At 36.0% G+C, this 104,690-nt stretch overlaps 3 protein-coding genes across 4 annotated transcripts; all 3 read left to right on the top strand.

The window, feature by feature from the left end:
• The first annotated feature begins 17,521 nt into the window (after window positions 1–17,521).
• On the top strand, window positions 17,522–34,548 carry dsg2.1 (desmoglein 2, tandem duplicate 1). Its single transcript, XM_056445658.1, has 14 exons — window positions 17,522–17,806; window positions 21,648–21,776; window positions 23,376–23,537; window positions 23,637–23,778; window positions 25,205–25,368; window positions 25,620–25,751; window positions 25,843–26,028; window positions 27,064–27,464; window positions 27,539–27,681; window positions 29,965–30,186; window positions 30,571–30,810; window positions 30,894–31,021; window positions 31,997–32,296; window positions 32,385–34,548. Exons 1-14 carry the CDS (start codon window positions 17,753–17,755, stop codon window positions 33,420–33,422), a joined length of 3,441 nt encoding a protein of 1,146 aa, XP_056301633.1. The 5' UTR covers window positions 17,522–17,752; the 3' UTR covers window positions 33,423–34,548.
• Window positions 34,549–38,972: 4,424 nt separating this feature from the next.
• zmp:0000001074 (desmoglein-2.1) lies at window positions 38,973–64,004 on the top strand. Of its 2 annotated transcripts, XM_056445511.1 has the most exons (15): window positions 38,973–39,035; window positions 43,520–43,642; window positions 47,381–47,536; window positions 51,858–52,002; window positions 52,090–52,259; window positions 52,374–52,508; window positions 54,815–55,000; window positions 55,122–55,654; window positions 55,847–55,989; window positions 56,213–56,434; window positions 56,628–56,870; window positions 56,997–57,118; window positions 57,209–57,499; window positions 57,781–58,005; window positions 63,215–64,004. In XM_056445511.1, the coding sequence occupies exons 1-15, from the start codon at window positions 38,988–38,990 to the stop codon at window positions 63,389–63,391; spliced, it is 2,919 nt and encodes a 972-aa protein (XP_056301486.1). In that variant the 5' UTR covers window positions 38,973–38,987; the 3' UTR covers window positions 63,392–64,004. The 2 variants fall into 2 exon arrangements, with proteins under 2 accessions (XP_056301486.1, XP_056301485.1); XM_056445510.1 differs by lacking the exon at window positions 63,215–64,004 and having other exon boundaries at window positions 57,781–59,503.
• Window positions 64,005–69,461: 5,457 nt separating this feature from the next.
• Window positions 69,462–104,265, top strand: si:ch73-74h11.1 (desmoglein-2.1). The gene is made up of 14 exons (XM_056481039.1): window positions 69,462–69,626; window positions 73,641–73,748; window positions 75,656–75,814; window positions 75,907–76,045; window positions 76,688–76,857; window positions 76,965–77,099; window positions 77,174–77,359; window positions 84,177–84,859; window positions 85,081–85,223; window positions 87,463–87,684; window positions 87,771–88,010; window positions 88,101–88,219; window positions 96,470–96,781; window positions 98,981–104,265. The coding sequence occupies exons 1-14, from the start codon at window positions 69,570–69,572 to the stop codon at window positions 99,794–99,796; spliced, it is 3,489 nt and encodes a 1,162-aa protein (XP_056337014.1). The 5' UTR covers window positions 69,462–69,569; the 3' UTR covers window positions 99,797–104,265.
• Window positions 104,266–104,690: the final 425 nt, after the last annotated feature.

Here is a 104,690-nt window from a genome sequence, read left to right on the forward strand (position 1 = left end):
TATGTTCTCCTTCTATTATTGTAAAAATGTCCTTGAGTACTGGAAAGCCACTATAAAATAATAATAATAATAATATTAATAATAATAATAATAATTATTATTATTATTATTATTATTATTATTATTATTATTATTATTATTATTATTATTCATTCCATTTATTTCTACGTCCTTAAATCAGTCCAGAGTTGTTATGCACCCAATCTGTAGCCCCAATTCAAATACAGACACCCCTATTAAAAATATGAATGCAACCCTAAATGGTAAAAGAGAGAGTCAGGAAAGAGAGCAAGTGACAGAAAGAGATACCAGTCACTCAGCCAAGTGTGAGATGGCATGTGATAACCATTGACAGTGACTATACAGCTGACAGCAAAATATCCCATATGCCTCCAAACTCCAAGCATGAACCACAAACCACAAGTCATCCCAAAAAAACTGATATATTTTCTTTTACTCACAAATGCTGCTTTATAAAGCCGTCAGTATAATTTAACAGTCTTTTGTGAGGTGTAATGCACTCAGTCTGGATGAGCACTGATGCATGCTTGTAATTCAATACTGGAGATCACTGTGTGTGCAGTTTGTGTTCAGCTTGAAAACTCTTCTTTCTTTCCCAACAAATTGTGGATATCTGATGGAGGGGCTTCATAGAACAAGGATGTTGGCAGAACATTTTAATGAGAACGAAAACAGTGGTGAATATGCTAGTAACATGTTAAAACATGCTATTAAGTTATCAAATAAAATAATATTCTGAATAAAACTTATTCAGAATAAGACTCACAGGCCTTATTCTGTGAAAATAACAGTCCCGGATGTACTTTATCTCATTTATGACATGACTACTTGCCAAAAAACTAAAATTATACACATAAGATAATGCCTTAATAGTTTATTAATTCTTCAATTAAGTGCATGAAACAGCCTGAGTGAAGCTTATGGAGCATATACAATAACTTGCATATGATACAGTCAATTCAGTTGGCACCAAACAGTCAAAAATGCAAAGCTGACATAAGAGAAACAGTTGAATGAAACATATACTAACCTACGTATTATTCATTCACAAGACAGGGCCAAACAGTCAAAAACAGCAGTATGACAGAAAAGAAGATACTTATGAATGTGGATGTAAGTATATGGATATGAATGGATTCATCAAGGGACGTGGTGATTTAAAGTTCCCAGATGAGCCTGTGGTATTCAGTGGTTGTTATCTGGGAATAACATGGCCAATCCAACATTTCTTTTACAATCCAACCTATTCTGAAAATGTAGCCCTATCTACATTTCTGAAGATTGTGAATTATGTAGCCAGAAGTATGGCTACATTTCATCTTTAAAATAAACGCTATGAGGCAGTATGATGCCATTACTGCTTACCTCTGTATGGATGTCGAGCATGATGATGGGGTTCGAGTCTGGCGAAGAACGATTCCAGAAAGCAGGTGAGAGAAAAACAGAAGCCTAAAATTAAATAAACAAGTAAATAACTGGGTAAGAATGTGGTAAAACCTGAAAAAAAATATTTTTCTGGATTGCTTTTTAAAACTGTTGGTGGGTTTAGGGAAGTGGGTGGCACAGGTCAATTGGTGCTTTTGAAAACACTATTGGTTGGGTTTAGTAAAGGAGGCGGGTGGACCGGTCAGTCAGTCAGTCGACAGCGGCCTCTGGTGGGTTTACGTGAGCAAATGGCACTGACAAGAGAAATTTGAGATCTGAAAAGGTGTACACAGTGGCCTCGGGTGGATTCACAAAAATTACAAGTGCTAAAAAATCATAGCTCCTCGGATATATTTGGCGCTCTCCAGAATTGTATATATAGTGGTACATTTTCAGAATAAGCCTGTGTTGTACCAATCAGAATTGAGTATTCCAGACAGTTGTGTAATAACATTTGATAATGAGTACAATCAAAACATTCTTAATTATGCTAACATTATCAAATAATACATTTTTGAATGTCACGACTGACCAATCATAATCAACTATTCCATAGAACCATGCAATAAAGCATGCAAACCCTTTGATAAATTGTAAAAAAAACTTAGTAAGTATATTAACTTACCAAATCCGAGCAGTGTGTTAGTGAACACGTTAGTGACTTGTTAAAACATACTAGCAACTTAGAATACTTACTAGTGATGGTTAAAACATGCTATTGATATGGAAGAACAGGATTACAGTGTATTGAAACATTTTATCAAAACAATAATTGCTTGCTAGCAATATACAAGTTAAAACATGCTAGCAAACAGGAGCAGGAAGACTGAAACAACTGTGTTTAATAAACATAATATATGTAAACAGTAATGGGATTTTTTTTTTATAAAGCATGAAAAGGTTACAAAACTGTAGTCTTGAAAGTTGGTAACAACCAAAGAAATCCATATATGAAAAAAATAAAACTAATTAGTTTGCAAATGAAGTTATGTGTAATAAAATGAAATGACACATGGAAAAAGTATTGAACACATGAAGAAAGGGAGCTGTAGAAAGGCAGTAAAAGCCCAGACAGCAGCAGAAATCTCTCAGTATTTATTTAGCAACTCTCTGCCCTTCATCATTAGAAATGAATATTAGTTGCTTCAGTACAACACCTATTTTATCAAGACGACGAAGATGAAACCAGGGTGGACATTTCATCAAGACAATGATCCAAAACACAGCCAAACTCTTAAACACAGAGAAAGAAAATCAAGCTGTAGAATGGCCTAGCCAATCACCTGACTTAAATCCAATAGAAAATACAAAATAAAGATCAGATTTGATAGACGAGACCCACAGAACCATCAAGCAAGAATTTGTGAAACAACATGTATAAAAATGTATTGTCTGACCTGGATATGACGTTTTGGGAGGGTGTTGTGATATGGTTTGAGGCACTGGAAGTCATCTACAAACGTCACTTGTATTTTGGGTGTGTGACATATTTGAGTTGACAGGCGAGTACAGTGTGTTTGATAGCAGTCAGACAGTAAATCGGTACTTTCACCCTCATTGGCCTCTCATACCAATAAATCAGTGTCAGTCTCACTTCTCAGAATTTCATTTCCTTTACTCTTCACACTTACATTTTAGCAGGCCTGATTGATGCTCAGTCAAGTGTGTTTATTATATTTTGGTTTATTTTATTTTTCATTTATGTGGAATACTATTGAATACTATACTATTGAAATGCATTTACCATAAAGTGCTGTTTACTTTTAACTAATTAACCAATAATAATAATAATAAAAATAAATAAATAAATAAATAAAATTTTGACCACTTTTTACGTTTTAAGAAAGCAAATTTGTTCCTTTCCATATTTGGTTTCAACTGTAGTTAATTTAAATCTATTTTAATGTAATTCAATAATGTTCTAATATATTATCTTTATTCATTTATTCATGTAAGTAGGCTTATTCCAATGTTTTTATTATAAAGTGTGGCTTAAAACAATTAACTAGTAAAAATAATAGATAGATAGATAGATAGATAGATAGATAGATAGATAGATAGATAGATAGATAGATAGATAGATAGATAGATAGATAGATAGATAGATAGATAGATAGATAGATAGATAGATAGATAGATAGATAGATAATTAGTATTTAAAACTATTTTATTTAGAAATGTGTTGAAGAAATTTTCTCTCCGTTACACATAAATTGAGGAAAAAATAAACAGTGGGGGCTAATACTTCACGAGGCTAATAATTCTGACTTCAACTGTAGATAAATAAATAAATAAATAAAAATCGTGACAGCTTTTCAGCTGTTATAGAAAAGCCAACTGGTTCATTTATACTTTGTTTTAACAGTAATTTAAATATATATAAATGTAACTTAATGATCTATTATCTTAGATTATGTTAATTTTTTTTTAAAGATTTATGAACTCTGCTATGATTTAAGTTAACAGATTTAAGTTTGTCATGTTTCCAAAAAACACTTAAGTGAAGATAGGGCGGGGTTGTTCTATAAAAAAGTTATAGTTTTTATAAGTTTATTGTCATGTAAGAAAATAATCACTATATATAATTTTTCAAATTTTAGATTAAAAGAATATTACATATTTGATATCTAAATAAATAAAAATATTTAATTTTCAAATAATTTCACATGGCAAGTGCCAAAGTCACTACTGCGTTGTGTACTGTTCTGATGAAGCAAAGAATAAAAAACTAAACAAATAAACAATAATAAAAAGGAATAATTTCACTTGAAAACGACTGAAACGACCATCAGATGAGGTTTAAACTGATTAAACACAACTGAAAGGACTTTTCAGTAGTAAAAAATTAATTAATTAATTAATAAACGAATACACACCATTCTTTTGAAATTTCAGTTAATCAAAGAAGTATACGTTCTAATTTTATATAAGAAAGAACTGTATATTTTTTATTTTCTTGATTTGTATTATATAGATAAATTGTAAATAAACTGTTAAGAAATTCTTAATAAATTGATAACTCGTTTTTACTTATAAAGCATTCATTATAATAAATCAATGTTGTAATAATGAATATTTATATATTCAAGTATTTAAATGGCAATAATAAAAGTCGGCATACTGAGTACATAGCACACACATACAAAGCACTTAAAAATTAATATGCTACATCAGAGGTCACAAAAAGAGATGTTTTCTTTAAGGAATATTTAAATAAAAGTTTATAAAGTCTCACAGTATAAAAACGATCGATTTGTGTTAAAACAACATGAAATAAAATTAACTTACAGTATTATTTTATATCATTTATGTGGATTGAACATAAAACAATCAAGTTCTCCCACCCCAAAAACTCAACAATTGTGTTGTTTCAGATCACTCTAAATAAGTAGTTTGAACAAGCAGCAAAACATCCTTTTTTGAGTGTATTTTATGGTAAAAATACATCTAAAGTGACATCAAAGTGATATCAAAAGTCATATTGTGCTGTGACATTCAGGCACATGTTAATAAAAAACACCACATTGTCTTAAAAGTGTGCATAACAGAACCTATGAGCATAAAATATGAATGAAGGTGAGTATAAGGTTTGACTACACATGCAGTGCTAGGAAACAGCGCACTGTTTATGTGAGAGTAAACCCTCCCACCACCGCTCTCTCTTATCACTGAGCTCAGGTTTCAGTCTGCTGTTGCCATAGAGCTGTTTTCTTTTGACAGCACTCTTAAAGCCACAGAGAGAGAAAAGAGAAAAAAGCGAAAAGAAAGAGTACATTCACACACAAAGAGAGGAAAGAGGGAGGAAGAGAAAGGAGAAATGGAGACACTTCGGGAGAAACCTTTGGGGGGAACATGATTTAATGAAGGGTTTATGAGGAAAACTGTGGGACGGAAGTGATAGAGCAAGACGGAGAGAAACAAAATAATTATGGGGTGAAGAGAGAAAGGGAGAAAAAAGTCATAGGAATGCAAGTGAAACACAAGGGTGTGTCAAAGGCCAAATCATCGTCCAAAACACAGACATGCATACATAACGTGTGGAAAACTCAATAATTTTACCGATTGTAAACTTGTGTTTGTTTTATTTATTTTTTCTTATTACTGATAAAAAGTCAGATGTAAAAACATTCACTTTTGATTACAGAATCACTATATATGTTCAGAGTTAACCGATAAATCATCATTTCATTACCAGGAAAATGATGTGAATTGTCTTTGTAATGCATTGAGTATCATTAGAAAGTGATTAATAAAACCAACAGGTGGCACTAATCTGTCTGTGAAGCAGAATTATGCAGTGAATGATAAAGGATTTAAATGTCTTGATCCTGAATTTCCATTGAATTTGAGGTAGAAAAATTCTTATGAATACAATTTAGGATGAATTTTGAAAAAACAACATTGATGACTAATTCATATTCATTTACATAGTATAATTAACTTTCCCTTTAAATTTGGTTACACCCATTTGACACTAGTTGTGACTGTGAATATTATTTTTTTATGTATTATTTTTAAACATATATTTAAAAAAGTAATTAAAAGAAGAAGAAGATGATGCTGATGATGATCTGGCAGAAATCCGATTAAATTTACATTTTTTAAAATTTACATTATAAAAAACTTGGTTTGTTTTAACCTAACTTTGGGTTAAATATTGACAACCTTAAAGTTGTGTTGAAAATAAATTGAACTGTGCTGCATTATTTACATGTTCATATGTATACATTTTTGTATTTTACATTACCAAAAAACAAAACAAGCAATCAAATTAACAAAGAAAAAATATAAATAAATAACTAAATAAATAAAAATGAATGAATGAATTAAAGATTTAATTAATTACTGTTTATTAATCAAGACCATTCGTTTATCAACATATGTTTTTTAAAGAAAATAATTATTTTAAGTAATTAAAATTTGGTAATAAGTAATTTCCTACCAGAACATTTCTGTTTTCTACAGGTTTTGCAGCGTACTTATTCCAAACGTGATTTGGTTTCTATGAAGCACATTGCAAAAAATGCCACCTAATAAAATACTTTTGTAATCACTCATCAGGTTGGACAACCCTAACCCCAACCTAACAGTCTACTTATAATCTAATGAGAATTAGTTGCAATGTAACTTAAATTTAACAAACGGACCATCAAAATAAAGTGTGACCAAAAATTGTTGCAAACAATTATATGTGTCGAGTTTAAACAAACAAATTAAATTTAGTAATGTTCAACTTAATTTTTTTTTTTAAATTTAACCCAAATAAATTGTTTACAACCACATAAATTTAAAATATTAGTAAATCCAAGGAATGACTTTAAATATTTTTTTACACATCAGTGACAGCTTTTGAACCTGTATTTCTGAGAACAGCAAATACTAGTAAGCTTTGATTAGTATAGAAAAACCATTAATTTGTGATTAACTTATAGTTTAAATACCATTTTTTTTGTTTGTTTGTTTCTATTGACGGAATTATTTAAAGCAAAACCCTCTTTAATTTCCTTAAGGGTACAAATGTAATTCAAATATTGTGTAATTGAGTGCAGAAATGCTGGTGAATACCTGACGCAGTAGCAAACAGTAGCAGTTTCTGGCTATCGATTAAAAAAATCTTTGCAGTAAGGCAAATACACCTCTAATAAATGGTACGCTTCAAGCAGAAAATGGGACATTACTATTAGATTGAACTGAATCTGTTTTTTTCTTTTACTACTTTTTTGATACCAGCATTTTACCACAACCCATGCTGTTTGCCTAATGTTTTGGAACATTTCCACAGTTTCAACCATTTTTTAATATTTCAATTCTCTGAACACTAGATGATTCAGGCAGACTGCAGGACTGCAGATCTATTATTTAATTATTACATTGGCCATCCAACAGATGCAAGCTCTCACAAAAACATATGTGGCCAATGTGACTTCAGAAGAAAAACAAATATGAAAGCTGATCAAATTTCCAAAATAAAATTATTACAAGCCCCGCACCGTACCCGACTGAGTTCCACGGACCTCAAGTCCGCTGCGTGTGCCCTGGGAAGGACGATGGCCACATTAGTGGTCCAGGAGCGCCACCTCGGGTTAACCTGGCAAAAGATATGTGCGGAGTCGACAAAGTTCACTTTCTTGCTTCCCCTAATATCCCAGGCTGGCCTGTTCAGCCACACTGCCGGTGGATTCACCCAGGAATTCACGCGATGCAGTCGGATCCGATGGGCTGAGTCATCCATCAGCGGGAATGCAAGACCGCTACCCCCCGACGAACCATCCAAATCCACTGCTTGTCGCAGAGATTGCTCGTGTACGAGAGTTGCCCCACCTGCACCTCCGGCCAAGCAGCAGCGTCGAGCACCCCGCAGTCAACCAGCGCTCATGCCCCAGGGTGCCGCTAAGTCCAGTAAAAGACGGGCCATCTGGAGAAGAGGGAACTTGCTCTCTGAGGTGAGGGGCTGGGCTCTTCATCCAACGGGGCTTAAAAAAAAAAAAAAAAAACGCCTCCAAATCTCAGAGAGAGCACTTTTCCACTTCTCCGGATGTGACAGCCCGAACTCTGCCAGTCTGGGACTCTATGCCTTCTGGCTCGCAGGTTCCATGCATTTCGCCAGTGGCTCACAGGTTCTGGGAGGACAGTCTCCTTTCTCCCACTCCTCAAGTCCCTCCTCTTGAGTTTGGTTGCGAGGGGAGAGTAAATCTCTCGCCTCCAGCTCTTTCACGGGACCCCAGCGCTTCCTGGATCAGCACTCCCACTCCGCACTGGTACGTCAGTGATTGTAGTGATGATCTATCCAATTCCTCCAGCCAAGATGGAGAGCGGGTTTTACTGCCTGTACTTCATCGTACCCAAAAAAGCGGTGGGCCACGGCCAATCCTAGATTTGCGCGTTTTGAACCGCTGTCTTCACAAGCTGCCGTTCAAAATGCTTACGCAGAAGCGCATTCTCCGGTGCGTTTGTCCTCGGGATTGGTCTGCAGCAAGAGACCTGAAGGACACGCCAAGTCACACACCAAGTCACTGTTACTGTGCTGTGTCTCCGCGCCCTCAGCCCTTGGAACGACCCCTCGTTCCTACAGGTCGGAGTGCCTCTAGGACAGGCATCCAGACATGTTGTCGTTTCGACAGATGCTTCCAACATGGGCTGGGCGGCCTTGTGTTGTGGGCATGCAGCTGCGGGCCTGTGGAAGGGAACCCAGTTGCATTGGCATATCAATCGCCTAGAGCTGTTGGCAGTGTTCCTCGCTCTCCACCATTTTTTACTGGTGCTGGAGCGACAACACGTTCTGGTCAGGACGGACAGCACGGCAACGGTGGTGTATATCAACCACATGGGGGGTATACGTTCTCGCCGCATGTCTCAGCTCGCCCGCCGTCTGCTCCTCTGGAGTCATACGTGGCTGAAATCGCTGCACGCCATTCACATTCCAGGCGAGCTCAACCATGCAGCCGACGCGCTCTCATGGCAGCCTTTACATCCAGGAGAATGGAGACTCCACCCCGAGTCTGTTCAGCTGATATGGGCGCATTTCGGGGAAGGCCAGATCAATCTGTTTGCTTCCCCCGAGAACTCTCAATGCCAGTTGTTTTTTCCTGACCGAGGGCTCTCTCGGCACAGATGCACTGGCCCACAGCTGGCCTCGGGGCATGCGCAAATATGCGTTTCCCCCAGTGAGCATGCTCGCGCAGGTACTGTGCAAGGTCAGGGAGGACGAGGAGCAGGTTCTGCTAGTTGCGCCCCTCTGGCCCAACCTGACCTGGATGTCAGAACTCTCCCTCCTTGCAACGGCCCTCCCCTGGCAGATCACTTTAAGAGAGGACCTACTCTCTCAGGGACAGGGCACCATCTGGCACCCTCACTCAGATCTTTGGAACCTCCACATGTGGTTCTTAGATGCAAGGAAGACTTAGGTAACCTACGGACTGCGGTGGTTAATATCATCACTCATGCGACAAGGCGCGCATACGCCCTGAAGTGGAACCTATTTGCTGATTGGTGCGTCTCTCGCAGACAAGACCCCCGAACTTGCAACGAGGCGATGTTCATTCACAGAACGCAAGTTTTTGGAGGGCACATAAATCTGCAGAAGTGAGAGCAGATACGAAGGAGCAAAGCCAGAGGTTGCTTTGTAAGCAAACATCAGAGCTTTGAATTTGATGCGAGCAGCAACTGGCAGCCAGTGCAAATGGGTGAGTAGCGGAGTGACATGTGCTCTTTTGGGTTCATCAAAGACCACTCGTGCTGCTGTGTTCTAAAGCAGCTGAAGAGGTTTGATAAAATTAGCTGGAAGCCCGGCTTCACTTTTCATAATTAAGTCACAAAATGAGTTTTTTTCTCTCTTGCAGCCATAAATCTCAACTTCAACAGCACTTACGCACCTCAAATGTCAAATATGTTTGGACAGGGATGTGTAAAATTTTTAGTTATTTATTTTAATTTTAAATTGTTATTGAGTAACAAAATGAAATTTCTGACAAAAGCCTCTGTAAAAACCTTTGACCCCAATAAGTTCAAAAAACAAACTAATTTTGAACTTATTGGGGTTCAAATCTTCATTTCATTTTAGTTCAAATCAAAGTTCAAATCTTCATTTGCTGTTCAGATTTTTATACTCAGTTAGTCTATAATAACAGCAAATTAATACTTTTATACAAATTACGGCATCATTTAATTAAATAATCCCTCATTTGCACATCTAAACATAACTCACACACACACACACACACACACTTTGATTTTTTTTTTGCAGTTAATAATCTATCATCTGATGAAGTTTGGGGATAACCATCAGTTAATCATTCTTAACAAGTCTAAGTCAACCATTGAAAAGCTCTTTTCTAGAGTTTATATTATTACTGCAAGCACTCAAAGACTTGATCCTGATGTGTAACTGGGGTGTGAACAACATTTACAACTCCAAATTATAAACAGGTCGGATATAGCAGACATATACCGCCATTGAGTGTTTGAGCATCCTATAGGTTACTGTAGGTGTTTTGCCGTGTGAGCGTTGGAAATTAGGGTGTTGTCTACTGAGTGATCTCAACCCTGCCCTCCCACACACACACCCAGCCTAAGCCACGCTGACACTCCCTGCGTCTCATTTCAGCATGACTCATAGCCCATCACTGTACAGGTGACATGCATGTGCTTGCAGAGGCTGCGGATACAGACCTGGGACTGTTTACCATACAAACTCCAAGGGAGTTTCCTGCAGGACTGGTTTTCTGTACTCTTGTACTTTTCTTATTCTTCATCCAAGAACACCATCAGACAAAATTATAACATACAGTACAAAAAAGACTTAACCCAAACAGGGTTATTATAGGTTATTGTAAATCCATATGTGAAATAATTGAAATGAAATAAACTGTAAAACTGAGTAAGTGAAGGTAAATGAATGTGAACTTACTCCAGGTTGTTGTTAATACAAAGGTTTTATAAGTGGAATGGTAAAATAACTCAAAGTAATATAAAATCTGATCAAAACTAAATAGATATATCTGTTTAAGACAACAAAAATTATAAAACTTTAAAAGTTTATTCCAAAATATCAATAGAAAATACAATATGATACCAGTGAAATAACACTAGTTAGAATGCAGACATTCTCAGAACATACACAATTTAATTTAATTTAATTTAATTTAATTTAATTTAATTTAATTTAATTTAATTTAATTTAATTTAATTTAATTTAATTTAATTTAATTTAATTTAGGTAACACTTTAGCATAATGGTCCATTAGTTAATGTATTTCCTAACTTTAACTAAGTTTGAATAATCTTGTAAAGCATTTATTAATCATAGTTTAACATTAAATAATGCATTACTACATCCAAAGTTGTGCTTGTTAACATTAGTTAATGGACCATGAGTTAACATGAACTAACACTATTTAACTTAAATAACATTAACTAACGTAACAAAGAGGAATAAATACAGTAATGAATGTATTACTAATAATTTGTTCATATTAGTAAATACATTAACTAATGTTAACTAATGAACCATTCATTTAAAGTGTTACCAGCTGTTTTAAAAATGTTGGGCCTTCCATAAATTATTTAAGTCACAAAATTGTTTTTGTTTTCTCTCAGTTATAAATCTCCACTTCAACATCACTTATACACACCAGACTTCACAATTTTTTAGACAGGGATTTGTTATACGCTTAAAATGAAGTTTAGTTTAGTCTCTAAACTAACCTGGTAGTTAATCTAATTTTATTTTAATTAATTATTTTTAATTAAATAATTTCATCCTTCTATCCAGCTATCGATCAATCAATCGATTCATTCATTTATTCATTTTTAATCTCCAAACTGCTCCGAACAGAATTAATGGATGATCGTGTTTTATTTTAATTTAATTTCCACTGCTGACTGCTCAAAAACATAACCAACAAATCAATTGAAACTTAAGCCTAATTAAGCCTAATTCTTTTCTGTTTTCCCCTGAATTTTTCTGATATATATATTCCTCTGCCCTGCAGTGAACGCCTTGGAATTTCTCTTTTTGTTTTCTCCCTTTCTCTTTCAGTCTCTTTGTTTAGAAGTGCTTTCTGAATAGCAGATTTATGACGATTCAGACATTGCAGGCTTCATCTAAATGGAGGTCACATTCGGGATCTATTCTAAATGTGGGCACATTTTTAGAGCCTTTATAAAAGGCCTCTGTAACACCCTCAAAAAACATTAACCAGTATGTTTTAATTGTAATCTGAGGGTTTTAAACATCTCCAAAAAAAAAACCAAGATGTTTAATGTGTATAAGGTGATTATTTAAAGCAAGATGATGCTGGTGAATAGAATCAATAAACTACTTCTTTACTACTTATAAGTTTCTTGTGAACTAGTTATTGCCATATTTCTCTAGTTGATTGATTACTTTAGGAATAGTAAAAAGTAAAGTTTAATTTATGTTTAATCATAAAAAAATGCTGTAATATTTAATAAAATTTGCATACATTTCTAGCACAAAAAACACTGGATGAAGTCAGGTCCAAAATACTTTACATTTTTTAATATTGGAGTCAAAGGGTTTAAAAGAAGGGATTTTGGGAAAACTTTTGTTTTTATCACTCCATAATTCGACGCAAACAGACAAAAATTAAAGTCATTTTCACAAATTGTTGTTCTTTCCTCAGGCTATCTACCTTATGAACAGTTAATTATTCCCCTACTGTGCAATAAATGTGCGCAATACTTTCTCATACGCACTTGTACACAGCACCTTATATCAATATACAATGCAATACCTCCTCCATTCATATTTGTACACAGCACCTTATAACCTGTATATTTATAACAAATCTGTACACACAATTCAACATACAGATTTTTTGACTAACTGCATCTCTGTTTAATGTTTTTTTTTATATTTATTTATCTTGTGTTGGTCACTTTATGTACACTTGAAGCTTCTGCAGCCAAAACAAATTCCTTGTGTGTGTGAAGCACATTTGGCAATAAAACTGATTCTGATTCAGAATAAAATTGTATATATAGTCACACAGGCAAATTATATTTGCACAAATTGCTGTGTAAAAACATTTAGAACATATGCAGATACAAATAAAAATGTGATTTTTTTTATGTCTCAGTGCTGGAAAAAAATCTAATTGTGAGACAACAACCTTTATATACTTACGCACGACTTAATGCAATTGAAATCTAAAGAAACAAACTGTGACAAAAGAAACACTTAAAAGTGTTCTTTAAATGTTTTTTTTTTATTAGACTGACTATATAGAAAGACAAACAGGCCAAAATCTCGAAATCTCTGAAATTGTTTTTTTTGTTCTCAATGTCTCACCAACACAACATTCACACACATACTTTATTTCAAACATGTAGAAAAATACAATGATAATAAATACACTAAATAATAATAATGCACAATACTAAACAATTTTAGCTTATAGATGTTAAAAAAAAGAAATAGTAGGAAGCAACTTATTTGCTCATTAAATCGTATCCCTTCCATGTTCTACATTATTAATAACTAACAATCCATAATAACAAGTTATAATCCATAACAATAATAATCATATTAACTCTATGATTCTGTCATATCTAGACTTTGTTCCGCAGTTTCACTCCACACAAATTCATTCATTAATTTTCCTTCGGCTTAGTCCCTTATTTATCAGGGGTAGCCACAGTGGAATGAACCGCTAACTACTCAAGCAAATATTTTACGCAGCTGATGCCTTTCCAGCCAGAACCCAGTACTGGGAAAGACCCATACACACTCTCATTCACACATATACACTACAGCCAATTTAGTTTATCCAATTCACCTATACCGCATGTCTTTCGGCTGTGGGGAAAACCGGAGCTCCTGGAGGAAACCCACACAAACACAGGAAGAACATGCAAACTTTACACAGAAATGCCAACTGGCCCACCTGGGACTATATCCAGCGATCTCCTTGCTGTGAGGTGACTGTGCTACCCACTGAGCCACTGTGTGAAAAGAAAAGAAATACAAAGAAATACAAAATCTTCTTAATGTTTTACAGGCATACGAATATTTAAGTTACATCATTCTCCATTGATAAAATAATTTTATTTTATTTTTATACATTTATTTTTATTTAGCTTATGTCCATAGCATAATTTTTTTCAGAACTTTTTATAAAATGAATTTAGTTCTATTTGCATTTAATGATAATACATTTCTATTAATCTACCATTTCAATTTGATAGTTTCTAAAGTAATAGTCTTTAATTACTTTTCTAATTCCCCCCCCCCCCCCCCGCCCTTTTTTTATTTGTAGATTAAAAAAGTTTAAATCTATAAATAAAATGAACTTTACTTTTGTCCCTCTATATTAAGAAAAAGTAAAAAGTGAACAGCTTATTAAAAGTGGGTGGCAGTGATTAAGTGAAAGAGACATCGATTTCCCTCCAAGTCGTCTTGCCCAATATTTGTTTTGTTTCCCCAACCTTTTCCTACACCTCCTTTACTTCACCATCTCCAAAAAAAACCTCTCCTTTCCACCGAAGTGCCTGTTGCGTCAAAGAGCACATCAGGACATGTTTGCAAGCATTAATGAAGCCAAAATATATGTACCGTAAATTGGGATGCAAAAAAATTTTTTTTCAAAAATAATTTGATGTAACATCACACGTCTATTCCTAGTAACACACAACAGATGACTATTTGCTGATTGCTTGTTTCATCGGGCAAACCCTGAGGCACGTTTCGGTTAAGCCAATTTAAGTATGAGCAACTTTTATTGCACATGTTAAGGTGTGAACTACTGAGGAATCATTAGTATAGGTGTGATTGAAGAACAGCCCAAAGAGTTCAGATCTTTAATGAAAGAAATCCAAAAACAGCTTAATATCACACACTGTAAAAAAAAAAAAAGCTAATAGTTGACTTTACTTTTAACAAGTGCGTAAAGCCATTGATTTAAAAGTGATAAGTTGACTTTCTTAGTGAGTAAACTTGTTGTCTTGTTTAATTAGTTGGCTATTAGTTGGCTTTTTTGGAAATAAACCCATTACTTTTAAAGCAATTAGTTGACTTTTGAAGTGACTTGCCTTTCGCAAGCCTGTAGCTTTTAAAGTGATTAGTTGACTTTTTTGTAAGCTCATAGCTTTTAAATTGATTAGCTGACTTTTTTGAAAGCCTATAACTTTTACAGCAATTAGCTGACTTTTTTGGTAAGCCTGTAGCTTTTACAGCGATTAGTTGATTTTAATGAGTATGCCAACTGCTTTTAAAATGATTTGTTGACTTTTAAAGTGATTAGTTATCTTTTAAAAATGTGGGTTAACCCATTGCTTTTAAAATAATTAGTAGACTATTAAAGTGACTTGTTGTCTTTTTCGTAAGCCTGTAGGTTTTAAAGTGACAAGTTGACTTTTTTTGTAAGCCTGTAGCTTTTAAAACAATTAGTTGGATTTTTTGCGGGTACACCCATTGCTTTTTAATTTTATCTGTTCACTTTTAAAGTGACTAGTTGACTTTTTAAAAGCCTGCAGCTTTTACAGCAGTTAGCTAACTTTTTTGTGAGTCTGTAGCTTTTAAAGCGATTAGTTGACTTTTAGTGAGTACGCCAAATGCTTTTAAAACAATTTGTTGACTTTTAAAGTGATTAGTTACCTGTTAAAAATGTGAGTGCATCCATTGCTTTTAAAATGATTAGTTGACTTTTAAAGTGACTAGTTGACTTTTTTTAAAAACCTGTAGCTTTTACAGCAATTAGCTGACTTTTTTGAGAGCCTGTAGCTTTTAAAAGGATTGGTTGACTTTTAGTGAGTACGCCAAATGCTTTTAAAACAATTTGTTGACTTTTAAAGTGATTAGTTACCTTTTAAAAATGTGGGTTAACCCACTACTTGTAAAATGATTAGTTGACATTTAAAGTGACTTGTTGCCTTTTTCATAAGGCTGTAGCTTTTAAACCAACTAGTTGACATTTTTGAAAGCCTGTAGCTTTTACAGCAATTAGCTGACTTTTTTTAAGCCCATAGCATTTAAAGCGATTAGTTAACTTTTAGTGAGTACGCCAACTGCTTTTAAAACAATTTGTTGACTTTTAAAGTGATTAATTACCTTTTAAAAATATGAGTAAACCTATTGTTTTTAAAATGATTAGTAGACTTTTAAAGTGACTTGTTGCCTTTTGTAAGCCTGTAGCTTTTGAAGCGATTAGCTGACTTTTTTGCGAGTACACCCATTGCTTTTAAAATTATTTGTTGACTTTTAAAGCGACTAGCTGACTTTTAGCTTTTAGCTTGTAGCTTTTAGTGAGTATGCCAATTGCTTTTAAAATGATTAGACTTTTAAAGCGACTTCTTGTCTTTTTTGAAAGCCTGTAGCTTTTAAAATTAGTTGACTTGTTTTTGTAAGTACACCCATTGCTTTTACATTTTTAGTTGACTTTTAAAGCGACTTGTTGACTTTTTTTTTGTTTTTTGACTTGTTTTACAGCAATTAGCTGAGTTTTTTTGTGAGTACACCCATTGCTTTTAAAATTATTAGCTGCCTTTTAAACATGTGAGTAAACCCATTGCTTTTAAATTGATTAGTTAACTTTTAAAATGATTAGTTGCCTTTTAAAAATGTGAGTAAACATACCACTTTTAAAGCAATTAGTTGGCTTTAAAAAAATCCAATGCCTTAAAAATTAAGTAAATTAACTAACTGCATGATTATAAGAATAACAGTTAAAAGTTTTAAATAGGTTCAAACACTTTTTTAAAGTAATTAATCACTTTTTATAGAGCATACTTGTATGCAAAATGAGCGCTCAAAGACTTTTTGTTTGATTTAAAATTTTTATAATGCAGTGTTAAGTACTTTTATATAAGAAAAATGTTGGTGTTAAAAAGTTTGTGTGTGATAATACAATGTCACTGTTATTGAATAAGCTTATTTACAATGTGACATTAGTTATACTATATGTTTTTAAATTAACGTTGTACTATTAACAAAAATACAGTAAACAAAACATTTTGATTGATGTTTTATTTTCCCCCAAAATATTGTAAAATCACCGTTACAATAACAAATATAATAACAATTATTTAATGGCTTTAATGTAATAACTAATTTGAGAAATTGTTTTAACTCCTCCTTAACTGGTACATTTCTTTCTCTATTATTGCCTTATTCTACATTAAGTTTTTTTTTTTTTTTATCAGTATATCAGTGTATCTACATCCATATTTTATTATTATTCTGCATTCTAAAAAAAATAGCCTTTTGAAAATTATTTGTAGAAAAATAATAGAGTAAATAACTTTCTATTTGCTATTCTAAATGGTATTTATTAAACCTTGGAGACATAATTTGTCTAATAATTTGTTACAAATTATTCGGGTTCAGGTTGGGTCTTCTGGATATATGCTATTATATATAGCACCACCCGGTCATGATACATAAAATGTAATTGTCGAAATTATACTTTCCCAACCCCTTTCCCTTTTCTGTACTCTCTCTCTCTCTCTCTCTCTCTCTCTCTCTCTCTCTCTCTCTCTCTCTCTCTCTCTCTCTCTCTCTCTCTCTTATACACACAAAACACACAGACACTTTTTAGACACACTCTCACACACACCCATTTGTGACGCTCGGTCCTCCTTTTTAACCCGCAAGGTGAGGGTGTGGGAGAAACAATGAATAAGGAGTTTGTCTAAAGCACTCGGGATCGATCTCATCCGCATTATCGCTAGTCACTCAGCTTTGGGACGCACGGCTGTTTCAGCGGATTTATTTACCGAGAGTTATCCACCGGCGGCCGGTGACAGAAGCACAGCTCAGGTGTTCAGGAAATACAGTGTTCATCCGGCCATGGCCCGGCGAATTTCGCCTGCTGTCGCGTTCCTGCTTTGTTTTGGATTGTCGGTAAGTTTGTCGTGTTTTAACATCTCTCCATAGTCGACATACCTAGGTTACTCCATGTTAGTCGTTCTGCACTTCGAAAGTGTCTGTTTTTAAATAAACGAAATCGTCGGAATGGCTCTCATAAAACTGAAACTGTATTGTTTGTTTGTTTTAGCAGTCTAGTACTTTAAATGTGTTAACCTTACTTTTATATAGCCTCTGCTGACTAACGTTAAATTATATTTATGTGGGGAAAAGTCAGTTGAGTTTGTGACTGTCCTTAACCCATGAAATGCCGAGCAGGAATAACTCCAGTTGTCCAATTGCTATGGCAACTATATGTAAAAAAAAATGGGATAGTAAAATGTTTTATTATGTCGTAATCACAACCTTTTGTTCATCTACTTAACCGGTCAATTTTTTGTCAGTTCATTTAGATGTTCGCTTCAGCTTCAACAATGGATAGGCCTATTACTGAAATTAATTTAGCAGTCGGTTTGTTTTCAGTTTTGTAAAGCTGCATTATTTATGTTCATAAAGTCAATGTGGAAAAGTGTTGAACAGCTTGAGAGGAATTTTCTTCATTGCTAAACCATAATAATAAATGTCCATTGCAACTAAATAAAATGACATTGATAAATTATATTGTAACTATGTGTTAACTGCTTTCTGTTTATGTTAACGTTAATTTGCATTAATATTAATTCACTTTTGAAAGATTGTTTGTTTCTTGTTTGTTTATATAGTAGTGTTCTTGACACAGTATATGAATCAACGTGTATGTTCATAAAGTCAGTATGGAAAAAAAATGATTGGGCTTGTATCTGAAATGCCTGAGGGGGAATCTCTTCAATTGTCCGCCCTTAAATGGAAAAGTCCCATAGCACTTAAATGTAAAAAAGGGTATTGCAAAGGGTTGGAATATGTCGTAATAACAACTTTTTGTTGTTTAGAACATTTACATTTCTGTCAAAGTAAATTTTAAGTTCAGCTTCAGTTAGATTATTATTTTTTTAATCCGTAATGTTTTGTTTATTTAACAGCATGTTTTTGTTTATACAGTATTTTTTTCAATATGTAAATCAACGACATTTATGTTAATAAAGTCACAGAGGACTTTGGCATAAAGAGAAGTCTCATTGACTTTATAATAAAGTTTATTCTAGTTTTCATCGAACATAATATTTTTAGAATATGTACTTAATCAGTGGTCAAATTCAATGCGTTTATTAAAGTGCAGCGAAGGTTGTCACTTTTTAATCTGAAAACTAAGGCAACAATTGATGTTTTTTGGTGGGCTGGCCTTTTTAATTCTAATTCTAAAATTGTAAATAAGTTTTCTAAAAATTGTGCATTGGTAATCATTGTTAATGGTCAGTAAATTAAATAAGAAAGCACCTGAAATGTCTGTAATTGAGATATTTAGATTCCAAAGCCACTTACAGTATTATTATTAGTGCTAAGCTTTTTAGAAACCTTTTTAACCTTTTTGTAAAGGCCATTTCTGAACAAGCGGTGTCTGTCACACAAACACTCACAGACAGACGGAAGTCGAGCTAGATCTGCGAGACTCTATAGCCTGTTCTATTCATTTTCAGGCGTGTTGAAATCCCCACCCTCTGGCACTGTAATGTCAACTATTTTATAAAAAATACTTTCTCGCATTCAAATGAAAACGAGTTTATCTCATCTGAACAACAGAATGTATTTAACAAGTTCTTATTCTGAGAATTATTTTACCTGAAGTAATGTAGACTGCCGAATCTCAGTCAAGAAATAGATCACTGCTTTTATCACCATATGCTATGTAGATATGAAAGAGCTCAACTGAATGCTTTGTTTTTTTATACTCTGCATATTATATTTCCCATAGCAATATAAGATTGTGTAAAATATCTTTTTTAGGTTAGAAATGTAATAATAATAATAAATATAATGATAATAATAATGATAATAATAATTAAAAAATAAATATTTAATATAAAATATTTCTATATCATAAAAATAAAAATTCATGAATAAATGATGATTAAGGCTGTTAGTATAAGTATTAAAACTTAACCTCTGTGTAATTACACAAAATATAATGCCTATAGCACGTAATATTAGTTAACACTTGTTATTAGACTGCTGTCTGGAATACTTGTTTCTGATTGGTCAATCGTGACCTTCCAAGGTATATTATTCCCAGATAACAACCACTGAAACTAACAACACGGGCTCATTTCTGAAATTATCTTGACCATTAGTGAATACATTCATATATATATTTATATGCTTATCTGTATTTGTTTGTTTCCCGCCATCTTGTGACTCAATAATATACAGGTTAGTGTAGACTGTATTCAGCTTTTATGTTTTTGTATAAGCTTTACGCTAACTTGAAGGAGTTAATAATCCTTACAGCTCAGATCAATGTTTTGTGTGGAATTGTGTTGTTTTGTGGCAAGATGCCGTGTAAAAAGTGCAATAATGAACATCTAGGCAGTTGTTTTTGCAGAATAAAACCCTTCAGTCTAATAGACCAACACTCCATTTCATGTTGGGCTGCTGTTAAACCTGTTGGACTTTATTCTGTGAGAACAACTGGCTAGATGTACATTATTCCTTACTTTTTTGTAACTATAATAAGATTTCACAGGAAAGCATCATAGAAATTACATCATAGGTTTGTGAAATTGTTTACTTTGTGTGTGTGTGTGTGTGTGTGTGTGTGTGTGTGTGTGTGTGTGTGTGTGTGTGTGTGTGTGTGTGCGTTTGTGTGCGCGTTTGTGTGCGTGTGTCTGCTTTATCTTGAATGTGTGTGGTCTAATTACAGTTATTGTGGTTTAAACGGAATGCATTTTCCTTTTGCCAAATATTTCATCATCTTATCTTTTTTAATTAGAAGTGATGTTATCACTTCTGCCCTGTTGCTGTGGTTCCAAATGTTTTCAGGTTTATTACCGTCAACTCATTTTACACATATACTTGGATTAATTCAGTCTGAATACAGAGAAGACACTACTATTAGATGTTACTATAGTATATCTCAATATTTCTCAGATAACATTTAGTAAATTATAAGTAAACTATATTGGTTTTGCTGAGTGTGTTTTTAGGCTGGTACCTTGGCTGCTTTAGGCCTGTCGTGAATAAATATAACATTAAAACCACCCAGTTTGATTCATAGAGTAATTCATTCAAATGATTATGACTCATTCAGCATGGCTGATTCTTTAAGAAATTTGGCATTCAAATGAGTTGAAAAGGATTTAATTGGCAAAGAAACAGTTCAGTGTTGCTCTGAGATAAGAAATTGTTCTGCTCTGGTTTGGTTTGGAAACATTTTTATTGGTGAAATGGGAAAAAAATGTTATTTATTACTTAGTTTGTGTTGTGTAAAGTCACTTAATTATTCATATCTTCTAAATACAAAAAACAAGGACTTTTATTTACATTTTTTGCATTTCTTACTTTAATTATAGGGTCATTCCAAGTGTATTTTAAGCCTTCCTCACACAGTTAAAGTTTTTAGATTCTCAACACCTCAAGATTTTTCTCCAGATTATCGACCTACATATTACAAAAAAAAAAAAAAACAGTCTCCATATCATCATAGACAATAAATACTGCACATTTCGACAGAATGATCTTGGTCTCAAACAATGCATTCATGCAAAAGTGCAACCACAGAGTTTCGATCATTTATAAATGACTCACTCATCATGAATCATTCACAGATCATACTTATCCGAATGATTATACCAGTCAGGGCATTGAATGCAAAAAAAAAATCTGTCTCTCTTGTTCTGCTCTATGTCAGAAAACAAACTAAGTTGCCTGAACAAGTGTGTCTTGACATGCATTTCTGTCATTTCAGCATGTCTTTGAGGCTGAAGCCAGATCGCAGCACTCTGTGGCCCTCCGCAGGCAGAAGAGAGAATGGATCGTCCCTCCACAAATCCTAGAGGAGAATGTAGATTACACCAAGAAAGAGTTCATTGCAAAAGTGAGTCGAGCCTCTGTATCAAACACACTAACATCAGCATTAAATGTATAATCAATGTACAAGTAACTTTTAATTAGTTTATATTAGACAATATTAACTAATAATATAAATGCTTATTATTATTATTATTATTATTATTATTATTATTAAAATACATTGGTCATAGATAAACATCAAAATAATAAATATGTAATATAGTTTTATTTTATTTCCACTTGTTTCTGATAAAAAAGTCTATGCTAGAATGATTTATCATGATTTACAGAGGACATGAACTAAAATGTCATTCATTTTACAAATGTACAGAAACATAAAATTAAATAGTTTCGTATGAGCACACTAAATATTTTTAATGAGTTATTGTACATATTTCAATAAGTACAGGTTAGAATAATATTTTTATTTAATTACTTTATAATAATAATTTGTATATTACGCGTTGCTAAATGATAATGGAACACTATTCAACCCATATTTGACCTTTTATTGAAAGAAGTTAAATGAGACTACTTCATGCTTTCAGCGTGTATAAACATATTTTCAAAATGTATGAAAAATATCTGACTTTTTACTGATAGTGTTTACTTGACCACATTATATTTAAAAATGTAAAAAAAAGAAAAAAGAACATTAATTATATAGATCAGTGATGCCTAAACTAGGGCCCACGGGCCAAAGTTGGTTCTTTGTATCCTTTGATTTGGCCTGCCAGAGGATAAATGATTGGGAAAGGTTGGGGAATGCCTTTACAGGGATTCTCATTTCTATTTTAATGTAACTTTTTGTTTGTTTGTTTTATCATTGAGCTACAAAAAAGCAATAAGTAATAAGTTTGTTAAATTAATATACATTTAAAAAATTTTTTTAATGCATTAGTGAATACGGTTAAAGTTATTATTATTTTTTTTTAACTTATGAAATAAAAGAGGAAATTACCCATGGCCACTTTAAAGTAATGCAGTTTGCTATATTTACTTTCAATCCACAGCTCTCAATTGAGCTTGAATTTTGGTCCTTCATAAGAAAAAGTTTTGGCACCCCTGATTTAGATTATTTAATATTAATAATGAAAAAATAATTATAAATCATTCATCAATCTTAGTTCAGGTTCATTTAACATTAACGAACACATTTTTGTTAATAAAATTTGAGCTAATGTGAACTAACAACAAATACTGTAGTTGTATTTCCATTAATCAATGTTATTTGAGATTAATAAAGACTTTAGCATATTTTTGCTCATTGTTAATCCTTTAACAATATTAATTAACGGAGGCTTACAAAGAATAGATTTTTCACCAGAGAGTAAAATAAATAAATAAAAAATAATTCAAGTATTTTTTACCAGAGATTTACAATTTTAGCAGCTGATATAAAGTGATGTCTTCATTGTCATGTGATGGAATATGCAAACGATAATGAAGTACATCCCAGAAATTAGAAATGACATATAAAACAACATATGTGAGAAATAAATTCAGTATTACAACAACATTCACAAATTAATGCAGCAAAATCTCAAGAATTGATATTCGTAGTGCTTTTTTCCATGTGTCAAGTGTGTATTATGCTCATTTTATGCGTTTCGAATTGATGTAGATTCGCTCAGATAAGGAAGACACTCAAATGAAAAATCTGAAGTACTCACTGAGAGGCGTCGGTGCAGATCAGGAGCCGTTCAATTTGTTTGTGGTGAATCCTGAAACTGGATATGTAAGAATAACTGGGATCCTTGACAGAGAGTCCATATCACAGTACAATGTAAGTAATTGATGATGATGATGATGATGAATGTGGTTTTAACACCTATGCTTATTGACAAGGGTTATTAAATTTTAATTCATTTCTTTACCTCCACAGCTTTCAGGCATCGCTTTGTTCAAAGATAACTCAATTGCAGAGAATGACATTGGGCTGAGAATTAAAGTGAAAGACCAGAATGACAATGCACCTGTTTTTGGTCTGATGAATCCCGGGGCTGTGGATGAGCTCAGTGCTGTCGGTATGTGATCTGCAGGTGTTACAACTCCTAAAACAAGAAAAGAATCTGAAACTTCTGTAATAAACACAACATGCTAAATTATGCTAGAAAACTGCTAGCAGCATCCTAATACAATTTTGCAGCAGAAAGTAGTAAATCATCATTTTAATAGTAGTAAAACATCTTAACAAAAGGCTAAATCATGTTTGCAATCAATGCTACAACAAGTAAAATGCAATAATATGCAAAACATGCAATAATATGTTAGCAAACATGCTAATTTATGCCAGCAACGTGTTTTGTCAATTTGTTAAATCATGTTAATAACATGTTATCTGATAACATGCTAAATGATGCTAGCAACCAATGCAGAATATTAGCAGTGTGTTAAATCATGTCAATCATAGTGCTAAATAATGCTAGAGACAGGATAACGACATGCAAAAATACAATAAAACATGTTAGCAATGAGTCAAACCATGTTAGCAACATTCTAAATCAACTTTAATCCTCCACTTGATCATTCGAATACAAAGATAAAGGGATTATTATGATTGTGACAATAATAAACAAAAAATATGTAAGCAAACATGCTAGTTCAAGCTAGCAGTCTTTGTTAACAGTTTGTTAAATCAGGTTAATAATTGATAACATGCTAAATGATGCTTGCAACCAATGCAAATGTTAGCAGTGTGTTAAATCATGTCAATCATAGTGCTAAATCATGCTAAATGTTAGCAACAGTATAAATCAAGTTAGCCACCAACTTTAATCCTCCACTTGATCATTCAAATATGAAGATAAAAGGATTATTATAATGGTGACGATAATAAACAAACATGCTAATTCATGCTAACAATCTTTTTTTACAGTTTGTTAAATCTGGTTAATTATTGATAACATGCTAAATGATGCTAGCAGCCAATTCAAAATGTTAGCAGTGTGTTAAATCATGTCAATAATAGTGCTAAATAATGTTAGAAACATGCTAACGACATGTGAAATCATGCAAAAAAAAAAAAAAACGCAATCAAACACGCTAACAATGAGTTAAACCATGCTTGCAAAATGCTAAATCATCCTCTACTTCAGTGTTTTTCAACCACATTCCTGGAGGACCATCAGCTCTGCACATTTTCCATGTCTCTTTAAGCAAACACACCTGATTCAGATCATCAGATCATTAGCAGAGACTGAAAGACCTGTAATGGTTGTGACAGGCAAAGGAGACATCCAAAACATGCAGTGTTGGTGGTCCTCCAGGAACGTGGTTGAGAAACCCTGCTCTACTTGATCATTCGAATATGAAGTTAATATGAGTATTATGATGGTGACGATAGTAAACAAACGATTAAGTTAATACATTTTTAAAACGTATTAATTAATACCAATTCAAGCTCTTTTAAATTAAAGTAATTTTATCTTTGTTTACTGTTTGTTTACGCAGGCACAGAAGTGATGATGTTGAATTGCTTTGATGCTGATGAGCCAGGAAACCCAAACTCTCAGATCAAGTATGAGATTGTTGACCAGCAGCCAGCAGGGCAGTCAATGTTCAGGGTGGAAAACGACGGGAGAGTGGTTGTTGCTAATCCTAATCTGGATAGAGAGGTGAGACAGTTACTGTATGTATGTCTGAAATCCAACACAACAGACTCCATGTTTGCGCTGATGATTCTTTAACAACAGCAATTACGAGTTTCTTTTGTGTCAGTACCAGATGTTCTAGCCGACGTAGGCTGTTATTGTTTCAGTTTTAAGTGGGTGATGCTGGAACATATAAAGGCACGATGCCTTTGTTGAACACAATAAGCAGTATTTACCACTTTCCACTCGTGTATTTACACTCCATTTATTTTCAGTCTATTGATCAATACGTCCTGCTGGTCAAAGCATCTGACCTGAATGGAGCCCCAGGTGGCAATGCCGCCACAGGGACGGTCACCATCAAGATCAATGATGTCAATGATAACGTGCCTACATTGGGAGGGCCAGTAAGAAAATATCTATACTAGGTTTACATGCACAGTACTTCATGTTGCTTCAGTGGATATGTGGTAACAGTAATGTTTTTTTTCTCCTCAGTATGAGGCCAGTATTGAGGAGAATACAGAGAAAGTGGAGGTGATGAGGCTCAAAGTTAGTGACCTGGACCTTAAGGGTACGGACAACTGGGAAGGTGATTGTTATATTGCGTCAGGCAATGAGGCTGGATACTTCAGCATTCACATGGACCCAAAGACTAATGAGGCGGTCCTGATGTTGGACAAGGTGTGTGATGGTTTTTTGTGCTTTTTTCTTTCTTGATATTTCCTAGCATGGTTGTAAGTTGGATTGGCATGACACAAAAATGTCAGTAGTTTTACCAGTGTTGGTTGGATTTCAAAAATATTGATGCATTTTTTGACATCTCATGAATTAAACGTGTCCTTAATAAATACGTACACAAATTTCAGAACACAATTAGTTCTTCACAGCAAATTAGGCCTTAATCATAAAAATACCGACTTTAACCTGTTTTCTGGTTGTATGGTGATAAAGCTTAACATTTAAACAAGGCAAGTGTTAGGACAACAGTAGTTTATTCTGTAGCCAATCAAAAAATAATTATATATTATATAAAAATATTATAATGATTAAAAATATAAATGTAACCCACCGGTCCTACTGCACCCAACCCAGTCTGAGCTGGGATCAAACTGGTGATTCATTGTATGGGAGTCAGTTGCTCTGACAAGGAGTTTAAAGACCATGGCCTTTAGCGTCTGTCGCTAGAGCACCTTTAGAGGTCAGAGGAGTGAGGTTTACCTGCATAGCACTTTGCTAGCTGGCCTCTGTTACACTCTTACACACAGGGCCTAAGTGTGTATTTTTCGCGAACGGGTTGCCGCTGCAACCGGGGCTGGGCCGAGGATTGCAATGCCAGCTCACCATCGTGATGTCTATCGGCCATCGGCGATAGACGATGACATCGTCTATCGATCTAACCCTAGGATGGACAGCATATAAACATAGACGTATATAAACATTTGGTCCGAAAGTTTTTTTCTGAAGTATTTTATCAGCTGAACAATCAATATATTGTTAAATGGATTGTACTTCAGTTTCTCAAAACCTCATTCTTACTCACTATTCTTCGGCTTAGTCCCAAATTTATCAGGGGTTACCACAGTGGAATGAACCACCAATTACTCTGATCTACTCTCATTCTCATACTTGTCCAAAACAAGATAACACACGCAAAACAAAACAATCCTGACGCATAGTTCTATAGCATTTAAAGTCCTTAACCGTTTTTATCTGCAGGCGGTTGATTATGAAGATGTCAAAGACCTGAACCTTGGCATCGGTGTAGCCAACAAAGCCCCGTTTCACCCATCTGTGAGTGGAGGATCACAAGGAGCAACTATCAGCTTTGGGGGAAGTGGTGGTGCTGCAGGAAGCGGAGCTGGTGGTGGAGCTGGAGCCGGAGCCGGAGCTGGTGGCAGTGGCAGTGGAGGTGGTACAGGTGCCAGTTCATGGTCATCGTCAGGCGTCCCGCTCTATGATGTAAAAATAAAAGTGAAAAACCAGCCAGAAGGACCCAAGTTCTTTCCTGGAACAAAAGCCATCCCCATCTCAGAAGGCAAGGCTTTTGATAGCACTGAGGTCATTGCTCGATACCCTGCCATTGATACAGACACGGGAAAGGAAGCAACCAACGTCAAGTATGTTTTGCATAGAACCAGCACTGAGAGAATGAGAAATGAGCCTGAACTAACTATGTTCCCTTTTCCAATAGGTATATTAAATCATCTGACCCTGATAACTGGCTGACCATCGACGAAAAGACTGGGGCCATTAGAATGAACAAGGCTCCTGACCGAGAGTCCAAGTATCTTGTTAATGGCACTTATTATGCCAAGGTCCTCAGCATAACCCAAGGCAAGTTCCAGGGGAAAGGGAAAACATTTCAGTCTGTTATTATACAGGGATGCAGATTGTGTCATTTGTCTGCAGCAATAGTATTTATTTTCGATATGCAAGTTGTCGTTTACTGACAGAAGAATAGATAGAAATCAGAATTAAAATTTGACAAATCATATTTTTCAGTGCACTGCTTGTTTAATTTAATGATAATAGATAATGCAGATACATGACCTGTCCTGAAGATGGCACTATCTCATCATTAATCAACAAAGGTTACTGAAAACCAGGAACACATTTAGTAATCGGGAGCTATTGGTAATTTCAGCCGCAGGCTGAAAAAATGCAATCACAAATGCAATCTCAATAAAATATTTTCCACATTAAACAATGACGATATATATTTTGATATCAGTTGTTAATGCTTCCAGATTTAAAAGAGTACCCCAACAATGACTAAAGCCACAAATTAGAGGTTCCAATAAAAGGTGGCCGATAATTTTTGCGGCTGAAAATTCACAAACACACTACTAGATTTCCATTGTTGCACATTTCTGCTGTGTGATTGGCTCTTAGATCAATATAGAGTAAACAGGTCCAGAGCTTATTATTGTTATTAACATGAATTTTGCCACAGCCATATCACCCTGCAGCCCAAGACCGGCGACTCACTGAAGCTAAGCAGGGCTTAGCTTGGTCAGTACCTGGATGGGAGATCCTATTGGAAAACTAGGTTGCTGTTGGAAATGATGTTAGTAAGGCCAGCAGGGGGCGCTCAACCAGTGGTCTGTGTGAATCCTTATGCCCCAGTAAAAGTGAAGGGTACACTATACCGTCAGTGGGTTCCATCTTTCGGATGAGATGACAAACAGGTCCTGAGTCTTTGTGTTCATTTAAAATCCCATGGCACCTCTCGGCCCTTAACCATCATATCATCCCTATCCACTGAATTGGCTGTATCACTGTCTCTCCACTCCACCAATAGCTGGTGTGTGGTGAGCGCACTGGCGCCATTGTCTTGTGGCTGCCGTTGCATCAGCCAAGTGGATGCTGCACACTGGTGGTGGTGTGGAGAGACCTACCTCATGATTGTGAAGAGCTTTGGGTGTATGGCCATACACGATAAGTGGGCTAAATAATTACACATTACATTACATCAATTATCATGATTCTATATATCGTTTATCGGCCCAGCCCTACATAAAACCATGTTCCATGAGTCAAATGTATTGATATTTCTTTTATGCCAAAAACCATTAGAATATTAAGAAAAGATCATCTTCCATGAGTATATTTGGTAAATTGCCTACTGTAATTATATCATAACTTAATTTATTATTTAAGACACATTGCCCTTATGACTGGTTTTGTCTCTCTCAGGGTCACAATTCTGATAGGGTCACACTGCTAATAGAAGTCAAAAATATTAAATACATAAAGTACATGATAATACATGGTGTATGACGTAACTAGGCCATTATATCCTATTCCAATTTCTTAAATCATTTTAAAGTACAGGTAGTGAAAATCTGTAGGCTTTGTTATTCATATTGTAGTTGCCTGGTTGCAACCAGCAGATGTCCTCAGCGGGCCAAATTTCTAGCACATGTAAACAGTGAATCGAGCTGGAGTAGTTTATCTTTTTAAATGGCGAATTTAGGCTTTATAATGTAATAAAAACATCACAAAGTAATTTTACTCTGCAATTTGAGTTAAAATGGCTGGTTAAACGAGCAACAGTACTTTTTAGATTTATGCTGTATGACTACACTATGGATACAGAGTTTGTTACCTTTAGTAGTATTGCTTTCCTCCCATTTCCTCCTTTTATGGCAACTTTCAGAACTTGGTAGCTTCATTATAGCTCTGTTTATTTTCTACACAGTCTGTCAATCAATTCAGCAGTTCTACAGATGCGCAGTCAAGTAACATTTTGGAATAGTCCAATAGTGGTGTGTAGGAGGATGGCACTAATGATTTAAGCATTCTGATGCAATTTGAGATTTTTTTACATTTTCAATAATAAAGTTAAAAATATAAAAAATGATTTTTTGGGAGCCTTTAGGTAGCTTAGGGCCCAAAGAAATTGCACACTTTCCTAATGGTTAAGTCTACCCCTGCTGTGATGTTTTTGAACACATCCTACAAGTTATAATGTAACACTGCCAACTAATAATATTTCATTTGTGAATTCAGTTTAGGTTTTTGATTGTTTTTCGTTATATACACTTTTAAAACGCATTTATAATAATATACAAACATTATTTTAATTACATTTTTATATTCCTTTCTTGCTTATAGACTTGCCTTCAAAGACTGCAACAGGCACCATTGCCATTCAGGTGGAGGATTTTAATGACCACTGCCCCACTTTGATAAGCAACGTCCAGACACTTTGTACTGACAAGGACGCGGTCTTGGTTACTGCAAAAGATGAGGATGCACCACCCAATGGAGCTCCATTCGATTTCAATATTGTCTCAGAAGGAACTACAGGGAAATGGACAGTTGAGTATATGAATGGTATGTACAACTATTAAAGCTATGTGTGTGTGTGTGTGTGTGTGTATTTCTGTCACTTGGAGGCACTGACATGTTTAAAAACTTTGGCCCAATCCCTATTCTATTTTTTAACCCCTACCCCTTCCCATTGGCCCTTAAAAGTATAAAAGAACTAATAAAGAAATAAAGAACTAAAGAGTAGGCCAACCCTACCCCTTTAAGTGAATGCACAAAACCAGGGGTAGGGCCAAGGGGAAGGGCTAAGAGGTAGAATAGGGATTGGGCCTTTATGTACCTTGTCCAATTTATTGCAAGAAGTCCAAAATATGATGTACAACTGGGAGATCTGTCGATTAGGATGTCACTACTGCAGTGGTTGAAATCTTTTGTTCCTTTTCTTATTAGACACCACAGCCATCTTCAGGACCCATGAAAAGCTATGGCCGGGACCATATGAGCTGATGGTGGAAGTCAAGGATCAGCAGGGATTGAAATGTCCAGATCCTCAGAAACTGCAGGTGGATGTGTGCACATGTAAAAACCAGGGTGGATGTGACCGAACCGCAACAGGAGGTGCTAAGAAGGGGTCCAGGCTTGGACCTGCAGGAATTGGCCTGCTCTTCCTTGGACTTCTTGCACTGTTGCGTAAGTTACTATATTCACAAGTAGATCATGATTGATAGTTATTATGTTGCTAAAATAAATGACAACATTCTTCTCTGTTACAGTCATCCCTCTTCTGTTGCTGCTCTGTAAGTGTGGAGCTGCTGGGATGGCAGGAGCTTTCACAGACATGCCCTTTGACACTAAAGAGCATCTCATCTCTTACCATACTGAGGGCCAAGGAGAGGATAGGGTAAGAAATACAACATCCAGTTGACAAGTACAAAATATTGGTGATTTTCCACTGTTTACTTCCATTTGTACCCCACTTTTTACATGTACGTGTTTTTTGGCCTTGTACAAACCAAATATAAAGAAGTGAGGCTACCAGTTAAGTGAGACAAATCTTTTTTCTCATCTGAGCAGATTATAAAAACTCAAACAGACATTTCACAATAAGAGCAACGTCTACACCATGTCAGTTGATCAAAATACAGCTGCTTTTGCTGACTGTAGCAAAATCCAATCATGTAGCAAATCTATTGACGCAATCAGTATCTGATTTTGGTAAAGATTTGAATAAAAGTACCAGATACAGTATTGTAAAAAGTGGACACCCCTCAAAAGTGAGACAAACAAAGGCTGTATTCACACCAGCAAAGTCGGGACCAAACACAATGTTCATTATAAACCTGAAATTGTGTTTGGTCCAGACTTGTGAATACACCCTTTGTATGTCTCACTTTTGAGGGGTTCAGAAGACCTGCCACTGACAAACTCTTTGAGGGACAATTTGCATATCACATAAATAAAACTTGAATCCGAGGTAGCGCTGGGATTTGTTAGAGCACGGCTGACCTCAAGGCTGCACGACTCAAGGAACCTAAGAACTCCAAAAACATGTGTCAGATCGAAGTTGGATCATTTTAACAGCTTACCTTTACTGAACTTAACCGTACCGTAGTTTGTTTGTAAGCTATCTTAGACAACCTCTTCGACTGGGATTAGGTCTGTTTGTTGCCTACCAGATTATTATTACTGTATTCATATCTGCCCAAATTATCCACACCAATGGGGTAAACAAACTTGAGTTCAATTCAACTGAACCTAAAATGCCGTACCATGCAGTGGAAAATCGTCAAACATCTTCAAGTCCAAAATCTGATTCTGATGTTTTTTTTGTTTTTTTTTTCTAAATCTAAAAAGTAAATCCTTTTGTCTTTATCAGGATGTTCCAATAATGGGCCCAGCTGACAATGTTGATGGGATGATGGGTTTCATGTCAAAGGATTCTATGGCTGTGGGTGCCATGCGTTCTGCAGGACTAGGAGTAGGAGTAGGAGCAGGAGCAGGAGCTGCGGGCTTCCTGGAGTCCACTTCCACAATGGGTGGCCGGGGCTACAATGAAATGGAAATGGACTACATGAACTCCATCAGGAGAAGTGATGCCTATTTGAGTAGAGATATGGCTGGAGATTTTGACGGAATGGCCTTATCTGATGGATACCTGTGTGAATACTATTCACAGGTTAGTGTATAGCCACAGATAATGCAGGTTTATAGAAAGTCTTTCTATCTGGATTAGATATAAATTTTCTGCTCTACCTGTTTTACAGAAAAGTCGTGTACTGGACGGATTTGGCAAGGATGACCCTATGGTGTATGATTATGAAGGGAAGGGTTCTCCTGTTGGTTCAGTTGGCTGCTGCAGCATACTCGAAGATCAAAATGACCTAGAGTTTCTGAATGACCTTGGGCCAAAGTTCACTACTCTAGCTGAAATTTGTGGAGGTAAAAAGACTGAAATCCCAGCTCCTGCTCCTCTTCCTCCCCCTCCCAAACCTGTAGTGGACCGCACCGAGATGGTGTCCTCAACCGCCAACATCTTAAATACAGGAAATATTGCCACTAACAGAGTAAACACAGTAAACGTAGCTTCCAACATGGCCACAGCATCATCTACTCGTGTGGAGAACGTGCTTGTTACAGACAACCGCCCCACTATGATAACGAGTGTCCAGCCAGCTCCAACTCTTCTAATGCAACCACAGCCAATGTACTACATGGTCGAGCCGCAGCCCAGCACAGTACTGGTCGCCGAAAGACCTGCCATGACACAGGGCATGTATGTTTTGAACAGCACCCCAGTTGCTGAGGGCATGGTAGTCCAGGGCGGCAACATAGCAGCGAGTACCCTGACAAGAGGCGAGAGAATGGTGCTTGTGGACCATGGTGGACCTGCTCAGGCTCTCAACACTGGGATGCTGCACACTAGTAATCTGTCTGGATCACAATTGCTCCTGGTGGACGGAGGTGCCACGAGTGGTCAAGTCCTTCAGGGGACTCTTCAAAGAGGGGTTGCTGGATCTCAGGGCCTGATGTTTGTGGAAGGACAAGGGGGGCAGGTGATTCAGGGATCAATCAACAATGGTATTTCCACTCATGGCGGATCTCAAAATGTCTTTTATGTGGAGAATAAAGGGGGATCGAGTGTCGTCCAGGGGGGGCTTCAAATGGGCAAGGCATCCACCGCAGGATCCCTTATTGGTGATGTTGGCATTGGTGGGTCATCTGTCAAGATTACCCAAAATCCTTCATCGCATAAAGTCGTTGTCCAGGAGAGAAAGGTTGTGACAACACAAAGCGTCAAGTAACAATGCAACATGAGGTACATGAACAGCGGTACGTGGTACATGAACAGTTGTGAAAATGTCTGGGGTTTCGAAAGTTGCTAAATCAAGTCTTGAAACGCAGTTGAGCTCTTGTGTGCAAATTCGTAGAGTATCATGTTGTCAACATGTTGGGTCATGGAGAATATGCAAATGAATTCTTGAAAAACTGGTTTTAATGCCCTTGAGTTTACTTCTCTGTATGCGTAGTGCACTGTATGCATATTCTTCATTACTTTGTTTGGTTTTTTTTTTTGTTTTTTTTTTTGCATGTTTTGCTGGTTGTATGTTACTGTATGTATGCATTGAGTGTGTTTTATTCTGTAAAGGAGTGTTTTATGATAATATGCAGTTTAGGTAGCCCTGAGGCCATTCCAGTGTAGTATATGCAAATCTGTTTCAGTAGGAAACAGATACATGAGAATGTTTGTACACTGCCAGAAAAAAGTTGCCTTAAGTACAGTCACCTCAAAATAATGAAGAAAGGCAGACAGTTGTTGTCTCCAAAATACATACTATAAAAGACAACTCGTAAATCACTTTTCAGATTAAGCGAACTATAAAAGTATGTTTTGGGAAGTTGTGTTGTGCCTCATTGACTACCACAGGTATGCTTTGTATTTTTCAGTATTGCTTATTTCCTTTTAGACACCATTTGAAAACAAGAAATTATCAAATGTTTTTTTAGAACTCTGTTTGTTTGTGTAAATAAACCAAACCCACATTCTAAGCAATAATGCTTAAATGGATGAAATGAATGTTATCTATTTGTTTTTTTTGTTTGTTTTTTTTCGTGATTTAAAATAGAGTACTGGACTATTCGTTCAGCATTAGAGAAGAAAAAAAACTACAGTTGTGGTGCTGGGATTTTTCTATTAACAGCTCTGGTTTGGTACAACAAAAAAGCTTTTTGAAATTGTTATCTACATGGTGGGAAAGTATGGTACAGTGTACTGGTTTTCACAGTAACACTTTTTTCAGGGGTCAATAAAATATATTGTAAGGCAGCATAAGACTGTTTAGAACCTTTTTAAATGTTGATTTGATAAATGTTTCAGATGTTTGATGATGGAAACCACCTGCAAAAGACAATAAAAAGTAATTTAATGTCCTCTGTTGTAAAATGATCTGTCTGCAAATGTCAGGGACTTGTGGCTAAAACTGGAATCTGTGAAATGATTCAACTTAAGGATGCCAGTCATTCCTGTGGCAAATTACACAACTGCTCAGGTTCTGATTCAGATAGAGCAAGCAAACAGGAAAACCTACAGCCACTTAGATAATCAATTTAATTCATGTTGATTTCTATAGCGCTTTTACAATGTAGATCGTGTCAAAGCAGCTTAACATATAAGTTCTAGTAATTGAAAATGTAATACCAACCATAGTATCACATTTTTGTTCAAAATAAGCCTACTACATTTTAAAATACTCCAACTTGTGTGTTACTTCCTTGTATATTGGGAACTGCCATTTAAAAGAACTGTAACAAACCATATTATATCACACAGCTTCAAATGAGCTGCAAATTTTCAGAAGTACACACACAAAAAAAAGAGTATTACATTTAATGTATCTTATTGTAATGAGCGTAATTTATTATTGCTAAAACAGGTTGTTCATCATAAGATTATTCAACAGTGAGCACAACAATATAGGCTAAATTGTGGCTCATTTATCACTAGTTTGACATTTTTTATAAAATATACTATGAAGTAATTTACCTACAAGCCAATTTGCACATTTACATACTTGTATACAGCAGCTAGTTTTCTGCAACTCTCACATGGTCGTCCACTGAAGCTAAGCTGGGCTGCACCTGGTCAGTAGCTGGATGGGAGACCACATAGGAAAGCTGGGTTGCTGCTTGAAGTGGTGTTAGTGGGGCCAACAGGTGGCGCTCAGCTTGCAGTCTGTGTGGGTTCTAGCGCCCCTGTATATTTTGATGGGGACTCAGTGAGCACCGTCTTTCGTATAAGATGTTAAACCAAGGTCCTGACTCTGTGGGTGTTAAAAATCCCAGGATGTCCTTCGAAAAAGAGTAGGGGTTTAACCCCAGCATTCTGGCCAAATTTGCTGACTGGCCTCGGTGCATCATGGCCTCCTAACCATCCCCTTGTCCACCAATCTGCTGGTGTGCGGTCTGGCGCAATATAGCTGCCGTCGCATCATCCAGGTGGATGCTGCACACTGGTGGTGGATGAGGAGACTCCCTCATTGTGTAAAGCGATTTGAGTGTCAAGAAAAAGCATTATATAAAAATAAGGAATTATTAGTATTATTATTAAACGTGACACAACGCAAATTCGAATAAAACAGCAGCTTGTTATATTTCAGTGATACCTTGTTGAAATATATTACAAATCTAAAAAATGTAATCTGTCAAGATACTTACATGTATCTAAAACACATACACAAGTTTTTTTTTAGTCTTTCTTATGCCGTAAGATTAAATATAAATAGCAAAGCTACAAAAAAGGTCTATTTTTAGGTAATTCTACTTGAATAAGTATATAAGGACTCTACCGCACAATCAACTCATGATTTATCAAATATTAATTGTTAATGTTCTATTCATACAACATGCAGATATTCAAATCTTAGTAGTTCAGACAGTTATATATAGATATATATATATATATATATATATATATATATATATATATATATATATATATATATATATATATATATATATATATATATATATATATATGTTTAAATACATATTTTCAGTAGTATTGAATCACACTGTGAAAAAACATTAGTACCTTATTATTAGTAGTTTGTTTGTACCTGTTCTCGTATCTGATGTGATGTGTGATGACTTGAGCAAGCAGGACGTAAAATGTATTTATAAAAAGTGGTACAGTGTAGTCTTAGAAATAATTGCAACAATAATAATAATAATTAATTGACACTTTTATTGACACTTTTGTTTTGTATACTCTGTTTTGTATATTTATTTATTGTTTGTTTGCACTTTAGGCTGAGAGGATGGAATTTCATCTGTGCTGAATATCTGGATAGTCTGGATAGCATATTTGACAATAAAGCTGACGAACTTAAAATTAACAAAAAAAAAATTTATAACCCAGCGTGAACGCTAAATAAAACTACCAACAACATTAAAACACAAACCAAAAGGGTAATCATTAAAACATTTTTGGAATTTGTTTTCTTTAGCATTGACTGTGGGTTATAAAAAAAACCCTTGTTAATGACCTAAAAAGGCAACATTGATTCCTGTGTAAACATGGATCATGTAACATAATAGTACTGCAGGGAATTCCAAACAGTAAAGAGGTGCCGTTCTCGTTCTGTAAGACATTTTACCAAAGAAGATATCAAATGCCCAACATACTATTAGTGTTTCTTAGGTAAAGTGTTTTGTTTGCTTGACAGCTTTTACTACTGTGCTGGAAGTACGAGTTGATCTGAGAGGTATGAAGAGTAGATTTAGTGCATTGTTAATATAAACTTTGCTAAAATATGATAAAAATAAGTATTATTATTTAATTCGACATTATTCATATTGTAAGAATATCTGACACAGCTCTTTTAGTCCACTACACTCTCAGAAATAAAGGTACACGAGCTGTCACTGGGGTGGTACCTTTTTAAAAGGAACACATTTGTACTTAAAGGGTTCATATTGGTACCTCAAAAGTTTATATTAGTACCTAAAAAATTTAAGAGGAACACTTTTGTAATTTTTAGGTACTAATATGTACCCTTGAGGTAATAATATGGACCCTTTAGGTACAAATGTGTACCTTTTGAAAAGGTACCACCCCAGTGTCAGCTCGCGTACCTTTATTTCTGGGAGTGTATGATCTGATCATCCAGATTATTCCCCCTCTCTTTTTATTATATTGTGAAAAAAAAGTTATTTATGTTTTTTGATTATTTACACTTTTGAATTACATTATGATACATTGATCTCTGCTCTGGCAACTTTTAATGTTAAAAGATTTAACAAGGTGACTTTTATTGACAGGTATTGTCTGGGTTGGAAACGTAATAAACTGCAAGTTCTTTTTCTGTTATTTTCTGAATTAAACTAAAACTACATCAACTTTCTGTTCTATCATTCACTACTTTCCTGCCTTCCTAATTTTTCGGGAATTTTCCCTTTTCTGAAATATTGTTATGTTTTTTATTGTCTTCTCTTCATCTATGTTAAACTACTTTGACACACAACTTTTTTTATGGTTAACTTTTTTTCTTGTGTCTTGTACAATATAATGTTCCAAACTCCAAACTACAGAGTCCTGTACTGCAAATTGAAAGTGCAAATTAATGGTAAGTAACAGATTTCTTAACACAATTATTTAACAGATATTTTTTACAGTGTAAAAACAGACAACAGATACCATGCTTTCGTGTTACGATACAATTAACATTATTCCACATTAGTTGGGCACTGTAATTGTATCTTCTTTTACATTTCAAATTCATATTAGCATTTTTTACCAGAATTTTAATCAGTGACGACATAAACTATACATACATTATAAAACATTGATAAAAAAACTGTAATACAGTATAACACAGTAGTAATAGACGATGAACAGTAAAAGTTCATTCTAAAGGTGACATTAAATTAGGAAGTTAGGTAAATTGGCTGAAAATCAGCTGTTTGCCTAAATAATAAAAAACATTACATGGCAGTTTCAGCTATACCTAAAGCAAATCGGTCTGAACTGATGCAAGCAATTCAATTCAAAGACAAACAAGTCACGGCTCTTCTAATCCTTTCTAATGAATTTCTCTTGTAATCAGTATTTCTTCAGAAATGAATCACAGACACATGAGACAGCTTCTTTTAATTAAAATCTACCCTATAGCTAAAAGGTCCATGATTCCACGTTAAAAGTTTCTTCCAGTTCCTCAGAACTTTAGCGCGTAATTAATTTAATAAAGGAGCGTTTTACTTTCCTTTTACTTTATTTTTCATTTTAAACTAACTTTTAAAATGATAAAGTTATTAAAAACAGTTTCATATCTTTTGTATTTAAAAAATAAATTTTATTTTTGTATAGATAAAAACACCATTAATCATTAGCATTTTTTTAAAGGGCTGTAATTTTGGAAACACTTTATTTTGATGGTCCATTTGAGTATTAGTAGACTGTCTGCTTAATATCTGTTGATATACTACCTCAACAGACATTTAACTGACTATAAAAACTTAAAAGCAAGTACATGTCAACTTACACTAACCCTAACCCCAACCTAACAGTCTACTTATAATCTAATGAGAATTAGTTGGCATGTAGATGCAATGTAACTTAAATTCAACAAACGGACCATCAAAATAAAGTATGAGCCTTATTTTCCCTTTAAACAGGAGGAGTAGATCGCCCGGCTATCTCTAAGTAAGATGTCACTGCCCAACCCACACAAACAAACGCAGCATACAAGAAACTTGATGATGATGCTTTTTTTTTTTTCCTTTCATTTTGGGGCGGACCAAAATATTCTATGAGTAATATATTTCTGTGGTGCCAAAAACAACAAACAGATCTGTAACATTTCTGCTACAAGATGCTCCGCTTGCTGGGTTTGGCTTTGGTGCTGTTTGTCACTTTGCAGGTATGTTGAATAACAAACATGAAGGTTGCGTGGAAAAATGTTTTGTATGTAAAATGCACTGTATGGTGCGATCAAAATCATTGGCTTAATCAGTATTTTTGTAAGGTTTGTATGTGATTGGAAAATGTAATGTAATTAATAACACAATGTGTTGATTAATTAATCCAACTAATCGTTACAATTGAGTCATGATGTTTTTGTCTTAAATTTGAATCACTTGCATCAGTTCAGACTGGTTTGCTTTAGGTAGCTGGTACATGCATTTAAACGTACGTAAAAGAAATTTACTAAGAAATTTTACCTAAAAATTACATTTTATTTATTTTTTTTATTAAGTTTGAACATATATTTTTTTATAAAAATACTAAAATAAATGCTTTTACTGCCACTTTGATAGATGTTTATCACTTATGGTGTTGTGTAGAGTAGGAATGAAACAGTACACAAAATTGACAGTTAGGTATGAGCAATACCAGCGTTATGAATGTGACATTTGCAGTAAAATCTTCAAACATAAATTCACATAAAAAGTATATGTTAACATTATATTGAAACATCTGTTTATATTTTCCAAAACAACTCGCCACATAGTTCAGGCATCAGAAAAAGACTGATCTGTAAACAATTTTTATATTTTAAATGAGGAAAATAAACATGCGTTGTGCATGTGACAAGCAGTTTTACCATTTTTAACTTCAATAGAAAATTATGTTATTGACCTATTTAAACATTAAAGTCTTTGTAGTGCTATTTCATATTTTGTTTACTTATAAATTATTGGTTTATTTATGATATTTCATTTTTATATTTGCTTGTAATTTGTTTATTCCATTTCATCCATGATTTGTTCCCTTACAAATCTTGCCAATTGATTAAAAACGTATTTACAATCGCATTAACATTTACCTATATAATCGCAGAAATGCAAAATATCGCAAAGTTGGATTACTCTAATATCCTGCAGCCCTAGTTGTCAGCAAATAGGCTGCTTATATTTTCAGATTTTATTATCTTGTTCTGCTTTGAAAAGAGGTTAAAAATAGTTCAATTTTACAGTGCATTCTGAACAATAACAAGTCGTTGCACCCGTTTATGTGTAGAAATCTCTTGGTCAATAAATACAGTGTTGCTTTGTTGCTGAGCATTGACATCCAGCAGTGTCACTTCTTCTATGAACAATTGTTTATTTTACTACATTTGATTGTATATTGATAATGGTATCGGTGATATCAAGCGGTTCAGACAATGAAATCTTACGGCAATTCTTAACATTTTAGTGGCTAATTCATATTCATTTGTAAGATTTCATTCGTACATTTTAGTAAAAATTGCTCATCCCCAATGAGGAGTAGGGTTAGTGGTGGTATTTGGGGGCAAGCCTCTTTTTAAAATTTGCATGATTTCATACAAAAGAAATTGTATAAATTTGTACGAATTAGCCACTTTTCTGACAAAAAGTAAAAAAAGGGCTCAGATGCACTCATAGACTCTAGAATATAAATGCAAATATGAGAAAGTGAAGTTGCAGAATTCTGTTTGTAAATAATGTCACTTGTCACAAGCTGCGATCTAGTAAACAAACAGTCAGTTATCAACATACTGGATACGAAATGTCCAGGAATAAAGATCTGAGTGACTTCGACAAAAGGCGATTGTGTCAGATTATCTGTGACATTTCACAGTCTTGAGAGATTCTCCTGGTCATAAGGGGTGAGGATTTTTTGTTCTGAAGAGGGATTAACCACAAACTGGTAACAGTGTTCAGTGCCCCAGGTTTTATCGATGCATGAGTAATGATATCAATTGGATATCGAGGGCAGGTAGTACTATCTAAAATGAGTCAACAAGGTCTACTGTAGAACAAGTCATATGCAGTTTTAGCAATTGTTACACTGTTAAAAATAAAGCTTTTAAAAAGTTTTTTTTTTTTTTGATACCATAGAAGAACCATTTTTGGTTCCACAAACAACATTACAGTAACATTTTTTAAAAGATCATAAATAAAATTTTAATATTCAAAATCATTCATTTATCAAGATTTTTTAAAAAGCTATTCAATTTTATGGATTGGAAAGATTCCTTGGATGATTTTTCATTCCAAAATTAAAATTGCCACACCATTTACTCAGGTTGTTCTAAACTTTTATGAATGTCTTTCTTTTGTTAAACACTGAGGAAAATATTCTGAAGAATGTTATAAAAAAGCAGACAATGACATAGTAGAATCAAAAAATACAATAGAATTTAACGGCTGCTTATTTTTTATAACATTCTTCAGTAAAACTTCCTTTGTGTTCAACAGAAGGAAGAAACTCAACAGGTTTGGAACAAGTAAAAATGAGTAAATGATGACAGAATTGGATTTTTTTTTGTTGAACTATACGTTTAAATTATTTATTGAACCGTCGAAATCTTTTCTGTTTGGGCAGCATGTGGAGAACTGGCAGCGTATCAATAATTTATAATATTTCATTTCATCTGCGTATTGTACAGAATTGTATAATATCTTGAAGAGTTTGTTGTGTTATCATAGTATAACTGAATTACATACCGACATTATACAATCAAGAAGCTAATGTCATTGAGATTAGAAAAACAGAAATAATCCAACCACAACTGCAAAGTTGCAGTACCTAAAATATAGAGTAGATTGTCTAATGTACAATCTTAAAAATGTTCCAATTTTATAGCAATTCTATCTCTCAAATGCTATCTCATGATACTAACATCACAGTTTTATACAATTACGACCTTGATGATTCAATCTATGCCAATACGGTAACTGCAAATCACAGTATTTAAAAAAATGCAATTTGATAGCACTCAAAAATAAAGCTTTTACAGCAGTTCTGTATTTGTCAAGTCAATTGAAGTGAAGTGAGTATTGTCAAGAATGGTAACCCATACTTGAAACTGGTGATCTGCTGTTGACCCACCTGAGTGCAAAATGAGAGCACAAACACAGTAAGGATCTTAAAAAGAGTTAAGAACTTTAAATAACCTTTTTTTCTCAGAGTGAAGAACATTAAAGATTTTTTTAGTTTTATTATTAAAAATAATCTTTTGTGAAATGAAAGAGAATAAAATGGTTCTTCATTAAAAAAAAAAATAAAAAAATAAAAAAATAAATATATATATATATATATATATATATATATATATATATATATATATATATATATATATATATATATATATATGTATATATATATATATATATATATATATATATATATATATATATATATATATATATATATATATATATATATATATATATATAGTACACAATCTCAAAGCAGACCCCTTACAAAATACCAATGCAGCTATGCTATTCACTTACTATTAAGTGTGTTATTTACCATACATTATCACACAGTATTAACTTGTTAGTACAGTACAGAACTGGCTTCACATTTCATTCATCCTTTGTCTGATAGTTAAAGAGATACTACCTTCCAAAAAAGAATATTATGTCATCTTTTACTTATATTCCGCTTGTTATTTGGGTTTACTACACAATTGGAGTGTACTTCTTATGTTGAACACATATACATACATACATACATTATTTATATATATATATATATATATATATATATATATATAATACATTATATACCAATTTCCAACATTTTTCTAATTAAATTTTTTTGTGTACAACAGAACAAAGAAACTCAAAGTTTTAGAACAACAACTCAATTCCTCAGCTCTGCATAGTTTAGCTCAAACCACCTCCAACTCACACCTGCTTAATAGTCTCTAGTAGTCACCTTGAATAGCTGGATCAGCTCTGTTTGATAAGTGTTGGAGCAAAACTGTGCAGAGCTGCGGCAGTTTGAGACCTATGCTTTAGAATAACCTGGGGATGAGTACATTTTCATTTGTGGGTGAAATATCTCTTTAAAAGTTGAAGCAAACTGGAAAAAAGCAGGTTTGTGATGCATCAAAACATAAACAAGTCCGGACACTATCATACAAAGGATAATTTTTCAATATCCTGTAAAATCTGTATAATCAACCTTTATGACTTGCATGTACTCACAAGTCCAAATAAAATTGCAGCCAAATTGATTCACATGTGAACACAGACTGTAGTCAGTCTATGCAAATTAGCTTCTGATTAAAAAAAAAAAACAGCAATGTCAGTACTCTTTAAAACCCTAAGGCAGATTTTTTTCCATCTAAATTCAGCTCTTACATTCAACTACAAATTTTGCTCTTATGTAAGAGTAATCACATCAATGGAATGTGACTTTATATAAAAATTCATCTTAATTTGCGTAGAGAGCTCTAATATGCAAATTACATTCAGTTGCTTTTAAAAATAATAAAAAAATATTTCACTGTTGAACAACATAGAAATTAAACTTAACCACAATGCCAAACAAGAATGAAATGAATGGAAGTATAGTTGTTGTTGTTGTTGCTGCTCTCACTATTATCATTATTTTCTTTATTTTTAATTTTTTATTATTTTCCAGATCCTGAGCACTGGAGACTGCCAGAAAGTGTCACAGAAGCAGCGTCATAAAAGGGAATGGGTCATCCCTTCCAAAAAGATTACAGAAAATGTAGACTACAGCAAAACCCCAATCATTGGAAAGGTAATAATTAACAAATATACACTTGTACTGGTGTTACCACTGAATTAATACCGTATGCATCTGTGTCCATGCGAATGTACTTTACATATATACATACATACATACATACATACATACATATATATATAAACAAATAGAAAACTAAACACACCTGATTTGTGGAATGTGTCAGTGTTATCTCGTCTTTATTATATATATATATATATATATATATATATATATATATATATATATATATATATATATATATATATATGTATATATGTATATATATATATATATATATATATGTATATATGTATATATATATATATATATATATATATATATATATATATATATATATATATATATATATATATATATATATATATATATATATAATAAAGACGAGATAACACTGACACATTCCACAAATCAGGTGTGTTTAGTTTTCTATTTGTTTTAAATGAAGTATATTACCAAAATGGACTCATCTTAACTTGATATTTTAAAGCAGGGGTCACCAATCTTGTTCCTGGAGAGCTGATGTCCTGCAGATTTTAGCTCCAACTCTAATCAAACACACCTGAACAAGCTAATCAAAGTCTTACTAGGTATACTTGAAACATCCAGGCAGGTGTGTTGAGGCAAGCTGGAGTTAAACCCTGCAGGGACACCGGCCCTCCAGGACCGAGATTGGTGACCCCTGTTTTAAAGGGAACATAGTTTACCTCTTTTTTATGATTTAATATTATTATTATGGTTCTTCTAAGTGTGCCAGTTTAGGTTCAGTTCAAAACACAATTCAGATTTTTTTATTATAATGTGTTAAAAAGTGTCATGTTGGGGGCGTGTCCATAGTTCGCTGATTTATGGGTGTGTTGCTTCACATGTAAATTAGTTTCGGCTTCCCGACAACGTAACAAGGGGGCAGGGCCATGAGCTCACCCGCTCTGTGTTTGCAACAGAGTCTGACAGGCAGACGGAGAAGGAGAGAGAGGATCACCATTCAGTCGTACATGTACGACTCTGACACAGACCAAGCAGAGTACAAAATCATTTGTGTCTTTGTACAGTTTTACAGCCAACTGTGTGCTAGTTTCAAGTGCCGAGCTTGTACACAGAAACTAATAACCACGCACACTGAATTAACTTTGACTGAGGCACCGGATGCGCCGCTCGAAGCCATGACACGGCACACCAGACACTCTCTGTAGCGCGGCAGAAACATGTGTCCCGAATCGTCGCACCACGCATTTTTGAATTCTAAACATAGGTTTCTGCAGCGGCCCGCGGTGCCCAGCCCTCGACTTGAGTGTACCCTGATAGAAACCTATGTTTAGAATTCTAAAACGCATGCTAGTTAAGATCACAGGGAGCTTCTGGGATCGCGAGAAATGCAAACGGTTGAAGTATAGGGTAGCCTCAATGAGAAGTACACATGTTTGCAAACCTACCTAAAGATACAACCAATAATTCCGATTAGAGCGATAATGTGGAGAATATTGCTCTTGTGTTGAGCCCAATAAGCCCTGCATCTAAAAATAGAGCTAGGGTGTTCCTTTAGTGATATCGCTTCAACTCACGCTGAAAATGGCAGACGTGAATCAACAAACTGAGGATATGATGACGCGCCTGTCAATCAATATTGGTGGGCGGGGGGACCGCTCTCCTACGTCAGGTAGCGGTCGATTTGAAAACAACTGCAATTGGTCCACCGTTTTTTATGTTGTTAATTTGAAAAAAAAGCACTGGGTGTGCTTATATCACCCCAATATGACAGTCTATACACCATACATGCACATATGTCTGTCCAAACAGCTTGAAAAGTAGATTTTTTACCATAGGTGCCCTTTAAAGCATTACACTGCAAACACTGCTTATGTATTATATAATATTTCTTAGTTTAACTAATATTATTGCTTGGGCTAACTTAAAAAGACTTTAAATGAAGTGATTAAATGAATGATTAAAAGAAATTCACAAATACTCTTTTAAAATGTTAATAAAAGTTATTTTCAAATCCAATCAACATTCAGAAAGTCTACTGCAATGGTATTTATACTGGTTTACCTAAGGGTTCTATACGAAAGTTGCAACTGATATAAAATGCAGCAGCCAGAGTTTTAATATAATTGAAGAAATGAGAACATATTACACCATGCAGCCTTAATAGAATTATCTTTGCACAAAAGGATAGATTTTAAGATTCTTTTAATAGTTTATAAAGCACTACATAACCTGACCTTACATTTCCGGCTGCTTATCGAGATACAATCTAAACCGTTTTCTACGCTCTTCTAGCGCTGGACTTTTAGAATTTCACAAGCGGCACCTCTTTTAGTCACTGTGCTCCAAAAATTTGGAATTGTCTCCCAAATGAAGTGAAAGAATCCCCCAGCATTCATGTTTTTAAAAAGCGTGTTAAGACAAACCTTTACAAAATTGCATGTGAATATAACAGTATGTGAAATGTATGCATTTTTTGTATATAGTGTAGGTGTATGTATGTATGTTGTCTTTTTTATTGTCATATATTCTTTTACTTGTTTTGTCTTATTGTAAAGCACTTTGTGACTCAATGTCTGGGAAAGGTGCTATATAAATAAACATTTTCTTACTTTACTTACAGTGTGTGCTTGTAAATGCATATGTAAGGACTATTGTGCGTGTGATTGTGAAGATATGCGTATATGCGTGTACATGTATGCTTTTATCTGAGTATATACTTGTTTACTTTGCTTTGTTTGTCTTTAAAAAATTTTTTAACTATTTGATTTATTTTACAATGATTGTTTGTTGCTTTTGAAACGCTTTGAGTTGCATGTGTGTAGGAAAAGTGCTATACAAATAAAATTTTATTACTGTTGACTGGACAAATAATCACAAATCCAATCCAACATTATATTTCAAGAGTTAAGAGTCAAATTTGGGCCTAAGTAAATATATAAATAAATAAATTCAAATTATACATGTAAATGGGCACTGGTATGACAGACTGTGATGTAGAAGTGGGTGTTGATGTGCCCGACTATTTTGCAATAAAGTAGCTGATTCCACAACCTGACATTTTTTCCAGATTGGCTTCAACAGAAGCCGTTTTTATACTAATAAGAAAGTTGTGAGTTCTAACACTTACAGAATGTTTTAAGTACATGTTTAAAGTTTAATGGATTCATTTCTTTGTAGGTTCATGACCCCTTTATTGTCAGAAGTAGGGCTGCTGGACAAATCTGACATTGCGATATTTTGATTTGCCACAATAAATATTGCGATATGAATAAAATTTTACCAGATGATTGGATTATTTTTAAATATATTTTATTAATTTGGATCGACTGGGATGATCAAGTCTTTTTCTAATGCATCTGCATAAATAATAATAAATTACAAGCAAAAATAAATAAATAAACTGTGATTTATGGTTTTCCAGGGAGTCTAACCAGTACTCAAGTACAAACATTGAACAATCAAATGTAAAATAACTTGATCATCATTGTATAAATAATCAAAAAACAAAAATTTTAAACTTAATAATATCTTTATCTTTTAATCTCTCATAAATAATCTAATCCCGCGATGTAACTATTACAAATATTGCAATATCAATGCTCAAACTACAGTATATATTGTTCAGCCCTATCAGAAGTATGAGAGTGTTGTATGATTTCAATAGTTATCTGTGATTTAGATCTTTTGCATTCATCTGTGGTGCCAGCAGTCTAACCCACATTACTGCTATGTCAACTTCCTCAGATACGCTCAGACATGGACGATAAAGTGGCATTACGCTACACGCTAAGGGGTCCAGGAATAAACGAGCCCCCTGTTGGTTGCTTTATGGTAGAAGAGTACAAAGGGTTAGTTCGCATCATACAGCCTCTAGATCGTGAAGAGAGGAGTTACTACACTGTGAGTATAACAAACACACACTATTTAAGATACAAAGCATACAAACAGCACACTGTCACATGTTCTATGGTAGCCCACAACTGTAGTCACCTCATTAACTTTAAAGGTTTTGAGAAACATTTCCCTTGCTTGGAGGCAGTTTGAACACCAAGACACCACATAAAACTGAGGACAAACCTCTTGAAGCAGTGTAATGGGTTAATCGTGTAGAATAAACTACAGAAGGCTTATATAAAAATAAAATAAATATAAATTCAATAAAATACACTTTATTCATGACCAGTAAATGTTTATGTTTAAAAGTTTAACAAATTGACTTCAATTGAAAAAATTTATTCTGTGGGTTGGTCTTGTAAATTAAAGTACTTCCATCAGGTTATGAGCTGCCTGGACTTATTTTGCTATTATATGGATTTATTTACATGCATACTGATGTTTTGTACAATATATTGCAACAAACAATCAAATCCTAAATCCTATAATGAATTTGAAACATTAGTAAGTGTAATACATCCATGAATCACAGACTACAGTGAGCTTTAGATATTACCAGATACACAGTTGAAGTCAGAATTATTAACAGAATTAATTAGGCAAGTTATTGTATAACGATGGTTTGTTCAGTAGACTATCGAAGTCAGTATATTTACTAAATATTAATGTAAGAAATTAATCCAAAACTAAAACATTATTCATATACTGAATAAAAATCTATTAAATCTAGCTAATTCAGCAGGTTGGCGCCTATAGACTTTTTTTCTTAGAATGCAAAATGACCCATTATGCTTTGCGTGTATGCGTAAGGAGGATGCTAAGACCTTCCGGTCAGCAGCTGACGCGTATAAAGAGTCACATTCGAACAGCTTTGAACTGATAGTTTTAATCTATTTTACCTGCTTTTAACGTCTTTGAACTAAAACTGATGTCGATCTGCACCACCTCCTGGACTGGTTATTTAAACAAATGCGATCGAATGGGATGGAAAACAACTGCTGTGAGGCATTTTTCCCTCGTTGTCAGACGGCATCTTATGCCGTTTAAATGAAGCCTCGTCATCATTAAAGTGAAAATTTTCTCTTTCTTTTAAATATATAAGCAACCCAAACAAATGTAATTCACCAAAATGTTTGACACACACGTAGCCTGCTGTACAGTCCTACTAACACACTGATTAAATGTGTCACAAACTGAAAACAAAGTGGCATTTTGAAATTACAAAAAAACACATACTGTGATACATATACAAACTAAATTAAAGATAAACGGCTTTCGATTAGAATCAACATGCAAATCAGCCATAGGTCACTTAGGTGTAATTTGCTTTCAAAGTAATTTTACAGTACAGTTTTAGCGATCTTCATGTTTACATGAAGCTCCCACTGATGTCATTTTGAACACAGCCGTGGCTCATGACGGAAGCTATAGGTGACCAATTATTTCAAAGTAATTATTTATTTATTATTTAAAAATAATAATTTATTTTTTATGTTACGTCTCCAAAGCTTGTTAAAACTAAAAACAAAGCATAGGTTATTGCTTTTAATTTTTAGTAAGTTATTTATTAATTTATGTACTGTATATGACATGCCTGTTGGTTAGATTTCTGCAGTGGTTTGCCTGTATCAAATTGTAAAAGTAGACTTTTCAAAATAATATAAATAAAAATAAATAAATATCCTACTTAATAATAATAATAATAATAATTAATACTGTTATTACAGTAGAATTTTTTTCATTTCCTAATAAATAATAATTATTTATCATTATTTATATATTTATTTATATATGAAATTAGAATACGTGTTAACTTTCGTAAGTGGTTTTATGTTTTAGAATAGAATATGTTATGTTCTCAATAATATTTGTAAAGGAAACAGGCGCTATATGTGTCATTTACATATATTTAAATTAATATGTCAAACGAGTGCATGTTTTTACCAAAACTAATATTGGATTTTTTTTATAATGCGTGTGCGTGTAAAACAATATAATTTGCACAAAGAAATAATCAGGTTTTTCTCTAAATTAGGAGAATGTTTTTCCCCTCGCACTAGAACTGCATCTGCCAGAGGCATAACGGCTTTACGTCTTTCTTTCAAAATTAAAATTTTGCATAATAAAAACACTCCGTAAGCCACTGAAAACTGGTCTCACGGTTCAGTTACGATTATCATGCCATCGATTCGGTTCAATTCGATATTTCGGTGCATCACGGTGCATTGATGATGCTTTCCACCCCACACAGTTTTTCTTCACATTTTCTTCACAGCAGCAATTCTTGTATTAAAATGTATAAACATATTTATATTTATATACTATTTGTAATACAATTTTGTCATTTAATACAAACAGTCAGATATATAAACTGTACCTTTAAACAACACGAGCATTTATAGCAAATAATTTAAACAAATATAAATATCCAGCTCGCTCTCTGAGCCTTGTCTACCAAGTTCTCTTACACCCCTTTGATTGGTCACGGTCTCAACAAAAAGGGCTGCAATTGGCTCTTGCGCGCAGTGCTCTTCACCGATGAGTGACACTGATAAGCGGCAGCAGCGATCACAGCTGATCCATGATAGACACGGTGGAGAAAACTGCAGACACGCGCTCGTGTTTGTATCCAGAAGTATCACTGTAAAACAGCCGAAAGGAGAGGAAAAGTCACACCCAGCAGGTCAAATGGGCCGCAGTGAGAAAGAGAGAGAAATGAAATTTACTTTCATTTTCTCAATCGCAATGAAATAGGGGCTTCTTCTGTAAGTGTCAGTGAAATAAGTTTTTGAGTTGTTGGAGCATTGTAAATACTCGCACTTGCCTCCCTCGCCATTGTAAGCTACGGCGACATAGCACATATGAGATAAATGACGTCAGTACATAATAACCGGTTATGATTATTACTGAACGATACCGAATTGTCCAAGTCTGCATCGCGGTGCACCAAAAAAACAATTAAGTTTGACACCCCTAATTGACACCCAGTTGAGAAACACTGCTCTGGCTGATGACAATTCTTAATGGAAGTTCTAAGCCCCCTACAGGAAGGCGCTGGTCACTATGGTGCCCTCCATGCAGCAATAAAGTAAAAAAGTTCTATAGAACTGCAGAAATAATGGTGTTGCCTTGGTAACTGCAGTAAACAAAGCAGCATGATGTCAAATCTAGTAGGATTTCATTGATTTCATGAACTACACAGCATCCTGATATTTGCAGATTTAATTCAGGCAAACTTTAGCATACAACTATACATTGCATAATCAAAAATGATGATGATAAAATGTAATACCTTGCTAAATAGCATTATGGCTTTTTAATACTTTTTAAGGGCCTTAAAATTCTCTACATTGATTTATCAACTTTTAATACTTTTTAAGACCTCGTACACACCCCGTCATTTGACCACTGTCCTAAAGTTTAACCATTTACATTTACATTTAGTCATTTAGCAGACGCTTTTATCCAAAGCGACTTACAAATGAGGACAAGGAAGCAATTTACACAACTATAAGAGCAGCAGTGAACAAGTGCTATAGACAAGTTTCAGGTGTGTTTTTGAATCCATTCAGGCAATCTCCAAGTCTGGCAGGAAAACATTTAGCTTAGCATAGATCATTGAATCAGATTAGACCATTAGCATCTCACTCAAATTCAAAACCTTTTTTTTTTTTTTATAATATATTCCTATTTCAAGCTTGACTGTGCAGTGCTGGTCAGCAATGAAGTGAATGTAAATCCTTACTGTACTTTTTCACGTACATTATCTGTACTTTACTGGAGTATTGCCAATTGAAAAGACATTGTATTTTAAATCAAATATCTTACTTTTTACTCAGTTACATTTTGATAAATTACATGTTCCCTTTTATTTATATGGGTGGATTAAAACATAATTTAACATGATTAAAACATAATAACAGCATGCAGCAAGTAAAGTGTAATATTATTTTGCCTGGAAAAGCCTTGGTACTGCAGCTAAGTTCCTTGAATATTATGCCAAAATGAGACCATAGTTCCTAGTGATATCATACCAAAAATAGCAACGTTTCATTTTCTATCTTCTTAGTACAGTAGAGAAAAGTTAAGCTTTGAAAAGGAAAATTATCAAAACTTTTTTTTTGCGATATGCTAATGGTCCAATCTGCTTCAATGATTTATGTTAAGCTGAACTAAAAGTGCTCCCGTCAGACCTGAGATCGGCTAAATGAATAAAAAAAAATAGTAAAGATCAACAGTTTAACTCTAGGTGAGTTTCCAAAAAAGTGTAATGTTCCTTTAATACCTGCAAAACTTTGATTTTGTTGTTTGTTTGTGTGTCTTGTAGCTTATTGGCACTGCATGGTATGTTGTTAATGGCTCCATAGCTGAAGATAATATTCAAATAAGTGTCACCGTGGAGGACCAAAATGATAACCCACCAGTTTTCATCAAGCCAGAACGAAGCAGCATTTATGAAGGGAGTCCAGCTGGTGAGCCTACACTGACTACAATTGTTTAGTTTTATCAGTTTCCTTACAATCAATGAGATGTTTATGTAACTGCCGTGTCCTTTCTAGGTACCTTTGTAACACAAGTTGTGGCAACAGATGCAGATGAGCCAAACACTCTTCACACAAAGATAGCATTCAGTATAATCAACCAAGAACCCAAAAACAACAACCATTTCTTTGTTGTTGATAAAGACAGTGGAATAATTTCTCTGAAAAACCCAGCACTTGACAGAGAGGTATGTTTCCAATTAAAATGTTACTCCCATATGCCTGTTTATGTGTCTGCAACTTTAAAAGAGCTCATTTAGACAAATAGTCTGGATGCATTCAATACCTACTCTTTTAAACAGGAAAACAGTTTGTATGTTCTTACGATCCAAGCTGCTGACATGTATGGAAATGCTACAGGAAATTCTGCTACAGTTACTATACCCATAGACATCCTGGATGTCAATGACAATGTTCCCACTTTGGAAAAAGATGAGGTAATGTAGGCAATGGCTAAGCTAATCTTATTTAAAAGGCCATTTTATAGTGTTGATGTTTTCTTCTTACATACACTGTAAACCCAAAAAGTAAAGGTAACTCAAACTGTTTAAGGAAACCGATTGCAACAAACCATTTAAGTTCAAAAACTAATCCTAATAAGTACTCTGAACTTAATCCATTTGAGTAAATGAAGCAATTTGAGCACAGTAAAAAAAGAAATCAATAAATGAAGAAAACTCAAACCAATTGAGTACTGTAAAACCCAATGAGTTAGGGCAACTCAACCCGTTTAAGGAAACTGGTTGCTACAAACCATTTGAGTTAAAAAAAAAACTAATCCATATGAGTACTATGAACTTACTCCATTTAAGTTGAAGTAATGAGGTATTTAATAAAATCATTACCTTCAACACTGAGTTCAAAACTCTTTTCAAATGAGTAGAATTAACTTTCAGTAAATGTAGAGTTAACTACACTCATTTCATTTGATAAAGTTGACTATTAGGTTTTACAGTATACAGACATAACTGCAAAGTTAGTTAAAATTTTTGCATGTCTTATAAGCATCCTAATTATTATCGTTATTGTTTCAATAGAAAGTATGGTTTAGTTTCCAATAAATTATTTTATTTCTGTATTAGCAATAGAGTGCATTTAAACTATATTTCATAGAGATTTACGATTAAAGCACAAAAAAGCAAAAAAATTTTATGATAAATTTTTATGTTGGTCTGACAAAGATTCAAAATAACTTAAAGTACACAATTGTTTTTATTCGAGTCAGAAAATTACTACCAAAAAGATTTAGCGAACAGCTAGCATGTTTTAGCAATTTTCTATACAGAATTTAACCATGCTTTTACTACCAAAAGACTTTAATTTTAGTAAACCATGGTTATCACATTTTCACCATAGTTTTGCTACTAACCATACTTTAACCATGATATTTGTAGAAAATTGTGGTAACACAAATGGTAATCAACGCACTAAAAACATAGTTACTACACTTTGACTACAATAAAAATCATTAGTAGCCTCTGTAGCCAGTATGTTTTAACCAGCCTGATCTCACGAGAGAACTTAACTATTTTATGTTTTGTCAGTTTGGTGGCTAATTTGTACCAATTCGTACACATCAGTTGTACAAAAATGTAAGATTTTAAAAGGAGGTGTGGCACCAAATCCATTCCCTAAAGCCAACCGTTACTGTGCTAGGGTATGGGCAAATCATACTAAACTGTATGAATTATATTGTACAAATTCATACAAATTAGCCACTAAATCAAAAAGTGATGAATCGCCGTGAGATTGTGTTGTTTTTAACACTATGCTGGCATAAATCAACAAGCTACTATTTCATGTAGCATAAATGACTTTTGACATGATGACAATGTCTTTAAAATTATTTAATACATACCTAGCATGTTGCTAGAACACTATGCTAGGATGTTTTAACATGCTGCTTGCTTGTACCATGTTAGAAGTTCTTGAACTGGGTGGATGTAGGTTAAATTCTCTGAAGAGTCAGGGTTTCTTCATGTTTCATCAAGTCAAATTTAGGACTTGTTAGGACCCTTTTGGGACCATTAAGATATATATTTTATACATATACAGGGTTAAGATTTTTTCCCAATGGCCTGAAATTATCATGAGTAATCATGTAACTGTTTTTAGTTATTTAGCTTTTTTTTAATTTGGGGTATTTGCTGTAAAAATGTCTAATAGCTGTTGTGAATTGTATCTCTTTGCAATAAAAAATGTACACATAAAAAATAAGGTTTTATTGAGATGTATTGTTGGTCATTGGATGGATGTCGGCCCAAATTAATTAGCTTTACTTGGACAAAGCAAAATTAAGACCTGTTTAAAATGATTTAAATCCTACAACACAATATGTCAGTGAATTTAAAACTTTTTAAGACCCAGTGGACACCCTGGTCATTAAAGAGTAAATGTTAATTTTTGACACCCTCAATAAAAATATATGTGATTTTATGGCTTTGTTAGGCCAACAAGCATTATGAAATTATATACAGAGTTGACCTACTTAACCTGATAAAAAAAAACACTCAAATCTTTAAATCCATTAAATCATCAAGCATTCAAATCAACTAATCGTATGTAATATTAGTATTTAAACTATATACATTTTCATCAGGAATAGCATGATGTTGCGTGAAACATAACTTTAAGTTAACATTTAAAGGGACAGTTCACTCAAAAATTAAATTTACATGAGCATATATGCATACTTCCTATAATCATACTTCATAAGTGCAGACACTTATTCCTGCTTTTATAGTTTTCAGTAAGCATTGATGAAAATGAGGCACCCATCGAGGTTTTGAGGATCCAGGCAGAGGATATTGATGAAGTACAGACAGACAATTGGTTGGCTGAGTTTGCAATTGTGGCAGGGAACGAAGATGGACATTTCAGTATTGAGACTGATCCAAGGACTAATATGGGCATTTTGTACCTGAACAAGGTCAGAGCTTATTTTGTCAACAGGTCTGAGAACTGCTGAATTATATGTGTCTTTTAACATATATATATATTTGTAATGTAGTTTGCAATAAGTAACTAAATGTATCTTGATTTTTTTTCAGCCTGTTGACTATGAGTCAGCATCTAATCTGGACCTAAGCCTCATTGTTGCAAACAGAGCTCCTCCAGGAGCTCCTCTGGGGAATGGAGCAGGGGCAGGTAGTGAAGCTGGAGCTTCTGGATCTGGTGGTCAATCCGGAGCTGGTGGTCAGTCTGGATCTTCCGGAGCTGGTGGCCAGTCTGGATCTTCTGGAACTGGTGGTCAATCTGGATCTTCTGGAACTGGTGGTCAAACTGGAGCTTCTGGAGCTGGTGGTCAGTCAGGATCTTCTGGAGCTGGTGGTCAACCTGGAGCTTCTGGGGCAGGTTCTCAATTGATGCTTTTTGGAGGAAGCAGTAATCCAGGCTTCAGTCTATCCAAGCTAAAGTCATACTTAGTTAAGGTCAATGTAAAAAACAAACCAGATGCCCCTAAGTTCATACCAAAGGTCAAGCCTATATCTGTATCTGAGAACAACAAAAATTCCATTCCAAGAGTAATTGACACCTACACTGCTACAGAAGAAGACACAGGCAGACCTGCAGAAAATGTGAAGTAAGTGTTTTTTCTTCATCTTAATAAATCAGTTTAAAGATTTTAAATTCAAATTGAAGTACATCAAAGCAATAAAATTCAATAAGCCATTTGTGTCAATGATATTATGCTTAATATACATTTTTAACTTGCAAAACTTAAAAATCTAAATTTCGAAACAAAATGTAGCTGTAACAGTCCGGTTTTCTTTAGATATGCAAAGGGATATGACCCTGACAACTGGATATCTATTGATGTGGACACAGCTGAGATCAAACTGAACAAGGTTCCAGATCGCGAGTCTCCATTTGTGGTAAATGGGACCTATTATGCCAAGATCATCTGCATTACAGATGGTTAGTTTAAACAACAGGTTCTGCAAAAGTATTGAGAAATTGAAATGTTGAAAGGAGCAGTTTACCCCAAAAAAATTACACCTCTTCATTGTGATGGGCTATATGTGAACATGAACTCCACCTTCTCTATATAACTGAATGTGACATGAATGAAACTAAAACATCACATGCTTCACCTATAAAAAGTTTCATCATATGCTGTTTGTATTATTTTACTTTTCAGAACTTTCTGCTAAAACATCTACTGGGACTATAGCCTTGCAGGTGGAGGATCTCAATGATAACTGCCCCATACTCCTTAATAATATGCAGATTGTCTGCAGTCATACCAAAGTAGTGAATGTTACAGCTGAAGATACGGATTCCGATCCCAATGGAGCTCCATTGGAGTTCAGTTTGATACAAGAGAAGACAAAGGGCAAATGGAACTTGCAGAGAATAGACGGTAACAACAAACACAACAACAAGCTAACCTTATCAATCATACAGTATTTAAATATTTCTCAAAAGTTTTACATAGTTTATTTTCAATGGTTTGAACTATGAAAAAAAAATACACAGCATAAACAATTAGTAGATATTAGCTGTTCACTTTTGAGTAGGAAGTAACCTCATAGTCAGAAGTCTCTGCTTCTCAGATGTAAGTGCTTTACTGCTTGCTGAAGATGACTTATGGCCTGGGTTTTACCAATTAACCATGGAAATCCGAGACAAGCAAGGGCTGGCCTGCCCGACTGAGCAAGTCCTCAATTTAGAGGTTTGCACATGCTCAGAAGGGATGGGTTGTGGTTCAAAAATGTCAGCAGTTCATACTAGTTCATCAGCAAACTTCGGACTGCCAGGGATTGGTTTCCTGGTACTAGGATTTCTCTCCCTTACATGTGAGTATGATGAAGTTTACGAGCAAATTTGGTCTGCAACTCTGCATCAAATTTTTTTGTGGTAACACTGATCACTGATGAAATAATTCATACATTTAATATGCATTTGACTGTCTTTTCATTTAGTGATGCTCTTGTTCTTGATAAAATGTGAATGTGGAGGCACTGGAAATAGATTTATTGACATGCCATTTGAAGCCAAGCAACACCTCATCTCCTACAGCACAGAGACAAGAGGAGAAGACAGGGTAAAAAATAATTCTCACACATCTCATAAATGCATTCAGATATTTTGACAATGTGAAAGGATGTGACAATTCATTCTATTCTTTTTGCAGGATGTCCCTCTGATGTGTCCCCCACCAAACCTTGATGATAAAGGGGGTAATGAAATGTCCAATGGACATTTAAGAATGGTGTCAGCTATGAACTCTAAAATACCAGTGGATACAATAGATGCATTGAGTTCAAACCAGGCTGTCTATACCAGTTCTAAAATGGAAGGAATTGTGAAAGAGAGTGCATTCAGAGGCTTCTACTATGATACTGATGACGTGGAACAAACTGTGAGCAGGTTTCAAGAACTCGAGGCCTCACTAGGTGCAGTGCTAGAAGATTACTTGATGCAAGTAAGTTTTTGTTTTAATGGAGTGATTTGTACTCCACTCCAAAATGATAGTTCTACCAAAATGTTTAGTCTTATGTTTCTCTAAATGTGCATCACTATCTTTTTTCTGTGCAACACAAAAACATAATTTGATTAAGGTTTCAACTTTTTGTTCATTTGTCATTTAAGAAAGAAAGAATGTTAAAGACATTTTTAAAACAACATGAAGAGTGGTCACGTTTTTGGATTAACTACCTTTTTCAACATGAATTTAAACTTGCCAAATTCTCAATTCTTTTGCAGAAATCCAGGTATATATCAGTGGATGATTCTACAGGAGAAGCAATAACAAGCTATGATTACGAGGGTAAAGGATCTGTTGCTGGTTCCATTGGGAGCTGCAGCTACAGCGAGTCCAGTGATGACCTGGAGTTTTTGAACAACCTGGATTCAAAGTTCAGGACCTTGGCTGAAGTCTGTGGATACAGACAAACTCAATCATTGTCTCAGGCTGATTCAAAAGTTATTGTAAGTGATACTGAGAAAAAAACAACAACAGAATTGCTTACAGTTTCTTCTAGTCAATTGACCAATGTTGTCCAATCCAATTCTTTGGACAAAACTTTCAATTCACCAATTGCTCAAACTGAACCTTGTCAGGGGATGGTCATACAGGACCCTATGTACTATGGGTTCAACCAGCCAATACCAAGTAATGTTGTACGGTCAGATGATGGGCTTGGGCAAGGAGTTTACATAATTAATGGCACTCCAGAAGCTGAGATACTTCTGATTCAAAGTAACAGCCACACATTTGCACCATTAGCTAATGGACAACAGGGCATTCTAGCAAACAACATCACTGGTGATTCAGTCATGTATTCACAAATCGGACCTCAGAATTCAGTCATGATTAGTGAGGGTTTAGAAGAAAATCTTGCTGTAATCCAAAACCTGTCCCCAACATCAAACCTTGTAATGATGCAACAGCAACAACTAGATGGTATTGGTTCACTGCAGATGCTAAAAGTACCTGTGGGATCGGTTGTACAAGGAGACAACAAGGAAGGTATTAGTGCGAGGCATCGCCCCTTAAGCCCTCAACCGTTTTTCCCAGTTAGATCTCTGAGTGGACCCACGTTTATAAACCAAACAGAAGCTGGTCAATCATTTTCTTCTGTGCATAACAGCCAACAATTCTCAGGAAACCCTGACATAGTGAATATGCCTCAAATTGCATCTGGTATGGTAAACAAGCAAGTTTTAGTTAGTATCCCTATGTCAAGTGCTCCAAACATTATATCTTTAGAAAATGGTGAGAGTAGACATTTTGAAGGTCATGTGAGTGGACATAATTTGTTTGTTGCAGCACCAGGACAGTATCCGATTTCCATGAGTATGGGGATGCCAAACTTAGCAAGCATGCCTCAAGTTGCAACTGGACAGGTCAATAACAGTCAGCTATTAGTAAATGCTCCAGATCTGAGTGATTCAAAAATTCTATCAGGAGAAGGAGGAGAGTGTATATTGGCTACTGGTCCTTCTTTTGTAAAAGGTCCAGCCAGTGGAGGTAATCTGTGGGTTGCAGGACCAGGACAGTATCCTGTCTCCATGAGCACAGGAACTCCAAACCTAGTGAGTGTGCCTCAAGTTGCTAATGGACAAGTAAATAACAGTCAACTTTTAGTAAGTGGTCCCATCTCTAGTGTTATAAACATTGCATCAGGGAAAGGTGAACAGAGTAGACCTCTGGTTAGTGGTCCATCTAATCTAGAGGGATCAAGTCAGGGTCCACTTGTCATAGGTCCAAGAGCACTTAGTCCAGTGGGATTGCCTCAAGTAGCAAGCAGACCGTTATTCCGCACTACAGCATCCAGAATTAGGACAGCGATGGCCATGGCACCAAGATCCAAAGAATGTGTAACAAATGGACATCTGCATATTTAGCAGTAAATCAATTCTTAGTTTATTAAGGCATCCGATGAGTTAGAAGTTCTCAATATCAGTATGACCACAATAAATGGATATATATATATATATATATATATATATATATATATATATATATATATATATATATATATATATATATATATATATATATATATATATATATATATATATTTATTTACTTAGCCAGGGTGCTTTTCATCTGTTTTAAGCCAGCAATGATATTAAATAATATTTTAATAGTTGTATTTTGCTGTACAAAATGAATACTGTGTCTTATGTGTCTTAATAATGCTGTATAATAGATTTCAACGAAAAAATGATTACATCAATGCCCTAAACAGAAATACCTAACTGGATGGACAATGCATCATTTAAAATCCTGTAATCAAAACCTTGTATCTAAAATGTGATGTATTAAACTTTGATTATGTAGACATTACATGTAGGACTTGTAGAGTTTTTATTTTCATAAAACAATCAGATTTTTAATAAAATGAATACCAACATTCAAGATGATTTTAAATAAGTTTGGATAATTACCACTCAGTTCAAGAAGAGACTTCCATGTGATTTTATGGACTCATTATAATTCAATTACTGTAAACGGTAGCAAAAATTCAACGTTTTGTCCAGTGACAGATACTTCTTAGACAGATACTTATTTTTCTTGTTTATTTTATTTTAAGTGAAACTGTGCTTATATATTTTATGATGAAGTTGCTTGTATGATGTTAACCCTGTGTGTAAAAAGTCCCTAGCCACACATCATTATTTTTGTGTAAGCAAGTTTACTGATTTAACAGCAGTCCATCAGCTCATGTAAAGATAAATAATTACTTTTCTTCTTCATTCACACTTAATAAAAAATAAATCGATATCAGAATCTTTGATTTTTAATAACTGCAATGTTACTCTGTACACTAATTGTGTTTTAAAATTACAAAAGCATTATTTATTAGTTTAGTTTTCTCTTCCAAAAACAGCAATAAAAAAGTTACATTTATGTCTAAAGTGATATATTGTGATTTACACCATCTAGTGGTAAGATTTTTGTTTCTAATGATTTTTTCAAACTGGTCAGGTGTTCCATTTGGCTTATATTTTGCTTTAGGCAGACTGCATTTCAAAGAGAGGTGTAGCACATGAACTTGCAGCACAAGTGAATTCCTCAACATTTTTTTAAATGTTGCCAGTCTGTTTAATGGAATCAAAAATTATTGCTAGACCTCAAATGTATAAATGTTTTTGCTTTAAGTAACACACTATAAAACCATTTGTTTTAAACTATTATAGCTCTTGTCAGATAAAATAGAAAAAGTAAAAAAGTTTTTTTTAAATTAAGTTGGCCAACAACAGTCTGCATGTTTACATGCACACCAGTGCACTGATAGCTGAAAAATTGCTTCTAGAAAAAGCTCTTTGAAGTAACTCTTAGTTCTAGTTTACATGTAAATCAATTCATTCATTCATTCATTCATTTTACTTCAGCTTAGTCCTTTTTTCATTTTGCCACAGCAAAATGAACCGCCAACTATTCGAGCATGTTTTACACCATTTGATTTGCCATGCAAATCAATGATGCAATCAAATGAAGGTAAACTGCATATACAAGACATGGTGATAGGGATTTCAAAATTTTATAATTTCCATATCTAACTGATATTAAAAGTATTTCATTGCAACTGTTTTTACTGCAACATTTCAATAGAAAAGCATTCATATATTGCCCTCACAAGATGTAGCCTTTTGATATTACCACTTCTTATGCTGCATGAGATGAGAACATATGTATAATTATTTTGGTGTAGAAAGAGTCGCTTACTGTTTGTCCTATCTAAATGCATTCAATTTGCAGTATGGAAGTGTTTCTGTCACATATCACACATGTGCACTCCATTAAACCAACAGTAAGTAAGTTAATGCATTTAAATCTTGGGTGAAATAGGAAAAAAAATTATCTAGCTGTGTTTTAGTTTGGTTGAGCCATAGTAATAAATAGATTTAGGGGCAGACCTTCTCTTTAAAAACTAGTGGCTAGTGTGAATGACTGAACCCAGCAGGCACACAAGATCATAAGATGTTAATATTAGGTTAGATTCAGGTCATGACGTCAGGTGACCAAAATTCAATGTCTAGCTATTGTCTAAGGACAACGTTATTTTGACATTCAATAACAACGTCAAATTACGTTGACATTTGGTTAATTTTAGGTTGTGTTGGAAAGAGACCGAAATCCAACATCTGATAGATGTCATAATGGTAACGTCCATACAACATCAAGGTGTAACATGATTAGACGTTGATACTTGGTTGATTTTAGGTTGGACCTTGGACATTGACGTCAGCCTGATGTTGGATTCTGACATCAACCCGATTTTCATTTCCAAAAAAAAAACGTTGGGGTATGTTGGGGTACAACATCAATATGACATCATGCTGACGTCCCGTGCCTGCAGGGAATTAGCTCTTAAATGAATTTCTACTTTTTCACCAATATGTAAAATACTTTTGTGAGATCATGCAGGGCCAGTTTTGTTATTAGTCATTTTTGCTGATCTATGTTAGCTAGGAAGGTTTATCCACCTTTTTCCTACACCCCATGATGCTTTATGTGAAGTTTAATATCTTAAACTAATTTCGAGAGGAGGATGCGCTCATGATTAACCCAGCTGGCTCATATTAGCTAATCACGATCCTCCAATCAAAGCATCGTAAGTTCCTTTATATATCCTTCTATTCTCTTAGCAACTATCTTCGTCTTGAAGACCGCCTGTATCTAACAGCTTAACAGCTAAATTCAATACCTATCAAACGGAAATTCAACTGCCCATCTTCCAACATCAGCGATTTCAAATCTCACCAGCTACACCAATATCTTCAGCTTCAGTTCTACCAACAACAAATCCCAACTTTATAATCAAAGGAAAATGGATAACAACAACATCAACACCACCTTCAACACCCAAACGGAGAACCCCACAAACAGCCCTACTCTACCTGACCCTCCAACTGCAGCCCCACAATGCTCAGCTCCGCCGAGCTCTCAGCCCGAGCCCGAGGCCGCAGAGAGAGGCCGTCGCATCACTTGCTCATACACTAGACTTTCATGCCACAGATCTCCTTCGACCTCAAGAAACCATAAGAACTCGCCTACTTCATCTTACGTTTCTGCCATATCCTCCATCCACCCGCCGAGAAGATTCACCGTCATCGAACTCCGGAAACTCCTCTCCGACCTTGGTATCCACGCTCCCAGATCCTTAAATAAACCGGAACTCATTAAACTATACGGCAAAGCAACAACGGATTCCCACCACTCCATAAGCCCCCCAGCCAGACCAGCCATCCAAAAAAGCAGCTCTCGTTTCACACCCTACCCTCAACCGCTATCAGGAAAGCGAAAATCAAAACAGAAGCACACGTCAAAACACACCCCCCCCCCCCCCCCCCAAGCTCACACCCCCGGGAAGCACATCATCTATTGAAGCCCAATCCTATGCATCGAGATTACACCCAGGACAATCCTCCTACTACCTCATTCGCTGTTCCTTTCTCTACCCCCTTTTCCTGGCCTCCCGCCCCTCCTAGCTCCTAGCTAACAGCCCTCATTTCCCTTCCACTTCTAACGCTCTAGCTCAACCTCCAACTTTCGCTCCTTTTGCTCTTCCAAGCAACCAAAACTTTCCTTTTGCTTCTCAAACCCCTGCCCTAGACCCTACGTATTCTAACCTGCCTTTTCCTTCCCAAAACCCTTCTAGTAACCACCCCTTTTCTCTCCCCACAGCTCACTCCAGCAGCATCCCAGCTCAGCATCCGGCACTCCTATCACAAGTTTCTTCAGCACGACCTCCATTCATCCTTAACACTGCCACGCCCCTACCTCCGCCGCACAATGCACTTGCCATGGAGCCTCCACCCATCTCCAACGCCACACGCAATCAAATTCTATCAGGTGCACTGATTTAATCACTCTCCTTTCACCAATAGCACCTCCAGCGGCAGATCGCCAGGTAAATTGCAGCGACTTTTCAGTTCCTCTCAAAACCTCAGGTAACATTCAGTCCCACATTTTAACCCTGAGTTTTTCATTGCTTTTTCCCGTTATACCAATGTTATCTGTTTTGTTTTCCCTCATAGTAGACGCGAGTTAAATGATTACATGGCCATCATCGCCAAACTCGTGCTCTCCTATGGGGGCACTAATTTTTTCACTTACCACAAGTTGTTTTCAGCAAAATGTACCATAAGAGTGACCCAATGGAACCAGTGCGCCTACTGGGGGGCCCTGCACACCAAGCTTCATAACCGGGTCTTTTTAAGATGCCGCAATTTGACCTGTGCCGTCTGCCGCTCTAGTTTGCACCCCACCACTTCCTGTCCTCTGGTCACACCCTCTCTGGCCTCTACCCCACTTCCTACTTAATCTACCAGCTACATTCCCCGCCCCCCTGCCATAACTTCCCTTCTCTTCTCTCCCCTTCTATAAAACCTTCTCTTCCTAAACATGCTGTTTGTCACAACTAATGTTTCTAGATGTCACAGGAAACCTTGTACATATCTCCACCTGTGCTCTTACTGTGGCGAAGCCCATGCTAGGGTAATCTGCCAAGTCCTAAGAGCTATTAAAAATTTTAAAAATTACCTGTCGACTCCTGTGAATATTTTGCACCTCGCTAGAGAACTGCATTCTCATTCTGACTTTCTCTTTTCAGGTCTAACTCATGGATTCCACCCGGGCGTCACAGCGCTCCCATCCTTTAATATTTTCTGTCCTAATTTACAATCAGCTACAGCAAAACCTGAAACCGTTGACCATCTTATTAAAAAAAAAGAGATCAACAACCAGTTTATGATTGGACCATTCTCTGCCCCACCCTTCAACATCTCACGCATTAGCCCAATAGGGATAGCAACTCGCAAATTTTCAGATAAAAAACGCCTAATCATTGATCTTTCTTCCCCACACAATTCTTGTTTTTCTAGCATTAACAGCACCATTCCATTAGAAGAATATTCGCTTAACTACCACGACATAGACCAAGCTAGTTTGCTCATTAAAATAGCAGGTATTAATTCCAGGCTAGCCAAAATTGATATCTCCTCCGCCTTTAAAATCATGCCGATCCATCCAGACTTCTGGCACCTTTTCGGTATCCATTAGCTTCACAATTCTACTTTGCAGTCCAACTTACGTTCAGTTGCAAAAGTAGCCCAAAAATATTTGACATGATGTCAGAAGCTTTATACTGGATTCTAACTAATAATTATAGAATTCCTCATATTATCCATCTCCTAGATGATTTTCTAATCATCTCCCCCCCCCCCCCACATCTCCTCCAGCTAAACAACCAGAGATCACCCTAAAGGTTTTTGCCAATCTAGGTATTCCTCTCCAGAGGAAAAAACAGCTGGACCCAGTACATCAATCGAATTCCTAAGCATCAATTTAGATTCGCACAAATTCCAAGCATCCCTTCCTAAAGAGAAAATCGATCGAATCATTTCTCTTTCCCTTATATTTCTAGAAAAACAATCATGCACAAAAACGCAAACTATTATCTATCCTCGGCCACCTCAATTTCGCTATGCGAATCATTCCATAAGATCGCCCTTTTATAACTCACCTCCTCCAGCTGTCCACCTTAGTCCACGGTTTAGAAGACTTCATTTGTCTCTCTTAACCCAGCCGCAATGAACTCCGCTTATGGATTGCCTTTCTTAAACAATGGATGAAGGCTGTTCCTTCTTCTACAGCAAACTCGCCACCCCATCATTTGGTTTTGGGGTTATTATAAAGGCCAATGGTTCGCTGCCACTTGGCCCCCTCAATTAATGTCCACCCCAGAAATTCATCGTTCATCAGCTCTCTTCGAATTATACCCTATAGCAGCGGCCGCCATACTATGGGGAGATGAATGGTCCACCTCTAGCATTCTCATTCATTGCGACAATTAAGCCACAGTTCAATGCATAAATAAAAGGCATTCTCATTCACCACCATTAATGTCGCTTCTTAGACTCCTCATTTGGACATCAGCGAAAAAACTATTTATTATGTCTGCTAAACGTGCCCATTACTTCCTATATTTCGCACTTACACACAGCCAAACGTATCCAAGCTAGTTCCATCAAAAGCTACCTCAGCGGGATCCAATTTTTTCACGAACTTCTCTTCTCATCAAAAGCATTCAAAGAACTCACCCCACCACTCCAGATTCCAGAAAACCCATCACTCTCAACATCCTTTCTGCATGCATTCGTACATTACGCAAAAATTACAACTCCCCTAACACAGCACGCACTTTAGATGCCATGTTTACTTTGGCCTTTTTCGGCATCCTTATATGCTCTGAACTCACCTCATCAAACAAAGTAAAACGGATCAGTTCCACAAAGGACATTTTATCTACATTTTCAATATCCCCTCCCCCACCCACCCCTTTCAAACCCTCTCAATACCTTAACTTTAAGGAGATTACAAGAAACAAACCCTCTAGCCCCTCTTTTTACTGACGACGCTAAGCGTCCAGTTTCATGTTTCTGGTCCCAGAAACACCTCAAAGAAGTCCTCCGCCTCTCAGGATTCCCTCCTGAACCATATTCTAGCCACTCGTTCAGAATTGGCTCTGCAACGACCGCAGCTGCCAATGGGCTTTCCCAGCTTCAGATCCAGACTCTCGGTCGTTGGTCCTCTGAAGCTTTTAAATCCTACATTCGCCTCAGTCATTTTCACCTTAAAGAAGCCCAGTTCGTTTTATCAAACCGCCCAGCCCAACATTGATCACTCCTTTGTCACTTCCCTAGAATAAGCCTTCTATGTGTTTCACCCCTACAAATCCTCTCTACGGCCCGACACCCGCAGGAGTCAGTAGGGGCTACGGCTCTCGCAAAGCCCCATCCGTTCTCTCACCTTCCTGTCTCCCCTGCCAGCATCAAGTGCTTTCGCCGCATTAGTTTTTCCTTCCGTACAGCAATTCACCAGTATCCACATAGCATTTTGCACAGTTTAATTACATTTCACATTATCATGTTCCGTATTGTGCATAGTAACCATGTTTTCTCCCAGCAGCCCTTCCCTTTCTTTCCCCATTGCCAGCATCGCTTGCCTCGTCTGCTTTAAGATCTTTCTTATTGAATAGTTCGTATATCCAGTATAGCATCATTAGCATATTCACATTTTTACAGCTGCTTTAATGTACCGGCTGATGTTTAGTTATGCCATACAGTTATTTACTAAATATCTACTCCGTGTTTGTTAATCAGCAGTCCATTAGTACTTTACGTTTAACATTTCGGGTATTTTTGCATTTTTCTCCTAGCTATTTATTCCATGCCCTTGACTTCATCTAACCTCTCTCTCCATTTTTCCCTAGCTCGGATTCCCGCAGGAGTCAATACGAGCTTCAGCTCTCACAGGAGCTTCACATATTGCCCCCACCTGCCTGCGTTCTGTTATACACCAGTATCTTTCTAATGCATGTATTCTGCATAGCAGTTCATTTACTATTCATATGTATTTTTCTTTGCATCTAACGCCGCTTTAGTCTTCTAACCCCCTTTTGACTTTTTGCATGGTCTGTATACCATCATACAGTATATCAATGTTATATTTCCCTTTCCCAGGCCAGCATTGAGTGCTTCCGCTACAACTGTAACCACCACTTTCAGCAGCTCTCCCCTTGCCAGCATTGAGTGCTTCCGCTGTATTGTTCATTTCCATAGCTTAGTTGTCTATCGTTTTATTAACCCACTCATTTCGCATAGTACTTCACTATCACCTTTGTACCTTATTGTATATCCAGTAGCCAGATATAGCATTTTTCCAGCTTTTCTGGGATTTTTTTCATGTGAACACGCGGCTGCTGTCCCGAGCATCTATTATTTGCTTCTTGGGAAGCTTTGAGACCGCCCTGAGCTCAATCTCCCCTCGCCCCGCAAAGGGAGAGAGCCCTGGACCCAGCTGGCTCATATTAGCTAATCCCGATCCTCCAATCAAAGCATCGTAAGTTCCTATATATATATATCCTCCTTTTCTCTTTGCAACTATCTTCATCTTGAAGAAACCCCCCTCCTCCCCTCCTTCCACCTTTATCCAGAATAGGTGGCTCAGTGGCCCAGCGACCAGCAGGAATTCCATTGGCTCTGGCTCCTTGCTGTAGCATCTGGCATTTCTGGGTGGAGCTGGCACATGTCCACACGGGTTTTCTAAGGGGTCCCCCGGTTTTTCTCAAAGCTAAATACGCTCTACATTATAGACCACCTAAACCCAAGTCTGTTCTACTAGACATCTCGCTCTCAGGGAGTTCACCTTGGCCTTAGCTGCAGGGGAGCTTTGAGACCGCATTGAGCTCAATCTCCCCTCGCCCCGCAAAGGGAGAGAGCCCTGGACTCGAGGATCCCTTGAGATCAGGGCTCTCTCTCCCGGGACAGCATGACAAACAAGCTTTTGTAAGTCATGAGCTAAGTGTGAACTCTTGAAATGAATTATGGGAGTAAAACTCCATTGAACTGTAAACAATCAGTGAAGTGTTTTAAAAACTGGGTATCATGAGGTGTTATTATTCTCCTTACAGTTATTCCATGGAATCGAATATTAAAAGGAATCTTATTGGATATTAACAAAACAAAATTACTTTCACCAGATCATGAATAGCCCAAAAGATCTTGAAATGAGAAAAGAGAATTTATGAATCAATATTATGGACATGTTAAATATTAGTGTGCTGTATAATACAAAGATAAAATATAGGAACAAAACATGAAATGAAAAGAACCTTCTCCAGAGATATGCTTGAGTTACTAATGTCATTATCAATTAATGATTAATTATTAATAATGTCAATGAGGGAAGTTTGTTCCCCACTGCTGTTGCCACTGGCTTGCTTGGTTTGGGAGTTGCGCACTGATGAATTTCCTCTTCAGTGATTGGACTTTCAGCTGTGAAAATTAAACCACACTGAACTGAACTTTAACTCTGAATACAGGACAGACACAGTTTCAATTTACTAGAACTTCTATATTAAGCTGCTTTGACACAATCTGCAATGTTAAAGCGTTATAGAAATAAAGATGAATTGAATTAAAATTGAAAATGTTAAAGCACAACATTCATTTTCATGAGAAAGTTAAACATATCTCTCATTCAGTTTTCACTATAGACTAGATTATTTGTAGCACAACTTTTTTATCTGAAACGATTTGTTTCAGTTATTTTAATGGAAGTTAAACAAACCAGAAGTCCGACACATAATTTGAAACGCAGTAGTCATATGCGGTAGAGGTGGAGATGAAAAAGTCTGAATTTTTTTCTTTTTTTACATAGTGTTGTCATGTAAACATATATATCTCCATATATATATATATATATATATATATATATATATATATATATATATATATATATATATATATATATATATATATATATACTTATACATATATCCTTATATGTGTCCCAAAATAAACAGTTGCTTTGATATTTTGCAATCTATGCAATTTAATTTGTGCAAAAATGTGCATCTCAATATTTTATTTTCTGAAAATATTTTCCACCAACAAGACTGAGTTGGAATGTTGACTACACAAAGGTGGAGCATGTGTCAAAAGTGAGCAATTCACAGCTTCACTTTGTTTCGGTACATAACCTAAAGACATCATTTGCATATACGTGCACTGGGTGTTACTAATTTCTGTATTTTCTTGTCATTTCACACTCCCACTAAAATATTTTTTCCAAAAAAATCAAAAATGACCCTTTCTATGCTCATGCACACCTGTAAACCCTCACATACAGCTGTCACTAAAACCTGAAATTTTAGTATAAATGTTGTATTTGCTTCTTTTACGTCAAACAAAACTAATTGTGAACTTCAAACACAGTAATTTGAGAAAGATATGGAAGGGAGCTCCTCTACAACAGAAACGCTCTCAAGTTTGGGTGTGTTCAAGAGAAAATGCTGTTTCAAAGGCCCCACCCAAAAGTGATCAGAAACCTGCCCCCCCCCCCACATTTCCAACCCTCTCCTCAAACCTTCCACACAAGCACAGCTCTGATCAACAGGTCACGACTGAAAGTGAAGGACGAGAGAAGACGCAAGAAACAAGGACTGACTGCTTGCATTTTTAAAACCACAGCAGTCATGTCTCCTGTTTGGCTTGGACAAACACTTTTGGTCCTGCTGATGTTCAGGATTGTGGTAAGTGACAGAACCAATTGGTGTACCAGCACTACATTTATTGCATATTCAGCCAAATTGTGTTTGTTTTACATGATATGTTTACAAGTTATAATGACTAAGCACTATTCATTAATAACATACTATACCTTCTTCACATATTTGCTACTATTGGTCAAACAAACCCTTAAAATTTAAAATAATAATAATAATAAAGCTTTTATTATTTGTGACATTATGTTGTGTTAAATTCATAGATTTGTTCCGAACACTTCTGAAAAGACAAGTAAATATAAAGCACAAGCAAGTAAACGCATGGTAAAATAAAGATGTGTATGAAAATGACTGTCATATTAGTCACTAATTGGTAAGGCCTAATGTCATCTTAATCCTTGGCAAGGAGACGTACTGTATACGAGCTATCAGAGCTGATATGAAAAGTGCCTGTGGGTAGCATAGTCTCAAGTTAAAACCTGCAGGTTCTTACTGCAGACATGCAGATAGAGGCATTGCTGTGTATGTGGAAACAACATGTTCTAGTTTAGTTTACTGTAAAACAGAAAGATTTAGATATATACAGGTATTCAGATAACATTAAGTAAGAAAAATCACATATAAGGATGTTTTTTTTTCAATTAATGTATGTTCACTTCTGTGTACAAACACTATTGGCATGTCTTGTGTGCTGTAATGCTCAAAAATAATTTACAAAAGTATTTACAAGCACAGAGAGAAAATGTGTAAAAGGATAAGTTTCACATGATAAGCCTTGCAATTATGCAATGTTGTACACATTTACATGCATAAAAAAATTTGTATTTTGATCTATTTTTCTAAACCATCAACAGAGGCCAAACATAAACTGTTTACAGTGTAGATAAAATTGGCGTGACATGTCATGAAGGTCACTAAAATGGCAGCTATTAATGCAGTTATTCTATATTATCTTTGTTTTTATGACTACACACTTTAAGACCACTGGAAGACCTCTAAATACTTATACATTTTGAATATCTCCTTAATCAAAGATTAACCTCATCAACTCATTAGGCTCCAAGACCTGAAATGATTGTTTCTGACAAAAAAAGAATAGAGTGGGGGTTATTTAGTTTTTTTTTTTTTTTTTTTATAATTATATTTATTGGATTTTCACAATAATTGTCATGATCACCAGCGATATAACCTTCATAGATTGCTGGAGAACTACAAATCTGCCAGCAAAAGAACTACAAAATCCAGTCATGCACCACTCACACGTTCCTGTCTGATTGCAAACACTCACAGCTGAAGCTGCTCATTAACTGATTACATGGACTATAAAGTCAGCACATAAACACACAGAAGTTGTTTAGTCTTGTTGTACAGTATTGTAAACATTTTGACGCGTTTTCCTTGCTGTGTTTTTGACCCCCGCTTTGTTTATTTACGTTGCCTGTTGCCTGCCTGTACTGACTACGACTACAGATTTTTCTACATACATCCATTTGCCTCTGTGTTGACCATTGTTGCCTGACTATCTCTGTATAATAAAGCCTGCATTTAGATCCTCACTCCCTGTTTTCAGCGTCCCTTCACATTACAATACTACGGTGGCTGGGAAGTGCAAAACAATATTACAAAGTGTGAAACACTTTTACAAAGCTCGAGACAAAAATACATTTTGTAAAACATTTGTAAAACATAAGACACAATTACATAGGAAAAACTATTTTACCAAGGACAAAACAAATTTACATTTCAGAAAAAAATAACAAAATGCAAAACACTTTTACAAGTCCCGAAACTAATTTACAATTACAGATTCCTTACGGAAAGGGAATGTCCCACACACCGGAAGTGACGTAGTATGTACCAGACACCGGAAAATATCAGCTCATGTGTGACTTTGTAGAAACAGCTTAACACGTCTACTACAATAAAAATCATGGTTTTATCAACTGCGATAAAACATCGTTTTGTAATTTAGAGCAATTCTGAGGAAATATCAGTGTCAGAGTATGTAGAAACATGTAAACGCAAGTACATGGAAACAATCATAGCATGACATATGTTGACTGATAAAAATATCGAAAACAACCTCACCATGCAGACCTGGATAGCTCAGTTAGATAGGTCGGTTGATACCTGCACTGAACCTTTTGACAAGGGTTCGAATCCTGTTGATGACATGTCAATTATAATTATTTATTTACATTAATTTTGGTTATGTACTGTTCTGCTACAGAAATAATAAAATCAATAATTTTTACACTGACACCCAGTAATAAGAATCTTTATCTGGTATGGGCATGTTTTGTTGCTGTGAAAAAGTGACGAATCTGCAAACGTGAATAGTTTACATCACCAGTTAACACAGACACCAGTTAAACCATAACACTGGCTTCTTTCAGTTTACTGTTAAGAGTCCTCAAGCAGATGTTTACACCGTGTACACTTGACATCATACCCACGATTACAGCGTACAAGTGGCCCTCGTTAAAACATTGAACACATTGATGGAGTGATGCAGTATGTCTGGTGTTTCCGTCTGGTCCGCGCCCTTTATAAACTCCAAGGACTGACCACACGTAAAGCAAAATCGTGTTAAGCTGCTCATGTGTTTGCCGCAAAACATCCCTCGACCGCAGTCCATGTTCGGTCACCATAAACTTTATATACATCATGTATTCCACAGTACAAATTTACCGCGCTCACCACCAACAACACTTTTCCCCGCCTCACTCCCGGTGTACGTTCCACGTCACTTCCGGTGTGTGGGACATTCCCTTTCCGTAAGGAATCTGTAATTGTAAATTTGTTTCGGGACTTGTAAAAGTTCTTTGCGTTTTGTTATTTTTTTCTGAAATGTAAATTTGTTTCGTCCTTGGTAAAATTGTTTTTCCTACGTAATTGTGACTTATGATTAGTAAAAATGTTTTTCAAAATGTATTTTTGTCTCGAGCTTTGTAAAAGTGTTTCACACTTTGTAATATTGTTTTGCACTTCCCGGCCACCGTACTATACTACAGACATAACAATGCATCTTCAAAAGACACGCAAAGTAAAATATCAACAAAGAACAATGGAGAAAAACAAAAAGGAAAAAAGAAAAAAAGCTTATATATATAAAACAGGACTACCCCAAATAAAACAGACCAGAAAGGGGGCTAAAAACATTGCTTATTTTTCGAATAATAATACACTTAAAATATTCCTTTTAGCATGATAGGGCAAAGACTAGGTTCCAAATATGGAGTCCAAACTTCGAAAAAAAAAATTGTGTGTAAAACATGGGTAGTATGTTCTAGGAGAATTAACTCAAAATGGATCTTGTGCCAACCTTAATAAAAATTAATATATTATACAATTTCTTAATAGCCAATGAAAAAATGCGTCCATTAGGTATACCCAAAATAAATGAAACTGGGTCAAAATCCAGCTGTATGGTTGGGGTTATTTTAGTATATCACATTAAACTAAACAAATATATTACTAATTATGTGGCTGACATTGCATTGAAGGAAAACATTTAATCAGTTCGATCGCAGCATTTCTATCTATGTTGTACTATTTGAGCTACAAGAAATCTTCCCACTTAGAAATATGAGATATGGTAATATATGCAAATTATATATGTTCATATTTGGATTTTATATATAAAATATGTATATGCAACATATTTCTAAATATGGACACTTTCATTTATATATGAAACATACTCAAATATATTTGCTATAATTTTATGTATTCAAATATGGCCACACACATACACTTGGGTGCGATGGTTAAAAAATAAGTTGCTAATAATATAATAATATGATGTGTACTTTTTAAATGTAAAATCTAAACATGAACTTGTCATATAAGTAATTTGAATACATCGCTACATTTCAGATTTGTATATAGGTTGTTTATTTTGTCTTAAGTAGTTTCAGATAATAGCCCAAAAACATAAAATAATTTATTGTGGGGTAGATAATGAATAAATGATCATGTTTTTCAATGTCAATGCTAAACGTTGTAAATGTTTAAAAAATTATAATTTACATTTTTTAGGGATCAAAAGCCAGCATCAGATCTCATCGGAAGAAGCGAGAGTGGATTCTTCCACCAACAAGACTGTATGAGAATGTAGACTACACAAAGGAGGAATATGTGGCAAAAGTAAGCATTTCAGAATAATCTGTGTGTGAGTGATCACCTGCTGCCTGGTATTTGCCACGTTGGGGTGGGGGGTGGGGGTGTCATTTTTTATAGGCTCTGTATGAACCTCATTAGTATGGACATTTTTGTTGTTGCCATAAGGAAATCGACTCATAAATCTTGCAGAATTAAGTTTTTGTTTTTGTTTAAATGTATTCAGAATGTTTTCTGTAAGGGTCAGGATTAAGGTTACAGTTGGGCTAAGAGGACAGAATATATTTTCTGGAGAAGAAAAAATCTTCTATTGAAAGTCCCCATAAAACAAGAAAGCCCATCATGTATGTGTTGTGTGGGCCTGTGTTTGATGTATGTTGGCCTTACTAAAGGACATGTTTTGCATATGGGTGGCCCTGATGTTAGTCTTTCCTTGTTTGCGCTATCATTTGAAAAACACAGACCTGGACGCACTGGTTTTTCTATAAGCTGCACATTTTCACCTGTTTCATAAATTCACTCATATATAGTCTGCAGCTCCATATTCTTTGAGACTCAGCAAAAACAAAAGCTGTTAGCATTTATATTTGAATTAGAGCTAGTTTTACGATGTAATACTTTTTGAAGAAGAATAAATAAATAAATAAATAAATAAATAAATAAATAAATAAATAAATAGCCTACATGCATGCATACATACATACATCCAGACTCTAGTTCATTAGATGGTTTTAGGGTACGTTAATTTCTACATTGTAAATATCCTGGAGCTGTGTTATTAGCTTTGTTACCACGTAGCTGTTCAGTGACATGATTCAAGCTTCTTTAACAAACTGCGAATAAAAATGTACGAAAAGGTTATAGGAGTGGATACTTACTTCTACGTTGTCTTGAAAGTGAGTCGCAGTTTTGTAAATTCCGCATTTAAGCCTACAGGCGATTGGGCTTTCACCTGAGGAAAATAAGCTATTTCTGACGCGAAAAATTACTCGTATTTTTATAAATGTACAATCCCATAAACCATTAAATATTTAAGGTAACAACAACGTGTCGTTTAATGCATTCTAACTCGGGAATTCGCTGGGATTTGCCAACGTGAATGACTGAGAATGACGCATCACGCATGGATATTTTGACAGCGAAATTGCCTTCAAAATATGACGCCTTTGTGGATCATTCTACATAAACGTGCAATTTTTCCTGTTTTATAAACTTAACAGCAATATTACACTTTAAAGAAATCTTTAGGGTTACTATTTCTTTATATTTTAAAACGAAACAATATTTAATCAATTACACCCTTTTTGAGTGATCAATGTGTTTTTTCTGTAATATTCCAAACACCACAAAACGGCTCGTCCCCAGTGTTATGTGCAGAAGGAAGGGCTTTATTTTGAGGTTAAAACAATTTTTTTTCTACCACTAAAACTACAATGTATTAATAACAAGCGAATAGGCTATATTAAAAAGCAAAATACTAATTATAAAATATTATGAAAGTAATTGTGCCTTATAGTTGTGTTGCAGTTTAACAAAAATCTGTCATTCTGTAATAAATATCACTCTGGTAACCTAACTTGACTTTTAATAAACCTGATTAAAATTGATAAAACATAATCTTCTGCACTTTATTTTTCTCTGTTTAAAAGTAGGTAACACCAGTGACAAAAATTATGTGATATTTAAATAAATGTACCAATATTTTTTAAAACATTAAGATGTCATTTGTTCTTTGTTTTGTTTTTTTTGTTTGTTTGTTTTTTTTTTTCATAAAAACAAATGGTAATTGATTAATGTGGTCTATGTTTAAATGTTAAATATAATTTTTTTTTTTTTTTTTTTTTTTTTTTTTTTTTTTTTTTTTTGTCATTTTGCCAAACAAAAAATGCACGTTTCCACAGTTATTCTTATAATATTGTCTTGCTCTTTTCTAGATCCGATCTGATAAAGATATTAACTGGCAGGTGGTGGAATATGGACTAACAGGTCATGGTGCCGACAAGCTACCCTATAATTTGTTTGTTATCAATCCTGAGAATGGTTATGTCAGAGTCACAGGTCTGCTGGACAGAGAAAAAACATCTTCATACAACGTGAGTTGTGTCCCATGTCCGGCAGTCAAAGATACTGAAATGACAGTTGACTGAAATAATTAATTACAGAGATACATTTTTCTTTTGTGTAGCTAACTGGCATCGCTAAATATCGTAACGGATCAATAGCTGAAGAAAACATTATGCTTAAGATTAAAGTTGAGGATCAGAATGATAACTTTCCAATATTCAGACCGCAAAGGGGATCTGTGAAGGAAAGCAGCAAGATTGGTGGGTTCATTTATTTATAATTTTTTTGCTCTTTGAATTATGAAAGTTTCTCCACCACATAATTAAAATGAATAAAGTAACTATTCTGACAATTAATTTGTCAAAATTGACATTAATATCCTGAAACTTAAAAAATTATCTTGAAGTTTACACTTGTATTTGTGTTTGCATCTCCTGTCATTTTTCTGAGCGTAAAGTTTTTTTCAGTTTTTATTTTATTATGAGTTCAGCATCTGTCAAATTTGTTTTTGGACATTGAATAAATATATCGGTGCTTTGGTTAATATCACGATTGATACTTTTATTCATATTTGTTTTCATAAAATTTATTTATTGTTTGATTTATATCATTTATATTTGGAAAATGTCAGAAATGCAGATTAGAAATGCCAAAATTCTTATGTAAAAATTCAAGGTTGTGGATTGTGAGATATAAATGGAAATTTTAGGTTGGGAAATAACTAAATATTAACAGATGATACTAATTAATATGCAGTAAGTTTGAATAAAATTGGGGGAAATATATATATATATATATATATATATATATATATATATATATATATATATATATATATATATATATATATTAGATAACAGCAAACAGATTTATATTATCTCAACATTCTTATGAAATTACAGGAACACCTGTTATGCAGATAAGAGCTACTGATGCAGATGAGGAGGGCACAATCAATTCCAAAATAGCATACAGTATAATAAAACAATCCCCTGCTGAATCAGGAAATATGTTCTCCATTGATAGAGCAACTGGGAATGTTTATGTGAAGGAGAAAATCCTGGATCGAGAGGTAACATGAAAACTGATATACAGTAAATACCCCACAATATTAGCAGGTTCATGTAAAATGCAACATGATGATTTAAATGCAGGTTTCTGGCCATTTTTCTTTTACAGAGACATGATAAATATACTTTAATAGTTCAGGGAGTTGATATGGACGGAGCTTCGTCTGGCAACACAGGAACAGGCACAGTGCATATTAATATTCTGGATATAAATGACAATGTTCCCACTCTTGAGAAAGAAGAGGTAAGATTTTAAAATGGTAGTTGTTGTGTTTTTAAGGGTTTTGTATTTAATAGCTGTTGTCTTTCCTCTGTTAGTATTCAGGTAGTGTTGATGAAGGTGTGGTTGATGTGGTTGTCATGAGAATTAAAGCCCAGGACAAAGATCTGAAATTCACTGATAACTGGCTGGCAGTGTTTGACATTCAGAAAGGAAATGAAGACAATCTCTTCTCCATTGAAACGGACCCTAAAACCAATGAGGGAATTCTAAAACTCATCAAGGTAAATGCTTAATTTAAGAAACATTCAGCTTTTTATGTCATGAAGCTTGTTCAGAGCTCAGTACAATCATTTGTTCTATTAATCTTTGGGGAAAAAAAAGAAAATATAAAAATATATTTTTTAAATGCTTTTGCTTGTAAAATGTTATGATGTATGACTTACAGTGATATTTATAAATTAATAAGTAAATATATTGAAAATGTTATCATTTGAAAAATAAATAAACAAAGACAAACTCAATATACAGTGCTCAGCATATTGAGTACACCCCAGTTTGAAAATGAAAATTTTTATCCGTTTCTCAGTGTGTCACGGATTGGTCAGGCTCTCACGATCCCCACTCACGAAGATCACCATCACCTGACTTCTAATGAGCACACAGCTGCATCACATTCACGAGCACCAGATAAAAGCACAGCACTCCAGTCGCTCATTGTCCGGGCTCGTCTCGACGAAAGCGGACAACTGAGCGACCACTCAGCGTAGTCATCCTCAGCTAAAACAAACGCTTTACTTACCTGTTCTCTTTGTATTCCTCCTAGTCTTCCTGGTCCACCCGAATCGTCCTGTCTTCCAGTCCTTCCAAGTCTGTGTCATCCTCTGTCAGCTGTATCTGGTGTGTGTTGTCCATCCTCGTGTATTCCTGTTACCCAGCCACGGAGGAAAAAACCCCAACATCATTCCTGATCCTCCTGGCTATCCTTCATGTGCTCCTTGTTGTCATTTAATAAACACCCTAACGTTTCCTTACCTCTGTCTCCTGTCCGCTTCATAACAGAAGCCCGGACCAATAACGACGACAACATGAGCACCCCCGATCACTTTCAAGAGCTGGTGGACCAGTTGAAGCGGATTCTACAGCCACCAGCTCCACTTTCCAACGCACCACCAGCACCGAGCACTTCCGCCTCCACAGTTTCTTCTTCGGCCCTTCCTTCCAGTCCCATGGCCCGACCAGCGCCCTACTCAGGCGGAGCGGGGGAGTGCAATGGTTTTCTGTTACAATGTTCCCTCATATTCGAAATGCAACCTTCTCTATATCCCACAGATAAGTCAAAGATCGCCTACATCGTATCACTACTCTCTGGGCCTGCACTTAAATGGGCTGAGACGATCTGGAACCAAGCCGGGCCGGTCATGAATTCCATCACTACCTTCACGGAGTATTTCAAAGAGGTGTTTGGACGTTCTGATGGGGAAGTAGCCGCTGGAGAGCAGCTGTATCATCTAAAGCAAGGTACTCTATCTACACAGGAATATGCTCTCCGGTTTCGCACTCTAGCAGCTGCAAGTGGATGGAATGAGAGATCGTTGTTGACCACGTACCGGCTCGGCTTGGAACCCACTCTCCGAATCCAGCTGGCCACATTAGATGATACTATGGGTCTGGAGAGATTCATCCAACATTCTCTCCGATGTTCCGATCGTCTCCGTTCCTATCAACAGGACACCATCACCCCCTCGTCTGCACTCCTCCAATCGCCTGAGTCAACAGCCTCTCCAGAACCAGAACCCATGATAATAGAGTCTGGAAGACTGACATCAGCGGAACGACAGAGGAGGCTGACCCGGGGTCTGTGTCTATACTGCGGTGTCAGTGGACACACCCGTATGGAGTGTCCCCTTCGTCCCATTCGGACTTCAGTGAGTGTATTCAGTACGAATATTGAACAATGTAAACCACTTACTACCACCGTACAAATAACTACTGCCTCTATTTCTCTCCTTGTCACAGCCCTCATCGACTCCGGGTCAGCAGGGAACTTCATCTCCCAATCCCTCTGTCGTCAACTCCACCTACGTACTGAGGCGTCCTCGCATATATACCAGATACAACCGATAACCCAGTGCACTCGATCTTCGACCCGTATCCATCGACAATGCGAAGACATCCTTCTTCAAGTGGGGTTGTTACATCAAGAGAGGATTCAATTTCTGGTTCTGGAGGGTGCAAATATGGACATCATTCTAGGGCGCCCGTGGCTGGTGAAGCACGATCCCATCATCTCTTGGGGCACAGGAGAGATAAAGAAATGGGGATCTGGATGTACACCTACCTGTTTTCCAAATCTCCCTCTTCAAGGTCGGAACCCCATTTCTTTGTTTACAACATCGGTCGAGAGTCCTCCTGAGAAGCAGTCTATCCACATTCCTAAGGAGTACAGCTCCTTTCATGATGTCTTCTGCCCCAAGAGAGCTTCCCAGCTACCGCCGCATCGGCCATGGGACTGCGCGATCGACCTAGTTCCAGATGCCCAGTTGCCAAGAGGTAGGATCTACCCGCTCTCGCTTCCAGAGAATCAGGCAATGGAAGATTACATAAGGGAGGCTCTGAGTCAGGGGTACATACGTCACTCAAAATCACCAGCCGCCTCAAGCTTCTTCTTTGTGGCCAAGAAGGACGGAGGGCTGCGTCCATGCATCGACTACAGGGTCCTAAATAACGGTACAGTAAAATACCGATATCCCCTTCCTCTGGTACCAGCCGCTTTGGAACAGCTCCGAGAAGCTAAAGTCTTCACTAAATTGGACCTCCGCAGCGCGTATAATCTGATAAGAATACGTGAGGGGGACCAATGGAAGACAGCATTCGTGACCCCTACTGGCCACTATGAATATGAGGTCATGCCTTACGGTCTGGTCAACGCCCCCTCCGTATTCCAAAACTTCATTCATGAAGTCCTCCGGGAGTTTCTTCACCACTTTGTAATAGTGTACATAGATGACATCCTCATTTACTCCCGGAGTGAGGCCGAACATCGCCAACACGTTGCGGAGGTCCTACACACATTGAGAGAACATCACCTCTACCTCAAAGCGGAGAAATGCTCATTCCACCAGAAGTCGATTCATTTCTTGGGATACATCATTGACCAAACCGGTATACGTATGGATGGGAAGAAAATTGAGGCTGTTCTATCCTGGTCAGAACCCACTTCCATTAAGGAGCTCCAGAGGTTTCTTGGGTTTGCTAACTTTTATAGACGGTTTATCAAGGACTACAGCAGGATTACATCACCTCTCACTAATCTCCTCAAGGGTAAACCCAAAGGACTGGAGTGGACCAAAGAAGCAGCCGCAGCCTTCCGCCTTCTTAAGAAGGAGTTCACAAGGGCCCCACTCCTGACTCATCCTGACCCAAATCTTCCTTTCGTGGTGGAAGTGGACGCATCCACCACCGGCGTCGGGGCAGTATTATCCCAACATCATGATACACCGCCCCGACTGCATCCCTGTGCCTATTTCTCTCGGAAGTTGAGCCCGGCGGAGCAGAATTACAGCATAGGAGACAGGGAGCTTCTAGCAATCAAGCTAGCCTTGGAGGAGTGGCGTCACTGGTTGGAGGGAGCCAAACATCCGTTCCAGGTGATCACAGATCACAAAAACCTCCAATATATCAAAGAGGCCAAGAGACTATGTCCACGTCAAGCCAGATGGTCACTTTTCTTCTCACGTTTTGATTTCTCCATTTCCTATCGTCCAGGACCCAAGAATCTAAGAGCAGACGCTCTCTCTCGTTTACACGAGCATCACGATCATGAAGAACTCCCAACGAAGATTCTTCCCGAACACATCTCCATTTGTCCGATCACCTGGAACGCTCCTCCAGTCGTTGCCACTCCGGAAGCCCCTGCTCCGCCGGGATGCCCTCCTCATCGGCAGTTCATACCACCTGAACACCGGGTAGATCTGATCCACTCCTTACATACCTCGCTAGGCACTGGACATCCAGGGATCAACAATACTCTCTCGCTAGTATCCCAACGATTCTGGTGGCCAAACATGGCAAGGGATGTGAGGCAATATGTTCAGGGCTGTAAGGACTGTGCCCAATCCAAGAGCCCACGTCATCTACCCGCTGGAAAGCTCCATCCCTTGCCGATTCCGAACCGTCCCTGGTCACACCTAGGAGTGGACTTTATCACTGACCTCCCCTCGTCAGAAGGTAATACCTGTATTCTAGTCATCGTAGATAGATTCTCAAAGTTTGTCAAACTAATCCCTCTGAAAGGTCTTCCCACAGCCTTTGAAACAGCCGACAATATCTTTAATCAAGTCTTCAGGTCATTTGGTATTCCAGAAGATATTGTGTCGGACAGAGGTCCACAGTTCATCTCACGTCTATGGAAAGCCTTCTTCAAGCTCCTAGGTGTGGCCGTCAGCCTCTCTTCTGGATATCATCCCCAAACCAACGGGCAGACAGAGAGGAAGATTCAGGAGGTGGGACGGTTCCTGAGGACCTTCTGCAGTGGTCACCAGAGCTCCTGGAGCCAGTATTTGGGCTGGGCAGAATATGCCCAAAATTCACTGCGGCAACCCTCCACCGGACTCACGCCATTCCAGTGCGTCCTGGGCTTCCAACCACCGCTCTTTCCCTGGGATGGCGAACCATCTGATGTCCCCGCAGTGGATCACTGGTTCGGGGGGAGCGGAGAGAGTCTGGGACGAGGCTCATCAACATCTGCAGAGGGCAGTCCGTCGAAGCAAGGTAACCGCCGATAGAAGAAGGTCTGAAGAACCCAGATACACACCCGGACAAAAGGTGTGGCTATCCACCCGGGACATACGCATGCGACTGCCCTCTCGCAAGTTAAGTCCCCGATTTGTTGGTCCCTTCACCATCGTGGAACAGGTTAACCCCGTCACCTACAAACTACAATTACCCTCTCACTACCGTATTCACCCTACATTCCACGTATCACTCCTGAAACCCTATCACGATCCTGTTCTTCCCTCCACAGAGCCTGACCACGAAGAGGAACCCCCTCCTCCACTGCTCCTAGAAGAAGGAGCCGTCTACGCAGTGAAGGAGATCTTGCGTTCCCGACGTCGTGGTGGCCAGTTGGAGTACCTGGTGGACTGGGAAGGGTACGGCCCCGAAGAAAGGACATGGGTTCCCAGAGCTGATATTCTCGATCCTAGTCTCATGGTGGAGTTTCATGAGAGCCACCCTGAGTTCCCAGCGCCTAGAGGCAGAGGGAGACCACCACGGCGTCGGAGGTGTCGGCCCTCAGGAGCGGGCCCTGGGGAGGGGGGTACTGTCACGGATTGGTCAGGCTCTCACGATCCCCACTCACGAAGATCACCATCACCTGACTTCTAATGAGCACACAGCTGCATCACATTCACGAGCACCAGATAAAAGCACAGCACTCCAGTCGCTCATTGTCCGGGCTCGTCTCGACGAAAGCGGACAACTGAGCGACCACTCAGCGTAGTCATCCTCAGCTAAAACAAACGCTTTACTTACCTGTTCTCTTTGTATTCCTCCTAGTCTTCCTGGTCCACCCGAATCGTCCTGTCTTCCAGTCCTTCCAAGTCTGTGTCATCCTCTGTCAGCTGTATCTGGTGTGTGTTGTCCATCCTCGTGTATTCCTGTTACCCAGCCACGGAGGAAAAGACCCCAACATCATTCCTGATCCTCCTGGCTATCCTTCATGTGCTCCTTGTTGTCATTTAATAAACACCCTAACGTTTCCTTACCTCTGTCTCCTGTCCGCTTCATAACACAGTGAATATAGGCAATGTATTTTGGTGCATTTAAACAAAACAGATTTATTAAACAGATATATTTATTCGAAAAATATTTTAGTCATCAAACATATTTAGAAACTGAAAGATAATATAATTAATTTCAATTTTCAAAATTTCAAATATTACAACAAAAATACAATCTACAAAATTTCAAAAAAATATTTCATTTTTTTTCTTCTCTTGATATTTAAATTTGTATTTAATATTTTTCTATAACAAATAAATTTGGATAAACTAGTTTTTATACCATTATCCTAAGTTATTTTGTTAGATAAACTCCAGATTTGGCTTCAGTGTTGACTAAACGAATGTATATGTACAAATATAATATTGTATAGCTTCCTATTTAAAATATTAATTTAAAAGATTTGCGAGGGGTGTACTTATCACTATATATATATAACACTTTACAATTAGGTTTCATTTGTAGGGTTATTTAATGCTGCACAACAAATACATCTAAAGCATTAATTGTTCCAAGCTAAAATGACCAAATATAACTTTTGATTTGAATAATGTAGTTATGTAATAGAACATGGTTGTATTATTATTATTATTATTATTATTATTATTATTATTATTATTATTATTATTATTATTATTATTAACAAAGATAAGGAAAGATTGCAACAAACAAATTGGTCACTGTTAGTTCATTTAAAAAAAGCATTAATTAATGTTAACTAACAGCTCTTTTGTAAAGTGTCCACCTAAATTATTTAAAAGGTTTTTTAAACAAAGGTTATAAACATTCTCACATGCTCAAATTTATTCAGGATGTAAGGAAAGGTTGTTATTAACTTTACACTACAGGCCTACTATTGAAATTGCAGTATATTAAAGGGATAGTTCACCCCATAGTTCATCATTTATTCTCCCTCATGGTTTTAAATTTTTATGAGTTTCTTTCTTCTGTTAAACACAAAAAAAAGATATATGGAAGAGAGCTGGTTGCTGGGACCCATTGACTTCTATAGTAAGGGAAAATAATGCTATGGAAGTCAGTGGGTACCAGCAACCAGCCTTTTTCAAAATAGCTGCTTTTGTGTTCAGCAGAAGATAGAAACTCAAACAGGTTTGTGACAAGTGAGGGGTGAGTAAATCATGACAGATTTTTCCATTTTGGGAGAACTATATAATGTATGTGCGTGTGTTTCGTTTTATGTTATAGAACCTGAGGCATTGTTTGGAATTTCCTGTTACTGTCAAAATGACTTTAAATTATACAATCTGATTTATACCTGTTTTATCTTTTTCCCCATGCCTGTCTACTTTCCTGAAGCCTGTTGATTTTGAAAAGGTCAAAGAGCTGGACCTCAATTTGGTTATATCAAATGTAGCTCCTTTTATAAACGGAAGTGCTTTAGAGCTGGATGTCAGTCTGGACAAGGGTGGAGCAGGTGTCGGAGCAGGGGCCGGGGTGGGAGCAGGTTTGGGAGTTGGATTAGGTGTAGGGTTAGGTTTAGGATTAGATGCTGGACTGGATGCTGGGCTGGATGCTGGACTTGATGCAGGATTGGATTTAGGTGCTGGACTGGATGTAGGCCTAGATGCTGGACTGGATGCTGGACTAGATGCTGGATTAGATGCTGGATTAGATGCTGGACTGGATGCTGGAGTGGATTTGGGTGCCGGAGTGGATGCAGGTGGAGATGTTGGGCTTAAGCCCGGAGTTCATCCTGGAGCCAAGCCTGGCCCTTCACTTGGCGTCAAGCCAGGGCCAAAACCAGGAACAAAACCTGGAACTAGTCCTTCTGGCAAACCCGTAAGCGATCCTGATAAAAAACCAGCCGGGAAAGGTTACCCAGTTAAGATTAGTGTAAACAACCTGCCTGACGGGCCTGGCTTCTCACCTTCTGTGAAAGACTTTCCAGTGTCAGAGGATCCAAATGAAGATTTCCCAGTGGTGTTGGGCACATTTGCTGCTTTAGATGGAGACACTGGAGAACCAGCTGAAAATGTGAGGTGAGCTTTGAGACAAGATAAAGGTTATATTAGTAGTATAATGTGTACTGCTTGTGCACATTATTAGTTTTATTTTGCATTTTAAATATAGAAATATGTTGATTTATTGTTTTTCCATTGATTTCTGTGATTTCTGCTTTTAATGATTTTATGATTATCATTTATGTTGTACCCTAAAATCATTAGTCAGCTATATTCATGAACATTAATTGAATATTAAGGTATGCCAAAGGTCACGATCCCGATAACTGGATAACCATTGATGAGGAAACTGCTGAGATAAAGCTGACAAAGGCTCCAGACCGAGAATCAAAGTTTTTGGTCAATGGAACCTACTTTGCGAAGATTATCTGCATGACTCAAGGCAAGCATCTTCACTTCTCATGAGTTTCATTCATCAATGAAATTAATTAAATCTGTCAGGAAGCAAAAAATATGTACATTTGAAATGGAGAGAGAGTACTGTATATGCGTAACTCTTTAAAAATGTCTAGACTGCAACAATATTTGTAAATATAGAAGACAATTAAATACATTTTTGGAGTAATGAATATGCAGTAAATATGTAAATGTTAGTAAGAACGTTAATATCTTCCTTTAAATATTTATTATTTATTGAGACTTTTGTCACTGAAATAATATTTTATCACAGAGGTGTCCAGGGCAAGACACTGGCCCTCCAGGATTGAGTTTGTACACCCCTGTTTTATCTTAATTGTGCCATTTTGGTGACTGTCACTTTAAATTTAAATGAGAATCCCAGCCCTCTTTTCAAAAGCCTAAAGGGTGCCACATACCGGATGCTCCGCTCAGTGCCGACAGTTCGCATGCTATTTAAAACAAAACTATTCAGATGGCATGGCAGATATATGAAGTGTTTTGAATCATAGCTGGGCGCTGCGGACAGCTGCTGACTTGCGGCGCCGGTGTGCATACCCTGATAGAAATCAATGTTTTGATTTCTAAAATTCATGGTGCTGCGTGGCACGGCGCTGAGCGGCGCATCTAGTGTGTAACCACCTTATGTGTCAGCATAGTGGCAGATTAAAAAACAAGACTAATGTCCTGTAGGATTGTCACGATACCATAAATTTAGGCCACGATACTATACCAGCTGAAGTATCATGATACCAAGCAGTATCGCGATGCTGTATTAATTTATAACTCAAATCTATGAAATAAAGCAAATTGTCCCAAATACTATATTTTATATGTTATAATACTTTACTGCAGTGTTGCTTTCTCTAAAATATGAACATGTTTTAAGCATTTTTATCTGACACTATAACTCAAACATATAGACTCTCAGTTTAAAGTAGTTAAGCGCCGTGGGGATAGACGCAGGGTTTCGGTTCTTAAAGCAGATGCATTTTGTCATTTGAAATGAGTTTAAAATATAATATTCTTTTATTTTTGGTCATGCATTTAACAATAAGACTTTATTCGACAATATGAATATTTCACTTTTGTTTAACAGTTTGTGTTTGGGCCACAGAAAAATCGAGGCTTTTGACGCACCTCACTTCACCTCAAATGTTAATTTTTTTTCATTTATTTTGTAGATAACTGAACAACAAAAATATATTAATTAAGATAGAAATTATACCAAATGAAATTTATTACAAGAAGAGATTTTTTCAACCAAATATGAAGTTAAAAAATAGTGTTTTTAGTGTTATTAGGCAAGAAATGTTACTTTAGTGAGCTGTTCTTTTAAGAGACTGTGGCATGGTAGTCGTAGCTAAATCATATTCACAGGAACGAAAATGAACTGATTCAGATGAGTGTTTGAAGTGTCAGAAAACCTGCAATGCCATAAACGGCACAAATTCTACAGTTTGCAGCCTTAATGCAGACTGGTAAAATTTAATTTAAATCAAGTGATCTAGTGATTATTTGCCAGCACAAATGTGTGAGCATTTAGTGACTTTTCCACATGCAACATTAACTGTTGTAGAACCGTTAATGACGATACTATCGTTTACAAACTACAAAGGCACTGCCAGTAGTATCGCGATGCTACCGAAGTACCGGTTAACCATGCAACCCTAATGCCTGTTGGTCCAATAGCCCAGTGGTTAGTGTGCTGACATATGGTGCGCAAGCGATCTGGGCATCCCGAGTTCAAATCCTACCTTGTGGACCTTTCCAGATCCTAATCCCCCCCTCCCCTCCCCTCTCTCTCCCACTTCACTTCCTGTCAACTTACTGTCCTGTCAAATAAAATCAAAATGCCCCCAAAAAATCATTAAAAAACATGACTTATGTCCTATGCTAATGAGGGAGAGATTGTTACTAAAGGGCGTCTGATGATGTGTACAAAAGAAGAATGTCAATCAAAGTGTTTCTGCAGACAGTTTTTATCAAGTGTGATTAAAAAAATAGAATGAATGAATGAATTTTTACCATTAGAAGCTGGTTATATTCAGAGAATGTTGCCACACAACTGTTTAAACCCCTTATAAAAATGATTTCTGCATAATAGGTCCCTTTTAAGATATTCACTTTCATATTTAAATGCACGTACTACAAGGCCTCATCGCATTGACTGGGTTGCTAGGTTTCCTTATTTAATATCTACATATTTTCTTTCACATTTTTAGATGTGCCAGCTAAAACCGCCACCGGGACAATAGCGTTAAAGGTGGAGGATACCAATGACCACTGCCCCACACTGACCAGCAGCTATCATCAAACATGTGATAACAATAAACTGGTAAATGTCACAGCTTTCGATGAGGACGCCGATCCAAACGCCGCACCTTTCCAATTTGCTCTGATAGAAGAGGAGAGTGTGGGAAAATGGCAGATGGTGCCAGTAAACGGTACAGACAAAGAAGGTTTTTTGTCTTAAAACTAAACAAACTCCAATAGAATTGATATGAATTCTGCTCCTCTGTCTTATTCACAGGAACAACAGTGAGTTTTCATACACAGGAGACTTTGTGGCCTGGCATCTATGAGCTGACAGTGAAGATCTCAGATGCTCAGGGTCTGGCCTGTCCAGACAACCAAAAGTTTGAGGTTGAAGTGTGCAGCTGTGAGAAAAAAAGCTCATGCGGGTCGAGGCTTGCTGCACAGCACAGCGTCCCACTCAAAATAGGAAAGCCAGCTCTCGGCTTGTTCCTCAGCGGCGCAGCTTTACTCTTGCGTGAGTTTTGCCCAATTGCCCAAAACATTTAAACAGCTTGTCTTTCTAATTGAGTTTATCATACAGACTTAGCATTTTTTGCATTTTCAGTGGTACCCTTCCTCCTGCTCTTCTGCCAGTGTGGGACCGTGAATGAATTCACAGATTTGCCATTTGATGCTAAAGAATATCTCATTCCATATCACACTGAAGGCATTGGGGAGGACAAGGTAATAAAAAATATGTTAATAATTATAACATGATTTTACATCTTTGGCTAACCGGACACTTTGACTTTAAAGAAGGGTGTTCAGTACTTTTCATGAAAGGCAAACACCCTGCATATTTTCGCTCCAACCAGTTTAACTAGAGGTTTCAAGGCCACGTTTCATTGCAAAGGGCTAATATATGCTTTAATCCCCTCAAAGGGTTATGCCTCTAGAGTGAGACAATATAGAGGAACCAAAAAAAACTGCTCTGCACAAAGAACTATGAGAGCCAGTTTTTTTCAGCAGTGGAACCACGCCTTACTTTACTAAACCAATCACAGACTCTATGGAACAAAATCAATGCCAAAAGTATTGAATTAAAAAGCTTGTTGAATAGCACAAACTGAAAAAAATAATACACCGTATTAACAAGTTCTTGCATTTTAATGACTTGAATTGCAGGGTTTGTATTTTTAGGTCCTGAAATTTAACATAGCTGTTTATTTAAGCTGTGAATAGTTCAACTAAAAATATTTCAAACATGTTTTCGTACTTATAAATTCAATAATTCATTTTCAATTTCCAGGATTCACTTACAAAATATTCAATACCCTTTAAAAATACGATGTATAATATTCAAAAGGTAATTTTCAGTTCATTTTATTTCAGTTCAAATATTCGCTTCCATAAATTCAGTGACTCAAATTCGACTGTTAAAATTCAACATTACATACGGGAACTGCAGGAAAAGCAGTAGATTGCAGATTGAAGATCGCCAGCTGCTTTTCCACCAGCAGGTGGAGATGGAATAATTTAAGATTTTTTACCCAGTAAATAGATGAGAAAAAAGCTAATAAAGGCACAAAAGTAGCATTTAATATTAATATCAGTGTCTTGGACATTATAAGTAATAAAATGAGTATTAGTAAAATAAGTAAATGATCTTTTGGTCATTTATATTTGCCCTTATGTAACAGAAGCCAGTTGGTGATCGCGTAAACCTCACTCCTCGGATTCAGCGACAGATGTTGTTCTGCAATATTTAGCCGGTTGTTGCTAGATCGGATACGTTTGCAGCCGGAAGTTAATGACAATTATTTCGATTATTTATAAAATTTCCCATTTATTGTATTTTATTGTACAGTTTCATTAAAAAATGCAGCTTTATTAATGTGCATATCGCACTTCCGGCTGGCAACATATCTGATCTAGACTTTACTATCTTTAATCTCCTCACAGCATTTGTCTCCCATACCGGTATCGCCAGCTCGCGCCTTGCTCGGACCAGTGGCGTTACATGCATATTAGAGATGCGCGGATGGGCTTTTATTTCATCCGCAACCGCATCACAAAACTCATCATCCGTCCGCCATCCATCCGCACCAATATTTCTGACCAATTTTTAAAACCGCACCCGCAAGCCATCTGCTGATTGGGCTCTTTATTTGAATGGCTTATTCATTTTTATTATTAAATGCATGTTTCTTTATTGATTATTAGAGAATAGAGAATGACTTTAATGTAGACATGTAGTTAATCCAAACGTGCAAGCCAAATCCAGCATTAATTGACGACGCTTTGAAGTGACGCTAAACGATACGAGGACGTGTCTTTGGTCCTCGAGTCTTTTCCTTGCGTCCTTCCCTCGCATCCCGGAGGGGTGGAGCTAAGACACGAGGAAAGAAAGCAAGGAAAGGAAACGAGGATGCACAAATAAGAAATGAGAAGCACCCTATAAAGCTCTCAGAATATCCAACACGAATATCAGCAGTGAACTCCGTCTCCGATCGGCGCACAGGGACAAAAATAAATAGTCTAAATTAAACGCACTGTACTGTACATTTTTTTTTATAGTAGCCTAATAGAAAACGCATTTTGACACATCATTTCAACATGCTGCTATTTAGCCTACTACTAAATGCCTATTTCACTTTATTTTTTAGCAAATAGATAGAATAATAAGTCATTTACATTATAGCCTAATAATGTTCACATTTGTAGTTGTCCATAGCAACCCCAAAAACTTATCTGCTTGTCTTGCACATCTAATTAATGGGCACAGTTTTTCGACTATTTTTTTATTTATTTTTTATTTATTTTTTTGCTGTGGAAGTTATTGAGCTTGTAGAAATCGGAAACAACACCAATTCTGCGACACAGATGAACCTCTATTGATATCTCTATTAGACAATGCCTATTTTATATGCCAAAAGAAACAACAGGCAGTATAAAAATATTAAAATAAATATCTTAATGTAGGCATAGGCTATAGTCGCATGCTTTGGCAAACATTTAAAAAAAAATAAATAAATAAAAACGTCATATCGTAGTTAAGCCTTATAGGCTCAGTCACCCCCACAATTAGAAATTTAATTAACAAATATATATATATATATATATATATATATATATATATATATATATATATATATATATATATATATATATATATATATATATATATATATATATATATACCATCCCTCTTTGAGCGAACATGAAGTCTGACCAGGCTAAATTGCCTGTATGACAAGTCTATGCCCCAATAACCCATGAACGATCATCCCCACAAACTTGAAGCATAATGAAATACTACGCTTGCGACAAAGAAATTCTGGCAAAATAACCTTAAGCCTCAGAACGTAAAAGCGAGGCCAAATAACTAATACACAACATGTCTAGAATAGAACAGGCTAAACCAATATGAACGTAAAATTATCAGCTGACCGAACTCAAAAGTTTATATTAAACATGGGCTATGTGTAGTCTAGATAACATAGGCTAATTGGTTTAATATGCCTGACCTTAGGTCTAGTTTGAATTTTCTTGGCACTATGCAGGAATAAAATAGCATCTACAGTGTCAGGATTCAGACGAGAGCGCCTGGCCTCTATAACACGCCCTGCTGCACTGAAGGAGCGCTCGCTCACAGCACTTGTTGCTCATAGACTCGACTAGACATATTACTACCTGATGAAAATTTGACTATTTCAAAGTGTGCTCGATTTTTTGGATGTAGGTATGGTCAGATCATATTTAACAATTTATACATATTTTTTTTATTTGATTGGTACAACCGCCCGCCACCCGCCCGAATTTAATTAAAATATTGTTTTTCGTCACGTCATCCGCCCGATCCGCGGTTTATCCGCGGAGTCCGCGGCTGAAACCGCCAACCGCGCATCTCTAATGCACATAAACCGTCTTTTGATGAATATGATGTTACATTCTTTATTAACTCATTCTTTCATAGATGTAAAGTATAATATTGACTGCTAAAGAATATAAACGTAAGAGAAAGGAAATAAAATAATCATACAAAATTCAATACCAGAGAGATTTTATGAGAATGTCACACAAAACAGTTTATTTGCAACTGTTGGACAGCTAGTTAGATAAAGACAGTGTTCAGGTACGATTTAAGGTTGGGTATGGATGGGACGTGTAATTTAAAATAATTTAACATAGCGAGCAAATGCATTAAAGGAGCGTCTTCAGTTATTAATACAGAACCGTCTAATATATGGCATAAGCATTAAAGGGTTATAAGAAGTGTTTGCGCTGTTTAAACGCAGCTTTTTTCAGGATTGGGGTAGGCTATAGTTTCATTATTTAAATTATTATTGTTGTTGTTATTATTTTATTATTATTATTGTTATTATTCTTATTATTTTATGACATTTATTTAGGGTACTGCGCTTGAATAAGTCATCCGTGGTTCTAAATTAGTATTTCTTTTTAACACTCTGCCTGCCTTTCATTTTTCTAATTTTCGGGGTTCTGCCATGGTGTCTTTAGTTTGTCCAGATTAATTGTTTTTATTGTTATGTAGTAGCCTAGGCTTACGGCACGCCTTTATTTTTATATTATGAACGAAAAAAAAATATATATATATTTTTATATATAATATATATTATATATATAAAAAAATATATATTTTTTTTTACTTTATTATTTAAAATGATTGGCGACCTCTAAAATATAGACTAAGCCGAAGCAGAATGAATGAATTGATGAATGAATGAAATATTTGGCGTACAAACCTGTGCGGCTTGTACGCGGCAAACGAGTGGCCGCGAGCTCTGGTGGCCGGTCAGAGCCAGCACCGCACGTCAAATACTGGTTGAGAGATGCTGGATGGCTGCCAATATTTGATGGGAACACCTCTGAAGTTTCAGATGATATCTGGGCCTGTGCATAGTTATGAATGTGAAAAGTGAAAGTCGTGACATTTGGCCAAGCATGATAACACAAGAGTGTTTCCATTATTATATTAATCATACCTATTAACCCCCCCCCCCCCCCCCTCCCCACACACACACACACACACACACACACACACTTAGCGAGAATCACGCGACCGTCACCACCCCCACTTAGCTAATTTCCGCGACCGTCACATCCCTACCACTTAGCGTAAATGAGCACCTGCTCATTTAAGAGTCTGTGAATGGCACTGCAGAACAACGTCTGTCGCTGAATCCGAGGAGTGAGGTTTACGCGATCACCAACTGGCTTCTGTTACATAAGGGCAAATATAAATGACCAAAAGATCATTTACTTATTTTACTCATACTCATTTTATTACTTATAATGTCCAAGACACTGATATTAATATTAAATGCTACTTTTGTGCCTTTATTAGCTTTTTTCTCGTCTATTTACTGGGTAAAAAATCTTAAATTATTCCATCTCCACCTGCTGGTGGAAAAGCAGCTGGCGATCTTCAATCTGCAATCTATTGCTTTTCCTGCAGTTCCCGGATGTAATGTTGAATTTTAACAGTCGAATTTGAGCCACTGAATTTATGGAAGCGAATATTTGAACTGAAATAAAATGAACTGAAAATTACCTTTTGAATATTATACATCGTATTTTTAAAGGGTATTGAATATTTTGTAAGTGAATCCTGGAAATTGAAAATGAATTATTGAATTTATAAGTACGAAAACATGTTTGAAATATTTTTAGTTGAACTATTCACAGCTTAAATAAACAGCTATGTTAAATTTCAGGACCTAAAAATACAAACCCTGCAATTCAAGTCATTAAAATGCAAGAACTTGTTAATACGGTGTATTATTTTTTTCAGTTTGTGTTATTCAACAAGCTTTTTAATTCAATACTTTTGGCATTGATTTTGTTCCATAGACTCTCTAAAACTTACAGTATTTAAGGCAGACCAGCCCTCTAGCACTGTTCTTCTTGTTCTCTTACACCTACCCACCCACCCTCCCTCCCTCTATTTATTTATTTTTTTATTTTTTTTGCTTTTTCATTAACAATACTTACAACCCTCTCTTCCCTCCTATAGGTTTAATCTGGGAGTCCAATCACTATATCAAAATATTACAGAGACAGTACCCCCACTCTAAGGCCCAATTCTTGTACCCCTACCCCTTCTCCTTCCCCTTGACCCTTAAAACCGAGTGTGAAGGGAAAGGGCTTCAAAATTTACCCCAAGAAATAGGACAGCACTACAGCACCTGCACACGTCATCATATGTCATCGCGATCTCTTGCTTCATATGAGATCAGACGATTGCGACTGCAGTAGTTATTACAGTTGTTTGATTTTTTGGTATTTATCTTCAGGAAATCACTGAAGGCATATATTATGGTATCAAAACGATCAAATGTGGCAATGAGATCATAACTGTACTGTGCATTTACACAGTGGCCATATTCATCTATGTAAACACAAAAACAACATAAAGATTATAGCAGACACTGTAAAAAGGTCATTCCCAGCCACTAGACTTTTCTGACAGGGTATTCAAGTGTCATCGAGTGTCAGAATGTTTTGGAACTGCTAAATTGGAGTTATGATTATGGATTATAGATAGCGAAATTTTTGCGGTTTTTATTTTAGCGTGTTTTTTTAAAGTATGACAGTAAAACCGGTACGCGGTTATGAATATATTAAAACATATGTATGTTTGTTGTAAAAAATCGTAATAATGACTAAAATACTAATTTGTAGATCTCCTTACTTCCGGGTGCAGCTATCCTGCTGTTGTAGCTGTTGTATTCTGGGAAATTTTCTTACCCCTTGGTTTCGAGTGTGGTCCTGAAAAATCTTTTCACCCGATCCTGGCTGTTCACCCGTTCCCCTTAGCCCTACGCCTTCAAGCTAAGGAGAATTTGGACACCCCTACCCCTTCATGGGAACTCACAAAACGAGGGGTAAGGATAAGGGGAAGGGCTAAGAGGTAGAATTGGGATTGGGCCTAAGTTTCTGGGCATCATCGTAGGATGCCCGATCAACCTACCTACCTTTTCACTGTTTATCCTCTTACCTTCCTTCCCCTTCATCCCACTGTTCTCTCACCATTCCTTTCATCCCTACATCCCTACAATAAAGTCTAGCTTAAATTGTGGTGTGGTCCATGCTGGTGAAATTATAATTAATAGAATGATGAAGGAAATGCTAGGATTAATTATGGCGTATATATATATATATATATATATATATATATATATATATATATATATATATATATATATATATATATATATATATATATATATATATATATATATATATACAGTTGAAGTCAGAATTATTAGCCCCCCTGTTTATGTTTTTCCCCAATTTCTGTTTAACGGAGAGAAGATTTTTTTTCAACACATTTCTAAATATAATAGTTTTAATAACTCATTTCTAATAACTGATTTATTTTATCTTTGCCATGATGACAGTAACTAATATTCGACTAGATATTTTTCAAGACACTTCTATACAGCTTAAAGTGACATTTAAAGGCTTAACTAGGTTAATTAGGTTAACTAGGCAGGTTAGGGTAATTAGGCAAGTTATTGTATAACCATGGTAAATTGTTATCAATAAATGTAAAACTGCTTTTATTCTAGCCAAATTAAAACAAATAGCACTTTCTTCAGAAGAAAAAATGTTATCAGACATACAGTACTGTGAAAATTTCTTTGCTCTGTTAAACATAATATAGGAAATGAATAAAGAAAAACAAATTCAAAGGGGGGCTAATAATTCTGAATTCAACTAGATATATACTGTTAAATAATGTTTTGATTGTAATGTAATGTAATGATTAAAGTTTATATATATATATATATATATATATATATATATATATATATATATATATATATATATATATATATATATATATATATATATATATATATATTATAAATAATTAATAACATTAATAAATAAGCAAATAAACTAAACATGTAAACATATTTTAAATATTGTCATCAAACTATATATGGTTCGAAAAAATTCTTCAAATTTACTATGTGATGTTACACATAAGTTCCCCTGTTGGTCTCATTCAATTAAAATTGTTTACATGAATAAAGACATAATAGAGCAATACTCTGTGTATATCTGGCCATATCAGTCATTGTGACACTGAGTACGTTTACATGAACTCCAATAATCCGATTTTAATATGAAGACAATACTTTGAATAAAAGTCTATCATACAAACAGCAATTTCATAATAAACAAGGTAAACAACTCGTCATCGAAGTAACCAGAAATGGAATTAAGGAATGTGGAGTATGCCGATGTTAGTCCCATTATTAAAGTGCAGTACAGATATGTAAACATAGCAATCAAACTATTGCTGTCATGTATGATTTTTGCCATATTTTGCGACAGGATAGTCTTTACACACACAGCTGTTTGACACTATTCTCTGCATCGCATGCAGTATCAATTCCAGCAGTTCATACTTGCATCCAATATCTCATTTATCAAGGGGGGCATGCATGAAATATTCCTGAATGAAAGTGAAAGTGACAAACTTAACTTAAAGTCAAAATATTAAAAATAAAACGCCTGAAATTACACAAAACTCCAGACGAAATGTGGATAGACTGGTGACGCATTGACGTAAACGAATCATGTGTTATAACATGTAAAACGAGATCATGGAAGGAACATTCATAAAGAAACTCATATAAATACCTTAATCATATTATTATTTTATTCAGATTAAGGCAAATAATTTGATTTCTGATGTCCATGTGAACGTAGTCACTGATGAGCGTTGTTAAGTCAAAAAGGCTGAACAGCCTAAAAATGTAACCTTTAAATATTTTTGAGTTTAAAAGAGGTGAGGGGAAATGTTTGGAATGCACACTAGTGAGAGTGAAGAGCTTGATTAGCTGGTTTAGGTATGTTTAATTATGGTTGAAGCGACACTGTGTAGGTCAACAGACCTTCAGGAATGGTCTAAACAGTCCTGTTTTATAATGTTAATTTTTGTTTTTTGTCCTGCAGGAGGTTCCTGCTCTCAGTGGTCTTGCTGCTACAATAGACCAAAAGCAGCTGCTTCAGGATAGCAAGGCTTCCAACACTGTATCCAAAATGCACTTTCATACAAGTGTTGCTAATGACACCAGAATGCTCAACCAGGACATAAACGATGGGTTAACAGAATCTGATGGCCGGATTTGGTACAGACAAAATACAATTTCTACGGCCAACCACCGCAACAGTGCTCTCTATTCTGCATCATTCATTCAAGAAAAACAGGACATTTATGGGGACATGGCATTAGGAGATGTCTTTCTGAATGAATACTTCTCTCAGGTATGAAATTAATTACATACAAATTTAAGTTAAATAATAATTGAAATATGTTTAATACGAGGTGGCACGGTGGCTCGTGTTCGAGTGGGTTTCCACCGGGTGCTCTGCTTTCCCCCACAATCCAAAGACATGCATGCGCTATAGGTGAATTGAATAAACTAAATTGTCCTTAGTATATGAGTGTGTGGGTGAATGTGAGTCTTTTAGGGTGTTTCCCAGTACTGGGTTGCGGCTGGAAGGGCATCCGCTGCGTAAAACATATGCTGGAATAGTTGGCAGTTGGTTTTAACAAATAAAAATACTTACAGGTTGTGGCTCACAATCCACAGCTTCATTTGTTGGAGGAGTTTTTAGCCGAATCCAGCACTGAACTGGGAGAGATTCTGAAAGTTCTCCTTTGCCAAATGCTAGCTATATATATATATATATATATATATATCATTTATTTATTTTTATTTTTTTATAAATCTCTGGAACATAATTAAAATTAAACTGTAAGCACTTCTCTCTTTGTGTCATGTCCTTTGGAAGCCCAAATACAGAAACAGAAGAAGCTCTGTAGAAATAGCAGCATTTGGACAGCATTTTAGCTTTCACTGCTTAACATTACAGCGCCTCTGGCCATGCCCCTTCGCTGCGCAGGGTGTGTGCAAAAGGTAAATGCACATAACCAGAAGCCCTTGTGATCTCACAAGCCCAGATGTATTTTTTTGTAGTCCCCAAACTTTGTTTGCTGTAGGCTTTGCTAAGATAGTTCTGTAAAAGCCAATGTCTCCCTTTGCATTGCACTTTGAGCATATTACATTCAGAGATGTTACTTATGTTCATACAGCTACATTACACATCAACTAAAGTTTAAAATATGATATCGTAGTGGACCACTCCTTTAAATAATCTTGCAACATTTATGAAAGAAGTCAAACCCTTCTTTGAGAGGGGTCTGGCTGCAGACTTGGTGCAGATGCAATCTGAGCTGCATCCAATGCTTTTTAATTCACTCATCTAACCCCACCCCTACCCCTCACAGTGATGTCACTAGTTCCACTGAGAGCATTGTGTCTGACATTGCATCTTTGAGCGATGCAATCCCAGCTTGCATCATAAAGGCTGCATCCAGATACTATTGCCTTCTTTTGAGTCAGACTTTCAAATGAACTAGTGAACATGGATCATATTCATACCTTTCAGTTAATTATATTTTACTGTAAAATGGTTGTTTAGTTTAGGGGGAGGGTTATAAGAACTCAAAAAACATTTTCTAAACAAATTTTTTAAAGTGTTTGTACACAAATCATCATAATATAAAGATTTGTAAATATTTTATGTTTTGTTTATGTAATGTTAGGTTGGGTTTTAAATGTTTCAGTATGTTCAAATTGTATGTCTTGACATGTGCATATTGTATGTCTTAGATGTACTCCAAAATACTAACACCTACATATAAAGCTAAACCAGCTGATCCAGCTGAAACCAGTTTTTTTCAAAACGAACTCACTAAATCAAATGATTTGTTGACAACATTTGACAGCCACACTAGTTTAAAGATCATTATAATGTAACGACTGAAATTTGTCTTCATTCATTCATTTTATTTTCGGCTTAGTCCCTTTATTAATCTGGGGTCGCCACAGCAGAATGAGCCACCAACTTATACAGCATATGTTTTACACAGCGGATGGCCTTCCAGCTGCAACCCATCACTGGGAAACATCCATACACACTCATTCACACACATACACTACGGCCAATTTAACCAATTCACCTATAGCACGTTTTTGGACTTGTGGGGGGAAACTGGAGCACCTGGAGGAAACCCACACAAACACGGGGAGAACATGCAAACTACACACAGAAATGCCAACTGACCCAGCCGGCGCTCGAACCATCAACATTCTTCCTGTGAGGCCATTGTGCTACCCACTGCGCCACCGTGCTGCGTGAATTTCAGTCTTCACACACACAAATATATAATTTGTCACTGGAAGACTTGGAACATGAAAGAAATACCACTTTTATGATATTTTATGATACTAATTGACTTACAGTTTGACAGCCTCAGTCTTCATTTAAATGTAATTTTTAGATATTCACATTATTCCTCGAACACGCACAGTTTTGTGTTCTACAAAAAACATTAAACAGATTTAGAATGACATGACTGTAAATAAAGGATGATTTTCATTTGATTTTTCAACACAGAAAGCAAGCTGTGCTGCAGCCAACCCTCCTCTAGCAGACGGTCTTCTGGTTTATGAGTATGATGGTCAAGGATCCCCTGCTGGCTCGCTTGGATGTTGCAGCATCCTTGAGTCTGATGATGACCTGGAGTTCCTGAACAACCTGGGGTCAAAGTTTCTTACATTAGCCGAAGTATGCAATCCTCCAAAGCCTTCTTTACCTCCTCCCAAAACTGAGCAAGTTGTCAAATCAGTTGAAACCAGCTACAAATCCAAGAGCTCTGTCAGCACTAGCACCATCCAGGTAACTAAAGAAAAAACAGCACCACAACAGGAACAGCAAAGCTCTGTTACCAAAGTCGAGACGGTTAATACATTTGCAACAGTACCAAAAGCTAGTCCAACAGTTTATGTGCAACAGCAGCCTCTATTCTACCTAGTGGAAGAGCAAATGCCAAACATTTCATTCGTCGAGAGTCCCACTCAGGGTTTGTTTGTAATAAATGGGAACCCCGGGATGGAAGGTTTGATTCTTCAAGATGGAAATATTTCACAGCGTCGAGGACAGCAGGCAATGTACTTGGTTAATGGAGCCCCTGTAACCGCTAATCAGCCAATACAGTTCCAAACAGAAGGCCAGGAACAGGAGGCTGTGCTGGGATTCAGTCCTCTCTCATCTCCTATTGGACCATCTGGAGGTGTAGTGCTAATGCAGACACATTTTCAGGGGAAAGCAGTGCAAGGAGAGGCTGGAAGGCCATCAGCGAAGCTTGGTGATGATTTAACACCGGGCAAAAAACAGAACAAGAACACCCCATCTACTCCATCATCTAAGTAGATTCAAGAAGAACCACATGATAGGGTTCAGGGTGATTTTTTAGCTCTATTTGAGGAAAAAAAATTGTAGTACATCAGTACTTTGACTATTAAGATTGGCTATAGAAATATTTAAAGATTAATGCTTTGGAAACATCATTGAATTTCTGTTGAGTGTGGAGATACTGGCTGTATTGATTGGAAAATGGAATTAATAGGAAATAATTCATTCTAATTTTCATCCAATAGTTGCATTCAAAGGTTTGGGATTTTCTTTGGAACAATGTAAAAGTCTTCACTGTAAATGACTGGATACTGGATCATAAGTGAATACTGTAGGGGCAGTATTATGCCTTTTGATAGACTTAATATTTTTTATACAATGTTGTTAAAGCATTAATATAAGCTCCAGGCCCATAGCCAGGTCGGGTTCGAGTGGTGCGAAAGATTCACCCTTCATTAACAAAGTTCCAGAATTTGTCCCATACATGAGCTCGTTTGTGCTATTTTGACTGCTATACCATCCTAAAACTCATCGATAATTCATCGAAAAGGGCTTTAAGACCAAGCCAAATCCTCTGTTGGCTGTCGCTTCAGTTTGACTTCAGTTAATCAGTTTTGGCCAACGCAATCAATTAGTCCAACATAAAGCTGTGCAAGAAAATATACAATCTGATGTAAGTGGTCATCTTTCGCTACTGTATTGTTTTTGAATAGAGAAAACATTTACAAGTAACTTTTATTTTAAATCTTGAACCTTACTCTTGCCACAAATAATGACTCATATTAGGATTCATTTGAATCCCATATTGGCTATCATTGTTATCCATGAATTTTCAGATGTACTTTATTTCAAGAGAGACTAAAAAAAATTGTGAATCTCTACATTATTATTATTGTGTTTTAATTTTTGTGTTATTCAAATGGTCAAATTGTGACTGAGGACAGTTGAATGTGCTGGCTAGTTTGTTATTTGCCTAATAAATGACAATAGGCTACAGTTTTTATTTTTAAAACTAAAACTAATGATATAGGATGTAATAAGTTCGTATTTTAAAAATCATTATTTTTATCATATTTTTTTATTTTAAACACTTAGGAAACATTTTTGGTACATTAAAAAGTGTGGTTGTGCTGACCATCCGAAAAGCTAATCCAGAAATAAAAAATAGTGCTTAAAATATTACTGAAATGCAGTATTTAAATTTCATAATTAAATAGAATATGAGGCGAGTATATGAAAAAAATAACCATCCCTTTCACCTGGCTGGCTATGGGCCTAGGTTTATAGTGATATTAGACATGTTTTCCAAACTACATTTGCAGACCAGAATTCACTGAGAGTAACAACTCCTAATTTTCATCCAGTTTCTTTACATAGAACATATTTTCATGCTTATTTACATGCTAAAATCAATGTGAGCGTACGTTTTGTGAGTCAGTAACTGCAAAAGTGACTGTTGCTGTCTTTAAAAATATATATTCATTTTGGTTGATGGATGAAGACAGCTGCGAGTTAGATGGGTGTGTGTTGAGTGTTTTATCTGTCAAAAGAAGTCAGTGATTGACAAGAGGAGTGATTCAAAAGCAATGGAATCTTTAAAAATGTACAAACAGATACGATCACTTGAATAATAAAAAATAACCCTGAAGCAAAAGGCTGAGAACATAAAAAAGGGTCTGGAATGAACAAGTTCAGGAAGCACAATGTGAAAATCCAACTAAAGAGAGTGTTAGGAAATGTCTGGAGGGACAATCATAACGTCCTTTTTGAAAGGTCATCTCTTTCAATGTTTATGTTGACACCATCTGGAGCATTTGGCCCTGAGGTTGATCAGCATTCACATTAACAGCCATGCATGTGGCCAGATGTTCTGATAGCTGATTGAGGAATCTTTTAAGGAATTATTAACAGTAAAGGACATTTATTTGTATGTGAATACATGTTACAGATAATGGGGGGAAAAAACTAAAGAAAAAAACAAATCCTCAACAAAAACAAAGCTTTTTCTGCAGGTGTTTGATTTGGACTTGTGATGTAATGTGATCTTTTTCTGCTATTACCATAGTTATTTTTATTTCTCTATTTTTACCTTAAAAACCTGTAGAATGAATATCTGGGTATATCTTGGCATAGCTGAAAAATAAGAGTTCAGTACATGGAAATGACATATTGAGAACCTCAAACACCATTGCTTCCTCATTGTCATGAAAATCCTGTGAGTGTGAAAAACAGGCCAATCAGAACAATGAACATCGACTGTTAAATTGTACATGGGTTCATTAATATGCATGCCTCATGCTGTGTTTAATTGGCCGCAACATTTGCTAGTAGATTGCAACGATTTTTGCCCTTTGTGTTTACGTTGATCTAAGCTTATATTAAGCTTGCTATGTATATGGGTCTTTTTTTTTTGAAAATGAGAGAGGCAGGGAGAGTAATGCCAAGTTAAGACTGCATGATTTTAGCCCAGATTTTGACTCGTCGACAGGTTTTAAGAAATCGCTAGCAAAACAATTGCAGAGTAACAATCACACAATGTGAATTATCAAAGATGCCATCTAAGAGAATCGCAGATGAGTCAATAACACCTGTGAAATATTTGGCATGCTAAATAACTGGAGCTGTCGGTGATTCAAATCATGCCGTGTGAAATGTGTTCTGATTGAAAATAACATCGGAGATCACCTACAGCCAATGAGAGGGTATCTGCAGGCCAGCAAGAGGAGGTTCAATAGGACTACTTTGAAAATCCTGCAGTCTGAACTTGGCATAAAGCCCCCTCAAAGTCATAGAGAGACAGAAAGAGTTGCGACAACTCCATTGACTTCAATAGGACATTTTATCAACAGCAATGGCGGTTCATGGAGCCTCTTACTAGTTCTCGGAAGTTAAAACTTACAGCCGAGATACTGCTGAAGACAATGGTTTTGTACTTTTAAAAGATACAAAGTTTCCAAAAATAAGATTGTGTATGTTTTAACGTTATCTAAGATTATCTGAATTAACCACAAAGGACTTCCTAGAACTATTTGAGTCTGCATGAATTACGTGACGATCAAACATTTTGGCTATTTGGCTCTGAGCTCACTGAACCAAGCCACATCTTCACGTTTTTTTCTATTATTAAGTGACACGAACAGATGCAAGATATCAACGCTGGTGTACATACACTCATATAAAACAGTGTTTAAAAGTCTAAAAGATGTGTTATGGTGCTTCACATTTGGTGTGATGGGCTTTAAGAACAGTTATTAGCCAGCCATCTGTTTATAATCTGTCAAAATGCAAAATGCAGGATATACGAATTATTAATTCATTCAGCATCACCCATAAGGGGCATAAGGCCCATCTTTTGTTAGTTTAATGTGTATACTGTGAAATATGCCATCTATGTTTGTAGTAAGGCAACAGACAAATGTGTGTAAGTGCTGAATAGCCTGAATATAAGTTTTGATTGCACATATATGCATTGTGTTACATACAACTGTTCATTTAAGGCAATTTGTGTGTTTATATATGAGTATATAAAACTCTTTCTGTAGAATTTTTAAGCCACACACATATTATGTAGATATCAGAACAATGAACCTATTGAATCAATGCACCCTATGACATGTTTCATTTTCAGCTCATTATATCTCATTTTAAACTCATTATATCATCATTTTATCTCACAATTATGACCTTTTTTTGGAATTTTATTGCTTTCATTAGGGTTAGATTGTTAGGTTAGGGTTGTTGACATTATGTAATGTTAAGTAGACATTTCCTTTAACAGGTACTTACAATCAATAAAATATCTGTTGGAGGAGCATCAAAATAATAGGTTAGCAGATATTAAGCAGACCGATTACTAATACTCTAAAGACTGCACATAGACATGTAGTTGCAAAGTTGCTTATAGGTAACAGTGTATCTAAAGGAGAATGGCAGAATGGCAAGATGTAAACTCGGATTAAGATTTGACTTTCTTCAGCATTTTGAGGTTTGTCTAAAATATTTCATATCTAAGAACACGCAGTTAAAATTGTGAAAAATGTGAACTGAAAGTTTATATATTAAAGTTCTTGGGGAATTGTGAGAAACTTTGATAAAACTGTGATAAAGTTGCAATTCTGAGAAATGTCACAATTATACCTTATAAAAAGTCTAAATTGTGAGATAAAAGGTTTTTTTTTTATTCCATAAGGAAAATGGGCTTCCATATAATACAAGCTTAATAAATATAATATTAAAAAAATCTAAAAAATAAAAAACAAAGAAAAATTTAAGATATTAATACGTAAACATATTGCTCTCAGTTTCTGTTTTTTTATGACTAAATGCTTTTTAGTGCTTTTTAGCTTTTTAATGATTTAATTGACTAAATTAATTTTGGTGATTATCCAGTGGGTTTTTCTGCATGAATCAATGAAAATATTATGGTGATTATTTGGGGACAAAAATCTTGAATAAAGTCCTGTATTGCTCCAGTTGTGCAGAGTTGTGTTTTTCATTTGTTACTGTTGTGAGTGATGTGTTATTAGGCCGGCAGCTTTCTCGTTAACCCTGAGGAGCTGTTTCAAAAAAGCTCATTTTATTTTTGACGCTATACCTGCTGAAACCTGCCTTACCAGCAGTTTTCAAATGCAGTCATAAACCCGTTTTTAAACACGAGTCTTCATGCCACAGGCTATGAGCTGGAGAATGACAATGACAACTTTCAGCAAATATATGACTTTATCACACATGATTTAAGACTTTTAGGCCTACAAAGCATCAATTTCCCATGCCTTGCGTGATTCAAAGTGAATTATGAATGACAATGATCTCAGCATGTCTGAATGTTGAAATCTTTAGAAATCATGTTCAAGCATATCTGATCAGGTCTCGTTTTTGGGGTTAAGAACTAAGCATTAAAAAAATCTGTCTT

Source organism: Danio aesculapii, chromosome 20, assembly GCF_903798145.1.
Source record: "Danio aesculapii chromosome 20, fDanAes4.1, whole genome shotgun sequence".
Lineage (NCBI taxonomy): Eukaryota > Metazoa > Chordata > Actinopteri > Cypriniformes > Danionidae > Danio > Danio aesculapii.

What these genes read in the sequence shown, in the direction of transcription:
- zmp:0000001074 (XM_056445510.1), top strand. Translation starts at nt 38,988, where the DNA reads ATGCTCCGCTTGCTGGGTTTGGCTTTGGTGCTGTTTGTCACTTTGCAG. An exon ending in GATCATCTGCATTACAGATG is followed by an intron (nt 55,990 to 56,212) that starts GTTAGTTTAAAC and finishes TTTACTTTTCAG; the next exon opens with AACTTTCTGCTAAAACATCT. An exon ending in AGACAAGAGGAGAAGACAGG is followed by an intron (nt 57,119 to 57,208) that starts GTAAAAAATAAT and finishes TTCTTTTTGCAG; the next exon opens with GATGTCCCTCTGATGTGTCC.
- dsg2.1 (XM_056445658.1), top strand. Translation starts at nt 17,753, where the DNA reads ATGGCCCGGCGAATTTCGCCTGCTGTCGCGTTCCTGCTTTGTTTTGGA. An exon ending in ATCCTAATCTGGATAGAGAG is followed by an intron (nt 25,369 to 25,619) that starts GTGAGACAGTTA and finishes ATTTATTTTCAG; the next exon opens with TCTATTGATCAATACGTCCT. An exon ending in TGTGTGAATACTATTCACAG is followed by an intron (nt 32,297 to 32,384) that starts GTTAGTGTATAG and finishes CCTGTTTTACAG; the next exon opens with AAAAGTCGTGTACTGGACGG.
- si:ch73-74h11.1 (XM_056481039.1), top strand. Translation starts at nt 69,570, where the DNA reads ATGTCTCCTGTTTGGCTTGGACAAACACTTTTGGTCCTGCTGATGTTC. An exon ending in TGCTGATGTTCAGGATTGTG is followed by an intron (nt 69,627 to 73,640) that starts GTAAGTGACAGA and finishes TACATTTTTTAG; the next exon opens with GGATCAAAAGCCAGCATCAG. An exon ending in CGGCGCAGCTTTACTCTTGC is followed by an intron (nt 88,011 to 88,100) that starts GTGAGTTTTGCC and finishes TTGCATTTTCAG; the next exon opens with TGGTACCCTTCCTCCTGCTC.